We start from the raw sequence: 138,632 nt of genomic DNA on the forward strand, positions 1-138,632 counted from the left end.
TACAAATCAATCGGATCTTTGCTGGAAGTGCAATGAAGAAGTAGGTACACTACTACATATGTGGTGGACTTGCTATAAAATCAGAAAATATTGGCACGACATACATGAAATAATTAAAGTATATTGGGGATAGATTTTGATTTGAAACCAGAATTGTATTTGCTTGGTATTGGTATTAAAAGCATAACAAAACTTAACATTGATTTATTTATTTACATGACCACGGCAGCTAAAATTATTATCGCCAAGGCATGGAAGTCGTTGAAGCAACCACTGATAGAAGATTGGCTGACTGACTATTACCAATTGGACCAATTTTCCATAAAATCGAAAGATCTACCAATTGAAAAATTCTATATCACCTGGAGAAATTATATTGTTCACTTAGAAAAGAATAGTAAAACAAAATTAATTTTGCAAAATATGTAACAATTAAGTAGATTAACAGTTGTACTATTTATAGAGGAAGTTACAGCTTTGAGGGAAAGTTTATAATTATTTGTAGAGATATCAACTCTGTTGAAACAAAATTTAGGTTTTTTTTCCATTTGGAACGAGGAAGTCAGAATAGATGATATGGACTAGGGGAAGTCAGAATAGATGATATTAAATAAGGTTGAATAAGTTATTATTAGTTAATTTGTTTGTGCTAGATTGTGTGTTGGGGGGTTGGTGATGGGATGGGGAAGGGCTGGGAGGGTTTTCTGTATTTCTTTGTAATGTTTTAATGGAAAATTAATAAATCTCTATTTGAAAAATAAAAAAGATATTATTTTATCGGGGGCTGAATGCAGATGATAAATATGCTGAATAAACATCTTGGCTAGTTTGGGGGCTGAAGGATTGGTGGAACACAGAATAAAATGAGCCTGCTTGGAAAACAAGTCCACGACCATCCAAATGACAGTGTTCCCTTGGCTTTCGGGTAGGTCTGTGTACAATCCATAGAAATAACTGTTGGAATAAGCAACCTGCATGCCTGGGCACTGGGGGGTGCTGTGTATCTCACTCTAACTGTGTTGTTGCCTCTCTTGTTTGCCCTCCTTGTCTGGGCCAGGAGACCGCCCACTAACTTCCCTTCTTCCCCATGCTGGTTTCACTTCTGTCCTAGCTTTTGACCTGAGCGCATGGTCAATGGCAGCCTACCACAGTGGGGCTTTCCCACTGTAGCACTCTCTCACCTTCACATATGTGATGGCGCGGTAGAGTGCCCACTTGTTCATAGGGAAAGTATTTCTTTAGACTAGGGTTTCTTTCTATCTACCTTTTTCCTGGAACAAAGCTGTGAACTGGAGATGCTTGAATGAATGTAAGTTTTACCTTTTACATTTTTCTCTTGGGAAGTTTCTATAAACTGCACTCACACACACCACTGGGCAGATCATAAGAACATAAGAATAGCCTGCTGGATCAGACCAGAGTCCATCTAGTCCAGCACTCTGCTACTCGCAGTGGCCCACCAGGTGCCTTTGGGAGCTCACAGGCAGGATGTGAAAACAATGGCCTTCTGCTGCTGCTGCTCCCGAGCACCTGGACTGTTCAATCTCAGATCAAGGAGGGTCAAGATTAGTAGCCATAGATCGACTTCTCCTCCAAATCTGTCCAAGCCCTTTTTACAGCTATCCAGGTTAGTGGCCATCACCACCTCCTGTGGCAGCATATTCCATACACCAATCACCCGTTGCGTGAAGAAGTGTTTCCTTTTATTAGTCCTAATTCTTCCCCCCAGCATTTTCAATGAATGCCCCCTGGTTCTAGTATTGTGAGATCCATAATTCTAAACAAAATCTAACAATAACTTGCCAAGGACAGTCGGTCACCGGGATTGGTTGGAGGAGGCCATGGGGATGACTTAGCCTCAGCATAGATGGGGCAACCCCTGACATAAGCCTCTATGTCCTTATGCATAGTGCAATCTATGAAATTAATGTGCTACGTCCAAAACAATATAAGATTCACAAACTCGCGTGGCACATAGGCGCTGGCTCAAGCAATTTATATTACCTGTTAGTTACTTGTAAAGTATGCCAAGTTGTTGGCTATTAGACTTATCAAACTATTATATCTCTATAACACATATGTATCTCCACTTTAAATCCAATTCATGCAACAATTTATTACAAGACAACCTTCTCTCAAGTCCATAATCATGTATTTGTTAAACCAACAATGTCCATAATCTTGTAAATATTGCATCAATGTCACCCGTTGTGACTGTAATACAAGTTCATAACAATTAATCCTGAATTGGTGGCTTGAATTACTTATAAATACCATCCCAATTCAAGGGCAGTCAAATTTCTCATCATTTTCAGTTGTATATATTTCAATCCACTCCGTTGTACTTCCCCAACGCTTCGTGCTGATTATCGCATATTCGTCTCCCTTCTTCAAGGGAAGTGTTCATGCACTTGATATGCTCAACAAGATCCCCCCTTCAAAAAGTCCCTACAGGTTCTCCTTCAACACGGATAGCTTATCATTACACAGTGAAGATGCTTGTGCGGTGATGGCAGCCACTGCTCCAAAGCAAGTCTTTTTTGCAGGTCTGCAAGCTCAGCTGGACAGAAGTCCCACTGCTTTCCAAAAACACTGGGTGGGAGCCAAGAAAGGTGCTCACAGCGACTGCACCCAGGGCACCCTGTGTGTGTGTGTGTGGGGGGGATTCCTGCCACCATGGGATCCAACGGTGCAGATTTCCCAATGAGTATGGCACCCTAGCATTCATGGAGCTTCTTGGCCTGAACAGAAATTCTGTAACATATAAATTTAATATTTAATATTCACACCTATTCACTGAATATTTGCTGTGAATGAATCTATTGGCCACCTGTAATGCAGCGAAGCCGCAGCCCAAGGCTTACCTGGGAGCTGCCTCTGTGTCCACATAGCAGGGAGCAGGTGCAGAAAAACACCCTCAGCCCCTAGCCTTTTTTCGCTTGCCACCCGTTCCCCCCACCCGCTCACCACCCGTTCACTTGCGTATAATTCGAGTGGGGCTTTTTTTAGCACAAAAAATGTGCTGAAAAAGTAGACTTATATACGAGTATATATGGTAATCATTCTCTTAATCTTTATTATGATACAAGTTTAGAGAACAACACAGTGATGATATGTAGTCTACAATTATCATCTTAAACAGAACTCAGTGTAGGTAATGTACAATGTTTAAAATACAAAATAAAATACTGGGTTATTAAATCTGAACCACTATTTTCTGCCTTTTTGAACATACCATAGCACAAAATCTTGCTACTTCAAAGGCAGTCTCATTGGAGCTACTGGCAAGAAAGCAGAGAGATATAAAAGTGACTTGTTCTGCCTGTGTATTTAGACAAAATAGCAAGGATATACCAAGTTTGAATTGCATTGAAACTTCAATGCAATAGCACATGTTCAATGGTTGCTATCATTCCCAATTGGCATAGGCAGTGGCAAAGGTCATAGGGAATGTGGACATATCGTCCTTCCCGCAAAGCTGATGGAAGGGCATTAAACCATGCTAAGAGGGAGGGGAGGGGAGGGAGGGGTGGCATGCAGGGGAGGGAAAAGGAGGCATGCAGGGGAGTGAGAGAGGGGTGGCATGTAGAGGAGGGGAGGGGAGGGGCATCTAGACCTGGCCAACCAACCCACCCTACTGGAGGGAGGGGTGGCATACAAGGGGAGGGAGGGGAGGGAGGGATGGCATGCAACGGAGGGGAAAGGAATTTTATTTTTTTACAGCCTTCAAGCAGCAGCTGGATGAACATTTGGGATGCTCTAGGTTGATCCTACATTGAGCTGGGGGTTGGACTAGATGGTCTGTATGGCCCCTTCCAGCTGTATGGTTTTATGGACAGTGATTCCTTTTAAGATTTTGTGGCTGGGGGGACTTCTGTGTGTGGCAAGAGGTAGACAATGAATAGAATAGAATAGAATAGAATAGAATAGAATAGAATAGAATAGAATAGAATAGAATCTTTATTGGCCAAGTGTGATTGGACACACAAGGAATTTGTCTCCGGTGCATATGCTCTCAGTGTACATAAAAGAAAATACATTTGTCAAGAATCATAAGGTACAGCACTTAATGATTGTCATATAGGTCTAGTAAGCAATCAGGAAACAATCAATAGTAATAAAAACATAAAATGTAAAATCAAAAAATAAAATGAAATGTCAGCACAGGCTATAGTCATACAGTCATAATTGGGAGGAGATGGGTAATAGGAATGATGAAAAAAGTAGTGCAGTAATTATATAATAAATATATAATAAATAGTTTGACATTATCGAGGGAATTATTTGTTTAACAGAGTGATGGCATTCGGGAAAAAACTGTTCTTATGTCTAGTTGTCTTGGTGTGCAGTGCTCTGTAGCGACGTTTAGAGGGTAAGGGTTGAAACAGTTTATGTCCAGGATGCGAGGGGTCAGTAAATATTTTCACAGCCCTTTTTTTGACCCGTGCAGTATACAGGTCCTCAATGGAAGGCAGGTTAGCAGCAATTGTTTTTTCTGCAGTTCTGATTATTCTCTGAAGTCTGTGTCGATCTTGTTGGGTTGCAGAACCAAACCACACAGTTATAGAGGTGCAGATAACAGACTCAATGATTCCTCTGTAGAACTGTATCAGCAGCTCCTTGGGCAGTTTGAGCTTCCTGAGTTGGCGCAGAAAGAACATTCTTTGTTGTGCTTTTTTAATGACATTTTTGATATTAGGTGTCCATTTTAGGTCATGAGATATGATGGAGCCTAGAAATTTAAAGGTCTCTACTGTTGATACTGTGTTGTCTAGTATTGTGAGAGGAGGTAGGATGGGAGGGTTTCTCCTGAAATCTACCACCATTTCTACGGTTTTAAGTGTGTTCAGTTCTAGATTGTTCCAGTGGCATCTGATATTAAAATGTATTTTAGAACCTATTTTACTCCAACTATACTACATATGGGGGGGGGGGGGGTGGGGGGGGGGGGGGGTGGGGGGGGGGGGGGGTGGGGGGGGGGGGGGGTGGGGGGGGGGGGGGGTGGGGGGGGGGGGGGGTGGGGGGGGGGGGGGGTGGGGGGGGGGGGGGGTGGGGGGGGGGGGGGGTGGGGGGGGGGGGGGGTGGGGGGGGGGGGGGGTGGGGGGGGGGGGGGGTGGGGGGGGGGGGGGGTGGGGGGGGGGGGGGGTGGGGGGGGGGGGGGGTGGGGGGGGGGGGGGGTGGGGGGGGGGGGGGGTGGGGGGGGGGGGGGGTGGGGGGGGGGGGGGGTGGGGGGGGGGGGGGGTGGGGGGGGGGGGGGGTGGGGGGGGGGGGGGGTGGGGGGGGGGGGGGGTGGGGGGGGGGGGGGGTGGGGGGGGGGGGGGGTGGGGGGGGGGGGGGGTGGGGGGGGGGGGGGGTGGGGGGGGGGGGGGGTGGGGGGGGGGGGGGGTGGGGGGGGGGGGGGGTGGGGGGGGGGGGGGGTGGGGGGGGGGGGGGGTGGGGGGGGGGGGGGGTGGGGGGGGGGGGGGGTGGGGGGGGGGGGGGGTGGGGGGGGGGGGGGGTGGGGGGGGGGGGGGGTGGGGGGGGGGGGGGGTGGGGGGGGGGGGGGGTGGGGGGGGGGGGGGGTGGGGGGGGGGGGGGGTGGGGGGGGGGGGGGGTGGGGGGGGGGGGGGGTGGGGGGGGGGGGGGGTGGGGGGGGGGGGGGGTGGGGGGGGGGGGGGGTGGGGGGGGGGGGGGGTGGGGGGGGGGGGGGGTGGGGGGGGGGGGGGGTGGGGGGGGGGGGGGGTGGGGGGGGGGGGGGGTGGGGGGGGGGGGGGGTGGGGGGGGGGGGGGGTGGGGGGGGGGGGGGGTGGGGGGGGGGGGGGGTGGGGGGGGGGGGGGGTGGGGGGGGGGGGGGGTGGGGGGGGGGGGGGGTGGGGGGGGGGGGGGGTGGGGGGGGGGGGGGGTGGGGGGGGGGGGGGGTGGGGGGGGGGGGGGGTGGGGGGGGGGGGGGGTGGGGGGGGGGGGGGGTGGGGGGGGGGGGGGGTGGGGGGGGGGGGGGGTGGGGGGGGGGGGGGGTGGGGGGGGGGGGGGGTGGGGGGGGGGGGGGGTGGGGGGGGGGGGGGGTGGGGGGGGGGGGGGGTGGGGGGGGGGGGGGGTGGGGGGGGGGGGGGGTGGGGGGGGGGGGGGGTGGGGGGGGGGGGGGGTGGGGGGGGGGGGGGGTGGGGGGGGGGGGGGGTGGGGGGGGGGGGGGGTGGGGGGGGGGGGGGGTGGGGGGGGGGGGGGGTGGGGGGGGGGGGGGGTGGGGGGGGGGGGGGGTGGGGGGGGGGGGGGGTGGGGGGGGGGGGGGGTGGGGGGGGGGGGGGGTGGGGGGGGGGGGGGGTGGGGGGGGGGGGGGGTGGGGGGGGGGGGGGGTGGGGGGGGGGGGGGGTGGGGGGGGGGGGGGGTGGGGGGGGGGGGGGGTGGGGGGGGGGGGGGGTGGGGGGGGGGGGGGGTGGGGGGGGGGGGGGGTGGGGGGGGGGGGGGGTGGGGGGGGGGGGGGGTGGGGGGGGGGGGGGGTGGGGGGGGGGGGGGGTGGGGGGGGGGGGGGGTGGGGGGGGGGGGGGGTGGGGGGGGGGGGGGGTGGGGGGGGGGGGGGGTGGGGGGGGGGGGGGGTGGGGGGGGGGGGGGGTGGGGGGGGGGGGGGGTGGGGGGGGGGGGGGGTGGGGGGGGGGGGGGGTGGGGGGGGGGGGGGGTGGGGGGGGGGGGGGGTGGGGGGGGGGGGGGGTGGGGGGGGGGGGGGGTGGGGGGGGGGGGGGGTGGGGGGGGGGGGGGGTGGGGGGGGGGGGGGGTGGGGGGGGGGGGGGGTGGGGGGGGGGGGGGGTGGGGGGGGGGGGGGGTGGGGGGGGGGGGGGGTGGGGGGGGGGGGGGGTGGGGGGGGGGGGGGGTGGGGGGGGGGGGGGGTGGGGGGGGGGGGGGGTGGGGGGGGGGGGGGGTGGGGGGGGGGGGGGGTGGGGGGGGGGGGGGGTGGGGGGGGGGGGGGGTGGGGGGGGGGGGGGGTGGGGGGGGGGGGGGGTGGGGGGGGGGGGGGGTGGGGGGGGGGGGGGGTGGGGGGGGGGGGGGGTGGGGGGGGGGGGGGGTGGGGGGGGGGGGGGGTGGGGGGGGGGGGGGGTGGGGGGGGGGGGGGGTGGGGGGGGGGGGGGGTGGGGGGGGGGGGGGGTGGGGGGGGGGGGGGGTGGGGGGGGGGGGGGGTGGGGGGGGGGGGGGGTGGGGGGGGGGGGGGGTGGGGGGGGGGGGGGGTGGGGGGGGGGGGGGGTGGGGGGGGGGGGGGGTGGGGGGGGGGGGGGGTGGGGGGGGGGGGGGGTGGGGGGGGGGGGGGGTGGGGGGGGGGGGGGGTGGGGGGGGGGGGGGGTGGGGGGGGGGGGGGGTGGGGGGGGGGGGGGGTGGGGGGGGGGGGGGGTGGGGGGGGGGGGGGGTGGGGGGGGGGGGGGGTGGGGGGGGGGGGGGGTGGGGGGGGGGGGGGGTGGGGGGGGGGGGGGGTGGGGGGGGGGGGGGGTGGGGGGGGGGGGGGGTGGGGGGGGGGGGGGGTGGGGGGGGGGGGGGGTGGGGGGGGGGGGGGGTGGGGGGGGGGGGGGGTGGGGGGGGGGGGGGGTGGGGGGGGGGGGGGGTGGGGGGGGGGGGGGGTGGGGGGGGGGGGGGGTGGGGGGGGGGGGGGGTGGGGGGGGGGGGGGGTGGGGGGGGGGGGGGGTGGGGGGGGGGGGGGGTGGGGGGGGGGGGGGGTGTGGGGGGGGGGGGGGGGGGGGGGGGGGGGGGGGGGGGGGGGGGGTTGGGGGGGGGGGGGGTTGGGGGGGGGGGGGGGGGGGGGGGTTGGGGGGGGGGGGGGTGGGGGGGGGGGGGGGTGGGGGGGGGGGGGGGGGGGGGGGGGGGGGGGTGGGGGGGGGGGGGGGGGGGGGGGGGGGGGGGGGGGGGGGGGGGGGGGTGGGGGGGGGGGGGGGGGGGGGGGGGGGGGGGTGGGGGGGGAGGCTGGAACCAAGGTCACACTTACACTGGCTGTTATCTGTCTATGTTAATGGGGCTTTCATAGAATCATAGAGTTGTAAGAGACCACAAGGGTCATCAAGTCCAACCCCCTGCAATGCAGGAACACATAAAGCACTCCTGACAGATGGCCATCCAGCCTCTCTTTAAAAACCTCCAAAGAAGGAGACTCCACCACTTTCTAAGGCAGTGAATTCCACTGACAAACAGCCCTTACTGTCAGGAAGATTTTCCTGATGTTTAGGTGAAATCTCTTTTCCTTCACCTTGAACCCATTGCTCCAGGTCCTAGCAGTGGCATAGTGCCCAGGAACTGGGGGAGGGGGGGCATGATGCCCTGGGAGCACGCTGATGCGGGAAGGGTGCGGGGCGCACACATGCCCCGGGCACCATTCCCCCTTCCTCTGCCCCTAAGTCCCAGTCTCTGGAGCATCAGAAAACAAGCTTGCTCCCTCACCAACATGGTATCCCTTCATATATCGAAACATGTCTATCATGTCACCTCTTAACCTTCTCTTCACCATACTAAACATCCCCAGCTCCCTAAGTCTCTCCTCATAGGGCATGAATTCCAGACCTTTTTCCATTTTGGTTACCCTCCTCTGGACCCATTCCAGCTTGTCAATATCCTTCTTGAACTGTGGTACCCAGAACTGTACACAATATTCCAGGTGAAGTCTAACCAATGCAGAATAGAGAGGTACAATTACATCCCTCAATCTAGACACTATACTCCTATTGGTACAGCCCAATATCACATTGGCTTTCTTGGCTGCCGGATCACCCTGCTGACTCATGTTCAGTCTGTGGTCTACTAAGACTCCCAGATCCCTTTTACATGTAGTGTTGTCAAGTCAGGTGTCCCCCATCTATATCTGTGCATTTTATTTTTTTTTCTACCTAAGTGTAGTGTCTTACATTTATGTCTATTGAAATTCATTTTGTTTGTTTTGGCCCAGCTCTCTAATCTGTCCAGGTCATTTTGAATTGTAACTCTGGGGTATTAGCTACCCCTCCTATTTTGGTGATATCTGCAAATTTAACATGCCCTCTATTTCATCATCCAAGTCATTGATGATGAAATAGAGAACATGCTAATCGAATAGTTATACAATAGAAAATTTTACTTTCAATAAAGAAACCCAGAGGAATACAAGAGAATGATCAATATTTAGAATTCAGCTCAATTCACACTGCTGGAAACTTCCTCCCAATATGTCATGGATGGAATGAAATGCCGGTTCTTGAAGGTACTGGACTGGAGGGATGCCTGCACTTCCTAACCTTCCACCCACCCCCCCATATCTGCTGGGGCCAGGTGAAAAGAGCTCCAGAAGGGCCCTTGCCGAGCTCTGAAGCAACATGCACTGACAGCCCTGCTGGGCCGGCCAACGAACCCTTCAGCACCTGAGGTCTTGGCACCCGCCTCTCCAGTCGAAAGTGTTTACAAAGCTCTCACTTCAGTTTATACAAACACATATTTTTGTGGGGCAAGGCTGGTTTCCAGCAAAGAATGATGCCAAACCGGGGGGGGGGGGGGCAGCCTGATACAGAAATGATTAGGGGTGCTTCAGTCAGGAGGGGGCCTGGAGGGGCAAGGGCTCTGGGGAGGAAGGGCACAAGGCCTGTGCAGGCATCCAAGGACTGTCATGCATCATTCATGAATTTGGGTGCTTGCTTAGTGTAAAATATTCCTGCCGTGCCTTTCCTGAGAAAGATTAGAAACATTTTTTCAACTTGCAATAATTCTTGTCTTATTCTTCATTTCTTCCCATTCCATATAAATTTGGTTGAAGTTCTCTGCCAGTTTCTTAGAGCAACTTTGTCTATGTGGATTAGTAACATTTGAAATAAAATTTGCCAGAGGTGACTTTGCCAGAGGCACATCAGTCATGGTAGGTTATTCATTTGTACAGCTGAAATGCCCAGCTGCTCTGGGGCTCTGAAATCCCCCTCATTCCCCCACCCTGGGAGAGGGAATGACAGGGGTTTTAGTGCCCCAGGTTGGGAAGGTGTACTGGGGTTCTGAAAGACCCCTCGCTCCCCTTCCCCTGGGAGAGGGAATGACGGGGCTTTTAGTGTCCCAGAGTAGCTGGTTGGAAAGGTGCCCAGCTGCCCCAGGGCTCTGAAATCCCCCTCCCTCCCCGGGGAGAGGGAATGATGGGGCTTTTAGTGCGTCAGAGCAGCCAGGGGGGAAGGTGCCTGGCTGCTTCAGGGCTCTGAAAGCCACTTTTAACAACCCATTCACCGAACTCAACAAAAAATTAGGTACCGGTTCTGCTGAACCAGTGCAAAGCGGCTGAATCCCACCACTGATCTCTCCCTACTGTTGGTAGGAATGGAGGCACTGCCTGTATATTGGCTTCACAGCTGTTGGCACCACATGGTGCTGCAGAGCCAAATTTTCTAAACTTACTTCAGAGTCACCCCCCTCCCCAGACTCAGTTCATGAACTCATTAGGTACACCAAGCATGGATGCCAGGGAGGAAGTTCCCAGTGCCAAACACAAGGAGCTGCAGATTTTGCTCTTGTTTAAGTGGATGAAAAGTGCTCTCTACCACACGTCCCTCCTGAGAATCCAAGGAAGGCATATTGAACATCCTCCCAAATTCATAGATATGATCTTCTCAGAGGAGTGCAGGAGTTCAAAACAGGCAGAACAGGCCCTCCTTGCTCAGTTGATCTCCCCACAGCTCCTCACTGAGGCCAGTTTTTTAGACATGGCACGTATTGTCAACTTTGCTGCCACACTTCCCATGGACTTACTACTTTTCCAGGTGTTGTTTCCTGAATTAGTCTGATCTGTATTTCTTTGAATTTGCGGTATTAGCAGGACTTGCAGTGTGAAAGGCTGGGCCAGGATCTCGCTACTTGTTTTACAAAGGTCTTTCCCCTTGGAAATCTACACAAACCAGAATTTAGGAGAAAGTTTTACAATTTTACTAAAGAACCAATAACAATAACAATAACAATAACAATAACAATAACAATAACAATAACAATAACAATAACAATAACTGTAAGGAATTCCATAGAAGCAGAAATAAAAGGCTTTTGGGAGTAAAAGTCCATTTATTAAGACATCTTAGAAAGCTCAAGTACACGCAGTGGCAGGAATGGCACTTCCCGCCAGAAGCACAGGTTATAACACCATTCACCCCATCCCCCCTTCCTGCTTCCCATGGGAACGGAGTCTTCATCTCCTAGCAAGGCAAAGAAGATGAAGTTCTCCGCCGATGACATCTATTGGCCCATCGCATTCTCCGGGCTGCCTGGAATGCACTCAAGGTTACTTCACCATCAACACCATTGAATCCTTTACACTCCTGCCTCCCCTAAAGAAGACCCTTCCCCAGGTTTTATCGCGAAAGGCTGTGGAAAGCAGAAATAAGGGTGCGGGGCTTCTAATATTTTTAGGAATAAACCCATTGAAGTTATACCCAGAGGAATATCCCACCCAAAGAGACTAAATATTGCAAGCGTTTGCGATATTAAAAAGCGAGTCCAGGATAAGCGCCAATTTCAGAGTAGTGCTTGGTGGCCATCAATAATAGTCGGTGGGGCCTCTCGGCCGGTAGTGCGTAAGCCAGGCATCGAAGGCGGGAGCCTCCTTGAGCAAGCTGGAATGGAAGACAGGATGGATCGTTACTAAGAGAGAGTTAGAGCAAATCTAAGCGGGCAGTGACATCATTAATCACATCTTTAGTAATGGCTCTAGAAAAGTGCTGTCCCACAAATCTCTCTTGCCAAGTTTGGAATATTTATAATGCGCCTCTGAGATTTTTTTTTGTAGAATAACATACACCCAGGGAGCCCACACGCGAGGAAAATCTGAGCGGTAAGTTTATCCGCTTGCAGTTTTGGGAGTCCTTTTGCTTGTTGTGGTTGTAAAGCGTTGTCTGGGATCCACTTCCATCCCTCGGCTAGGGATGCAAAATCCATTGTTGAAATTCTGGGGTCCAAAGCTGCTCTGCGGGTAGTTGTGGCAACGGCGGGAAGGAGCCGACCAGTACACAATTTCAAGGGGTTTTTCTATACCTACTATGAACAGGCGCATTGTTGTAAGTAGCGTGACTGCGAAACGAATAAGCTGAGGAATCGCTGCGCACCAATTGTCTTGGTGGTAGTTGGTGTAACAACCGGTAAATACTGCTCTAGGGTTTCCTGTTATACCGCTCTCTCTCCGCCTCTCGCCGTCACTTTGAGACGCGTGGTAGGGCTTGCTTAGCGGCGGCGGTAGGCGACCCCAACAACCCCAAAACGCTTTCCAGAACTTTGAAGGATGAATTGGGGCCGCAGCGGTCCGAGGAGACCACCTGCTGACGGGGCGGAATGGAGGCAGTAAACATGTTGAATAAAACAGCCGTGCCAACTTAGGAGGCGGAGGGGATGGAAGCTCCACATGGGAATAAAAAAATGGGCTTGCTTAGAGAATAAGTCTACTCACCACCCATAAAACCGTGTTGCCATGACTTTCGGGCAAATCTGTAATAAAAATCCCATGGAGATGACTTCCCAAAGTAGGCGTGGAGGCTACCGGGAGAGGTTTCTAATAGTCCATGGGGCTTTCCAGGAGATGGTTTTGGCTTCTGCACAAGCCGAGCAGCCTTCTTTAATGTCCATGCCTCAATGTCTTTGCGCATTGGCGTGCAGCCACCAGAACTGCCGGTGGGCTAGATGCAGAGTTTTCAAAAGCCAAAATGTCCAGCCTAACGAGCATCGGCATCGTGGCAAGCTTCAAGAACTCAGAAAGCTTGGCGGAGGGAGAGTGCGATACCAACATTCCCCCCCTCCGCCAAACTCCATTCTCCAAGCGCGGTGGGGAGTCTCTTCCTTACTGGCAGCTGGAGGCAGCAGTGCAGCCCCGCCTCCTCAGTTCCCGCGAGGAAAGGAGAGACGAGGACTGTAGGGAATGGGGTGGAGGAGAAGTGGGCCGTTTGAGATGAGGGTGACAGCCAACCCCAACTGGGAGGGAAAAGAACATTCGTGGAATGTCCTGCGTAAAGCTCCACCTCCTCGGTCCACCCCCTCCCGGGTAGAAATCAGCCAGTTTGTTGGTTTTCCCAGGAAAAAATGGACTGTAAAAGAGAAAGCAGAGAAAAGAAATTGCGGCCGCCACGGGTTGTTTTATGGATCATCTTGAGGGGTGGGGAAAGAGCTGCTTTCAGGTTTTATGATCCGACCAAACTTGAAAGGGGTGCTTAGCCCCCTCCAGCCAGTGGCGCCAAGTGGAGAGTGCTACTTTGATGGCCGCAGTCTCTTTGTCTCCCCACAGTCCAGCTGAGTTCGGCACCAGAGAATTTTTTTAGACAAATAAGCACAAGGAACCAGCCCTACCATCTTATTTTTTCTGCAACAGGGCTGCCCCAAGTGCTTTTGTCCGAGGCATCCACGTAGGAACTACAAACAGGGAGATCTGGGTCCAGGGGTGCTTTAGGATAGGTTCCGGTGAGTAAACGCCAGAATTTTTTAATAAGTTGAAAGGCTGCTTTGACAATTCCTCAGACCAGGAAAGGGGGGCTCCCGGGCTTGGCCGGACAGTGGATCTTTACCCTTAGTGCGTAAGAGGTCTGTGAGGAGGGAGAGGAAGTCAGTTCAGCTTAATTGCGGGTATAAAAGTCCACGAGATAGAAATTAGCAGCTAAACCAAGAAAACAGACTGGAGTTCTTTTTGCGGTTGGTGGGGGGCAGGCTTTCATTGGAGGACTGGGCGTTAACTCTTAGCATGGATCCATTTTAAGCCCCTCGGAATGAGATCCATTAACTTAAAATAGATCCAATGGAAGGTCTGATGGAAACAAGCATTTTGGGAGAGTTTGGCAAAGAGAGTTGTCACTACAAGCGTTTCAATACCTCTCGAACCAATATTCTCCATGCTCTTCTATGGTTTGTGAGTAAATTAAACGCGTCATACAAAGTATACAACAACTCCCTTTGTACAGTAAATCATGGAGAACTTCGTTGATAAGGGCCATAAAAAAGCTCTGGGGGCCCCACACTTAACCCGAACCTCAATGGCATTTTTTCATATTAAATATTCAAACTGTCCAAACTTTTGTGTTAAAGCATGAAGTCAGGTGTTCATAGCAACTTCAGCTAATTCTGACTCTGTAGTAGTAGCTTCTCTCAAGTCCAATTTAGTAAAATAAAATTCCTTTGCCGAGGTGCATCCTAAAAGCGTCCTTGATCAAAGAGCAAGCAAAGGATATTTATTGGACAGGGGAGACATACGCATTGGAGACTCCTCGATAATCTGTGCACCAAGCCGTAAAGACCCCATCTTTTCTTTTGACAGAAGCAAAGCAAGGGAGCAGCGCAGGTGTATTAACGTAAGCCCTCCGTGATGAACCAGCTTTGAAGCAGTTGTTCTTTGGTCCAAGAAGGCACGAAGTTCCTCTTCTCCTCCATGGGACTCATCGCGGTGGGTAGATCTCACCTTTTGGGTAGTTGTTGCCCCTAGTTGTATATGACAATTTACAGTGTCGAAAGTGTCTCTGTTGGGGTGGCAACTGATCGCATTCCTGCTCCCTGAAGAAACTCATGGCTAAGATCATGATATGCAGGTGGGATGCCAATAGAATCGGGGAGCAAATCACTGCAGTGAAGCCAGGGAGGGGGTGTGTCAGGGAGAGCGTTGGGTTTTCCCCAATTCATGTATGTTCACCGCCGATGAGGGAGGGTCCAGGGTGAATTCTACAGGATCCGTTCTTTCTTCAAATGAACTTTGGTTCATGTAACAATAACCAAGGCATGCCCAAAACTATGGAGTGTTTGGCCACTGAAGCCAAAAATAAAACTAATTTTCCTCCCAATGGTCGGCTTAAAGCGGAGGAGAACCCGGCTGTGTTTTGTACTGGGCCGGTCCCTATTCCGTTCGAGGGGCTGCCCGTCCCATTTGGGTGAATAATGGTATGGGCTTAGCCAAAGGGAATTCGGTCCAGACCTAGCTCCTCTCTGCCACCAAAATGGGGTGGCGCGATTAAGCAGTGGGAGCAGCCAGCGAGATCCCACAAAGGGCGAGGGGCTATAATGCTTGAAAGTGTGTTTAGCCCGGGGAATTGGCCAGAAATGCTGTGAACAGTAATGGTTGGAGCTGCCTTCTACTCACCCAGCGTCATTGAGTCGGGCCTATGTCCATGGGGGGGCTGAGAAGAAAGGCAAACAGCTGCTTCCCTCTACCCTCTAGGTGCGCTCGGTAACCGCTTTAAGGCAATCGAGCCCTGTGGGAGGCGGCCCTGACCTGCGTGCATTGGTTTGGCGGAGGCCCAGTCGCTTGGCGCGAGACTGGAGGCGGTTAGTTTTGTTTCTTGGGACAGTTGGCTGGCTAGATGGCCTGGCTCCTCCTCGCTATCAAGAGACACAATCCCAGTCGGCGGCCATCGTGTCCAGAAGGTGGTTTTATGGTAGAGGCGGCTGGGCTTGACTTGGTGTAAGACTACAGTAGTGGTTTTTTAGATGCGGGCATGGCCTCCTTGGCGGCGCTTATTCCAAAGCGAAAGGCGCCACTTGGGACCCCAACTGGATCCAATCTGCAATAGATGCGAGGAACCCGAATTAAAAGCCCACACGTTTCATCACGTAGCTTGCGTCCATTGCGCATCCGAGAAGTATTATTCGCATTTTCATCGCGTTTCCGAAAGAGCCACTCCAGGAGGAAGTCGAGCAGCCGCCGGCATCTGAAATTCACGGGGCAGAATTCTGCAAGCGGGCGAGGTTGCCTTTGCTGGATGAGTTTTGATGGAGTGCGGATAGCTTTCCATTCTTTCGGCTTCGCCCTGGATCTTGAAAGCAGCTCTTAAAGGCTTGGAGGAATGCGCTGGCACTGTGCGAGAGTCCTCATCCTGGCAAAATCCAAAAGGAGTCACCGAACCAGTCGGCTGCTGCCCTCCATCCAGGACTGAAGCCGATGTCCCGGTATTTTTATGCTCCAGACCGGTATAAATCATCTATAGGCGTCTTCCAGAAGTGGGCATTGAGTTGCAAGATGGTGAAGTAGGGAAGTTTGGAAGGCGGTCCCATCAAAGCGGGCTGGTATCGGGGGGCGATAGTAGCCCGTTCGGCCCGGCTCTTGGCCTGCTGGGAGGTGGTTCGCCGGGTTGAGCAGGTTGGGCAGGCAGCTGTTATGCGGGGGGGCGAATCGAGCTGGCGGTGCAGCTGGCGTTGGTGGCAGGACCCAGATGCGTGGCCCCCTGGCACGGCATGATCAGTAACAGCATAGACTCCAACTTGGGGCTTCCTGGTCTGCTGCCTCCTTAGTTCCCTCTCCAATGCAGCCAGATCCCTCTCCTTGCGAGTCAATGCATCCTGAATTAGCATGCAAAGCAGCTTTTCTCGTTCCAATTTAGCCAGTTCGTCCCGTTTAAGGGCTTCAGTGAGCTCACTTGCGTCGCAGAGCACCGAACGGCAGCTTCGGCGTTACCCGTTGTAAATCCAGTCTGGAATGTTCCAGGACTTTATCATGGACTGACAGATTCTGGGCATATTAATGTCGTTGGAGCGTCTTTGTACGGTCCAACTTCGAAGCCTGAACTTCTTTGGCGTTGCTGTTCCGGTCCCTCTGCAGGTTTTGGCGCTCTTGCTGCAACTGTGCCCGTTCCTCCTCCATAGCTGGCGTTCACGGTTCCATGCAGCTTGGCATCTGCTTGATCGCCCACTTCCTCATCCCAGTCCTCTCGATGGAAGAGAAACTGGTCGGCTGGGAATGCAGGCTTCGGACTCTTCGTGCGTCTGGAAGCGACATCGAGAACACGTAGCGCCCGTAGCCACGGTGGCTCCCGAGGCAGCCACCTCAGGTGCGGTCGCTGGCGGGATTAGAAGTCCGATTGGGGAAGCCGATGCGGATACCTCCCAATTCAGGTTTAGTCGGTGTCCTTTGGGCGGGCCCCAGTGCTGTGCGGTGGTTCCTTGGGAGCATCACCAAAATCACGAGTCCAGGAAAGCGTTCAATGGATTCCTGGGTTTGCACGCGTATGAAAGGTGGTCATTGGCCCGCGTCTCCTCCGCATGACAGAGTTGCAGCTGAGGTTTGTAATCACTGCGAAAGCGGGTAGAGATCCGATCCACAGGCTCGATCCATAGAGCAAGCGCCCCAAAAGCGACTATCATGGAAGTCCCCATGAGTGGGTAGTAAAATCCGTCCACCGTTCCAGCGAGGAGTAAGGAAGACTTCGTGCTTTTGCCCAGTCACGAGGGGCGGGAAGAAACCACCAGCGAGGCCCGTTCTCCATGCCCGGTTCCCTCCAGATCCAGAAGGGAAAGGTCCGGAGCCCTCTTTGGGGGCTACCGCGCCATTCCGCCCAGTAACATTCAACCGCCTCTCCGCTTTCATAGAGACAAAGAGGTCCACTGCACAGGAATAGATGAATTAGGATTCCTGCCACCTAATCTCAGGAATTCCATAAGAAGCAGAAATAAAAGGCTTTTGGGAGTAAAGTCCATTTATTAAGGACATCTTGAAAGAAAGCTCAAGTTACCTCCAGTGGCAGGAATGGCACTTCCCGCCAGAAGCACAGGTTATAACACCATTCACCCCATCCCCTTCCCTGCTTCCCATGGGAACGGAGTCTTCATCTCCCGCGCAAAGATAAAGTCTCCGCCGATGCATCTGGCCCATCGCCCGGGCTGTGGAATGCACTCAAGGTTACTTCACCATCAACACCATTGAATCCTTTACAATAACAACAACAACAACAACAACAACAACAACAACAACAACAACAATAATAATAATAATAATAATAATAATAATAATAATAAAGATCAGCTTCTGATTGATAAAATGATACTGGAGAACTGCAAAAGCCGCAAAACAAACCTGTATACAATGTGGATTGATTACAAAAAAGCATTCGACTCACTGCCACACAGTTGGATCATCAAATGTCTGGATGTCATTGGGGTTTGTGAAAATATTAGCAAGTTTACTCAAAATGCAATGAAACACTGGAAAAAACTTCAGGTTGTTCACTTAGCCGGGCAACCAAAGCTCACCGGAGACTGTCAAGCATCAAGAGAGGAATTTTCCAGGGTGACTCACTATAGCTATTCACCATTGTTGTTCATCATTGCAATGATCCCCACACTGTCAAGCAATTCTACAAAGAAACAAACCTGGGCTCTATCAAAGCTGCAAAGGAAATTCACCAAAAATTTCCCACTTGCTGTACATGGATGATCCTAAAGCTTTACTGGAAAATCAGAAACTGATGAATTCAGTCACTGACCAACACAGTCAAGAGATCTTCAGCAATGACATTGAGTATGGAGTTCGAGCGGACAAATCGCCACAGTGGCATTGAAGAAAGGGAAAATTACTGACCCAGTAAGAGGCATGAGTGAAAGATGCCCTAATGGAAAAACCATAAAAGTGCAATCAACCTGAATCCTATAAATCACCTAGAATACTACGGCTGGACAACATCAAGCATGGGACATGTATGAAAAAAAATGTGGTCAAGCAGAGAATATCCCAAAGGGTCGAAGAGAAAAAAAAATTTTGAGAAAGGAAAAATGCAAATTAAAGCGGTGGGAATCTGATCAAGGCTATCAACACCTGGAGCCATACCCGTCATCAGATACACTGGAATTGTGAACTGGGCCTTAAGCAAGAGCTGGATGATCTGGACAGAAAAAAACAAGAAAACCTGATGACAATCCACTACTCACTCCACCAGTGTAGTGATGATCACAGACTTTACCTACCCAGAAAATCAGGAGGTAGAGGGCAAATTCTGCAAGTGAAACAAACGGTTGGAAGAAGAGAAACATGCACTGGCAGATGATGTGAAAAACAGTGAAGAATCAACATTGATGGAAGTCAACAGCAGAAAACTGCTCAAAGGGCAAAAGACAAAGAGTGAATACAAGTAAAAATACCACTGCAAAGCAGAAGAGAAAACTGGCAAAAGAAGGCTCTCCATGGACAGTTCCTAAAGAAAAAAATTGAGGACAAAATTGACAAAGGAAAAAAACCTGGTTGTGGCTCACAAATGGAACTTTGAAAAAAAAGGGAGACTGAGAGCTTGATTCTTGCAGCCCAAGAACAAAGCAATTCGAACCAGCATGCATGTCAAAGCCAGAATTGAAAAGATCAAGCCTACTAGATCCCAAGTGCAGACTCTGCAAAGGAAGCAGACGAAACAAATAGAGTCACATACTTAGCTGCTGCAAGAAGATCAGCGCAGAGGCTGGGGACTACAAGAAAGCAGAGGGCATAATACTGTTGCTCAGATGATTCACTGGAACTTGTGCCACAACCTACCATCTGCCTGTGACAAAAGAACTGGTGGAATCTACAAACGCTGAAAAGGTCACTGAAAATGAACAAGTAAAACTACTCCTGGGACTTCTGAATTCAAGACTGACAAAGATTTTGGAACACAATACTCCTGACCTCACGATTGTGGAAAAAAAGAAAGTGTGGATGTAGTTGATGTTGCAATTCCTGGTGACAGCCCAGGATTGATGAGAAGCAACTGGGAAAAGAAACTTACACGATACGAGGATTTAAGGATTGAATTACAAAGACTCTGGCTTTCAAACCTAGTAAAAAAGGTGGTCCCAGTGGTGATCGGCGCACTGGGTGCAGTGCCTAAAAGATCTTGGCGGCACTTAAAAACAATTGGCGCTGACAAAATCACCATATGTCAGCTGCAAAAGGCCACCCTACTCGGCTCTGCACGCATTATTCGTCGATACATCACACAGTCCTAGATGCTTGGGAAGTGTCCGACGTGTGATGTAATACAAAATCCAGCATATTGATCTTGTTTGCTGTGTATAACTGTTTTATAATAATAATAATAATAATAATAATAATAATAATAATAATAATAATAATAATAATAATAATAATAATAATAATAATAATAATACACACACAATTCAGTAACACACACAGAATTTCAAGGAACCTGGGATATACAGAAAGATGAATAATAGATTGGTAACAGCAGAGGGCTTGGAAGGAAGGGTGATATTTACAGGTCTGGAAGAAGGTTTAAGGAAGAAAAATCCAGTGCTGTTTTCCAAGGGAAACAATGTTTTCCAATGGCACAATGGAACTAGAACCAGAGGAGGCACCAGGTTCCTCTAGAACCAGAGGAGGCACCGGAATATTCATGAGCCTCATCAATGATGTGCTTCAGGATTTGTTGTCTAAAGGAGTTGTGGTGTATTTAGATGACATTCTCATCTACTCCCAGGATGAGGAATCCCATCTGCAGTTGGTGCCGGAAGTGTTGAAAAGACTTTTAAAGAACCCTTTATTCGTTAAATTATCTAAATGTGCATTTCATCAAAAGAAATTGGGGTTTTGGGGGCTATAGAATCTCAGCAGATGGCTTAGAAATGGATCCTTCTAAGGTTCAGGATGTTTTGCAGTGGCAGCCTCCTGCTACCCAGAAGTAACTGCAATCTTTTTTCGGCTTTGCCAACTTCTACCAAGACTTTATTCCAAACTTTGCTGAACTCGCTCTGCCCTTCACAGACTTGCTTCGTACCAAAGGGAGGGGTGCAGCGCCCACTTGACCTGGAGCACCCCTCAGGTGGACTCCATCTTGCCAAACAGCTTTTGAAGCTCTCAAACGAGCACTCACGTCTGAACCCATTCTGAAACATGCCCTTCCCTTTGTTGTACGTGTAGATGCCTCGGACAAAGCTTTAGGGCCGTGGTGGCGAACCTTTGGCACTCCATGTTATGGACTACAATTCCCATCAGCCCCTGCCAATTGGCCATGCTGGCAGGGGCTGATGGGAATTGTAGTCCATAACATATGGAGCGCCAAAGGTTCGCCATCACGGCTTTAGGGGCAGACCTACTGCAGAGGAGGGTGGATGGTAAATTGCACCCCTGTGCCTACCTCTCTACAAAATTTACAGGGTCTGAGGTAAATTGGACTGTGGGAGATAAAGAGATGGGTGCAATCAAATAGGCTCTGTATATTTGGAGGCACTGGTTGGAAGGTGCTCAGTGCCCTTTTGAGGTTTGGACTGATCATAAAAACTTGGCTGCGCTTAGTACTCCTGGTAGACTAACAGCCAAACAACTCTGCAGGGCTGATTTTTACTCTCGTTTCAACTTCACCATTCATTTCTTCTTGGGCAAATCCAACCGTTTGACAGACACGCTTTCCCACCTTCCAGATGGGATGTTGTCAGGGTCTTGTTACCCCAGTCAACAACAAGACTCAAGGAAGGTGCAAGAGCTTTATCGGTACTGTGTCAGCCCAATGGCTAGATAGCCGGGGTTTGGCTCTCTGGCCCCTGGTATATACCTGCAGGTTACAGTTTGACTCAATCCAGAATCCCCCCACCCTCACATTCCCATAATATCAGCATGTGAAAGGGCAATGAGAAAGAGACATTGTTTTTGGGACAGGCAGTTTATTCCCTCAGGAAAGCAGATAAGAAGAAACAGTTAAGCACTATTGAGCTAGTTATTTGCAAGCAAGAAGAGGCCCCATGGCCTTGGGCAACGATAACAGCTGGGCCATCTGCACCAAGGCTGTGTACGTGCGAGCTGCCAGGCCAAGAATCATGCAGGCCTGACAGGTGTTGACGGGGGTGGAGTTAAGAGCCCCTCAAACTGTCCTTTCCTCCTCCCAGTTGGGCTTAACAGTAACTACCCGGTCACAGGCCCACCTCCATGACGCACCCAACACAATTCCGGCAGCCTGCCCTCCTTCTGAACTTCTCTCTGCATTCCTGGAGACAGGTAAACAGCCCATTCCACTAGAGGAGGGGGTACGTTACTTGTGTCGAGCTTACGTGACGGATTGTGGTGGAGGGATGACCTGCTTTTTGTACGGTCTTCTCTTCACAGTACAATCATTCAGCAGGGGCATAATTCCAAAGCAGCTGGACACTCTGGCTTTGTAAAAACTCTCCACGTCCTTAGGAGTCAATTCTCGTGACGCACTATATGCAAAGATATAGATGCCTATGTTAGGAGTTGTTCCACATGTGCCATGGCTAAAGGTAATCCTGGAAAACCACAAGGTCTCCTACACCTGATTCCAGCCCCCAGTGGTTCTTGGAAGCTTATTGCAATGGATTTTATCACTGATCTGCCTGCCAGCCATGGTAAAACTGTCATTTGGATGGTGGTGGATTTGTTCTCCAAACAGGCACATTTTATTCCCTGTTCGTCCATTCCAAGTGCCCTCAAACTGGCCAAAATGTTCATTCAGTATATCTATCACCTGCACTCTGCCCCAGACAAAATAATTTCAGATAGGGGCAGTCAGTTTTTCTTGAAATTCTGGAGGGCGTTCCTAAAGCTTCTGGGGGTGGAACAAGCCTTATCTTCAGCTTACCAAGATAACTGGGTCGATCTGTTGCCAAATGCTAAATACGCCTACAAGAATAGGGGTGTGGACATCTGTAGCATAGACCCACTTATCATGACCTGTGGGAAACCCCAGCCATGAAACCAGATATTGTAACCGCTGGCGGCGCATGCGGGAATCCAGAATGGAGTCGATTTCGTAATGCTTGTGCCCATCAATCAGAACCGGTGGAGGGCGTTCGGGGGGGTTGTGCCAGGCATCTAAATCTGGAGCCCGTTTGAGCAAGCTGGAATGAAATACAGGATGAATATTGCTAAGTGATTTAGGCAACTCAAGTTTAGCAGTTACATTATTGATAACTTGTACAATCTTAAAGGGACCAATAAACTTTTCCCCAAGCTTGGAGTATTTATGTACATCCCAGAGATTTTTAGTGGAAAGATACACCCAGTCATTCACGTGCAAAGGAAAAAAAATCCGATGCTTATCCACCTGTGTTTTCTGGGACTCCTGGGCTTTGTACAGAGCTATTCCAATTGAGTCCCAACCTTTTACAATAGTTTGGATCCAGTCATTAAGTTCAGGAGGCTGTAATGGTTCTGAGCCCAAAAGAGGAAATGGTGGGGCAGAAAGTCCAGAGATGATCTCAAAAGGAGTTTTCTGGGTGCTGGTATGCACAGCATTGTTATACACATATTCAGCAAAAGGCAGCAAGTCTGCCCAATTATTCTGATGATAGTTAGTGTAGCATCGCAAATATTGTTCCAAAGTCTGATTTGTACGGTCCGATTTGCCATCAGATTGCATGTGATAAGGGAAGATAAAACCGATTCAACTCCCAAGAGGGCCAGAAACGCCTTTCAAAACTTAGAAACAAATTGAGGACCCCATCCGAAATTATCTTATACGGGGCGGAGTGTAATCGATAGATGTGCTGGATGAATAATCTTGCCAATTTGGGGGCAGAGGGAATGGTGGATCAAGGTATGAAATGCGCTTGTTTAGAAAACAGGTCCATCACCACCCACAAGACAGTATTGCCTTGGCTTTCCGGGAGATCTGTGAAAAAGTCCATGGAAAGAACCTGCCATGGTCGGTCGGGAGGAGGAATAGGCTGCAACAACCCATGGGTTTTTCCCGGAATGGATTTGGCTTCAGCGCAAACAGGACACCCTTTGACATAAGCCTCAATGTCCTTCCGCATGGTGCGCCACCAAAATTGGCCGTGTAGCAGATGTAACGTTTTCAAAAATCCGAAATGCCCCGCTTTCTTAGCGTCACGGCCAGCGAGAAGCACAGTTTTCCTGAGATGCGTCGGCACATACCAACAGTCTCCTTTCTGCCACGCCCCGTCCCGCAGTAACAGTGACAGGCCGCCTTCACTCTCCGGAACGGGGCTTTTCCCCGCCGTGAGAAAGTCTTGTAAGAGAAAATGAACCATATCAGGATACCTGGGAGGAGCATCGGCCGGGGGTGATGAAACCATGGGCGGATTGGACTGCGTGCGAGTCTGGGACCGGGTGACTGCGAAACCCAATTGCGATGGAGAGAGTACAGTACGTGGAATGGCGCGTAAGGAGGTATCTGCCCCCCGAGGAAGGCGGGAGAGTGCGTCCGCTAACCGGTTGGTTTTCCTGGGGAAAAAATGCAATGTAAACTGGAACCAGGAAAAGAAATCAGCCCACCACAATTGCTTAGCCAACATTTTACTGGGGGTGGACAGAGCCGACAGGTTTTTATGATCCGACCAACCTTGGAAAGGATGGGCAGCCCCCTCTAACCAATGGCGCCAAGTACTGAGAGCTTCCTTAATGGCTGCAGTTTCCTTATCACCTACTGTCCAGTTGAGCTCAGGACCAGAAAATTTATTCAAAAGATAGGCACGAGACAGTTTTCCATCCGCACCCCGTTGTAACAGGGCTGCCCCTAACGCTTTGTTGGATGCGTCTACATGTACTATAAACGGCAAGGCAGGATCGGGATGGGTCAAAATAGGCTCAGTCGTAAAGGCAGTCTTAAGTTGTTGAAACTCCTGCTGGCAACTGTCAATCCAATTGAGGGGAGCACTGGCTTAGCTGCCTGCGGCCACTTGCCTTTCGTACATAGTAAATCAGTCAAGGGCAAGGCGATTTGGGCGAATTGCGGAATAAAATCACGATAGAAGTTAGCAAATCCCAAAAACGATTGCAGTTCCCTGCAGGTGGTAGGGATGGGCCAATTTACTACTGCCTCCACCTTAGCAGGGTCCATTTCCAACCCCCCCTCCCCGCCGACACACGGTATCCAAGAAAATCCAACTTTTCCTGATGGAAGGCACACTTGGATAGTTTCACAAATAAAGAGTTGTCTAGAAGCTTCTGCAAAACAGTGCGAACCAGAGCTACATGCTCCTCCACGGTGCAGGAATAAATCAGGACATCATCTAAATACACCACCACTCCTTTGAACAATAAATCTTGCAGAACCTCGTTGGTCAAAGACATGAAAGCCCCGGGCGCTCCATGTAATCCAAAGGGCATTACGAGATATTCATACTGTCCAAACTTAGTGTTGAAGGCTGTGAGATACTCATAGCCCTCTGCAATACACACTCTATAGTAAGCCTCCCTCAAATCCAACTTAGTGAAAATCTGCCCCGATCCCAAAGCATCTAAGAGGTCTTTGATCAAGGGTAACGGATATCTGTTGGAGGCCGACACTGCATTCAACCCTCTATAGTCAGTGTACAATCTCAAAGAGCCATCCTTTTTCTTGACAAACAACACAGGCGCAGCGTTCCTAGTTGCCTTCCGAATAAACCCACAAGCCAGATTCTTGTCCAAAAATGCCCTTAACTCAGTCTCCTCAGTGTGGCGAATCCGATATACACGGCCCTTTGGAAGTTTGGCTCCCGGTATCAACTCAATCTGACAATCCATGTCCCTATGGGGGGAGGGGGAGCTGGTCGCAGTCCCGCTCCTCAAAAACTCTGGAGAGGTCCCAGTAATGCTTAGGCACTCTGGGCAGTTCGGGAAACGAGGAGACTCCAGAAGCCAACACAGGGGTGCTCGGTTCAGGTGGGTCACCTTCATGCATGTGATCTCCACAGAGTGGGTGAGTAAAATGAACTATGCGGGACACCCATCGAATTGTGGGATCATGTGTCTCTAACCAGGACATTCCAAGAACGATCGGGTGTCTCGCCACTGGGGCTAAAATGAAACTGCGGCGTTCCCAATGCTCCTCACACTGCAACAGGACGGGTTCAGTTTTAAAACAAGCTGGACCACCACCCCCCTAAAGGGCTACCGTCCATTTGTGTAAACGGTATGGATTTGGCCAACGGGATTAATTGTAATCCAAGTTCCTCTGCTATTTGCAGTCGCATAAGGCAATGGGAACACCCTGAGTCCACAAGTGCCCAAGCCAAAATACGAGCGTGCTTGGCCGGATTAGATAATGTAGTCATTAGGGGAATGGGGGCACCACCATCATTCCTGCATCTTTAGGAGGCTTCGTAGTTTCGGGAGCTGCTGTAGAGAGTCCGATACTGGTGGTGTTTTCCTCAGGGTATCTTTAGGAGACTCTCCTGATGATACCTCCCAGGTTTGGTGAAGTTTGGTTCAAGGGGTCCAAAGTTATCGACCCTCAAAAGTGTAACCCCCATGTCCTATGGAAACAATGGGGGATCGGGCACCCCCTTTGGGAGTCCATAACTTTGGACTCCCTGAACCAAACCTCACCAAACCTGGGTGTTAGCATCAGGAGAGTCTCCTGAAACATACCTGAAATTGTGGTGCTGCTAGCCTAAAAACTGCGCTCCCTGCAGGCCAAAAACGGAAAACCCACTAAAATACCAAAAAACCCACAAATGAATCCTGCATTTTTGGCACCCGCCACAAGGGGGTTCCCTGGGCAACTGCCCACTTTGCCCAGTGGGCATTACACTGCTAGGGTAATGCCATTGCAGGGTAATGCCATTGCAGACTCGGTGGGGTTTTTTTTAAGCCGAGGTCTCTCTCGGCTTTTTAAAAAAGCACTGAGCAATGCTGGAGCCTCAGCTTGGAGTGGAAAGTGGCGCAGTCGCGGCTGGAATGCAGCAGCCACAGCCGCGCTGTTTCCTGCTCCCAGGCTCAGTGGCATAGTCACATGGGGGGAATTTTGTGCCCCCCAGGTGACTAATTGGCGTGTGCCCAAGGCACATGTTCTCACATCTCCCCGTGGCAGCTACGTCACTGCATTCTCATGCTGGAACCCAGAGGGATCAGGGTGAGGCTCCAGGAAGCAAAGACCCGGCAGAGCAGACCCGCCCCCCCAACTAGGAGCCTTAATTCAGCTTAAATGTGAAGAGGCAGATGGATCCATCACAGTGTATGACGAGAAGGCAGTTCTACCCACAGCTTCCATGCTATGTGGGCAACCTGCCCAAACCCACCAGCCAGAGTTATGATGCCAGATGGCCACTGTGAACACTGTTGTTCAGTCATGTATCATCGGTGTCAGGATGTTGCTGGGGGAGTGCATTCTTGGTGCTTTTGAAACTGCTCTCCAAGCTGGCGGCCACAAACCCTTACACAAGACCACATTCCTGCCACACACTCTGCAGCCAAAACTCCCACTGCAATTTTCACTGACTGGCACAAAGTTTTGCGCTTGTTGACTAATCGAAAAGGTGCCAGATGTCAGGGGGCTCAGAAGGGGAGCCCTAGCATGTCGAGCTGGATTAGAACTGGCTGTGGTTACGCACCAGAGAGGAAACACTCTGCTCCTGCTCACCAGCATCATGGTTTTGCTCACTCGTCTGTTCCATTGTCTACCTCTTGCCACACACAGAAGTCCCCCCAGCCACAAAATCTTAAAAGGAATCACTGTCCATAAAACCATACAGCTGGAAGGGGCCATACAGACCATCTAGTCCAACCCCCAGCTCAATGTAGGATCAACCTAGAGCATCCCAAATGTTCATCCAGCTGCTGCTTGAAGGCTGTAAAACAAATAAAATTCCTAATGTCCAGTCAGTATCTTTCCACCCACAATTTTGTCAGGCCTGGCTGGCATTAGCAGGCTGGAACCAAGGTCACACTTACACTGGCTGTTATCTGTCTATGTTAATGGGGCTTTCATAAAATCATAGAGTTGTAAGAGACCACAAGGGTCATCAAGTCCAACCCCCTGCAATGCAGGAATGTACAATCAAAGCACTCCTGACAGATGGGCATCCAGCCTCTCTTTAAAAACCATCCAAAGAAGGAGACTCCACCACACTCCAAGGTAGTGCATTCCGCTGTCAAACAGCCGTTACTATTAGGAAGTTCTTTCTAATGTTTTGGTGGAACCTTGAACCAATGACTCCTGGTCCTAGTCTCCAGAGCCACAGAAAACAAGCTTGCTCCCTCACCAACATGACATTCCTTCAAATATTTAAACATGGCTATCATGTCACCTCTTAACCTTCTCTTCTCCACACTAAACATCCCCAGCTCCCTGTGTCTCTCCTCAGGGTATGGATTCCAGACCTTTGACCGTTTTGGTGGCCCTCCTCTGGACCTGTTCCAGTTTGTCAATATCCTTCTTGAATTGTGGTGTCCAGTACACAACATTCCAGGTGAGGTCTAACCAATGCAGAATAGAGAGGTACAATTACATCCCTCAATCTAGACACTGAACTCCTATTGATACAGCCCAGAATCACGTTGGCTTTCTATTTTAATCGCTGCGCTTAGCAACATAGTGAAGTCAGTGTCCTCGTCCCAGCCGACGTTCTGGGCCTGGAGCAAAGACTATGGCGTGTCCTTGAGATACTTGGGACATATAACAAAGCTTTTTTCACCTCATTATTCTGTTGTTCTATTCAATTGTGGGAAGGTGGATGGGAGGAGGGTGAGCAAGAGAATGTGTGGGAATAAATGTGCCTGCAGAAACCACGACCTCAGATCTGGCTTTCTGCAGCAACGGTGGCTGACACAGCTCAATAAAGACTTCTGAATTCCTCTGCCTCAATGATTGACAAGAACCTTAGACATTTATACACATTATTGGATGCCCTATTGGATGCCAACAGGAACAGCTCCCTGCCGTGGACCACCCACCTGCATTCAAACTGCTCAAGCATGACTGGCTGCAAGGGAGAGTGTCCAGGGGTGCACAAGCAATTAACTGCTGGGGTGTTGTGGGTTCTCCGGGTTGTGTGGCCCTGTTCCAGTAGCATTTTCTTCTGACTACAGTTCCCAGGAGACCTGCAAAATGTCAGGAGAAAATGCTACTGGAACAGGGCCACACAACCCGGAGAACCCACAACACCCTAGTGATTCTGGCCGTGAAAACCTTCGACAATACAATTAACTGCTTCTTCCTCACAGATCTGCCCAACGCCCACCTCGTTCTCCAACTTAACAGCTGCTTTATTAAAAATAGGAAATTAACTTTTTGCATTGAGATTCAACTTCTTTGTTGTCTCTGGATGCCTTTTTATGATGAAAAACTCATCTGTGGCTCTCTGGATCCAAATTAAGTTGTCCACAGAGAGTTGCTGCCCCTTTCCCCCTTCCTCCTCCCGGCATTTGTAAAAGATTGGCTTCCCTCGGGCTTTCAGAGGGCAGCCCTCTTGGTCTGCAAAAGAGCAGTTAGATTGAAGTCCAGGAGCACTTCAGAGACCAGCCAGAGTTTTGGGCTCTGAGCCCTTGAGAGTCGAAGCTCTCCTCGGCAGGGTTTGCGGTCAGGTCTTGTTCCCGGCACCCAGCGCTCACCTTGCCAACCAAAAGGAAAGGCAACCAAGTGGCCCCATTCATGCCACCAGGTGATGGTTTCTGTAATGACTGCGGGAGGGGGGTTGCCACCTTCCCTGGCAAGGGAAGAGACTACGTTGGTTCAGGTGCCAAGGGGGCCACACAGCAGCCCACAAAGCTTCCTTCCTAAGGTACAACCAGCCCCCATCCATGGCGACTGCAGATTCAGATTTGGTCCCACACAAACATCCAGGCAGGCGGCCCTTGGCCTGCAGTGTCTGCAGACAGAAGAGCAGGTTCCACACGCTTAGCTCCCGCGCATCCCTGCTGCTAGGTTCTGCAGCAGCACAAGTCTGCGAACTGTCTTCGAGTGCCATCTTGCCGACTGTAGACTGCAGTGCTCCAGTCTGCATGTGGTGGACCAGTTTCTCGGCATGGCTTTGGGTTGGATCCTGGCTCTGTGAATAGCCAGGATGAGCGCAGAACTTTGATCCTCAGAGCCAGATTCAACTCCAGCAGCAGCTTACAAAGCACAAGCTGTGGAGGATCTAAGGCTCCCTTGGCCAAGTCCTTGCATTTGGGGGTGGGGGGTGTGTGTGTGTCACCAAGCGAGATTAGACTCTAGAAAATCCTGCTGGTCTCTTCCGGACGGGACCCCCCCAGACCGAATGGGCAAGAGGCTGCATTGTCTTACATTCAGAAAGAGAAGGGGGGCTGGGACGGGCAGGAGGCTTCAGAAAGTACCGCCCCCTCCCCCCCCCCCTTATGCGTCCCCGGCGGCAGCTGCCCACACCCGGGTCCCGGGTGTGGAAAGGCCTGCAGGGCCCTTGCAAACGCACCTGCCCAGCCCAGCCCCGTTGCTTGTGGGCATCGGGGCTTCTGCAGGGTCCAGGCAGCCTCTCCGGGGTTTCTTTTGGAGCCCGGCCCTCGGACAGGCGAGCCGGAGCGGCGGCGGGGGCGGGGCCCAGAGAGATATAAGCGCGGCGCGGGCCGAGGCAGTCAGTCTCCCGCCGCCCGCCCGCCCGCCATGGAGCTGAGCGGAGCCCCCTCCGCGTTGGGCCTGGCCCTGCTGCTGGCCGGCTGCTGCCTCTCGGGCGTGCTGTGGCTGCTGGCCGGGGCCAGGCACGGGAGGGGGCGGCTGCCGCCTGGCCCGCCTCCCCTGCCGCTCCTGGGCAACCTCCTGCAGCTGGACCCCCGCGCCATGCACCGCTCGCTGGAGAAGGTGAGCGGCCCCCGCCCGCCCGCCCGCCCGCCCGCCCGGGCTCCGCTCAAGGCCACGGCGGGCCAGCAACAGCGAGCGCACCTGTGCCCGCCTGCCTCGCCGTTGGGCCGCGGGGCTCCGGCGGCGCCAGGGGCGGCCTGGAGACCCCGCCCGCCCGCAGAGGTCCGCGCCGTCGAGCGCCCCTTCGCTCCAGCCGCCTGGCAGCCCCGCGGAGGGCCCGGGCTCTTTGCGCCGGCTGCCTCGCCCAGGTGAAGCCGAGCGGTCTCGCTGGGGGAGTTTGGCGGCGGCGGCGGCGGCGGCGGAGGCAGAGCGAGAAGTGGCGGGCGGGCGGGGCGGGGGAGCTGCGGCGGTGCCCACCGGCTGCCTCGCGGAGCACCTGCCGGGCCGCAACAGGGGAGTGCCCGCCTGGCGCTTCGGCCCCCCCCCCCCCCCCGGGCGCCCCGCCTCGTCCAGCCCGGGCAGGCAGCTGCTGATCCTGAGGCCGCCCCAGCGGCGTGGCGGAACACAAAGTTGCCCCCCGAGCCCCGTTGGCTTCGCCGTTCTGCGCCCACTGGCGGAGGCGCCCCGAGGCCTCGACGAGACCGGGTGCCTGACTCAGGGAGAGCAGGGCTTGGAGGGAATGTCTCTCTGCACGTGCTCAGGAGGGCTGTTTGGCTGATTGAGCTCTGCGAGGAGAGGAGCGCTGCCGGCTAAAACTCCCGGATCTTGAGGCCCTTTGCTCACACATGAAACACGAACTCTTGAGAGCCAGCATGGTGTAGTGGTTAAAGAGCAGGTGCACTCTAATCTGGATAACCGGCTCTGATTCCTGGCTCTGCCACTTGAACTGTGGAGGCTTATCTGGGGAACTAGATTAGTCTGTGCACTCCAACACACATGCCAGCTGGGTGACCTTGGGTGAGTCACAGTTCTTTGGAGCTATCTCAGCCCCACCTACCTCACAGGGTGTTTGTTGGGGGGGGGGGGGAGGAAGGGAAAGGAGATTGTCAGCCCCTTTGAGAAAGGGGGGATATAAATCCAAACTCTTCTCCCTTCTTGATAAGACACAAACTATTTCCCCGCCTCCCCCACATGCTGTCTTTGTCCTTGCAGAGCCCACCCTTCCAGGGGGCGGGGGATGCACGATGCACCGGCCACGTCTGCAGGGTGCACCAAAATCGAAAATATATTTTAAAACTTTTGGGTGTTTTTTACTCTGTCGGCCAGCAGGGGGCGCGGTTTTTAGGCTAGCTAGTGACACCAAAATTTCAGGCTACTCTCAGCCAACACTCCTAATGATACCAGCCTGGTTTGGTGGGGGGTCCAAACTTATGGACCCCCAAAGGGGGTGCCCCCATTCCCCATTGTTTTCAATGGGAGCTAATAGTAGATGGGGCTACCCTTTTGAGGGTCCATAACTTTGGACCCCATGAACCGAACTTCACCAAACCTGTGTGATATCATCAGGAGAGTCTCCTGAAAGTAGCCTGAAATTTTGGTACTGCTAACTTAAACATTGCTCCCCTGACAAGCACCCTTCAATTTCCCCCAGATTCTCCCTTTAAATCCCCCCCCCCCCCCCCCCCCCGCATGGATTTAAAGGGAGAATCTGGGCTCCCTAAATTACAAAAAAATTGAAAGTATTGTCAAAGGCTTTCACAGAGGGATTCAACTGGTCGTTGTGGGTTTTCCGGGCTGCGTGACCGTGGTCTGGTAGATCTTGTCCCTAATTGTTCACCTGCATCTATGGCTGGCATCTTCAGAGGTGTAAAGACAAAGAAATGTGTACTACGTAATACTAGGTATACAACAAGAAACGCGGTTCCGGTTCCGGCGTCCTGGGAGCGGCAGCGCGAAAACTAGCTCCGATAAGGCTTGTTATTTTCTTTTCTTATCAGCTATTTATAACTTCCTAAATTTCTACGCCTCTTGTGAAGAACAGCTCACTTAAAATGGGGAGTAAAAAACGGACCAGAGAGAAAGATGAGACCTCTCCTCCCATTTCTAAACAACCTAAAATACGGGACTTTTTCCAAATCCCAATAGCAAATCGTTATGAGGCGTTAGCTGATAATGAATCAGTGGTGGGAGATGAAAACTCCCTTGAAAGCTTATCAGAAGAAATTGAAACAGGAATGTCTACTAGTAAAACTACAAATGAGCAGAATGCACCAATTACTGCAACTGGGAGTGCAGCCAGTAATATTATGCTATCAGACGACAGAGCGAAGACGGAGGGTAGTTAGCTTCTTATTGATCTCTCTTAGAAGTAGAGGGACAGTTGAATACATATATAATGAGGCTTAAACTTTGTTGAAATGAAGGCAGAAAGATGAATGCAATAATGGACGCCAAAAAAGCAAGAACCCACTGAAGACCATTTAACAGCTCAAAGCAAGCCTCAGACTAGTCCCATCAAGACCACTCCTATTAATGAGAGCACAAGCCTCAAAACCCACATCAGAAGAAGCAGACCAGACAGCAGTAGTAGCACATGCAACCTTAACTTTATTCTTTACCCAATAAAATCTGTTTAACCATTGGTAAATACAGAGGCATAGTCCCTGACTGGAGTAAAATTTATTTGGCTAAGCACCATCTTAGCATATTACTAAAAGAAGATATGCATTATGTTAATCTACGCTCAATAGAAATGATGGACAATGGAAACAAGAAACGCGTAGTACACTGGCTGGCAATAACTTGAATACTATATTATAATTAAATATAAATGCACATTTTGTATCTCCATACAATGTGGTATTATGTATATTTTTCAAAATTCTTATATACTAATCACCATCTAACAAGACTATATAACAAATTATTCCAATATGAATTCTAAATTAATTTTCTGTAATACTGGTACCTTCCAGTTATAAAGATTTCTTTTTTAACAAATTTTTATTGTATAGTATAATTATGTAACAGATACTTACAATGCATTTAATCAAACTATACATTTCTCCCTTTTTCTCCCTCCCCCTTCTTCTTTCTCGTTTATTCAATCAAGCAGCAGAAAGTTCATTCGTATTCTTTTCTCCCATATTTCTTTGTTAAATCCGGCTTCTCTCATCCAGTTCTCAAAAGTTGACCATATCTTCATAATGTCCAGTGGCGGAGGGCCAAGGGGGCGGGGGGTGCGTCGTGCACTGGGCGCATGCCTGGGGGCGCAAAATCTCCCCCTGGCCCCTCCCCCTTTCCCCACGAACCCCCCCCCCGCGGTGCCCCCCCGCAGCACACACACACACTCCAACCCCCTTCCCACACTTACCTACGTTCCTTTTCTTTTTGTAGTACTTTTTGAGGCTGAAAAAAGCGGCCTCTTTACAGTTCAGGGGAAAAACTGCCTGAGGAACTACGGTTCCCAGGAGACCTTGCACCGCATGTGCAACTCTAATCACAATTTATCTTCAGATTCCAAAGCCATATTTTGGGTCTCAACAGAGAGTTGGATTTTAGCAGTCATCTTTAATTGTTGAACGCTTTTCTCCTCATCACACCTGTAGAGAATCGGAGCAGTAGGAAGGCTACAGCTGTAAAGCATTTACCGTAGCCATTGAAGCATGAGAAAGCTTAGAAAGATTTGTAAGTATGAGTACAGAATATAATAATGTTAAGAGTATCCATGTATACATGTATTAACAAAATTTATGAGTAAATTTATTGTTTAAACATACATAACTGTATAATGTTAAAAAGAAAATATGTTATCTAAAAAAACTTTTATTGACAGTAGAATTGATGTCAGGCTGTAAAACTGTAAAATATATTCCATTATATTCTCAGATGACTTCATTATGGCAATTATAGAATTAAGAAAAAAAGACATTGTACTTTGAAGAAGAATACGTTCGAAAACGCATATACGCGAATGATTTCATTCATAAACTGTGAGCACGTTACAAGATGCCGCATGATATTTTTTCAATTGTGATATGAAACTATTCACAAAATTGTGAGCCTTAATTAAGACGTTGGTTTTGCTGCTTATTCATTTGGAAGAAAGCCATTTCGACTATTTACTGAAGATACTTTTGAACTATTATTTGACAGTGGCTCCAGACAGTGGGCGTGACAGCATATACCCCAGCTTGTTCTCCGAGATTTATATTGACTACTGGGGAGGTGCTAACTCCTCTACATAGCCCAGTTTGGGCATTCATGAACTGTTATTACCTTTATGTATGTTTAGAAATCTTTATAACTGGAAGGTACCAGTATTACAGAAAATTAATTTAGAATTCATCTAGGAATAATTTGTTATATAGTCTTGTTAGATAGTGATTAGTATATAAGAATTTTGAAAAATATACATAATACCACGTTGTCTGGAGATATAAAAATGTGCATTTGTATTTAATTATAATATAGTATTCAAGTTGTTGCCAGCCAGTCTTCAGAGGTGTATCACAGATAGAAGTTTGTTATAAGAGAAGTCTGGACACAGTGTATAACAGACTTCTCTCTGTGATACCTCTCTGAAGATGCCAGCCACAGATGCAGGTGAAACATTAGGGGCAAGATCTACCAGACTACGGTCATGCAGCCCGGAAAACCCACAACAACCAACATTGAAAGTGATGCTGTTTGGGTGGTGGGTGGGGGTGGTGAATCTACCCTGAAACAGCATCATTTTCAATGTTGTTTAAACTGGGGAGCCCAGATTCTCCCTTTAAGGTGGATTTGAAAGGAGAATCTGGGCTCTCTAGTCTGGACAACATTAAAAGTGATGCTGTTTCAGGGTGGACCATCACATTATAGAACATGCCCCAACTCACAAATCTGAACACACCCAGGGTTCCCTAGTTGAAGCAACATTGAAAGTGATGCTGTTTTGGGGGGAGGGCGGATCCACCAGGCTTCATTCTTTAATATGGTGCCTACCAAAATCAGACCATGGCAGCCCATCGCCTGCTCAGACTGGCAGAGGCTCCCTGGGGTCTCAGGTGGGGGGTCTTTCATCTCATCTCTTTAACTGCAGAAGCCAGGGGCTGGACTTGGGGGTTTTCTGGGTGTTGCTGAGCCACCCTGGCCCCATTCTTCATTTGGCTCCACTGTGCACACCTGAATTTCATAAGTTGCATCCCTGACTCTGTGAGAAAAGGAAGATTTATGGGACACTCAGTTGCAAAATAATTAACATTGTAAAAAAAATCAGCTGTCTCATCAGGGTTACCTTTGGACTGATTGGTTAGGCTGAAGATGTGTTCAATCCCAACTAATACTTCATTTTTCTCCACCCAGCTCAGCCAGAGATACGGCCCCGTCTACACCATCCACCTCAGCTCTCTGCCCTGCGTGGTCCTTTGCGGCTACCAAGCAGTGAAGGAGGCCTTGGTGGACCAAGCAGATGATTTCAGTGACCGGGGAGACTTCCCTGTCTTCTATCGCTTCACTCAGGGCAATGGTAAGAGGGCCATCCCTCCACCCCGAGGCACTGCTGGCTGAAACATGGGCATTGTCACAGGAGGGCTGAATCAGGGCCCACAGGACAGCCCCAGAATGCCCATTAACACACACACAGGAAGTGCCCCAGTGCCTTGTGGCAGGGCCACCAGGAGGGTCTCCCCAGGGAAGGTTTAGGCACGAGGTTGCCCGTCACCTTGAGTGTCCATAGGTGGAAACATGGCAAAGGAAGAAGTGCCAGTCCTCCGTGTCCCATGGCTACTGGAGGGCTGCTTCCTCCTTCTTGCTGTTCCAGCATGGTGTAGTGATTAAGAGCAGGTGCACTCTAATCTGGGGAACCAGGTATGATTCCCTGCTCTGCCACTTGAGCTGTGTAGGCTTATCTGGGGAACCAGATTAGCTTGTGCACTGCAACACACGCCAGCTGGGTGACATTGGGCTAGTCACAGTTCTTCAGAGCTCTTTCAGCCCCATCCACCTCACAGGGTGTTTGTTGTGGGGGGGGGGGAAGGGAAAGGAGATTGTCGGCCCCTTTTAGTCTCCTTACAGGAGAGAAGGGGGGATATAAATCCAAACTCTTCTTCTCCTCCCCCATAGGCATTGCCTTCTCCAATGGGGAAAAGTGGAAGGTCCTGCGCCGCTTTGCCCTGCAAACTCTGAAGAATTTTGGGATGGGAAAAAGCAGCATCGAGGAACGGATCCAAAAAGAGGCCCAGTGCCTGGTGCAAGAGTTCCGGAAAACCGGTGGTACGGTCCTGGCAGGATGTTGGGGTGGGCTGACAGGCAGGCAGGGTGGCCACTGGTCCAGGAGGGCAGTCTTCAACACCAGAAGGCCCAGCGGAACTGAGGCCGGCAGCTCCTCTCTTTGGCCTCAGGAGCTGCCTCTGCCAGAATCTCCCTTCTTATAGAAAACCACCTCTGTGTCCAGGAGGGTAACTAGCTTGACGGGGAGGGCCAGCAGCACCCACCTCTTCTTCTATGTGAGGGCAGCATTGGCCCAAATGACTTCACAACACCAGGTGGGGGCCACTCCTGCAGTCCCTAGAAACCGCTCTCCATATCCTGTCTACTCTTCTCTCACAGGGGCTCCTTTTAACCCCATCAACCTGGTTTGCCGTGCCGTCTCCAACGTCATTTGCGCTGTGGTTTTTGGCAATCGCTTTGACTACCAAGACTCTGCCTTCTTGACCCTGCTGGATCACTTCAACGAGAACTTCAAGATCATGAGCTCCTTTTGGGGGGAGGTAATTGGGGGCGGGGGGAACAAGCCTGGGGGTGGAGGGGGTGCATACCTGAAAGGGGGCTTATATATGTTGGCAGGTGAGAAGGATCCACCTGTGGTCAGGAGAGGGTTTGAACTGAGAGCCATAGCGTCAGGTTGGGTGGGGAATCCCTGTGTAGAGAGTTTTATGGGAGGTTTTACATGATGCATTTGGTCACCCCTCCCCTCCTGATCCTGCCTCACCACAGAAACTTGTGCAGCATCAGATCCAAATGGGGGGAGGGGTATCAAGGCTGAAGAACCAGTGGGATGCTGTTATGCCAGGTTACAGGCTCTACAGGAAGGATAGGACAGGGCGCATTGGGGGTGGAGTTGCCCTTTACATAAAAGAGAGCACAGTGTCACATAAAATAGACAATGCAAGGGGAGCTGGTTCCCCTACAGAATCACTGTGGATATCAATACCAGGTGTGAAGGACAGTTTAATATTAGGAATATATTATCGTCCCCCTGACCAAAGTGCACAAGAGGATTCTGAGATGGAAAAAGAAATTAGAGAGGCCAACAAAAACAAAAATGTAGTGGTAATGGGTGATTTTAACTATCCCCATATAAACTGGAAAAATGCATGTTCAGGTCATAGTAAGGAGAGAGCATTCCTGGATATGCTAAATGACTGTGGCTTAGAGCAGATGGTTGTGGAACCAACCAGGGGAGAGGCGATCCTAGATCTAATTTTATGTGGGACCCAGGACCTGGTGCAGGAAGTCAGTGTTGTTGAGCTGATAGGGAACAGCGACCACAATACTGTCAGATTCAGTATCTCTGCATGCGAACAAGTGACAACTACTAATGTAGTTACATTCGCCTTCAGAAAGGGAAATTTCTCAAAGATGAGGGGGATAGTACGCAGGAAACTGAAAGGGAAAATCAAGAGAGTCAAAACTGTCCAAGATGCTTGGAGGTTATTTAAAAACACAGTAATAAAAGCTCAGCTGGAATGTGTTCCGTGGGTTAGCAAAGGCAGCACCCAGTCCAAAAGAAAGCCACCATGGTTAACAAGAGAGGTGGAGGAAATTATCAGAAAAAAGAAAATGTCTTCGAAAATGAAAGTCCAGTTTGACTGATGAAGAATATGAGAGGGAACACAAATGGTGGCAAAAGAGAAGCGTTAGCTGTAAGAGAGGCAAAAAGGATTCATCCGAGGCAGCATGGCTGTGAACACATCAAGACCAGCAACAAACAAAGATTCTTCAAGTTAGTATCAAAGGAAGTAAGGAGAAGCTCCAGCTATAGGGAAGCGGTAGAGCCTGTTAGGAATGACCGAGAAAAGGAACAAAGGGTGTGCTTTAAAAGATGGCAGGGGAGGATTGCAGAGGAAAGCTGAATGAATTCTTTGCACTCTGTCTTCACCCAAGAGGAAGTGAAGGAAAATTCCTGCACCCTGAACCAAGAAACTTCTTAGGAGTGAATCCAGAGGAAATAGCTTGAAGAGTAGTGGTAGACAAGGAAAGAAGTTCTGGCAGCCATTGTTGATAAACTAAATGCTACCAAATCCTGTTGGCCCAGATTGCATTCACCCAAGAGTTCTTAAAGAGGCTCAAAGCATGAAATTGCTGATCTTCTCACTTTAATATGCAGCTTATCCCTGAAATCAGGCTTCATCCCTGAAGAGACTGGAAGATTAATTAATGTCACACCAATTTTAAGAAAAGGATCTGGGGGGACCCGGGAAATTACAGAGCCAGTCAGTTTGACATCTGTTCCTGAAATGTAAATGTAGTAGAATCTATCACTAAAAGATAAAAATTACAAAACATGTGTATGAGAGAAGCAAGACCTGCTGAGAAAGAGTCAACGCATGGCTTTTTTGCAGAGGCAAGTCCTGTCTTACTGAAGAACTTACTAGAGTTCTTTGAGGGGGTGTAAACAGGCATGTATGGAATACCAAAGAGGGGAACCAGTGGACATGTGTCTACTTGGATTTCCAAAGGCTTTTGACAAATAAAAAAATTCCTCTACCAGAGACTGTTGAGAAAACTCAGCAATGAAGGGAATAAGAGAGGAGAAGTCCTCCCTATGGATTTTAAAAACTGGTTGTGAGAAGCGAAAAGGAAGCAAAAGGGTGGGTGTAAATGGGAAATTCTCTACAATGAAGAGATGTAGGGAGGTGTAGTGTCCCCAAGGATCCGTTTTGGGACCAGGAGGTGCTCTTTAAACCTATTCATAAATGATGACCTGGAAGTAGGAGTTAGGTAGCATGGTGGCCAAGTTTGCAGATGATACCAAATTATGTAGGGCTGAGAAAGGCATAAAGGATTGCAAAGAGCTCCAAGCGGACCTTGATAGGAGAATTGGAGGTGAGTGGGCTAGCTAGAAATGGCAAAAATGCAGTTCAATGTAGCAGCAAATGTAAAGTGATGCACATTTATGGGACAAAAAAGGATCCAAACTTTGCATACACACACTACAAAGGGGTCCAGTGCCTATCAGTCACAGACCAGGAAAGGGATTTGGGCGTTTTAGTTGATAGTTCCATGGGAATGTCAACTCAATGCATGGCAGCTGTGAAAAAGGCAAACTGGGGCTAATTAGGAAAGAAATTGGTAATAAAACTGCAAGGATTGTCATGCCCTTATATATAAAGCAGATGGTGTGACGCTTACAGATGGACTTAGATACTGTTGTTCCAGTTCTGGTCAGCCACATCCTCTAAAAAATGATATTAGTGGAAGAAGAGATAGAAAAGAAAAGTGCAAGAGAAGAGCCAGCGAGGATGATTGAGGGACTGGATTGCCCCTTCCTTATGAGGAGAGAGGCTGATGAGCGTTTGGGACTCTTTAGTTTTGGAGAGGAGCATCTGTGAGGGGGGGATATGATTGAAGTCTGTAAAAATTATGCATGGGATATAGAAAATGTTGACAGAGATAGAATTTTTTCTCTCTTTCTCTCTAATGCTAGAACCAGGGGGCATCCATTGAAAATGTACTGGGGGGAAGAATTAGGACTAATAAAAAGGAAACTACTTCTTCAAGCAACTTGTGATTGAGGTGACTTTGGAATATGCTGGTGTTTGGAATATGCAGGAGGTGGTGATAGCCACTAACCTGGATAGCTTTAAAAAGGGGCTTGGACAGATTTATGGAGAAGTCGATCTCTGGCTACCAATCTTGATCCTTCTTGATCTGAGGTTGCAAATGCCTTAGCAGACCAGGTGCTCAGGAGCAGCAGCAGAAGGCCATTCCTTTCACCTCCTGCATGTGAGCTCCCAAAGGCACCTGGTGGGCCACTGCAAGTAGCAGAGTGCTGGACTAGATGGACTCTGGTCTGATCCAGCAGGCTCTTTCTTATTTTCTTATGTCTTCTTAAGTTTTGGCCAAATGCATGTCAAGATTCAGGGTTCACAGTGGCATGGTGGGGGTGTGGCAATTTGGGTATTTCCATATTTAATAGAACATCTAATGGAACATATTGAAACTGCTAATGAATTCTTAATGCATCTCCAGCTACTATATGAAAATAATGCAGTAATCTTCCTGTCAGTCTAAATTTAATTCACTGAAATCGAGAATTATTATTCACCCTTTCATTGACTTTGATGAATTTATTGATCAAAAGGATCACTTAAACAGGAATGGGAAATGTCAGAGCAGAGATGTAGGTATAGTTTTTTTATGGGGGGGTTCAGAGGGTGGGGCCACGCCCCCGCCCACCCCTGGGGGCATGGACACGCCTTTCCAAGCCCTGCCCCCTTCCTCAGTGCTTATAAAGGCAGCTCTCTGAGGACAGGGACGGCAGACTCCCCTGCCCTGCCCTCTTCTGCCCCCATACCAGCTGGGCTCCCAGCCGGCAGTCAGCTGCCCCTTTTGCTCTCCCCTCTGGGCAGAGACATAGCTAGGTAAAATGGAGCCCGGTGCAAAATCTGAGTTTTGCGCCACCCCCACCCCATGGGCGGCCGCTGTGATGCTGGAATCCACCCACAAACCATCACTTTCAATGGTGTTTAAACTGGAGAGCCCGGAGATTGATGATAATTAAAGTATAGATTCATGGCTTTCAGATGACATTGATGAATGTATATGTACCTAATAAAAGACAGAAACAGTTCATGGAAAAAAAGTTTAAGAAACTGCAGGATTTATTTTCAGGAGATACATTAATAATGGGAGACTGTAATATGGATTGAAGAGAACATGACATGTTAAGAAAATGGAATATTGTAAATATGTTTAATGAACTGAATAAACCTCATCAGCCAACCTATTTTTCTAACAGACATAAACAACTTATTTATTTATTTATTTTATTAAATTTCTATACCGCCCTTCCCTGAAGGGCTCAGGGCAGTGTCCATCATTCAAATAACAGTTAAAATCCATTTCACCCCAAACCCCAATTTACATACATAGACTATGTTTTTAGAAAGAATTTAAGTAATATACAGTGTGTTGATATAGAAACTCATAAAAAATGGATTTCAGACCATGCCCCACTGGTAGCCACGTTCAGGATGAAAGGAGAGGAAAAGCAGTATAGATGGAGATATAATATGATATGGAAAGGTGAAAATGAAAGGAGAGACTTATTAGAAAAGATAAAATATTATTTCCTAGAAAACAATGAATCAGTGACAGAGGACGTGTTATGGGATGCCTCAAAAGCCGTAGTTAGAGGATATTGCCTGGCCAGAGAAGTTAGATGGAAAAAAGGAATAAACAGTGAAAGGATTAATTTAGTAGAAGAAATTAAACAGCGAAGACTCAAACTCCATGCTAAATATGATGAAAAGATTAAAAACGAAATAAGACAACTACAATTAAAGATAGGGGAAATAGATCAAATGGATTTATGGAAAAAAGATATTTGGGTCAAAAATCAGTTTCAAAGGGCTAATATAAACTCAAAAGACTAGCCAATTATTTGCAGAAAAGGAAAGAGAAACAAAGGCCATTTCCGCACGGCAACCATTGGGGTTGGGTCATGCAAACGGTCCCAAGAAACCCGAGGAAAAGAAGCTGTGGAGGCGCTGTGCGCGCCGGGTTGACCTACCACTCCTTTCTCTGCGGCTGTCATCCGTAGCTGCAGAAATCCCGAGGAAGCCTGAGGGCTACCTGCACTCCCCTGCCTCTGCAGCGACCACACACAGCGTCGCGGGGCAGGGCGGGGGCGTCTAGGCCGCCTGGCAGCGATGCGCTGGGCGGCTGCGTGGGAAACCGTGCTGTGGGAGGGAGGAGGCGCCTTTGAGAGCTGCTGCCATCACGAACAGCAGCAGCCTTTCGAAGCACGCCCGTTTTCTGTAAACCGGCTGGGGAAGCCGAAGGTGCGAGGCTTTCAGTGGCTCCGTGCTGCTCTTCAAGGGAGCCCCTGTGCCAAGCAGCTCCCCTGGGGCGGCGTTTTTTGCCATCCCTTGGGAAAGGCTATTAATAGCCTTCCCGTCTTGCGAGAAAGGAGCCCAAAAGAGTGAAGAATGTTAATAAATGAAAAGAAAAAAATCCAGCCCAGATAATGGATAATAAATTAATAAGGAAAAAATTGAGTTTTATCAACTTAATAATTATTTGAAGTTTATGAACAAAATAAAAAAGTTATGATGAGAAAATGAGATAAAACTATTTCCACAGAAGAAAGGGAATATATAGAAAGAACCAATAACACGAAGGAGGAAAATAACAAAGGTTATTAAAGAGCTGGAAAAAATGGAAATCCCAGAGGAGATGGACAGGTTCCACAGCTGAGATATTATAAAAAGCTGATGGCAGAAGATTTTTAGTTCCAGAGCTTCAAATATTGTTTAATAAAATTCTAGAAATTGAGTCAGAGAGTTCCAAGAGGTCATGGAGGAAGGCGGAGGAATAATAACAGTTTATGAAGAAGCCAAGGTAGGAATGTGAATTATGTGCAGGAAGTCATATAGGCCAATAAGAAACTTACTAAATCAAGATTATACAAAATATTTTGCAAAAAATATTGTCAAACAGAATAAAATATGCTTCCAAAACAGGCTTGTAATAGCACAAGATCAATATGGGTTTTGTAAAAGGGAGAGAATAGAAAGCCATCCAATAGAGAAATGTTTTGAAGAGACTAAAAAGTAATGCAATGATAAATACGCTGGATGTATATAAAGGCATTTTGACACAGTGAGAGACATATGAAGGAATTACCTTTTTTAAATACCTTATATCGTAATTTTGGATTTGGTGTAGGAGTTTATAAGAATTACTAAAGGAAGGTTATATAAAAAAATGGGAGAGAGCACTTATAGGATAAGAGTAAAATATATAGAAAAGGTCTGTGTCAGGCGTGGTAAACATTGTATATTAAGAGGAGTTAAACAGGGTTGCCCATTGTCTCTCGTCCCTGTTTGTAATGGCAATGGAGGTTTTCCTAGCTGAGCAGGAATTAGAAACAATGGAAGGAATAAAAAAAAAAAGGTTATAAAAATTGAGATCAAGAAGAACTAAGAATAAATTTGTTTGCCAGATGAAAACATATTATGCGTAACTCAACTTTCTAACCAATAGCCAGAAGATACCTAATGTAGGAGGAGAGGTTGAAAATAATTCTGGAAGATTTTTAAAAATATTCAGGGTTGGTTGTCAACATGGATAAAACGGAAATATTGGGAGTTAATATTGGGAAAAAACAGTTTGATAAAAAGTTAATGAAGAAGATTAAATATTTAGGTATAATAACTCACAGAATGGAAAAGATATTTAATTATAATTATGCTGAAAGATGGAAGAAAATACAAAAACAAATTAAAGATTGGGAGACAAAATCCTTATCCATAACGGGGAAAATTAAAGCATTGAAGATGTGTATAATGCCTAAAATGTTCTATTTATTTAGAACATTTACTTAGAGATCAGTAAAAAACAATTTGAGGAATGGGATAGGAAATTGAAAGCATGGGTGTTTGAAAAAAAAGCAAGAGTAATGAATAAAGTAGTATACATGACAAAAAACCTCTTGGGATGGGGAATACTGAAAATGCAGGAATATTTTGAGGCATTCCAGATAAAAAGTTTAATGGATATAAAAGATGATAACATAGAGACATGATTAAAGTTTGAAAATGAAGTAAATGAAGGTATAGGTAAATATGGAATTTATATAAATGACTATAAGTAAAACAAAAGTGAAAATAATAGGTCCAAAAGAAAGGGTAAACCATGGGAAATATGGGAGAAAATAGGAGGGAGGACTAAATGGATGCCTGGCATCCTGGACCCACGGCAGTGCACTGCATGGCTTGAGAGGTGTGATGAGGAAGTCAGTGTGGAAATGAGGGCAGAGGAAAAGCTATAAAACATTTGAAGAGGAAAGAGGAGGATACTGAGAAGTGGTTGAGTTTAGTTAAAGAAAGGCGAGAAGTTATTCCATTTACAAAATTTATATGAGAGAGAAAGTATGGGAGGGAAGGAGAATGTGGTTGAGTGATTAAGAGGAATTTAAGCAGGAAAGATTAAAAGAATTATGAGTCAATAAAAGGTGAATGTATTATGATACAATGGCTGAAAAAAGTCATGTGAAAAAATCACATTCCAAGGGATCAAAGTGCTATATATATATGATGAGTGGAAGATAAAGGGATTTATGGCGTGAGAACGTTAGAAAACAGAAATGGGAGAAAAGGAAGAACTTTTGAAAATGAAAAATAGAAAAGAATTATAGATAGCAAACAAGATAGGAATGATAGAAAAATATGCAGAACTAGGAGAGAAAGATAAATTTTTAAATGAGGTATACAGAACCCCTAATCACAGCCTAAGCCTATATGATTAAGGGTTTTATTGCACTGCCCAAAGATGTTTGGCATTTGGTGAACTTTGGGGAGCCCATACTACACCCACATGTGGATTAGAATGTAAGAGGAGGTTAAAAAGTTTTGGGAAAAAATATTTTTGGAAAGTATACACAGAAAAAATTAGCAAAAAATTAAAATTGATTTAAACAATGATTTATGGTAATGGTAGGAGTCTAATTGAAGAGATAAAAAAGAGATGGAATAGAAGTTCCATGGACCAATATGCATACAAAGAATTATGATTAAGAGCTGCACACACATGGTGATGTTAAGCATTTAGGATGGAAATATAAAAAAAGGGAAATAGACAATCTCAAAATGGTTGGAATATGTTTGGGAACAAATACAGTTAGAAATTTTTGAGATGATGTCAAAAATATGTTATGGCAAGAAAAACTAAGAGACATTATGAAGATTTGGTTAATTTTTGAGAAATGGATGAGAGAAACCGGATTTAACGAAGAAAAATGGGAACAAAGGATACAAAGAATGAACTTTCTGCTGCTTGCTTGAATAAGAAGGAAAAGAAGAAGGGAGGAGGGAGGGGGGAGGGAGAAAAGGGGGAAATGTATAGTCTGATTAAAACCATAGCATGTATCTCTTATATAACTCTACTATACAATAAAATTAAAAAAAAAAAAAACTAGAGAGCCCAAATTCTCCTTTTAAATCCACCTTCAAGGGAAAATCTGGGGTCCCCAGTTAAAACAACATTGAAAGTGATGCTGTTTTGGGGGTGGATTCTCCCCCACCCTGAAACAGCATCGCTTTCAACGTTTAAACTGGGGACCTCAGATTCTCCCTTTAAATCCATGCCGAAGGGGGTGGATTTAAAAGAAGAATCTGGGGAAATTTGTGGGGTGCCTGCAGTCAGGGGTGCAATTGTTAAGCTAGCAGCACCAAAATTTCAGGGATTTGTTGGGAGACTCTCCTAATGATACCACCCAGGTTTGGTGAAGTTTGGTTCAGGGGGTCCAAAGTTATGGACCCTCAAAGGTGTAGCCCCCATCTTCTATTAGCTCCCATTGGAAACAATGGGAGATGGGGCACCCATTTTGGGAGTCCATAACTTTGGACCCCCTGAACTAAACCTCACCAAACCTGGGTAGTATCATCAAGAGAGTCTCCCAACAAATCCCTGAACTTTTGGTACTGCTAGCCTAAAAACTGTGCCCCCTGCAGGCCAAAAGCAAAAAAACACACTAAAAATACAAATAAACCACAAACGGGCGGAGCTTCAGACATGCAATGGGGGGCTTGAACCCGAGAACCCCCCCCCCTTACCTACATCCTTGTGTCAGGGTGTGAGAGGTGTGTGTATGTGAAAATCTGGGGGGAACTTTTGGAACACTTGGCCACAAAACAAAAAATCTCCCTCCCTCCCTCTCACCCACCCCCACCCATTTATACTCCTGTTTCCCTTTCCCAGCTCTACAACATTTTCCCCCGACTCATGGACCTCCTGCCGGGGCCCCATCAGCAGATTTTCCGCAACTTTGAGAAACTGAAGCAGTTCATTGCTGAGCGCATTCACAGACACCAAGAAACCCTGGATCCGACTGCCCCACGAGACTTCATCGACTGCTTCCTGATCCGCATGGAGCAGGTACTTTGAAGGTGCAGCAACTCTGCCCTAGTCAGGAAACCCGACATGCAATTCCTGTATCTGCTCAGGGTGGTTAGCTGCAGCGGTAGATTAACAAAAGGACATCTCACTCATCCCAAAGGTTCAGATCAGTTGAAAACAAACCCAATTCATGTCAAAACATAAAAGATACAAGGTGAAGAGCACAGCCCAATTTTCAGCCAAGATGAAACACAGGGAGACCCTGCACATACCTGCTCCATTGCCAGCCAGGTGCAAGCTGAACCCCTGCATAGATGCCAGGCCCTTCTCCTGCCACTGATGACTGGGATCGATCCAAACTCGCTGTGCTTCTGCGCCCTCCTTACTGAGTGGTTTCAAGCAGTCATTTTGGGGCGGGGCTTGGCTTGAGAATGTGACCTGGTGCCAGAAGGCTGAGCATCCCACAAGTGTAGCTGTTTTGGAACAAGAGTTTCTTAACAGTAAGAGGAGCTGGGGGGGGGGGGGGGCATGACCCCAGAGCCATGTGCTGCCTGATGGACAGAGTCCGTGTGAGTTAAAGGGCTGTCAGTTTAAACAGACCACTTAAAAAACTACAGAGAGAAGATTGGTAGCTCCAAATGCAGCATGGCAGGCGGCGTTGAGGGCCATCCACAAGAACTCCTCCGCCCAGCTTCCCTCTTCAGATGGTGCTTCCTCCAGCCTGGTCTGGAGAGGAAGAAAAACTGGGAAGCTATCATGAATTTGGAAAGAAATCAGGGTGTTTGCAGTGGGGACAAGTGGCAGCTGGCCACTATAAGGCTGCCTGTCTGTAGACATTAACCGGACTCTGATATTGAGAATGGTCGCCTGCATTGGAAGTCTGTTGCGAGGCACGGTGCTCTGCTTTTCATAGCCAGATTGGAAGAAAGACAAAAGGGGACAGAGGTTCAGCTTCAGCCGCCCCCGCCCAGCTGGTGGGAAAAGCAGGGAGGTTAGTAATGTTTGCTTCTGGTTGGCTGGCACTACGGAGGGAAGGAATGCAGGGGAGGCCCAAGTGAAGCGGCAAGCCCAGCCGAGAGTCGGGCAGGGGCACATGACTGCAGCTGTGTGAGATCACGGTCGCCAGCCTCCCGCCCCAAAGGCAACAACAGACTGCCCCCAAATTATGCATATAGCAGCTGACCCTGTGAAAGAGATTGAAGGGTTATTAGCAGGAGCTGTGAAGCACGTAAGCAAGAGGCCTGACAGCCACAGGTGGGGTTTGGCCTCCAGCAAGCAGCTCCCTGCCCCATGAACTCAAGATGGGGGGGGATCTGGAACTTTTGGCCCTTGAGAAGAGAACACTGTCTCCAATCCAGGATAGGAGCAGGGGCTGAGCCTTCCCTTTCTGAGTGGCCTCAACTCTTGCCCTCTGCAGGAGAAACAAGACCCGTTGAGCTATTTCCACATGGAAACCCTGGTGATGACCACCCACAACCTGTTCTTTGGGGGTACAGAGACCACCAGCACGACCCTGCGTTACAGCTTTCTGATTCTGATGAAGTACCCTGAAGTGGCAGGCGAGTGGCTGCATGTACCGCCCCATTTTATTCTGCCCAGTGGGAAATGGAGGTCAAGGTCTGCTGGGCCCCCCAAGGCTGAAATACAATTCCTGCCTGAATGAGAGTCCCCCTGCAAACTCGGTGCAAGCAAAGAATGGTTTTGCCAATGGGGCCACTGGCTGAGACCGACTCCCTTGACCAGACAACAAAGACACTTGTAGGATCACGAAGGTTTCTTTATTGTAGGCATAAGTCAGGTCAGAAACAGTTTCAAGGCAGCCCTGTCAGCTTTGGCAGAGCTGTCAATCATAGAGGGATTCTTTCCACTTCCCCCTCCCATCCAGCCAGTGAGCAAGAATTAGTTTTGAGAACGTGGCCTCCAGAGACCAGCATCAGGGAAAGCAGATAGTGCACCTGGCAGACTGCGAGCGAGCGAGCGAGCAGGAAAATTCAGAGTATAACCCACAGAAAGGAGGCCTGACGCTCCACTCCCTCCCCGGTTTGTCCAGAAATGCTTTATGGAAGCCCAGCCCCCACTCAACTCCACAGAAGAGGAAGAGCTTTTATACCCTGCTTTGCTCTACCTGAAGGAGTCTCCAAACAGCTTACATTCATCTTCCCTTCCTTTTCCCACAACTGTCATGCTGTGAGGTAGGTGGGGCTGAGAGAGTTCAGAGAGAACTGTGACTGGCCCAGCAGGCTTCATGTGGAGGAGTGAGAAAACAAACCCTGCTCTCCAGATTAGAATCTAAGGCTATTAACCACTACACCAGGACTGGCTCACAGCAGGTGTGTTCTGAAAGCCCCCCCCCCCCAGCTGTAGCCCTGCAGGGTTGTCGCCTGCTGTTCTTTCAGCACCTGGTTGGGGTTCTGCCTGTGGCCCACAAGAGCCCTTGTGGGGGAGGGGCCTTCTAGTCAGTGGGGAAATGTGCAGAGATTTGGGGGCAGTGCTGGAAAGGGCGGAGGGGCGGGGCTCGAGCAGGCGTGTGATGCAACCACCCCCTTTAGAGGAGCTGGCCTTGGCAGCCTGGAGATCAACTGGTAACCCTGCCAGTAATTCAACATCACCCCACTGCACTCAAGGTGGGCACTCACGCTCCATCCCTCTCGTCTGTCTTCAGCTCAAGTTTACCAGGAGATGGACCAAGTAATTGGGTCCGAGCGGCCCCCCTGCCTGGCTGACCGCAAGCTCATGCCATACACAGATGCAGTCATCTACGAAATCCAGCGCTTCATCTCCATCTTGCCCATGGGGCTGCCTCGTGCCGTCACTCGGGACACACCCTTCAGGGATTTCCTGCTTCCCAAGGTAGGCAGCCCATGGCCAGCATTCGCTGCCCCAGTTTCCTCTCCCTCTGAGGCTGTGGTCACACAAGGAAGATGCTCGCTGCACTGTAGCAGCTGTGGCACACAAGCGCAACCTTTCGCTGCTGAAGCAGCCTCTGCCTCCTCACCCCTTTGTCTCAGAAGATCCTCGAAGCCAAGGGTGGCAAAGGAAGGCTGCCTAGGCCTGTTTTGCTGGCAGCTAAACAGCTGCCCAGGAATGGGCTGCTTGGGCAACCCTCAAACTGGTAGCAGCATAATGGGGAGCCCAACAAATGCCCTTTGAGCCAAAGGCCTTCTGAAGTAGAAGCAGTGTGCAGAGGCACAGTCAGGGTTACGCAGGGGTATCCCATGTCCCCAGGCCCACGCTGTTCAGCCACATGGGGGGACCCAGCCAGCGCCCAGCTGTTCCCCCCATTCTGGGGTGCTGCTTCCCAGCTGAGCTGTCCACCCCAGCTGTAGGTCAGCTCCCATCCCCCCCCTTCAGGGAGGCCAGGGGCCGGCCTATCGCCACAGCGCCTGCCCAAGCCGCCTGCCGCTGAGCCTGGTGGGGGGGCGGGGTGCTGCATCACGAGCCAGCCTGGCGCCACGGCACCTTCCAAGCCCCACTCTCCCCCATCCTCCTTGCTGGCTCCTGTGAGGTTTGTGTGGGGGGAGCTGGTCTTGTCCCAGGGACCACTGGGGTAACCTTATGAGAGGGAGGGCTCTGGTCCAAAGTTTTTTGGGGTGGGGTGGGGGGGCAGCAGCTGCAAATCCCACACACCTTCCTTCAGCTGTGGGTGGCTCTGCAGGACCGCTCAGCTCAGACAGCTGATGGGGTCAGAGGTGACTTCTGGGTGCCCTGGCCAGAGCTTGGCCGCTGAGGGCTGCCCACGGCCTGGAAGCAAAGGCAGCGGCTGGGCAACGGCATCATTTGTTCTGTCCCGGTTAGGGCCGTCATGACTGCAGAAGCTGTGCAAGAGGGCTCAGTACTGTTCAACATGTAGTATTATAGTAGTCTAGCCCGGATGCCTAGAGGCAGATTCCCAGAATAGGGCCACCAAGCTTCAGGGGCAGTGTGAAGTTCTCCTGGAGTCAAGCAGCAGGGACTCACTCCCACTTTCCTGGCAAAGGACCCCTGCTTGGGCACCTGAGGCCAGAGTGATCCCAAAACCAGACTGGGAACCAGCGGGAGACAGACCTTGGACTTAGGCTCTTGAGGGTCCTTTTTATTGAGTTTCTCCTAATGGACTGAAGTACAAATATTGCTTTTTCTAGCTTGTTTTTCTGTTGGGTGTTGCAGATGATTCAAGAGCTCCTCCTCCTTTGGGGGAGTGGAGCTTGTTCTCCTACCAACTGCATGTTATGTCTCTGACTTTTGCTTCCAAATGTATGACCATGAGTATTCCCCGCTTCCCCCCCCCACCCCCCAATAAAACAGGGCACCAATGTGATCCCACTGCTGAGTTCGGTGCACTATGACCCATCCCAGTTCAAGGATCCGAATTCCTTCAACCCAGCCAATTTCCTGGATGAAAGGAAGGCCTTCAGAAGCAAAGAGGCCTTCATGCCCTTTGCCCCAGGTAAGGAGGAAGGAAGATGTATTATCAAAGGCTTTCGTGGCAGGAATCACTAGGGTGTTAATGGGTTTTCCGGGTTGTACGGCCGTGTTCCAGTAGCATTTTCTCCTGACATTTCAGAGGATCTTCCTCTGAAGATGCCAGCCACAGATGTAGGCGAAAAGTCAGGAGAAAATGCTACTGAAACAGGGCCATATAACCCGGAAAACCCACACCACCTTAAAAGGGAGGATGTTCCCCATTCTGAACCTGCATAAAGAGAATTGGTTTTTAGCCTAACCCCGTCCCCCCCGCCCCACCCCCACAAACACTGGGGCAAGAAAGAGCAGGCAGGAGATGTGGCTGAATTTGCCCACCTGTCTGCAAATGTCACATGCCCAAGGATGGGACCAAGAATTGTTTATTCATCTGCCTCATTTATACCTCAAGGAGAACAAAGTACCAAAGGTCTGAAAAATTATTATAGAAGCATCCAAATACCAAAAGGCATATATACATATGTATATATGTGCATGTATAATTCAAAAATTGCAAAACATCATAGAAAATACAAAAAATTACGGTTACCAACATACCAGGTTATATCATAATAGAGTCACAAGTCAAAAGGGCAACAATTGGAAACATTATCAAAAGGTTTACAAGCCAGTTGTAACTAACAATTTCAATAGAAATACTGTGAGTGCCCCCTCTGCCAGCCACCCCTGCAGAGTAGGCCACCTTGGCCTCTCGGGAGCTCAGCTATCCTTCTGGAACAAACAGGACTCGATTCTGGCTTCTGTTCATAAGCTGTTTACTTTTGTCAAGTAGTTAACAGCACTCCTGCAAGCTTGGAGCAGCAGTGGCGTAGGAGGTTAAGAGCTCATGTATCTAATCTGGAGGAACCGGGTTTGATTCCCAGCTCTGCCACCTGAGCTACGGAGGCTTCTCTGGGGCATTCATATTAGCCTGTGCACCCCCACACACGCCAGCTGGGTGACCTTGGGCTAGTCACAGCTTTTTGGAGCTCTCTCAGCCCCACCTACCTCACAGGGTGTCTGTTGTGAGGGGGGAAGGGCAAGGAGATTGTAAGCCCCTTTGAGTCTCCTGCAGGAGAGAAAGGGGGGATATAAATCCAAACTCTTCTTCTTCTTGAACTGCTGCACCACACCAGCCTCCTCCCTTTTATCCCTCTCAGGAGGTTCTGTCCCTCCTGGTAGCTCCCTGCTCCAGCCTCCTAGTGGTCTGTCTTGCCCTGCTGACCTGAGACTGGCTCTTCAGCCTTCCTGGCCTTGATTATAGCCCAGCTGGGGTTGTGCCAGCCCTACCCCACGCTCTAAGGCTGCTATGGATTGCTGATGGCAGCTTGCCTCCATCTGCCTCCACCCTGTTCCCCAGAATTGCTGAGGCACTCCTGCCATTCCTCTGCTGTTCCTTCCTACTGCTGGCTTCCTGGAGGCCCCTGCTCCCTGTGGTGAGTCTAGGAGTGGGGCTGTCAGTTGTGGGGTGTTCCTGGATCACTGGAGGGTGGGGTGGAACAGGCTGCCAGGTGCTGGGAGGCAGCCCCATCCCCGGGCAGGTGCTGTGTACAATTTCAGTATGGCAGTTCTGTAAAACATTTTAAAATCTGGAGAAAACACCCAGGATGGTGGCTACATTCCTGTCTCAAGCTTCATCAGTCAGTGATCTCTTGCACAGGTCAATGTAGAAGCTAGAAAATGAAGGACAAATTCATGAAGTGTAGGGTCAAACTTCAAAAGACAGTCACTATGGTTCCTACCCAAAAGTCCATCTGTGAGTACACATTATAATATTCTTGCATTTTTGTAATTGTCAAAATATTTTTTTGTGTGTTTTCCATCACATCTTGCAATTTTTGATATACACACAGTTACTTTTTGGCATTTGGAATTTTTTAATAATTATTTTTCAGACCTCTGGTAGCTTGTTCCGCTTGTTCTTGCTGTTCAGGTGTCCTCCCTTCTGTTTTTGTTTCCTCTTCATTTATACCCGGCCTTTTTCTCCAGCGGGGACTCAAAGCGGATTCCACGGCACTCATCTCCACTTTGTCCTCACAAAAACCTGTGAGGTGGGTTAGGCTGAGGGGGGCAGGAGGGCCAAGACGACCCAGCCAGCTTCTGTGGCCGAGCACGGATTCTCACCTGGGGCTCCCAATGCCTAGTCTGATATGCAGGGAAGAAAGTCTCTAGCGAGGCGTTTTTTGGCCAGTCTGGCAGGCAGCCTCTCCAGGAGAGATGCACAAAAGGTGCCCTCTGCGGCCAGAGCAGGATGCTACTTTCAAACATGACAGATGCGACTTCTTGCTGGTTCCCAGGGTGAGCCTGGCAGGAGTTGCACTTGTGGCACTTGGAATGCTCCGAAATTAGTGCCAACTATTGGGGGGGCCAGAGCTCTGGCAGAGGCCTATATGCTTTGTCCCTTCCTCACCCACAGGGAAGCGCATCTGCTTGGGAGCCGGCTTGGCCCGCATGGAGATCTTCCTCTTCCTCACTACTCTCCTCCAACACTTCACATTACAGCCACTGGTCCCCCCTGCCGAGATCGACCTGGCCCCCCAGTGCACTGGCCTGGGCAACATCCCACCCGCTTTCCAGTTCCAGGTCCTCCCTCGCTAGCCCCGCCCACCTGCTTGTCACCAGACCCATCCCAAGTTGGACAGTGGGCAGAAGGGACTATTTTGGCCACCTCCAATGACAACCAGGGCTGTGAACAATCCACACTTTGGAAAAGGTCCCATTTCCACTGCAGGGAGATGGCCAGTTCCTCTCCCGCTGCATAATACACTCTGCATTTCCTACTTGGTTTATGGTGATTTTCATGGGTGAGGGTGGAAAGGGCCATCAAGCTGCAGCTAACTTGTGGTGGCCCCAGAAGGGTTTTCAAGACAAGCAGATATGATTTACCCTTCCCTGCCTCTGCACAGCAACCCTGGACTTCCTCAGTGTTTTTTGGTCCAAATACAAATCAAGGCTGGCCCTGCTGAGCTTCTGAAAGACCTGACAAGACCACACTAGCTTGGACCAGTAAGGGAGGGCAAAAAGGGCCAGTGTGCAGGTGACAGAATCACAGAGTTGGAAGAGACCCCAAGGGCCACCAAGGGCCACGCAGGAACACACAATCAAAGCACTCCTGACACTTGTTCATCCAGCCTCTCTTTAAAAACCTCCAAAGGAGACTCCACCACTCTCTGAGGCACTGAATTCCACTTCTGAAGACTCTCCTGTCCCCCCCGCAACCAGATGAGACCTTGCCTCACAATTCCTCTCGCTTCTGCAATGCAGTTGTCAGCAGGTGATGAGAGAGGATCCCTAAGGCCCCCCCCTCCGAGTATTGCACACTTTGGGTGGCAAAACCCCCCACAAGCCTTCCACCGGACGCTAGTTCACCAGTGAATTTGGCACAGCATCGTGATTCTGGATTGCACAACCCCTGTAGCCATCTGAGCCGTGCCACGTGACAGGCAACGTGCAAAGGGAAGAGGGGAAGGGGAAGAGGGTGGCTGTCGAGAGTCTCTCCAATAAGAAGCTGAAGCTGCCCGCACAGAAACAGGAAGGCCATGACTTCGTGACAACACCTGCCTAAAGAAAATGTGTTGAAACGCAACTCTGTATCAGCTGGTTGTGTTTTGGAAATGGCGAGGGGAAAACACTTCCTCATAAATGCTTCACAAGCCAGTTGGACAGGGCTGGCATCAGACTAGGCAGAAGCCCGGGGACACAGCCAGCCAAGCGAGACGCTTCATTCCTCCCCCCAGATGAACACAGTGTGAGTTCCCTGTTCTCTGCTTATCAGGGAACCGAAGAGGCAGAACAACAGTGCCGTATAAGGCAGTCCCCACATCATGAATGCTTTTGCAAGTTGGCCCAGTGGAGCCACCTGGTGGGCTGTTCAGTTCCGGCATCCCTCCCTGCCTTTGAAATCCCACTCAGCACAGGACGCAGCGGGCTGAAAGAAGAGAGTGCAAGTGAGACTTGAAGCGTGTCACCTTGATGCACGCTGGGAGGGGAGGGGAGGGGAGGCAGCTGCTCTGCATTAAGCTGGGAGGGCACCAATTCCTCAGATGTGCTTCGTTCACACAGCAACCAAATACCACGTGTGCTCTGACGAGAAAACTGCTGCCTTCTCCCCTCCAGCATGGGGCATGTCGAGCAATAGCTCAGTTTAAACAAACCCCGATGCGGGGGGGAGGGGGGGCAGCTCACCAGGACTATTAACACTGGGTGAGGTGGGGCAATTTCTAGTGAAAAAATGGCATTGGGGGAGGTTAGCCCATCCAAATTGGGGGCCTCTGCATGTACAAAGAGAAACCAGACCTGATCTCCCATGCCGCATCTCTTCTGGTCCCCAAACGCAGAAACCGCCACCACCACCACGGTGGCCAAAGGGAAGTGCAGCTGACCAAGCGGACCAGCCCTGCTGGGTGAGACCAGGGAGGGTCCTTCTAGTTCCGCCTCCTGCCTCACACAGTGGCCAGCCAGTTCCCCTGGAGAGCCAACAAAAGGGCACAGAGGCCAAGAACACCAGAAGAGCCCTCTGGAGCAGAAGGGAGGTCCATTGAGCCCAGCGCTCTGTTCAGGGCCAGCCGCCTCTCGGAAGCCCACAGGCAGGAAGACTGCAAGCGGCCCCTTCCCGCCAGGGCTCCCAGCCCAGCGACTGACATAGAGACGCCTGCTGCCCTTGATACTGCAGGGGCTGGATGTCCATCAGGACTAGTGGCCACTGGCAGCCCCACCCCCCATGAATTTGTCTGCTCCCTTTTAAAAGCCTTCCAGTTTGGTAGCCATCACCATATCCCGTGGCAGTGAATTCCACAAATGAACGACATGCTGTGTGAAGAAGCGCTTCCTGAGCCTCCCATCCTCCATCCTGGGCTCTAGTATGATGGGAGGGGGAGGTGGGGGAAACTTCTCCTTGTCACCTGATGCACACCAGGCACAATTGTAGTTCCCTTACTCCCTTTAATCTGAGCAAAACTACCCTAATCTCAGAGGGCAGCTGCTCTAGCCCCTATTATCTGCTTTGTCTTCTCCTGATGACCCCCCACCCCCACCCCCAAACACACAAGCAGAAGCCATTTTCATGGGCTTATGCTTATTCCACCTCATCTGTGAGCCCATCCATCCATCCCGGCTCCCCTCTTCTCCAGCCTCACTGGCATCCCTGCTCTCTCTTGACTTGACTGATGGATCAAAATGAGCAGGACAAGCAGCTCTGGGGTGAACAGAAAGGCCCCTGATGCTTGTGGGGGTCCCTGCAGACAGAGTTTTGAGAAAAGAAGGTGCTCCCCTTTTAAACAAGCAAACAAAAATAACCTTTTAAACAAACAAAAAGAGAGTCACGGTGCCCACACACTCCACACAGCTTTTCTTCTCTGGTCCCAGCTTGTTCTAGACAGCCCACTTCTCATCATTGGTTGGGACTGAGGCCCCTCCCACTGCACCTGGCCAGGATTCAGGGTAGCAGACGGAGGTGGTGGAGGCAGCGGCGGCAGCAGCTTGAAATGGCCAGAGAGAGCCAAGTGTATCCGGCTGTTTGGTTTCCACAGCATCCTCTCGCTTTCCATCAGGTGGGGCCATTGGTCTGTGTGGCAAGAGGCAGCTTGTCCTTCTGGGCAGATGCTGCAAATAGGAAGGCCAAAGGATTTAGTTCAAACCTGGTGGGTGGGGTGAGGATGGGCAATCTGCCCATGCTCAGAGATCTCCCACTCCATCTCACATGTCAGTGCGAAAAGATTGCAGGTTCAGGGCCCAGCTCACACACTAAGTGCTAAGAAACGAGACTTTCCTGGGGGCCTTACCCAGCTCCAGGTGAGACCATCATGGCTGGAGGGGATGGGACACAATTGTAGGGAGACCATCTCAGAGAGAGGAGAGAGCCACTATACTAACTGGAATTAGCAGTTAAATTGTTCATTTATATCCCACCTTTCTCCTCATTGGGGACCTGAAGTAACTTGCATAATATTCCTCACAACAACAACACTGTGAGATAGGCTAGGCCCGTGATGGCGAACCTATGGCGTGCATAGGCCTCTCCCCCTCCCACAAGCAGGTCGCTGCCAGGCAGAGGGGGAATGGTGGCGGTGACCTGCACGGGGCCACCTGCTCTCGTGGTGCAGGAGTCGGCGGCGTGGAGCAGGGAACTCCCTCTGCCCCAGGGAGATGGTGGCTGCCTTCTCCCCTGAGCAGAGGGGGAAATGGCGGTGGCGGGGACCCTTTCTCGGCATAAAAAACCCCCAAACAAATGCAGAGGCTGGAGTTCCCCTCTCTCTCTGAGAGGAAAAGCTGGAGCCCTCTCTGAGGCTACCTCTCAAAGAGAGAATGGCGCTCCAGTCTCCTTTGATCCATCCACCCCCCACCCCCATCAAGCTTTCTCTGCCCATGGATCACAGGGTCCACAGGGTCCATGGGCAGTGACAGCTTTCCCATCCACCCCCACCCCCCAATCCCCATCAAGCTTTCATGGATCACAAGGTCCATGGCCTGCATCTGTGTCTGGCATCTTCAGAGGTGTATCACAGAGGGAAGTCACAGAGTGTATCACAGTGTGGAACAGACTTCCCTCTGTGATACACTTCTGAAGATGTATTGTCAAAGGCTTTCACGGCCGGAATCACTGGGGTGCTGTGTGGTTTCCGGGCTGTATGGCCGTGTTCTAGCAGCATTCTCTCCTGACGTTTCGCCTGCGTCTGTGGCTGGCATCTTCAGAGGATCTTCTGAAGATGCCAGACACAGATGCAGGTGAAATGTTAGGAGTAAGATCCACCAGACCACGGCCACACAGCCCAGAAAACCCACCAGAACCTGTAAAACCTCAGTATTCAGGTTAAATTGCCGTGTTGGCACTTTGCCATAAATACGTGGGTTTTGAGTTGCAGTTTGGGCACTCGGTCTCGAAAAGGTTTGCCATCGCTGGGCTAGGCTAGGAGTGTGTGACTGGCCAAGGCCACCCCGGCAGCTTCCACAGAAGAGCAGGGGCCTCAACCTGGTTCTCTCAGTCCTACACAAGCAGCCGACTATTATATGGTGAACCAGATGTGTTTCCCCACTCCCACACTCCTGCTGGGTGACCTTGGTTGAGTCACAGTTCCCGCCAAACTCTCACAGCCCCGCCTACCTCACAAGATATCTGTTGTGGGGAGAGGATGGGAAAGGAGTTTGTGAGGTGCCTTGAGCCTCCTTACAGGAGAGAAAGTCCGGGTATAAATCTAAACTCTTCTTCTAACCATTGCACCATGCTGTCTCTCACAAGTTAACAGTATTTACATTAATCTGAATAGGAATAAATACCCCTTTAAAGATTATAAGGCTCCTCTGCTTTTAAACACTGCATTCTCCACACTGGGAACCCTCCAACATTCTTCTTATGTGGGTAAGCACATCATCTTCTGGAGGTTAAAATGGTCAGATTTCCCACTGTTCTAAAACCAACCTCGTTTGTGTTGGAAGAAAATGACTTTACGCTGTTTCCTTTACGCTTTACGCAGTCAGTCTTTAGCTCAGTCTCTGGAACCAGCAGAGAGGAGTAGCAGTGGAGAAGGGGACTGGGCCAGGAAGAGCAGAGTGAGCTCTGGTTTTCATATTGGAGGGCTTTTTTCAAAGCCACATCTTTTAAAACAGTGTATTTTAACAAGGGTTAGCAGGGGTTATCTCTTTTTCTCCTTGTAAGGCTGCTGAGAGGTGGGGCTTAACAGGGGTTATCTCTTTTTGCTCTTTGTCCTGGGGCTGCTGAGAGGTGAGTCAGTCAGTCTTTAGCTCAGTCTCTGGAACCAGCAGAGCTCAGTTTCTAGAACCAGCAGAGAGGAGTAGCAGTGGAGAAGAGGACTGGGCCAGGAAGAGCAGAGTGAGCTCTGGTTTTCATTTTGGAGGGCTTTAAAAAAAACTAAATAAAGATATATCTTGAGGGATAGTAGGTACATATAGCTCAAGGGGGTCACTGATTAAAAGTTTAATATTTAAATATCTAAATAAAATCAGATATGAAGGCAGGAAGCCAGCAGGGGGTGGGGGCTTTCCAGTGTTTTGTACAGAGTGTCACATGTACAACTATCTGCCACTAGGACAGAAGTTGTGGGTGTGCCCTCGCTGCAATGAGCTCCTGGCACTCAGGGAACATCTGCGTTCTCTTGAAACCAAGGTGGCAGACCTGGATAAGCTGAGAGAGGCAGAGAGGGCAACAGACGAGGCTTTCAGGGACCTAGCAGTTGGGTCCCACCCCAAGGTGACATCTCTTCAGATGTCATGGGAGAATGTCAGAAAGGTCTTGGGGGCGGAGGGTGACAGACTGAGGTGGGGAAGATATGCTCCCCTTAGATGGGACCCTCTTCCTTAGCTGAGTGATGGGATATCCTCCTTCTGCACTGAAAGGTAATACCTCTCTACGGGGAGGTGGGGGGCTCTCCTCATAGTAGGTGATTCGGATCATTTAAAAAATGTAGAGTTGGGTTTTGTGAGAGGCATGATGACCGCATGGTGACTTCCCTGCCACCTGGTCGCAGAAGGGTTAAAAGTGGGATGTCCACGCGCTTGCTAATCTAGATAGGCTGATAGACAGTGCTGGGAGTAGAGAGTCAGCAGTTGTAGTCTACATTAGCACTGCAACGACATTGGGAAATGTAGCTAGGAGGGTTCTAGGAAGAGCTAGAAATTCTAGGCTGCTTTAGGTAACAGGTTGAAGCCCAGGACCTCCAAAGTGGCATTCTTAGAAATGCTACCTGTTCCACGGGCTTAGAGGCGGAAGAGCTAGGGCAGAAGTGGAGGAATACAGGGTCTCCAATGCGTGAGATGAGGAGAAAAGGTGAGGGTGCAAGGCAGAGGGTTTCAGATTGGCCTTGTCAGGAACTGAGGGAACCTTTGGGACAAAGGCAGACCTGTATACAAAAGGGATGGGCTTCATCTTAACCAAAGAGGAACCAGGCTGCTGGCACTCAATGTTAAAAAGGTGGCAGAACAGCTTTTAAGCTAATCCCTGGGGGAAAGCCGACAGGAGCTGAGGTGACTTCGGTTCGGAATACAGAGTCCATGGGGATGCAGACAGAGAGGGAGGTTTTTCTAAATCAACCACATACAAGTGAGGAACATAGCAATGTGATAAGAAACAGTATCTACAAAAGACTCCTTTATCCCTCCTGCCCTCAAATTTTTCAATGCCAAAGTCGCCTCGAGATTGCTTTACGGAGTCCCAATTTGGATTCAAGCTATTAACCACTCCTTGAATTCTCTTCAATCCAAATTTTTTCACAAGATAACTGGACTCCCAAATTGTGTGCCCTATGCAGCTCTTTGTCTGGAGTTAGAGTCAAAACTCCTTGGGAATCATGCGGCTATGGCAGCTGAGGACCTTTAGATTCTGGCCTGCTTGAGGTGATTCATTTTTTCTCTCTCGGACTGCTCCAATTCCCTAGGTTCCACCGTCTGCTCTCTGACACCCATTCCAACCCCTGGTTTTCTATAATTGAAGAAAAAAAAAAAAGTGCCTCTATTGGACTGGCTGTCAGTGGATTCCACTTTTGCCCCCCTGGTCCTATTCAGAAGCTTATAGGAAATTAAAAGGTCAACTATTGGACAGAGAGTTCTCTTACCCTAATCAATGCAGCCAAGAAAACATGTGTTCCCCACTGTATTTCTTCTCTCCCATTCTGAACAGGGCCACTCTTGGCACACTACCTGTATTGCTTAATAAACCCTGTTCAAAGGAGAGCCATAATGCTCGCCAGGTTTAATGTTATGCCTTCTGCCTTGTTGCATGGCAGATTTAATAAGAAAGAAAAGGCTAAAAGCTTGTGCCCATGTAACGATGGCTCAGTTGAATCTCTGGCCCACCAATTACTACACTGTCTCAGATTCAAGGAAATCAGATCCAAGTATGTGAATCTTACTCCTTTACATTTACCCCATCTCCCTGATTTAATTAGATTACACTACTTGTTGGACAATCCTGATCCTTCTCTCTGTATGATAGTGGCAGACTTTCTCCTGGAAATTACTAAACGCCAGTAGATTTCTTTTGACCTAACATTTATGTCCTGTTTTGTAATATGCTTTTTAATCCGTTTTTTATTATTGTTGTACTGTTGTCTATGCCAATAAAGGCTTGCTTCTCATTTGGAGGCAGCGTGGGACTGACTAGTGTCAGGGACACTGAGCTTCGACTCCCACTCGTGCTATGGAAGCTCCCGTGGTGACCTTGGGTTAGTCATATTCTCTCAGCTTAACCAACATCACAGGGTTGTTGTGAGAATGAAATGGAAGAGAGGAGAATGATGTAACCTATTTTAGGTCCCCATTGGGAGACAATTAGGATATAAATAAATTAATAAATTTCAAGCCCTAGCCATTGAGAGTCAGCCGTGGCTACTCCACAAGAGGCACTCAGAATCACAGGTCTATGGATCCCAAGTCCAACCAAGGCACAACAGACATACTCCCCACCACCACCACCTTCACATACCCTGCTGGTGTCTCCCTTTGGTTTCTGCCCGCTCCTTGGCATCAAAATACCAGAGGGTGATGGCATACCTGGGGGGAAAAGAAGCACAAGAGGTGGGCACAAGCTGGAGCCGGAGTCAAGGAGCAGTTTGGGGGTGCAATTCTGTGGGGCAAGAGAAGGGTGGATCTAGGGCAGCTCCTGTTCACCTGCACAGGGGATTGGGTCCTAGGTTAATGAGCAAAATCCCACCCTTTGGATAGCAAACCACAACCTGCATTTTCCTCCATCCTCCACATGCACTATGAATGCTGTGCTTAGAACTCAATTCTCAGGTGTACCAGGCAGAGGTGGAACTTCCTCGGGGCCACCTGGGGACAAATGTCCTGGGCGGCCGCTGTTCAGTCACGTGGAGGGCGGGACATTGCCCCCCTCATCCACCCCCCTTTCTCTCCTGTAAGGAGGCTCAATTGACCCGCGAGGCTGCTCCTTGAACTGGGCCAGGGGGTGCCCTGTGGAGGCTCCGCCGGCTGAAGGAGCATCCTGGCGGGGGCGCCGCTGGGGGCCCTTGGACTGGCCCTGCCAGGCACCGCTGCCACCAGCTAAGATACATGGGGTGTGGGAGGCACAGGGGTTGCCCCGGGTGCATTTTCCCTTGCTATGCCTCTGGTACCAGGGTGTGTGTAATTTGGACTAGGAGCATAGAAAGAGGGGCGAGGTGGCTTAAGCCACACCCCCAGCATTTTTTTCCTAACCTGTAAAGGGTCCAGGGAAGGTGCCATTTGACCTGGAGCTCTCTCAGCCCCACCCACCTCACAGGGTGTTTGTTGTGAGGGGGAAGGGCAAGGAGATTGTCAGCCCCTTTGAGTCTCCTGCAGGAGAGAAAGGGGGGATATAAATCCAAACTCCTCTTCCTCCTCCTCCGCTTCTTCTTCTTCAGTACATAAGAACAGCACCAGAGCCTTGCTGGGAAGGGCCAGTGAGGGTCCATCTAATTCAGCACCCTCCCTCATGCAGTGGCCAACCAATTCCTCCAGAGGGACAGCATGAAGGCGGAGGCCGAGCCCTGCGGAATCACACCAGTGGTCCATCTTGTCCAGCCTCCTATGAAAACAGATCTGCCTCCCACTGCGGCTCCTGGCACCAGGATGCAGAGGTTTCCTGCCTCTGAGCCATCCTGGCTAGTAGTCACCAATAGACCTCTTTGTCCTGAATCAGCCTCAGCTCCTTGTAATCTAGGGCAGCCTGCAGCTGTGGTTGCCATGACAGCCCCGGCACGGAGTCCCGCTAAAGGAGCGCACGGCCCGCTGGCCCGCTCCCCTGGCCCTGCCGGTCAGGAAAATGGCGCTGGAGGACCATGAAGCCCCCTCTCCTCCCTCACCAAACCCGTCCCCAACAGAAGCTCCGTCCTGCCCCCAGTAGGAGAGGCATTCCCAGGGAGGGAGGGAGGAGGTAGCTTCTCCCACACACCACTCACCTTGTGGCATAGGCTGGCTTCACTTCATGTGGGTTGCGCCGGTCCGACCAGAAGAGGAGCAGTCGGTCAAATATGGGCACGATGTTTGCAACTACTGGTTGCCCTTCTGGGTAGATCTGCAGGATCCCTCCATGAATCTGGAGGGAATGGGTGTGGAAAGAAGGCACCTTCATCAGCTCCAGGTCTGTGCCCGTTCTGGCTGCCTGCATTGGCTACTGCCTACCACCCACCCAGCCTAGGGAGCCTCCTTCCATATGCTCAAGCCAGAATCAGGAGGCTGAGCAACAGGAGGGGAGGGGGCTAGCAGCAGAGGAGAAAAAGGCCGGGGAGGGGCCGCCCCAGGCAGGCAGGCAGGCAGGCAGGCAGGCAGGCAGGCAGGCAGGCAGGCAGGCAGGCAGGCAGGCAGGCAGGCAGGCAGGCAGGCAGGCAGGCAGGCAGGCAGGCAGGCAGGAGCAGCCCAATTGGACTACGCAACCCTTCCACCACAGGGAGTGTTGCACAGAACTGGGGGAAGGAATCCCCCAGGCATGGTTGGGGTAGCAGCCCTGGGCTCTTTTGGAAGGAGAGGGAGCAAGGGGCTGAGCAGCAGTGGCCTAGCAGTTGAGAGAATTGGGTTTGATTCCCCGCTTTGCCACTTGAGCTGGGGCCAGCTGGGTGACCTTGGGCTAGTCACAGTTCTTCAGAGCTCTCTCAGCCCCCACCCCCACCTCACAGGGTGTTTGTTGTGGGGGGGAGGGAAAGAAGCTTGTAAGGCACCTTGAGTCTCCTTACAGGAGAGAAAGGGGGATATAACTCCAAAACACTCTCTCTCTCTCTCTCTCTCTCTCACACACACACACACACACACACACACACACGGCCGCAGCAGTTGCCTGTCCGGCAGCAGACCACTGGCGCTTGTCCTGGTCGCTGTGCAGATCGGCAGCGGCTCTCCAGGGCACAGGACCACTGCAGGACCCACATGCTGCTCCTTTTGACTGGAGCTGCTGCTGTCAGGGCTGGGACCCTCGGCATGCCCCACAGATGCTCTGCCACTGAGCCACGGCCCCCCCTCCCGAGTGGCTTTGGAGACCTGGGGGTTGCACACAGACCCCTTCGCTCTGGCATTGCTCTCCTCCCCCACCTCCTCAGGCCGAACCTCTCCTGGTTCCAATGAGGGAGGAGGCGGTGAAAACCATCATGGGGGTCTCAAGGGTTGTGGGGGCGGGGCTTGATGGCAGAAGGTCTCAGTCGGCTTGCCGGCCTCCTTGGTCTCTCTACCTTGCAGAGTTGTTGTTACAATCAAATGAGATCTTATTTTAAAAAAACACAAAAGAGGAGCAACAGAAACAAACCAGACTCCCAGGCCAAACCTGTGTCAGCTGATCCAGACAGCCATGGAGCAACCCTCCAACCCAAAAACAGAAAGAAGGAACTCCGGGGCTGAGAGCCACCCTCTCCAAAGGGGTTCCGCCCAAAGTGCCGCTTCAAAGCCACCAGGGGCTCAACCCCCACGCTCCTGCCTTGAAGCCATCCCCCATGGCCAAGGCTCAGGTGCACACAGAGGGTTTTGCTAGAAATGTAGATGCTCTGCCATCTCCTCTGAACGGAGGCTGCCGCGGCCCCTGCTTTGGTTCCTCAGAACCCAGGTGTCCTGAACTAACATCTGCATGCTGGAGGAGGGGGGGGCGTGTGTGGGGGGGGAGGGCTGGGGCCATGCGTGAGAGTTGGGAGGGGCAGCCCAGTGCCCAGGAGTCCTTTGCAGGCCCAGCCACCTACCTGACTATCCCACTGCCGATTTAGATAATAAATGCAGGTGACGCAGCGTCCATCCCCGTGGGGGTTGTCCACATGCCGTACATAACCCATTCCGTTGCCGGGGTAACAAGCCACCATGGCCTGGAGGGGAGGGTGATGAGAGAGGAGTGGGGTTCACTGCCAGGGACAGAGAGGATCAGACATCTCACAGACCCGCACATGCCCCAAGACTGCACTCACCCGCTTGCCCCTGTGGCGGAGGTGACCACGGAGGCGCCCCAGGCACAAGGAGGAGCAGTGCCCACAGGCATGGGCTGGGGGGCGGGGACAACGACAAGTAGGAACAGAACACAAAAGGGGAAGGATAGCATGCAGAATTTCCAAAATTACACGTGCCGGGACCTTCACAGAAATTGGTGTTACTGGCACTCTGAATATGCTCAGAGATCATTGACCTTAAGTTCTAATACAGGTAACAGGATCTCCAAAGCCAAGCAAATCTTAACCAAAGAATCATCCCATCAAACTGCATAGCAGGGCCCCCCGTCCTCTAGCCCTAACCCTATCCCCCCCAACCCACACCGCACAAGCCCACTTTGCGAAGCAGAGGAAGAAGGGGAAGCCCAAACCCACCCTGGCCTTCAGTACCCTCTAAAAAGGCAGCTGTGGTGACAAGGATTTTGCCCATGCTCAGAGGCACTCCCTACTGCACAATTCCAGGGACAAGACCACCAGTGACAAACAGGATCTCACCCTAGAGGAAATAAAGCCCTGGAGACGGACAGTGGCAGGGCAGGGGGCGAAGGGGCAGTTGCCAGTTATTTGGGGGGGGGGTGGAAAACAGGTTGAAAACAATTTGGGAGTTATGGCAAACATTTTGCATGGGGGGAACAGTGAAGGTAACAGCCCACTGCCAGGCAGCCCAGGGCAAAAGGGCCAGTCCCTGCACCCCCCCCCTCCCCAAAAAGTCAGTGGAAATATCTCAAGGGGCTTCTCTAAAAATCTGTTGCTGAAACCTGCCCGGAGGTGCCATCAGCTTCCTCACTCCCTCCCTCTCCCAAGAAGAGATTCAGCCAATCAACACTGCAGAAGGGGGGGAAGAGGAGAGACAAACACACCCCCCCCCAACACCTCCCTTGCTGAAGGCTGATGTGTCCTGTTCCTGACAGCATTAAGGACATTTAGTTCCCATGACGCAGGATCCGCTCCTCCACCCCACCGGGCGCCCACGTGGGACATTCCTCCCTTGCAGGGTCACCCCAGGACAATGGCGCTCACAACTCTCCCCCCCCCCATGCACACACACACTCACAGTTCACAAATGGAAGCTCAGAAGGAGCTCCTCCCTACAGCCTCACTCCCTCACTTGGGGGTCCCTCCAGCACACAGGGGAGAGGCGGGGGTTAAGATTGCCAACCAGTGGGGCAGGGGACCCAGGAGTTTGAACCCACACAGGGGGGAGAAACTACTGAGAATGCAAGTAATAAAAACCCATTTTGGATTACCCCCTTCCCTGAGTAAAGACCTCACTCCGGACTCAAGACCCTGCCCCACTCCCTTCTTCCCCAAGCTCTAGCATCACCGTTGCTGCCCCAGTTCACCTGCAAAGCAGAGGCAGGTCCCTGGTTAGGCATTCATTTAAGCAAAATAGCTTTTTGTGGTCACCCCCCCCCCCCCCCCCCCCCCCCATGGCTTGTCAACCACACCCTCCCCTCCTGGCCTGGCCTGGCCCCAGGACCTCAAGGGAAATGGGGCCTGGGAAATGCAGCCCAAACGTTCCAAACATCAAGAATCCTTTGCCACACTGCAAACAATGCTGGGGAGATGGGGACATCCCAGCACAGGTGGCTTCATTCCCTCCCAAAGTACTGCTGCCCCGTGCGTGGAGGGGGAGGGGGTGGACAGGAATTGCAGGAAGAACTGAAGCTGGCCCAAGTCTTCCTGGAAAACACAGATCGTGTTCCCTCCTGGGAAGTTAGCCTCCTGCCCCTCTACCAGGAAGATCCTGTGTCTGGCCACGTCCTCCTCCCAACTGGCAAGGACAGCTGGGAACAGTCGCAGCTTCTGCCAGGTCTGGCTAACCCTAACCCCACCCCCCACCCCCCAAAAAAAGCCAGGCACAGCTCAAGAATGCCTCAATCACAAAGATCAGAGAGCTTAATCATCCCTCCTCCAGGAGGGGTGCAGAAGAGCTTCAGGGGTGGAGAAAGGGCTCAGACCCGCCCGGCCCCTGCCCTTGAAGAATCAGAGCCCCCGCCCCTCCCAAAATCTCAGACCAATTTAGCAAGAAAAGGCACACATTTTGCCCCAAGATAATATCCCCTCTGCATGTGATGAGGCCCACGTGTACCAGCAGGGTAGTTGGCCAGGGCCTGGTTTCGCAAAAGTACGTCAGGCTAAAAATTTTCTCAGTTCTTCTGTTCACCCTATAGCAGACCCTGGGAAATGCTGCCAAGACCCCCTGACCCCTGCACTAATCCTTTGGTGTGTAAAAGATCCAGAGATACAAGAAAACTGCCGCTTTGGCTACAAGAGTATCAAGAGATCAGTCCAACGTGTTTTGGACAAGCAAGGACTTAAACGTCATGCTCCGAAGGAGGGGAGGGGGCTGAGCTCCCTACCTCTAAGTAGCATGCAAGAATGGGCAGCAGTGTCTCATTGTCTGTATAAAATGCACCTTATACATGCTCAGAGACAATCTTCTCTAGGGGGCTGCTTGGCTACTCATGAATCCAGCAACAAAGTGAAATGAGGCTAAACCCCCCAGAAATGCATCCACCCCTTGATTCAGCAGCTGCTCTTCGCACCATGTACACAAAGCATTCTGGGAAAGCAGAAGAGACTCATGACAAGCCAAGAAAACAGACTGGCGGGAATGAATGAGCAACTCCAGCTGCAAATGCCTGGACAGAGCAGCTGCTGCTGTTGTTACGCAAAGGGCCCTCCCTCGGCCGTGCCACCTGGCTGGAGGGTCTTACAGCATGCAGACCCTCATGTATGCCCCACAGGCCCTTCTGCTGAGGTGCCAACCTCTGGCCTGTGCCAGAGCTGGCAAGGAACCATTTAAGCGTTGCAACTGGAAGAAAAGCCCCCAGGAAGATGAGGGGGGGGGGGAGAAGGAGGGTTAGGGGGCAGCAATATTTTCAGGACACCAGCAAAGAGGCATGCAAACCAGAGGAGGCATTTCAGGCATTGACAGTCTGGGGGTCTGAGCGCAAGTTATGTGGGGTAGCAATAAAGCTTCCTGGGACAGATGCCCCCTGATCTGCCTGGATTCTCCTCTGCCCAGTTATAGGGACTCTGTACGAGTACATGCCAGACGTGGCCACCAAGGGTAAGCAAAAACCATTGAGGGCCTCCCTGCAAACAAGGACAGGTGTTTGGTTATCTTTCTGGGCCCCCAAAATCAACCGCTTTGGTGCCTGACAGGGCTGGAAACACTGGGAATTCTCTAGCCACAAACAGGCTGATGTGCCCACACCAGGAAGAAAAAAGCCTGTCTTGGAATAAAGACAAATTCTGATCCAACACAGATCGGAACCCCCTTCTTGATTTCCAAATTCTGTTTCTCTGCCGGCTCCTAAAAGTCAGCTGCTGTGGAACCTGAGCCTGCCTTAAGTGCACCTGTGGGGAGAGGAGGCCCCCTCTCTGAGCTACTAGGTCCTAGGCCTAATTTCCCCCTTTGGAGTGGGGCTGGGCCGGTATCTCCCTTTCACCTGGGCCACTTCCGCACATGCAGAATAATGCACTTTCAATTGAAAGTGCATTATTCTGCATGTGCGGAAGGGGCCTTGGAACTCTTCCTCCAATTGCAGGCATATAGCAGTGTGCTCTGCACATGCCCAGAATATCCAAAGCTTCGCTCAGCCCAGCTCTGAAGCTCACCTTGGTGCGGCTGGTGATGGCGTACCCGCCCAGCTTCCCTGCGCAGTGCAAGATGAGCTCGTCCGCGCGGGCCATGAGGGTGCCAATGGCGCGGCAGCCGGGCTCCCGGCCCTCCACCCAGGTGACCTGGTCCCCGCGGATGCTCTGGGGCTCGGGAAGCGCCCGCTGGCTCACCAGGCGCCCGTCCTGGAACCTGCCGCCGCGGTGCAGGCCCCGCACCTCGCCCAGGATCTGGGCCCCCAGCGCCTCGCCCAGGAAGGAGTCCTTCACGCAGATGCCGTAGAGGGCCATGCAGGGCACCACGTAGTCCAGCGCCAGTCGGCTCACGGGCACCCGCCGGGGGAGAGCCGGCTCCGGCTCCGGCTCCGCCCGCGGCCGCTTGGCGACCCCTTCAGCCTCCGAGCCCCCGTTTCCCAGCCTGCGGCGCTTGGGCTCTCCGGCGGGGCCGCTTAGAGCCAGCCAGAGCAGGCCTCCGATGGCCGCCCGTCTGGTGCCCTGCGCCGGCCCGGCTCCCCCCCGGCTCTCCCGGCCCATGGCGCGGCGAGGCAAGCCTAGGGGCTCCGAGGGGCGGCCGTCGTCCTGCTCGGCCATGGCATGTCCGTAAGGCGCCCGGGGGCAGCTGGAGCCATGGCGCGGCCTTTCCCGGGGCTGGCGAGGCGGGGGCGAAGGTCACGGCGTGGCCGGCAGGACCATGGGGCTCCCGGCTGCTAGCGAAGGAAGGAAGGAGGCTAGCAGATGAGGAGGGCCACCTTCGGCCCCAGCCGCAAACCGCCCCTGCAGAGGAGGACGGCGACGACCACCCAGCGGCGAGAGGCACAGCAGGAACGCGGCAGCGCCAAGGAGGCTGCGGCGCCCGCGCAGAAAAGCGCCGTCGCCTCCGCTGACCCGACGGCCGGCTCGGAAGAGCGGCAGGGGAACAAAGGCGGTGTCCGCCTGCCTGTCTGCCCCGGGGCCTGTCCTCTGCGAGACGGGTGCTTCTCCGCCGGCGGCTGGGAACTTGGCCGGAGCTCGAGGGGTGGAGCCTGGCGGTGGTCAGTCGGTCAGCTTCCGTCCGCCGGGGACCCTGCCTGCCGCCTCCCGAGAGCGCCAGACCTGCTGAGTGGCGGAGGGAGGGGCGCCTCTGGCCATGTGCAGAGCGCGCCCCGCCCCTCCTCCGCTCTCTCCTTTCCGTGGGCCGGCCCCTCCGGGACGCCTCCGCCTGCACAGCCCCCGCCTCGCTCGGCTGAGCAGCTCCGGTCCCGCCAAGGCTGGGGGGAGGCGGCCGCGCGCGGAGCCCTGGCAGGGACCGACTTCGGGCTGCGCCACCCACTCCGCTCCCCACCCCCGGCCGGCTCTCTTCCCGCTGCCCCCACCCCCAAGGCCCGGCAAGGGTAGCGGCAGCCCACCTCGCGAAGCAGGGGCGCGGGCAGCGGCCGAGCAGGCACGGACCCCCGGCGGGGAAAGGCGTCTGCTCAGCGTCCTCACGGGCCTGCCCCCGCCCCCCCCCCCGGTTTTCTTTCCAGCCGCAGTTGAGGCTCAAAGCAGCTGATGACGTCATTCCCGCAGACCACCCCAGGAGGAGGGCGAGGCCAGAGGCTGCAAGGGGCCCAAACCGGCCTTGCCACCTTCCAGGGAGACAGTGGAGATTCAAAGCAGGGTCACCCGGGGACACCATCTACTACTCTATGGACTACACTGCAGGGGATGCTCTGTTCTTGGAGGAGGGAGATGTACTGCAGCCCAAGCTCACTTCACATGGGGTCACTGGGGCCCCCAGGCGGGGGGGGGGGGCGACCAACGTGGCAGGCCTCACAGGGGCTGCAATGCCTACAGCTGAGGCAGGTTTCAGGTGGCTTGGAGAGATTCCTTCCCCACCTTTGGGAGCCTGCAACACCAGCCTCTTTCTTGAAGCCTGGGAAGGAACGCTCCGTTTCTGGGGGCCTTGACAGCAAGTGGAAAGAACTGGCCGAGACACGCAACGTGGGGGCAGCTGCTCACAGGGCCTGCCCTGGGCCTTGCTGGAGATGTGCTGCAGCCCAAGCTCACTTCACATGGGGTCACTGGGGCCCCCAGTGACCCCAGAACGGCTTCAGAGGCCTGATCCATTTGGTTTTCGTTTGCTCCCACTTCTTCAACAGCAGGAGGAAAGAAGCTGGCCAAAGGAGGCTGCAGCATCGCCAGGCTGCATTCCGGCAGTCAGGGCAAGGGGCTAGAGCCCACCTAAGCTTTGAGACCCTATGACATTCAAGGCGAGGAAAGAATGCAATGCCAGCCCCACACTGGAAAAAAAACCCTCATACTTTATGGAGGAGAATCAGCTTCACAGCCTTACAGTGAAGAGAATGCATTTAAAGAAGGCAAAAAATCAACATGAGAATCTGGATTTGTAACAGTCTGCCCCAGAACCACAAGAAGGGGGAGGAAGAGACAAAGGACCACCTCCCAGCCCCCCAGAAATAAATAACAAAGGTAAACATGGCATCAGCAAAAATCTAAACAGAATCTTAGGCAACATTCTTTTTATGGGAGGAAGAGGAATTATCCAACCACCAGACAGACATGGAACAGCCAGCCGAAATCCCAGCAGGCGGGGGCTGACCACCTGAGAACAGAAGCACCCCCCCACACACACACACAGTTGATCTGTAAAGCTATGATTATGGGGAGCACACATATGCACCCCCCACACACCTGGCACTGTTCTGCCTCCCAAAACATGGCCTCCAGCCTGTCATTTTAGGATGGAAGGGAAGGCCCCCCCGAAAAAAACACCAGAGCAGGCAGGCAGGCGACAGAGCTCAACCTGTCCATGTGGAAGGAGGGTTGGCTATACAAGAGTGGTGCCGACCAGTGATGGCCGACACGAGAAATTAGACCCCCGAGGCATACCAAGTAATCTGTGATCGGAAAATCAAAACAGGATAACGTGGCCATGTTGAACTGCCTGGCCAGGAGAAAGACAAACAAGCCCAACCTAGTGGGGGCAGAGAGGCAATCAACTCAGACAGCCTCATGAGGGATGCAAGGGGCAGGCCCATCCTGATGTCCAGGAACTGGGCACACAAGCATGTGCCTGGAGGGGAGCATGGGGCGCCTGAACCGCTGCTTCTGGCAAAGCCCAGGGGACTCCGTGGAGGAAGGCGCAAGAGGTCGCACCTGGGCCCAGGGCTCTGGCAAGCACCTTGTGGGCGGGCGCCTGGTCAAAGGCTGGATCGGCAGCAGCAAAGCTCCACAGTGGAGGAGACTGCAGGGCACGCAAACGTTTGGAAGTGCATGAAGGGAAAACCCCCAGTGGGGACTGTGAGCTTTGTAGCCCGGGATTCTGTGCTCACACTGGAGCCCAAAGCCATGCCTGCTGGCTGAACACGCCCCCCCCCTGCCCCCGCCACACACACACACACCCTTTCTCCCAATGGCGGCCACACACTTAACAACGGCAGAGTGACTGAAGTTCAGCATTCAGTTTTTTCTGTGCCTGCTGGTTGCCATCCCAGAAAGAGAGAGAGAAACTGTGGAAGTGCCCCTCCGTGGCCTCCCCTCTGGGAAGAGCCCCCAGTCCTCCCACCTACATACACCCTGCTTTGCCCCTGGAACACAAGTCATTCATTCAGTTAGCAGCAGGTTTGGAGTGCAGAAGAGACCCGAGGATGAGGAGGGGAGCCAGGTGCCTTCACAGACTCCCCTCCTGCCTTTTGGGAACCCGCAGTCACTGGTGCCCGGCAGCAGGGAAAAGCCCCCTGCGGAAGTCCAAGTCTCCCTGGCCCAGGAGCTGAGCAGGAAGGCAGGTGGCGGCAGCAGCAGCACGGAGACGCAGCAGGAGGCAGAGCGGCCTGGGAAGGAGGGCGGAGGAAGGCCTTCATTCAGCCGCAGAGATCCAGCACTAAAGAGAACAGATGAAGAAACAAAGGAAGGAGTTCAAAAAGGATTCCCAGCAAGTCTCCCCACGACCACCCACCCCCAACCGCCTCCAAAGGCTCACAAGTGACCAGCTTGCCTTTGATTCAGGGAGGGCACAGTGAACCAATGCACAAACACACAAGTGCCAATAGCGTCACAAGTGGGCACTATGCAGTACCCACCACCTTGCCTAGAGGGTGGACAGCATGCAGCCCGGCTCTCACTTAACTGGTGCCAAGACAGAAGAGGCTCCTATCATTGAATGCCATTTTGCACAGCAGTCCCCGCATGCAGAAAGCTAGGTGTCCAGGAGATTTCCAGCCCTATGTGATCTTGGCATCTTTGATTCAAGTAGGGCATGTTTTATATGAAAGAGCCTTCCTTCCTGAGATACCTTTTTGGAGGCCGGAGGGGGCCAAGGCCTTCACTTCTTGTCTTGGCCAGAACGCAACAATTCTCAGAAAAGGTGTGTTGGGGGAAGGGGGGGGCGTGTCTGACAACAAGCAGCAGCACAGCATCAGGCCAAGCACGGTCAGGGTGGCCTAGCAAGGGTTTGACTAGTGGGGTCTGGAAACGGCCACGGGAGGCGGCGTAGCTAGGAAGGGGCACTCCATAACTCAGGAGGCACAGAAACACACGTGGACCCAGAAGAAAGCAGAGAATTGGGGGTGGAAGCTCTCCCTCCACTGCACTCTACACCTCGCCGCTGCCCCCTGCCCCCCAGAATCCTACCTTCTTGGAAGAGGATTTCAAGGCCTGCTTTAGCAGTTACACTGCTGCCGGGTCTGCGTTTGTGTCCCACGCGGCTGCCGTAACTGTCGCAATGAAGCACCCCCGTACTGGATGCCTGAGCCCATCCGCTCTGGGTCCAGTTCACCTGTGGAGAGAAGGGGCAGAAATGGGACAGCTGATGGCTCTGACATTTCCCACATACGCAGCCATCTCTATTTTATCTATTTGGGGGTTTATAGGCCACCCTTCCCCACATAGGCTCAGGTCTCATGCCACACTGAATTTATACCCTGGGATCACATAACACAGCGATATTGATGTCTGTGGTTCCAGCCACCAACAACAAAGACACACCTGACTCTATTTTATTCAGGATGGTCCGGGCACATTTCAAGAAAGCTTCTTCCACGTTCTCTCCTGTCAAGGCGCTGGTCTCAAGAAACATCAGCTCTGCCAAGTTAAAACACAGATGCCAAATAAGCTCAGACCTCCTGGCCACGACGGTCCTTGCTGGGTCAGCTGAGTGGACCTGAATGGCGGCCAGCCCTCCCCTTCGCCCAAGGACTGCTCCCCTCGACAAAGGAGCACCCAGCCAATGGAGCTGGCTGCCACCCTATGCAGCCCCTGGCCACACGAACGCATGAAGCTGCCTCATACTGAATCACACAGCAAGCCAAAGGGGAAGGCCAAAAATGTTGTGGGGGCAGCCTGACCCTGGCACTACAGTGTAAATGCTTGCTGCGGCAGCATAAGAGACGTTTACAACAGCCCAGGGACACAAACAGCAGAGCCAGGGAGTGGTGTGGGAGCGAGACGGGATTCAGGAGCACTAGTGCATCTTGTGCCTGTGCCAAAGGGTGACCCTAGAGGTGGGGCTGATGGTAGCCAGACCCCCAAGCCCTTTCAGGCCAGGAACACCAGTCATGCCAGAAAAACCACAGGTCACTGCTATGCTGCAAAAAGAGCCCATCGGAGCAGCCCCACCCGGCTCTGGAAGCTGATCAAGCGGCTAGCCAAGGGGATTGCAGCAGCCACTGACACAGCTCCTGAGGCAGCCACGCTGGGCCACGCAAGAGGTCAGCAGACGTTCCTTGGGCTGCAGCTGATGCCTCCTGTGCTGCTGCCACTTTCCCCAAAATCTGCTGCGCCCGGTGCCATTTGCAAAACCTAGCCACCTGGCCTGTTGCAGTGCATCCAGTGCTGGATGAGCCTGCAGCTGCCGCCCAACAGGCCTCAGGCCATGCATCCGTGGAGCACAGTGAGGGCGGCCGGTGGTTTGGAGACGGGCGCCCCCCAATCAACTGTGATGTCCTCGTGCCTCTGTTAGGGGAAGGGAGAGGGGTGGAGGGGTTGGGGGGGAGAACAGGGAAGGTCCTGGCAAGTGGCAGCTTGCTTGAGGATGCACCTGGCACCCACTCCACAGTTGTCAGGGCACCATCAAGCAACACTACAGGGACTGTGCTTGCCCCCACCTACTGGAAGGTCCATTTCTGACTGGGGGATCAGTAGTCAGGCATCAAAGGCCCCAGCACTCCCATGGGGGTGGGGAGGGGGCGGCCTGGCAAGGGGGAGCTCCAGTGCTCCTGTCCACTCCCGCCTGCCCACCCTGCTTGGGGATATCGCCCAAGAGGTTGATTTGGGCCGCCCGTGTGGCCACGTGAGGGCTCGACACCATCCGAGCTTGGAGATGAGAGATGCCCGGGAGCGGCACAGTCAAGGAAATTGCCATCTAATCTGTTCTGATGCTGCTAGGTTTTATGAATTCTGTAAACTGTTTCTGGCTTAATTTAAGTTATTTTATGAAGTGTAATGTTGTTTCCGGCCACTGTGTGTAATATTATTTGGCCTGGTGTACACCGCCCAGAGCCCTTTGGGGGTGGGCGATCTAAAAATGTTATTCATTAATTAATTAATTATCAGATGTGCAATGGCAGGACCATCCCAGGCTGCTGATGTCCTTTCCAAGGCTTGGGATTGGTTCATTGGACCGGCACCCGGTGATCTATCCAAATGCAATGACCCAGAAGACTCAGAAAGCACTGCTGCCCCTTTTCCTTGTCTCGTGTGGATGCCGGAGCATTCATGTGGAGGAATGGGGGAATCAAACCTGCTCTGAAGGCAGGTTCCTCTGGGAGAGGGGACAGGTGCTGGGCATCAGGAAGGTCTGGGTGCCTCTACCTGTGGCACCTCCTCCCCGCTCTTCCACCCCCGATGGGTGGCAAGTGTCCAGTCTGTCAGGTTCCACCCCAGCTGTGCTGCCATTCCAGGGCCACGGACTTGCTTTTTGCTCCGCCATCTTGGAGTTAGCTGTGGCACCGCAATGTGCTTCGGGGGCAGCTCAGCTGGGCTATTGCTGTGCTGTCCTTGGCTGTGGCGCAGCTGCCTTCCCCTAGATCAGGGGTCTGCAACCTGCGGCTCTCCAGATGTTCATGGACTACAATTACCATCAGCCCCTGCCAGCATGGCTAATCTGGAGAGCCGCAGACTGCAGACTCCTGCCCTAGATTGTGCTGCCCGACCCTCAGTCCATCAAAGTCAGTCTTCTCTCCCCAGACTGGCAGCATCACCAACTGCCTGGTGAAGATGCCAGGGACTGAAACCAGGACTCCTGCTTGCCAAGCAGACGTTCAGCCACTGAGCCACAGCCAGAGCTCAGCCCACGATGGTGCCAGGATGGCACATGCTCACCTGGCTGCCACCTGGCTGCCCAGAAGAGGAAAGGGAGGCACAAGTCACTGCAGAGCTCCATGAAGCCCTCCCAGAGCATCCTGCTGCAGAGGGCCCAGGCCCGCTCAGCCCTGGGAATATCCCTCCCTCCCTCCCCGGCCCTTACCATTCTCCTGAGCAAACCGTGAGGCCTCCAAGAATGTGACTTCCCGGTCAGCATCCAGATCCTTCTTGTTCCCACAGAGAATGATGACAATGTTTGGGCTAGCCAAGGTGCGGGCATCGGTCAGCCAGTTGGTTAGGGCATTGTACGTCTCTCTGCTGCCCGAGGAGGAGGAAGAGGAGGAGGAGAAGAAGAAGAGTTTGGATTTATAGCCCCCCCCCCCACTTTCTCTCCTGTAAGGAAACTCAAAGGGGCTAACAATCTCCTTTCCTTTCCTCCCCCGCTCCCACAACAAACACCATGTGCGGTGGGTGGGTCTGAGAGCTCTGAAGAATTGTGACTAGCCCAAGGTCACCCAGCTGGCATGCGTTGAGAGTGCACAAACTAATCTGGTTCACCAGATAAGCCTCCACAGCTCAAGTGGCAGAGCGGGGAATCAAACCCAGTTCTCCAGATTACAGTGCACCTGCTCTTAACCACTACACCATGTTGTGCTAGAGGGCTGTTCCCCAGCCCTGGACAGGAACTCCAAGGCTCCCCCAACCATATCAATGCCCCTCTAGCACAGGACAGGTGTGACTTTTTTGCCACTATTCTCCTAAAAGCAACTAAAATCCTTGGCAAAAGACAAAAGGGTTCAAGAAGGTCAGGAGGAGCAGCCACTGTGGAGGCTCACCTGGTGATGTCATAGACTAACAGGGCCCCCGCTGCTCCCCGATAGTAGCTCCTTGTCACTGATCTAGAGAGAGGACACCAATGATCAGACAGGGTAAGAAAGATGGACTTTGCAGGGGTGGGGGGTGCTGCCTCTCCCCCTGCCCTCTCACTGGTGCTTCCAGGCAACGTTGGAGCTCCTGTAACAAGCCACAGGCTCCTGGCATTCCTGGGCACAGCAGGGAACCTGTAGTTAGGAGGGCCACTCCAAGAGAGACACTAATCTTTGAGGCGGCTTTGCCTTGGAGGTTCACATTCAATGGACTTAAAAGGATGAAGTGCAGGTTTGGGTAAGCAAAACCATTATTAGCTCAGTGGAACCTCGGTTTTCATTGGTAATCCGTCCAAAAAGAATCGATGAAAACCGAAACTGATGAAAACCGAGGAAAACTTTTCCATAGGAATCAATGTAAATCCAATTAATCCGTTCTAGGCACTCCAGAAGACATACCAAAAACACATTTTTTGGTGAATAAACATAGTGTTTAATGCTGAAAACAGTAACAAACAATAACACTAGGACCAGCTTTAGAGCCAGTGGACCAATGTCGCACCAGAAGGCTGTCCAAAGAGGTCTGTTTCTGATGCCTCTTTAAGATTTGTCTGAAATGGGGCAAGACGTTGTCATTAAACAAGCTGCAGACATGGCCTGCAACAGCTTCTTTCGGGTGATTTTTCTCCACAAACCCCTGCACCTGACTGCAAATCTTTGAAAACCGAGACAAATTTTTCACTGAAAAAATCGATGAAAACCGAAACCAATGAAAACTGAAGGCAATGAAAACCGAGGTTCCACTGTATTACTATTATTTTAAACAGGGCTGCACCATCAGCTGCCACACAAATCCCAGATTTTGCCCATAACCTTTCTGTCTGGACACAGGATCTGCATTTCACAAGCACCAGTAGGCACAACAGAGAAAGGTGCCAGGGCCTCCCACTGCTTGGACCCAAGAGGAAGATGTCTGTGGCCTCCCAAGACTCCTCCTTCACTTCCTTTCCCAGAACAAGTGCCCACCCCTTTCGCAGGCCTGCGCACATCTGCCACGGAGCTTCGTGGGTTTCTGTGCCTCACCTAAAGCGCTCCTGCCCTGCCGTGTCCCAGATCTGGAGCTTCACCGTTTTGCCACCAACGTTCACCACCTTTGATCCAAACTCCACTCCGATGGTGTGATTGGAATCCTGCTTGACTGCAGAAAAGGCACAATTGGAAGAAACCTCAAATAAGCAACGGGTCAGGAAAATGAGCGAATGACCACAGAGTGCAACAGACAGCGATCTGGAAAGGCAAGACTAACCACTGTGGGGCAGGAGGAAAGGAAAGCCACGAACATGGCCTATAGAAGAGGGGAAGCTGCAGGGGCTACAAACTAGTGGACCAAGAGGCCGGCAGCAGCAACCTCACCAATACCACTAATGGCCGATTCAAGGGGGGTGTCTGCTGCCAGCCATGAGGCAAAGGTGGTGCGGCCTGGTGCCACAGAGGAATGAAGCTGAGGAAGAAGGGGCTTGAGTCGCCAGGCAGACTTCTGACAAGGGGTGGGGAGCATCTTAACCAGCTGCCTCCATTACACACCTGCGGAAAGCAGAAGAGTATTAAGAATTAATTACAAGGAAAGGAAGGAAGTTCAGGAAAACTCCGCATGTTCACCCCTCCATGGCCCTCCCAGTGAGACATGAATTTTGACCTTAAAAGAGAGCACAGTGCTAGAGAAGAACAGCCAGATCATCCTGCTGCCAGGATGCTAACAGGTGATCTGTAGCAGGTTACTCTCTACAGCAGACCCACCTTTCTCCCAGCAAGCTGGACTACCTACAAAGTAGGGGAAACTGACAATGGTCCACTTTACATGGCTATTGTAAGGATCACTGAAATAACAAACATGTAGCTCTTTGAATCCCCTCAGAGGCTTTCCAGGACGCCGGCAAGCCTCAGCATCGGCTTACGGGAATGAGTTAGCCTCAGCAAAACCTTATACATGGATCAAGCTCTCCTGCTCCTGTTCAATTGCATTTGGAAGCAAGGCCTTCCTGGTGGTAGCACTGAGTACACAGAAAGGCCTCCTGGAAAAAGTTAGGTCCCAGCCTTCTATAAGGGCTACAAAACGCACCCTTTCAGATAGCATCTGGCCAACCAACTTCTTTCTGCCATGCTTAGTTTTTAGATCGTGCAAAGTGCCTCATGGCAAAGCAAGTGGAATGAGAACTCAGTCCCCAGAACCTTCTGCAGTGTCCCAAAAGGCCCTAGGACACAGCACTCAAGTCCCATGGAAAAGTTGTTTGGGAGCGGCAATCTGCTCTGGGCTGCCACACACCTTCTTTTGAGAATAAAAGAACCACCCAAGGCCCAGCAAAACACTCACATTTGTTCTCTATGAATTGGTGGAGGAGGCAAGACTTCCCTGTCCCAGCACTGCCAATCACAAGGAATTTGAAGAGGAAGTCTGGAGGGAGAACAACAGAACACAAACATCAGGTCACAAAAAAGGGGGCCGAGTGTCAGCAGGGAAGACCCAGCTGTTCAGGCAGCTCATGAAAGGAGCTTCATTCCATGTGAGCAATGGCCAAGATTCAGAACGGGTAGAGAGTGAAGTGACAAGCCAATCATGGGCCCACCCCCCAGCAGAACACACACACAAAGACCAGTTATTCCTCCTAAGAGTTTTGACAGCATCAGGTCCTCCAAAAGTCAACACTATCTGCTCCTTAAGGGCAACAGTTCCCTCTGCCCAGGCTATACTCTGTCTCACCAAAGGAGCAAAGTACAATAGTTTGGGCTGCAGCAGAAGTGCTTGATTCCGCAGTAGGAAAAAGTCCCGAAGGACTATGAGCAGGCAGGTAAGTGAGTTAGCGGTGAGTTGGGAAGGTAGGTGAGGGGCCCAGATTGATGTTGGAATGGTGGGGGGAGGGGGAAGGAAGGCTATTGCCAGGCCTGGTGGGAGAACCGTGACAAGCTTGACAGGGAAAAACTGCACAAAAAACTACATCTACCAGAATTCCCTCGTATAAGGAGGTCCAGGAAGCAGTGGCAAATGAATTCAAAAATCTCCTGAGATGTTTCAGTGAGACAGAGTATAGCTGCCCAAATCCTAACCCCCGGGGAGCAGTCACTGTCTTGGTATGAGCCTAAAGCTGGAGGAATGCCTCTCACTCCAAAGAGCCAGAAACAAGTTTCTAAGTGCCGGGCCCCACACCAAGCCCAGAAGAAACTCCAGGGGGCTGGTCTCACTGCGGGGGTGGGGATGGCTGGGAACTGGAGTAGCATCCTAGGAAAGCTCTTGCCATCAGCTGGAGCAGATTCCTCCTCCATGCATTTCAAGGACTGTCTTCTTGGGCATGCACACAATCACCACTTGCCCTGGCTGGGACAGGCTAGCAGTGCTCCCTGGAGCTTTAGGCATTTGTGCACGTCCTGCTTGCCTCAAGGCTGAGTGATGCATAAGGGGGTTTCCTTGTGGCTTTCTGTCTACACAAGAGATTGGGCTGGAAGACTCACACAGTTCTTTGGTCCATTCAGCAGAGACCAGGTGGTCCGTTACAGCAGCTTTTATTTGCAAGGAAGGCCCCTCTTATAATCACCAACATTAGCCACAAGAACTTGAAACCAAAAAGAAGAGCCCCACCCTGTTGTCTGGCCTGCGCCATTCTCGGCCTGGCATCTCACAAGTCCACACGAAGGTGACAGATGGCTTTGCCATTATCACTGCCCAAGGCTAAGGAGGCCTCCCCCTGCTTGCATGTAACTAGTGAAGAGAGCTTAAAACGTTCACTCTCATCTGCCTTCCTCTGAAGGAGTGAACTGCCTGTCCATAAACAATGTTTCTGTTCCCACTATCCTTTCAAATGCTGATATTATGTGAATGTGAGGGTGGGGGGATTATGGGTTGAACCATACTGTAACTTACCGGTATACACCAAGGCCAGAGAGCCAAACTTTAGCTGTCACGGTTCCAGTAAAGCTCTTGAAACCTTCTTGAGTCTTGCTTGATGATTGGAGTAACAGACCCTTACATTTAGCCGAAACTTCTGGATCCCCTTTTCTACTACACACAGGACTACCTACACTGAGTATGGCTGGGCGAAAGGAAATCCACACACTCCAATCCGCGACAGTGGGGTCGGGACAACAAAGGTAATGGGGCCCAGTAAGCGAGGAGGAGCGACCCACCAACCTTACCGCCCGAGAAGGACGATATCTACCACCCCCCACCCTGGATGCGTGGGCCTAAAACCCCCCAGTAAGGGAGCTTCTTTGGATGGGACTGAATAGGCCGATCCCCAGGGGCCCCGGGATCCGTGGCTGGGGCTGGTAGGCCCCAACAGGTGTTGGGATCGAGAGTGCGAGGGGACCCTTGCGGCATGAGATCGGTGGGACGTTCAAATTGAGCATGGCAGGGATCAAGAGGCTGGACAGTGGTGACGAGAGGCCGAGGTGCTCCAGCGGGAAAAGGATGAACTTCAAAGGGAGCGTGACCAGATGCGCCACAAGATGAGGGCCACGCAATGCCAGATGGACAACCTGAAGGCAGCACAATGTCAGGACCATGCCTGTCAGTGCCTTGATGTCTTGCTGTGTGTGAATTGTAAATGTTTCCCTGTTTCCCTCTTCCCTTCCTGGCAATCTCCTGGCGCCAGCCCACCTTCAAAGAGGTGTGAAAGTTTCCCAGGTCCTTTGACGCTCTGTAGAGTAATAGTAGTAGAAACTGTAGTGGACATTTGGTGTGGGGCAAAAAGGGGGGGGAGGGTGTGTGTTAAAGGATATAGGTCCTGGATCTGAGCTCTCTAACTCAGATCCTGATTAATATTGTTACTCTTTGTGCTACCTGGAAGAAACTGCTTTTGGACTTTCCTACGGTCTCTGTTATTTCCACATTCGAGAGTCTGACATTAAGCAGGATTTCAACTTGAGTTTCCTGGAACGGCCGCGACTTTCCTCGAATCCATGGTACCAGAATGGATGGAAGAAATGGCGTAGCCCCTCACTGGTGAACCACTTGATGAGGAAAGGAGTGAGGCAAGAATCCCAGTGAAAAGGACGAGACACCCCGTGACCCAGGAGAAGGATGCCCCGACCGACTGGCTGGCTAATCCCTCGGTATTTGGTGCAGCAAAGGAAACGCACCAACTGTGAGGCGAGCATGGGATCCCCCTACTCTTGGGCCCCCTCTCGGTGGCCGTGCTGGGTGGTGTGAGTCCACTTGGCTCACACAACCCATGGACTAGGACATTTACTTGGAGTGGGACCTGGCGGCGCATAAAAGCAAGTGGTCGCGGGTCCGGGTCCAGGTCCAGGCAAGAGAGCAGGGAGCCCCTGGTAGGCGCAACATGGAACTCCCTCTTTTTAGCCTTGGTCACCCGAGGCGGCAGCGTGGATTGGCCAGGATCCGTTGCATCTGCTGCCGCTGCCGCCTCCAGAAAGTGGGCAGCCTGTGCCTGGGCTACAGCCGCCACAGCCCCCATGGCGGCGACAGCGTTTGAAGACCTGTTTTGACAGGACGACGGAGACGCTGCCCTACTTCCTCGTGCAGGTTGAGGCGCATATGGAGAAGTATGGCAATGGCTACAAGGACGAGAAAGTACATGAGGTGGGGGCCCTCCTGGGGGGGTTGCGGCCGGCTGGTACGTGGGACTTTACAAAGGCCGGGAGCCTGAACTGCGCTCCTTTTTCCACTTCATGTTAGCACTGTGGCGGCAGTTCGAGGACCTGTTCAAGGAAGAGAAGGCCCGTGCCTGGTTGCGGCAGATCCAGCAAGGGTTCAAATCCGTGAGTGAGTACGTCTCAGAGTTCCGCCAGCTAGTCAGGGTGGTCCAGGATTGGCCGGAGCAGGTGAAGATCCACTTCTTCCGAGAGGGGCTTCACCCAGAGGTGGCACAGTGGGCCATGGTGAATGCAGAGCCGACCTTCCTGGTGGGGTGGTACATGTGGGCGGGCAAGGCAGAGGTCCGTCTGCACAGAGTGCAGTTACTGAAACAGCGGGGCAACCCCCCGCCGGCTTTCCCCGTCGGGGGGCACTTCTCCAGTTCGCAGTGGCAAGGAGGCAGGGGAATCTCTTTATGCCGGGCTGCGGCAGCGGCTGGGACTTTGCCTGAGTTGCAGTGGAGAGGGGCACATGGCGGCCATGTGCCCTAGCAAGAAAACCGACCCTCCGGTAGTCCCCACCAGTGGCGCAGCAAAGGCCAGGGTGGCTAAGGGTCCAGGGGAAAAGTCCCCGTTCAATAAGGGTTCGGGACTACAAGTGCTGGAGGCCGTGGTGGAGGCTTTTAGTTCAGCCCTCCTGAGGGAGGCAGGTGGCCTCCAAAAGTCCAGCAAGGTGGCGGCAGGGAAACGAGCAGTGATCTGTGGCCTGAAGTCGCGCCTTCGCTGCCAGAGATTCACCCTTCTAAGGGCGCGGAACTGAGGGTGAGTGGAACCAACAGCCCGTTCCTTCTTTCCATGACTGTGTCTAATCAGACTTGTGGGACTAGTGTAAGGAACCAGTAAGGACCAGGCCAAAAGTAACTGTTCAAGTTCTTTATTGAGCTGGCATTCTAAATTCGCATCTAAAGCTTAATCTCGCGAGGAACCTTGACCTCCCAAGCGTTTGGAACGCGGCCTCTTTACTAACGGGCTCCCCACCAGTTCCCGCCAACTGCAGATACTGGAAACACTCCCCATTCTGGGCGTCCCGCCAACCTTGTCAGACGGAAACCTTCCAAGGCTAAGCAGCAACCTTACACGCCACCTCCCTTAAGAAACATCCCCCCCTGGCTTGAAAGGAAAAGCTTTATGAAAGTGGCACAGCAAATTTCGAAAGCGTAAGAGCAATAATATCAGTAAGCATTAACTCATTGATTATGGTCCGACCCCTTTCGGTATCCCACCCATGGGCTCGCAACAAAGGTATTTGCAGGCGATTCTGAGACAAGCTGAGAAATCCAGGACAGCATCAATCTACGTGAATGTTTGCAGCGTCCATCAATCATGCGACTGAGGGGCGTTCCGGAGGGCTTCGTTGCCAGGCATGGAAGTGATCCTGGAGCTTCAGCAGAGCAAGCTTCTGGGAATGAAAAAAGCGGGGTGGAGTATTGCTTAATGAATCAAGCAAAGTCCAAGTTTAGCAGTAACATCATTAATAGCAGCTACAATCCTGAAGGGCCCAATGAATTTCTTGCCCAAGCTTGGAATATTTGTGCACATCCTAAAAGATTTCCATCTTAGTGGACCAAATAAACCCATTCCCTAACTTGTAGGGGAAAGTCTGTCCAGCGATGCGCTTGTCAGCTTGCATTTTTTTGGATTCTTGTGCTCTGGCCCGGAGACTGGATAGACTGATGGAATTCCCAACCCTCTACAAGGGTTTTGTATCCGATGGTGATGAATTCGGAGGCTTGGAGTGGCTGAAGAGATCCCAATAACGGAAATGGAGGAAAGGAGATCCCCTGTGACCACTTACCGAAGGCGTTTTGCGTGCTGCTATGGACTGGCATTATCAGAGTGCGTGTTATTCCACCAAATGGCAAGCAAATCAGTCCAACTGGTTCTGGTGGTAGTTAGTATAGCATAGCAAATATTGTTCTACTGATATTTCTGTTAGATATGCGTTCCGACTGGCGTCTAAAGGTCATTTTGCCCGAGTGTATTAGTCGGAAGCCACACGCCAGGTTGGACTCCCAACAACCCCAAAAACGCTTTCCAAAATTTCGAAAAGAATTGCGGCCTGCGGTCTATAGCCAAATTATCTTGAAACACCAGCGACGCGGAATGCAAACGGCGATAGATGTGTTGCTACGGGAATAACTTCCTGCCTGGTTAATTTGGGGGGCGGACGGAATGGTGGGACATGGTATAAAATGTGCTTTGTTTGGAGAAAAGATCCACCACCACGTTCCATTAAACGCCGTGTTGAAACATGGCTCCTCCGGGAGATCCGTCGATGAAGTCCATCGAGATAATCTGCCATGGACCGGTAAGCGGGTGTTGGGATTGGCTGCAATAAAAGACCCATCGAACGGTTTTCCATCGATTGGCTTAGCTTCCGCGATATATTTAGGGCAGTAATTCTTTTCACATAAAGCCTCTCAATGTCCCTTGTGCATTGAGCGCCACCAAGAACTAATCCCTCGCGTTAAAAGATACAGGGTTTTTAAAAATCCGACAATGTCCGCTGGCTTGGCATTACACTGGCCCGCCACTACGACTAACATTCCTCTGCGGAGGGAGGCGGGAGCATTACCTGCGAAGTCACCCGCTTTCTCCATACCGCACATCCTTCCAGGACCAAAGCGCGGGAGTCAGCAGCGCTTTCATCCTCTGGGACGGGCTGGCTCCCCGCCTCCCGGAGGAGTTGTAAAAAAGGCATGACAATGTCAGGATGGGTAGAGGGATGCACGGGAGGTGGAGCTGGATCGGGTTTCGTCTGCGACCTGGTGACCGCTAGCCCCAATTGAGACGGAGTTAGGACGGTTGCATTGATCGGCATGGCGGCGTAAGGACAGATCCATGGCAACTTCCAGAAAGGCGGGAGAGTGGTAATCACGCCCAACCTGTTCATTTTCCTCCAGGGGAAAAATCGGAAGCGGTGAAATTGAATCTGGAAAAGAAATCTGCCCACCGTAATTGTTTGGCTGACACATTGAGTGGGGAGTTGACAAAACCCGGACAGATTTTTTATGATCCAACCATACCTGGAAGGGGTGAGCTGCCCCTTCCAGCCAATGTCTCCACGTACTAAGGGCTTCTTTGATAGCCGCTGTTTCTTTGTCACCTACAGTCCAATTCAGTTCGGGGCCAGTTAGTTTCTTTGATAAATAAGCACACGGAACAAGTTTGTTGTTTTTATTTTTCTGCAAAGCCCCTAGGGCTTTGTCGGATGAATCCACATGAACCACAAATGGAAGTGTGGGATCAGGATGTCTTCGGATCGGCTCCGTGGTAAAGGTTTTTTTGAGCTGTTGGAATGCATGTTGGCATTCAGGAGACCAATTAAGAGAAGCTCCTGGTTGGTAGCCATGGGCCCTGTGCCTTTGGTGCGCAACAGATCAGTCAAAGGCAGAGCGATTTGAGCAAATTGGGGAATAAAGTCATGATAGAAGTTAGCAAAGCCAAGAAAGGACTGCAAATCTTTGCAAGACGAGGGAACCAGCCACTCTACCACCGCTGCCACTTTGGCAGGATCCATTTCCAGACCCTCAGCGGAGATCCTATAACCTAAGTAGTCCAGTTTGGTCTGATGAAAAGCACATTTGGGTAGTTTGACAAACAGCGAGTTATCAAGGAGACGTAACACAGAACGAACCAACTGGACATGGTCTTCCTCAGTTTTAAATAAGTACATCATCCAAATACACCACCACCCCCTTAAAAAGCAAGTCTTGAAGGACATCGTTGATTAAAGACATAAAAGCCCCCGGGGCTCCATTTAACCAGAATGAAGGATTAATACGAGATATTCATATTATTGGCCAAACTTGAAGAGTATTGAACGAAAGTGAGACGTTCAAAAACCATCACAATAGCTATTTTGCACCCTATAATAGGCTTCGGCGCAAATCCAATTTCCCTAGGTGAAAAGCCGTCCCGGTTCCAGGGTGTCGTGAGAAAGCAACTCCTTAATCAATAACGGCAGGGGGTATTGATTTGATATGGAAACAGCATTTAATCCTCATAATCGGTACACAGTCTCTAAAGAACCATCTTTCTTCCAACAAAAAGAACAGGCGCAGCTGCAGTGCGCTCTGGTTGCTTCGGCGTAATGAATCCTCTGGATGGCCTCTTATCCAACAACGCGACAATTCAACCCTACCTGCGGGACTCATTCTGTAAATTCTTCCTTTTGGGAGCTTGGCCCCGGAACTAGGTTAATTTTACAGTCAGTATGGGGTGGCAATTGATCGCACTCCCCTTCTTCAAACACTCAGGAGAGATCCCAATAGGGTTTAGGAACGCCGAGCAAGTCCAGTGGAGGGGCAACCTCTAGAGTTGAAGAAACCAGCTGAGCGTTGGGCCCTTCCTGCATGTGGCTCCCACACGGTGGATCAGTGACTCGTACTATGGGTGGAGCCCAGCTAATGGCAGGATCGTGAGCCTCCAACCATGACATTCCCAAAACGATGGGGTGTCTAGCCACCAGAGCTAGAATTAAGCTGCGCCTTTCCCAATGCTTAGCACAATGCAGCAGGACAGGTTCAGTTTTAAAACGAGCCGGACCCTCTCCTCCCAACGGGCTACCATCTATTTGAGTGAACGGGATGGGTTTGGCTAGGGGAATGCGTTCCAAGCCCAATTCCTCCGCTATTTGGGGGCGCATGAGGCAATGGGAACACCCGGAGTCCACCAGGGCTCGCGTAACGATAATGGGTATTTTTGGCTGGGTTAGTTACACCTAAGTCACTTCAAAGGTAATGGGGCACACCCCTGCTCACTCACTGGCGTCTTTGGGAGGCTCTTGTAGGCTCCCTCTGCCGGGGCTGCGGTGAGAACAGCCGTCCAACTGCCATGAACTCTTCTTCGTCCACATCAGGTTCTTTGGATTCTTCCACCGTCAAAGCCTTAGGACCATACAGCCCTGGCCTCGGCTCTTGAGTGGGTTATTATTGGATTTCCAAGGCGGTTTTAGCGGTCGTTTTCTTTGTCGAGGGCCCGAGGACTGGCTCGGGTTTCTTTGGGCACTTGGCAACGCCATGCAGACCAAAGGTTCCCCGCAGTAGAGGCATAGTCCCAGGCATTGGCGCCAGTCAGAAGTAGATTTGGGTGTCACTACGTTTCCAGTAGGTTTCTTCGGGGGAGCCCCTGGTTGTTTAGTTGGCTGGGTTTTTCCTGGGCCCCCCTTGGATCATGTAAGTTGGCCAGAGATGAGGCTGCCCACTTCGATCCATTCTGTGACGGTTTGGGGTTCATTGTGCATGACAGCCCATTTGCACACACACACAAGCCTTTATTGGCATATAAAACAGAACAAAATTTTAAAACAAAACAAGGTTAAGAAATACAGTTAAAATTACTAATTTCCAGTATAAAATTTGCCACAGTTTCACAAAAGAGGACATCAGAGCTGTTCAGGAGATTGGGTATCTTATAACACTCATGCCACTGAGAACATTGCAAGAAAATGGAATTCATGTATTTCATGCGTATCTTATTGTATTTAGGGCATAGAAACAAAGAATGGTCAAATGTTTCAACCGTAGTCATATCACATGAACAAACTCTTTTAGAACGTTCCATATTCTTAAATCTTCCCTCCAGCAGAGCTGATGGCAGCACATTACATCTTGCACTAGCCAAGGCTGCCTCCTCTGGGTGGATTATTAATCAGCTGAGACGCAGAGATATGCTGCCATAATTCCATCACCTTCGGATGGGATTAATAATGTAGTCGGAGAGCAAGGTTGTCTTGGCCAGCAGCGAGTTCAAATCTATGAAAATCAAAGAGATCCAAGGAGGCCTCATTCTTTAACTTCAGTCTGAAGGTTTCCACCTTTGTGGGAGCATATAAGGAGTGATTCCAAGGGGAAACCGAATGATAGGGCTTCAACCTTTCTAAAGATCAAAGTATACCATTCACTGAAATAAAGTGAATCTGATAACAGAGAGGGAATATAAGCTGTTGGATGCCACTAGAAAAATGTATATGCAGCCAATATTTTATGGCCCCTCTTATTCACGCCAAGGTTTCTAGAGTTGTTTGGCTTTACCATCTCAATGCTGCATCTAAAGGCGCACATCTAGGGAGCCCCATTAGTTCTCCGAAGGAATTTGGAATGTAATCACATTAAAATGATTTATTTATTGTCAAATCCAAATGGGGAACAGTACAGTAGCAAGGAGCCAATCCTAGCCTCAAAAACCTTCAAAGCCAGAGAGGAATGTATTGATTGCCTTTTACTGTAAAAAAAGCGCCATATATTGCTGCTCAGTGTTGGTATGTACGAGGTAGTTACCTGCTAGTCACCAGGTGAGGACCATGAGAAATTATACCTCGTAGTCAAATGCCAAGGTATCAGAAATATTTGACCTGTTCAATTTTGTGGCCCTTAATTCGCCAGGACATGGGCTTCCAACTCTTAGCAAAAATGAGAAGCTCTTAGTTTTAGCATAGTTGAATTTCCAGTGCTGTTCTCTCTTTGCAATAATTAGCAAAACTGTACGTTAGGCGTTTAAGGCCAATACTGGACAAGGACAATAATACTGCATCATCTGCATACAACATTAAAGGAACATGGGTAAGATGTAATTTAGGACTATGCCCATTCACAGACACCAATATATTTGGAAAATAGAATAGTTAAACCACCAGAAGGGCGTCCATATTTTTTTACTCTAGAAGTGCTAAGGCAGTGTGAGCGATAACCATTAAGGGTTATATCAGTAGATGCCCAAGGTTTCTTGAAGTAGGATCAAATAAAATTCTTCCTCTCAAATAGGAAATAAAACCAGGATTGATACTCCTCCTGCTCCAACCAGCAACATTCCAGGAGAGGAAATTCAATACCTGGGGAATTTCTCAGTCAATTACCAGCACCTAGGGACACAATATCGAGATTACATTTTGTTGAATACAACCATTTTTTTTAAATTAACCAAATTAGCTGATGGTGGAGACAAAATTGTGTCAGACCTAGCATTACTCGTATGATGGACAATAGCCTTTGTTGGAAGCTTAAATACAGTATCTGGAAAGTCAGCAGGAGGATTTGATGAGCTTGGAGACCGGTTTGCATTTGAACAAGACACTTCCTTATCTAAGTTCAGCCCATCGGGAGCCTTCATGATATTGATGAATTGTAATCTAGTTCCTTCCAGTCTGTCAACCACATTTTTCTGTTCCTCCGATGATAGTAATCTGAAGTCAACAAGGGCCTCTTGTACTAAATTAGCTGGCATCAGTGAAGGAGACAGTGGCATCAGTGAAGGAGACAAGGTCAGACAGCCCATTTGCAAATTTCGGGATCCACTGCTTCATAAAAGTACTCACATTTCATACGATCGGGCCAGTCAGGTATTTTGCTGGCAGCCGCCCAAAATTGGCGTGCGAAATCAGCGAATGGACGTCCACCCTGCTTAATGGTCTTAAGGGTTTTTCTAGCCTTTTCGACTACATCTCGGTCTTCAAAGCGAAGTCAGAGGCCTTGGAGAAGTTTTGCTAGAGTTCAGTTCATCCGCCTCCAACTCAAACAATTCCACGAACCATTCAGCCGCCTCCCCATCAAGAACAGAACCAATATCCCTCACCTTCTCCCTTTCAGACCGATACAAATAATTGTATTCCTGCATGTGCGCGTCCAGCTGCAAGATGAAATAGGGCAATTTGGACGCTGTTCCATCGAAACGGGCTGGGATACGTGGTCGAGGTTGGGGACGGGCGAGTGGAACCAATGGAACCGGAGGTGGTTGAATCGGTGGTTGGTGATGTTGCGGAGCTGCGCGGGGAGCGCCGGTGGGTTGCTGCACCGGAGGCCGGGGTCTGGTAGGTACCTGGGGACCTGATTCCATGGCTGTTTGGATGGTAAGCCTGCGTTGGAGATCCGCTGCCATCATTCTTTCCTGGGCTTCTAGGTCAATAAGTTCTCATTATTTGTGAAGGAGGGCCGCTCGCTGTCTATCCAGCGCCTCGCGTTCTCGTTGGAGTTGCATGCGTTCGGCCTGTTGTGCCGCAGACCCGTCGGTGTTCCGCTGATGTAAGGATCGGAGGTGTTGCAGCTCCTGTAGTAATTCTTGTTTAGATTGCTCCGCAGCTTGCAACAGTTCGCGTTCCTGCTGCTCGCGATCCTTTTGAAGTTGGAGATAGAGAGCTTCTTTCACGTTCAAATTCTTGATGGAGTTGGAGCCGCTGCTGCACTCGGTCATCAATCAAGGCTGCACGGGCCTGTTGCCAGTCTTGTTTGGCCCTTTGCAGTGCTTCATGCTGGGCATGGAGGGTGAAAGGATCCAGGTCTTCGTCTGGAGTTCCCACATCACCACGTCTAGATGAGGAAGCCCCGGGAGGGTCAGGAGGATCGGGAGGCTCATCCAGCACATCCTCCCCTACTCCCGGGCAGAGTGAAGGGAGTCCGGGGCGCGAAGCACACGGATTTATCAGTTCCTCACCCTCCTCGGTGGCAGGCGAGGCAGCTAGGTCTCCCTTTAGGGACATATCAGAGTCCATAGATCCTCTACGAGATTTTGGTCAAGCTCCTGTACTTTCCCAGTATTTCACCGGGCCTGGCTCTTCAAAATATCGATCCAAAAATCTCTCCATCGATTCCCGAGTGGTGCCATGAATGGTAGACATCCCGATTTCCTCGGTCACCACCTTCATGACAGGTTTGTAATCCACACGGCGACGTGTTGTAATGTGCGTGTCCACCGGGGCACGATCCATGGCCGCACCGCCACTGGTATCCAAGAGCTCACGATGGGATGCGAGGCACCCCGCCGAAACAGTGTGGCAAGTCGCCATCAGGGTAGCCTGGTCAACCTGTTCTTGCAGTTGAAGGAAAGCCACACTCCGACTGAGTCGAGGCCGAGACAGAGCTACCAAAGACAGAGGTTCAGTCTCCACAACCGAACCCTCTGGGCAGGTGGAGTCAGGGGAGTTAGTAACAGGGTCCTCTTTGGGGACCACCATCATCACCTCATATTCCGAATTGTACAGACCCCTGAACCCCAACCTCTTCATGTCTGCAAGCGGCAGAGCACGACAAGACGTCAGGTAACATTTGGCAATTTTCAAAACGTTGACTGAGTAAAAAAAGTGAGTTCCCGCATAATGTAAGGAACCAGTAAGGACCAGGCCAAAAGTAACTGTTCAAGTTTTTTATTGAGTTGGCATTCTAAGTCGATCACAAGCAAAGCGGGAACTGACCTCCCAACGTTCGAACAGCCTCTTTTACGGGCTCCCCACCAGTTCCCGCCAAAGTTAGATAAACACCTGTAGTTCCCATCCGAAAACCACATTGAAACAGTTTCACACAGACAAGCAGGAGAAACAGAAGATACAGATACTAGAAACTGCAGATACTGGAAACACTCCCCATTCTGGGCGTCCCGGAAACCTTCCAAGGCTAAGCAGCAACCTTACACTAGTGTGCAGACGCAGGCACTTGTTGACTTAGGGGTGCACCCACTGCCTAATGCAGCCGTCCCTAGTAGCCCAGTTGGGGCTGCAGTGGGTCCCCCTGCACTGCCCCATCCTGTTCAAGCAGATGGACGGGGGCACATTGGGGGGCGCATCGGACGGAGCCAGTCCTTCTCCAATGCGGGGAGCACTGGGAGGAGCGGCGGTTCATCATCGCTGAGGAGTGCCTTGGCTACGGGACCACGACCCCAATATCTCCTGGTCCTCCAACTCTATCCGATTTGTTGACCCCCCCCCTCCTTGTGGCAACCATCTATCCGGTCTCCTGCTGCTGCAGGTGGGCCCCCCCCCCACGAGGTGGCTGTGAGAATGCTGGATGTCTCGGCCATCTCTCGACCCTACCGCGAGTGCGACAAGCTGCTGCCCCACCATAAGACTGATTGTAAGATCAAATTACTGCCCAGTGCTAAGCTCCTGAAAAGCCGTCTTTACCCCATGAGTCCGTCGGAAACCCAGGTACTTCAGGAATTTTTGGACAAAAACTTGAAACGGGGCTTCATAAAAAGGGTAACCAGTGATTTTGCCACTCCTGTACTGTTTTGTGGCAGAAGGATGGCTCCCTATGACTGTGCAGTTGGCCAAGAACGTGAAGTCTGTACATCCTGTTTTTCATTGCAGCCTCCTCAAGAAGGCGCCTCCCCCGGACGACTGGCACCTTCGGCTGGCGGTGCCAGCCCCTATTTTGATGAGGGGCGAACCTCACCATGAGGTGGAAGAAGTCATAGACTCTTGGGTGCATCATGGCCGGTTTCAGTACCTGATCGCGTGGACCCATTTCCCGGCAGGGGACAACGAATGGGTCGATTCCGAACATGTTCGGTCCCCTCGCTTAGTGAAGGCGTTTCACCGGGCTTACCCCGATTGCCCGAAAGGGGGGGAGGTCTTATTGTAAATGTTTCCCTGTTTCCCTCTTCCCTTCCTGGCAATCTCCTGGCGCCAGCCCACCTTCAAAGAGGTGTGAAAGTTTCCCAGGTCCTTTGACGCTCTGTAGAGTAATAGTAGTAGAAACTGTAGTGGACATTTTGTGTGGGGCAAAAAGGGGGGGAGGGTGTGTGTTAAAGGATATAGGTCCTGGATCTGAGCTCTCTAGCTCAGATCCTGCTTTATATTGTTACTCTTTGTACTACCTTTTGGACTGTCCTACGGCCTCTGTTATTTCCAAGTTCGAGAGCCTGACACACAGAACCCCCCGGTCCAGGCTCCAGCCCAAGCAGGCACCATAGGTGGCAGCACTGCCACCAGTGCGGCAGCCGGTGGAGGAGGGGCTGCTCTGGTGGTGCTGGCACTTCCAGCCCCAAGACTGAGGAGGAGAAAGGAACTGAAAGCAACTTTTGAAGAGGACCCTGAAAGCCTGCCCTACTTCCTGGTCCAAGTGGGAGCCGACATGATGAGCCGACTGATGGTGAGTATACCAACGATGCTGAACGGGTATACAACATTGGAGGAGCCCTCCTTGAAGGAGAAGCGGCGGCCTGGCTGGTGGGCCTCTTCAAGGAAGAAGCCCCCAAGCTCTGTGACCTCGACCGTTTCATGGTCTCCCTGTGCCGCCGTTTCGAGAACCCTTTCCTGGAAGAGAAGGCAAGGGCCCGCTTACAACGCCTACACCAAGGGTCCAGATCGGTGACTGACTACGGGGCCGCAGGAACTCCGAATGGCTGGCAAGTCCACCTACAGGAGACTGGTCCGAAGATGTCTTATCTTCATCCAGCATGTTCATGGATGGTTTGAGCAGCCACCCCTCCACGCCCAGCAGCCGGGGGATAGTCTCCGATAATCCCGAAGGTGTACTGAGACTTGAGTAAGGTGTTTGAAGAAAGAGTGTGACAAGTTACCCTCTCACAAATTGACTGCAGAATCGAGCGTATCCCAGCCAAGTTACCAAGAGCAGGATCTGCTCCATGAGCTCCAAGGAGGTGACCACCCTATGGGAAATCCTGGACAAAAACTTAGAATGTGGATTCATCCGACCAATGACTTCCCACATTGATTAACGAGATTATGTATGACATTGTTTGGGGGTGGGGTGGGGTGTTACCTGGATGCCTCCGATGTAACTATGGCCGCTGCCTTGCGGGCCCGGATCCTTGCTCATGTGATGCATGAGAAGAATGTCTCTTCTGGGGAGCCACACTCACCACTTGAAACAAGCTTCTCCTTTGCCCTGAAAACCTCTCCAGCACCAAGCTTTCTCCTCCTCCCCACCCTCCTGATCTCCCTTTCTAGGAAAACACTGGCTCTCTACAAGAGACAAAGCAGCAAGGACATCCAAGACAGCACAATTTTGTCTTTGGAAGGCAAGGCCTCCAAGACCCCAGCAAAAGAAACAAGCAGCCACCCAAAGAAAGTTGGGCCGGGGGGGGGGGGGGCGGCGATCCAACAGCTTGTTCAATGTTACACTCTAAAATGAAAACCTGGGAGGGCCCAGGAAAATCGAGGGATTTCTTAGCATTTTTTGTGTTGCACGTGCCTCAACCTGTTTGTTTAAATACCCCCACTACATTTATTTGCCTGTGATAAAACTGTCAATTGATTGAGCCTGCCCAAAACAGCTCATTTGCTACAAATGGCATAAGCTGCACGTTTGACTGTACAACACAGGAAATGCTAACTAGGCCAGACCAACTACTGGAAACCTACCATCTGGCCACCTGAATTAAAATTCAAGAAGGGCAGAGGAAATCAATGACTCAGCACATATGTAAGTATCTTGCCAGGTCTACCTTTCCAAAGCACTGCTGCACCCACTGGTCACTGGGGTGGAGGGGTTTTTATTTTCTACAAGGGCAACAACTACATTCCATTCCCGCTTCCAACTGCACATGCCAGGTTTAGAAGCAAATGTTTCCCTCCTGGCCAAAGTGGACATACAAGCAAGCAGAATTACAGACTGTGGGGTGGGGGGATGATGGCAGATACAGCAAATGCTGGAGGCCCTTGCCATGATGGAGCCCCAAGAAATTTTAAGGGTAGTCAGAACTAGATTATTTAATCAAGAGAAGCAATTCCTAATGAGCTAAGCAAGAAAAACGTGCTCCCCTTTGTTTTTGGGGAAAAATGGCCACATACCTAGTGAATATCACTGATCGGTGGGTCCTCACCAGAGCCAGATGCAATGTTTACTCTCCAGACCTGGCACAAGACCAGTATGGGAATTCTCCCTTGTCCGACAGAGTATGCCCACATTGTCCAGCTCGTATTGAAACACTTGAACATATCCTGTTCCATTGTCCAAAATATGAGTCGCTCAGGGAAGCCCTTCTGCCACAGTACATACATAACTGCTCTCCTAACGATGTTATTGTTAAATTACTTAACAGGAATTATCCTTGGATGCTAGGAACTTCAGATGCTAGGATCTGCTGCAGGCTCTGCTTGTAAGGGAAATTTAATCTGTTCTGTCATAATTATTGTTTTATGATTTTATTTTGATATTTATGCCTAATAAAGAAGAAGAGTTTGGATTTATATCCCACTTTCTCTCCTGTAGGAGACTCAAAGGGGCTGACAATCTCCTTGCCCTTCCCCCCTCACAACAAACACCCTGTGAGGTGGGTGGGGCTGAGAGAGCTCCTAAAAGCTGTGACTAGCCCAAGGTCACCTAGCTGGTGTGTGTGGGAGTGCACAGGCTAATCTGAATTCCCCAGATAAGTCTCCACAGCTCAAGCAGCAGAGCAGGGAATCAAACCCAGTTCCTCCAGATTAGAATGCACCTGCTCTTAACCACTACGCCACTGCTGCTCCCACTGCTAAAGGTCTGTTAAAGGTCTTGTTGTTGTTACAGCAAATGGTATTATTGCTTCCCCACTTAGTAACGGGCAGCACCACCCAAGGAGTGGACACAGGCAAACCCTGTCCTCACATATGCTGGTAGGCAATTATGCAGTCTAAGAGGAAGAAAATGTCCCGTCCCCCCGCCCTTGAAACAACACCTGCCGTGTTATCTTTATGCAACTATTGCTTCAGTCTGTAACAGAGAGACAGATCAGTGAAAGAGAAGGTCTAAAAAATCCTCCTAATGTTCATACAAATTACACTTTCCCGAATCCTACTTGCCCTGGTTGGAAAACACAACAGGCAGCCTCATGTTCAGATGGAAAGAAAATCAGATGGGGTTAGGGTGAGTCTCTTTTTTTACAAAAGCGAAAAGTGTGGGGAAGGGTAGCCACCCACCCCCCAAGTGACTCATCTTGCTGCACTCTGGTGCTTGAAGCATTTCTCTCCCAGCCTGGCTCCAATGCTGGATCTGAAGCACCAGAACACCATGTGGTAAATTCTGTGGGGATCGGCAACAGAGCTCATAGCCTGCACTTGCAGACATTTAAAACCAGACCATACCTTGCTCATGCTCCTTACACATTGTCAGGTGGACATTGGTGGACAAAGGTGACCATTATTGTTTACTCTCTGAACTCACTGGCAGCCAGGCACTGCCCAAAACAGGCGAACGGCAGTGCTCAGAAACAAAACCTAAGGCAGCCGTGGCCTGTTTGCTGAACCAGGCGCCCTTAATATGCCCTCTCCTCCATGGCAAGGAAAACTCTTCTCAGCTTGTGAAAGTGGGACCTTTTTCTCCCATCCGAAATCGGCAAGGAGGGTCCCCTTGAAATATCCATGGCCCCAAATGCAGGAAATATGGTCCTCCCCACCAGCCAGTGTGGTGAAGTGGACGGAGGGGCAAATGAGGACCTGTGAGCCAGGTGGGCATCACCAATTTCACGATGGCTGCTGCCTGCTGGCCGACCCTGGTCCCACTACTCAGCCAGGCCTACCTCGCAAGACTATTGTGCGAAAATGGAAGAGAGCAAAGAGAAGCGCTTGGTGGGGTGAGAAGCAGAACACGGAGGAGGCGGCGACAAGGGACCCCCGGAACTGGCAGAAGCACGGAGGGGAAAGCGGTCCCCGGATTGGTTTTGCTGGACAAGTAGAAAGACCCCCGGCCCGTGGGGAGCGGCTGCGGCCACCTCTGACCAGGGGCCTCCTACTTCCTCCGCAAACGAACCAAGCCCCCGCCCCGCCCCGCCCGCCCCGCCCCGCCCCCCGGGGCCCAAAGAAGCCGCAACTCGGGAGGAGCCCGGGGAGGGGGGGAAGAGTTCCCCATTCGCGCCCTCCCCTCCCGTCCCGGCAAGGCCCCCGGAAAGCCCCCCCCCTCCTCCTCCTCCTCCTCCTCCTCCTCCTTTACCGTAGGTCTCGGACATGGCTGGGGTGGGCGAGGGCGCCCCCCTCTCTCTCCGTCTCTCCCTCTCGCTTCCGCCTCCCTCCCTTCCCGCCGTCCGCAAAAGGCTCGCGCAATATGGCGACGGCCTGGAGGCCCGGCTCGCCTCCCTCTGCGACAGGCGCACGGGATATGACGTCAGGGAGCTCGGCGGGCGGGGCTCGGAGCCCGCTTCGTGGGCGGCGGCGGCGGCGGCGGGTGAGTTTCGCCTGCTGCTTCGTCTGTCGCCGCCGCCGCCGGAGCGTCTCCGAGCACGTGAGCCGAGGGTCCCAGAAGAGCCGCCCGGGCGTGGCGAGGGCGGGGCCTCTCAAGGGGGGGGGCAGTGGCGTCTGCCTGCCTGGGAGGAGCGCCTCTCGCGGCCCCGTCCGGCCAGCCGAGATGGCCGCTGCTTCCGCTGCTGCTGCAAAGTTATGGACCCTCAAAAGGGTAGCCCCCATCTCCTTAGCAAAGAATGTGGGATGGGGGTACCCCCTTTGAGGGTCCATAACGTTGGACCCCCTAAACCAAACTGCATCAAACTTGGGGGGGGGGGGTCCCATCAGGACAGTTTCCAGATGATACCCTGACATTTTGGTGCTGATACATCCAAAAATGCGCCCCCTTCAGGAACATCCCAGAAATTTGCCCAAGAATCTTTGTTCTGCATTATCTTTGTTCTGCATTGAGTTTTCTGTATTGCTGTCAATGGGGGTTGCAGGCTGGGGGGGGGGGGCACATTTATGCAGTTTGGTTCAGGAGGGCCAAAGTTATGGACCCTCAAAACTGTAGCCCCATCTCCTATTAGCTCCCATTGCAAGCCTTTATTGGCATAGACAACAGTACAACAATAATAAAAACGGATTGAAAGCATATCCAATACAGGAAATAAATGTCAGGTCGACTGGCGTTTAGTAATTTCCAGGAGAAAGTCTGCCACTAACATACAGAGAGAAGGATCAGGATTGTCCAACAAGTAGTGTAATCTAATTAAAACAGGGAGATCTGGTAAATGTAAAGGAGTAAGATTCACATACTTGGATCTGATTTCCTTGAATCTGAGAGTGTAGTAATTGGTGGGCCAGAGATTCAACTGAGCCATCGTTACATGGGCACAATCTTTTAGCCTTTTCTTGCTTATTAAATCTGCCAAGCAACAAGGCAGAAGGCATAACATTCAACCTGGCAAGCATTATGGCTCTCCTTTGAGCAGGGTTTATTAAGCAATACAGGTAGTGTGCCAAGTGGCCCCATTCAAATGGGAGAGAAAAATACAGGGCGGGGGAGCATGTTTTCTTGGCTGCTGTCATTAGGGTAGAGAACTCTCTATCCAATAGTTGACCTTTTAATTTTCTATAAGCTTCTGAATAGGTCAAAGGGCAAAGGGAATCCACTGACAGTCCAATAGAGGCCATTTTTTTCTTCAATTATGGAAAACCAGGGGTTGGAATGGGTGTCAGAGAGCAGACAGTGGACCAGAGAATTATAGTCCGAGAGAAAATGAATTCGCAGCCAGAATCTAAAATCCCTCAGCCAAGCGGCTGATTCCAAGGAGTTTTCACCTAACTCCAGACAAAGGGCTGCATAGGGCACCTATGAATTTGGGTATTAGGCTCCCATTGGAAACAATGCATGGGGTATGGGGCACTCCCCTTTGGGGAGTCCATAACTTTGGACTCCCTTTGGAACCAAGCCCCTCACCAAACCTCTGGAGAGGTAGTGCATAAAGAGGACAGTCTCCTGATGATATGCTGAAATTTTAGTGCTGATATGTCTAAAAATGCACCCCCTGCACGCACCAATGTCCACCAAAATTTGGTCGTGGTGGAGTGGCCGCCCATGGGGGGGGGGGGGGCATCCAACTCAGGTTTTGCCCAGGGCTACAGTTTGCCTCGTTACGCCCCTGCCACTGGGGGCTTCTCAGGGAGCCACAAGCTTTAATTGTGTGCTTCTTTAAAATCATCACTTTTGTCTTATGCTGCATCATAATAGAAATATTCCTATGACTGTCAGCAGATTCCTGATAGCCACAAGTATTCCGTAATTCTGCTATAGTGCGCAGCATCTGGCACCTTTAGGTCCTGTTAAAAACAGAGCGTGATGATAATGAAACCACGTCATGAGCATAACATTCTTTCTTCATTCTAGGGGCTCTTCTTTTTCTTTTGTGAAATATAATATACAGTGAGATCCTCTGCTCTGCTTATGGAATAAATTTCTAAATGTTCACAACTTGGTTTGTAAAATGGTTCTTGGAAAGGAAACCTGTTTGTTCTAGTTATTTCTGACTTCTGAATAAGAACTGTTGCCAAGAAAGCAATAGACGCCATGGTGGTGAACCTATGGCATTCCAGAGGTTCATGGACTACAGTGCCATAGAGTAATGAGTTTCATGGTTATAGCTTTCTACCAGGACTGTCTTTTTATAGTTCCTTTGATCTTGCAGTATGCTTTTGCTCTGGTTACCGGCAGCAATAATCCCTAGTTGTTTCTATTGAACACACACACAGGCCTCTCGAAGAGGGCGTGGCCAGGGAGAGGGAGGGGGCGGCGCTTCTGCCGCTGCTGCTTTCAGGCGTGGAGGAGGGTCTCGGGTTCGGGCGGCATCCATGCAGTGCGGCTGCCCAGCACTGGGGAGGCGGGAACCGTCCTCTCATTGTTCTGAAGCAAGTTCTGGATCCAAGTGGAAACAATCACAGCCTGCTGTTGACTCGGCACTCTGCCTATGCCCAGAGGCACCCTCCTCCCTCCTTTGGATTCGAGAGGCAGGATAGTGTAGCGGTTAGAGACAGGATCCCTGAATGCGGGGAACAGCCTTGTACGGGAGAGAGCAAAGGTGGTTGGCTAGTGGTTGGAGTGTCTGACTAGATGTGAGAGATCGCCTTCTCCGCCTGACCTACCTCACAGGGTTGATGTGGGGCTACAGCGGAAGAGAGGAGAATTCTGTAAACAGCTTTGGCTCCCCACTGTGGAGAATAATTCGATTGGTTCTGGAGGGTTTTCCGGGCTGTGTGGCCGTGGTCTGATGGATTTTGTTCCTAACGTTTCGCCTGCATCTGTGGCTGGCATCTTCAGAGGTGTATCACAGAGAAAAGTCTGTTTCTCACTGTGTCTAAGTGAGAAGGGAAAGTTTAGTGTGGTATATTGTCCATGTCCCAGGGTGAGGGACCAATCATTAACTGTTTGGGTGGAACTTGCTATGCAAAGGTAAAAGGCTTGAGTGCATTGTGGCTGCGGGTGAGGTTACTAGTCCATTTTTTTGGTTAATTCCAACTGGCCATACAATAGATCCGCGATCGGCAATAACCAGGGCTGGCCATTCCTGGGCTCGGCGAGCCGCCGGCCGTCTCCCAGCGGCGCGCTGCGGAAAAGCCCGACGTGCGCCTCCCGCGGTGCCCGACTGCCTGGATGTCGGCTCCTGCTGTCGGGGCTGCTCTTCTTGGGCCCGCCGGGATCAGGCACGTCCATTCCTATCGCTGCAGACAGCCGTGCTTCCTCCACCAGGCCTTGGAGAGCGTCCACAGGGCGGTGGGGCAGCGGCGGCGGGGCGTGATGCAGGAGGGCGGCGGTGATGGCGGTGTTGAAGACCTCCTTGAGGTGGTGCTGGGTGAGGGCCGAACACTCGACGTAGGCCACTCAATATGAGATTTATACAAAGCATTAAAATCCAAAAGAGGCTATTATATAAGCTTGAAAAATACAAATAGAATAATTGTATGGTATTGAAATATAGCAACAAAATAATATTTAATTATATAATTAAGACAAAGTCAAATTGAAACTATGAGGGGATTTGGCCACCTATGTTGCTAAATATAGCTTTTAAAGTGAGGAGCTTTAGCAGTTTTCTCTAATTTTTGCTGCTAGGAACATAAAAGTCGCTACTTTTAGCCGGTAACCTCATGGAAAAACATCTAGCCATAAGAAAGCAAACCTCCTCCTCCACGCTGCGTGTCAGGCCTTATCAAGATAAGTCGCGATATATTTGGGCACGGATAGCGCTGCCATAAAAAGGGCAGTAGAGTGCTGCGGTAACATATTATGTGCCTCGCCACCGCTTTAGCTCCAGCATCTGCAAACTCGCACCTCTCTTGGTGTTCTGGCATATCTCCTGCAAATATCTCTGATTTAAACGTCTTGAAGTCCCTGCGGATGTCTGATCTTCTTAGGTATCGCGGTTCCTTGATAGTTTGTAATACATTTCTTACCTTTAACCTTCCGAGAGAACCATGTAGTATTTCAGTACGGCAACCGGCTGGTTGTCTAATAATAGGAGCATCTTTGATAGCAGCCATAAATTCACTTTGCTAGCATCCCATGTATCAAATTCGGAGCCTCGGTCAGGAATTCCCCATATAGAGAGCTAGAATTGGAGAATTTTGATCCTCCCACCTATTTGTTCTCTTCATGTATCTATAACTCAGATTCACTAATCGGTTGGACTTTAGGATGGCCAAGCTTTTGTGGTACAAAAGTATTCTTACCTGGATTCTGGACCTGATTGAGGGTAGCCCAACTTCCACACGAAGCAGCGGGGCAGGGGTGGAGGGCGGTAGGCCAAGAATTTTCCTCAGAAAAATATTTTGGACCGATTCCAATTTTCCTGTAGTGGCGATGTTCCATCCCAAATTTCTGCCCCATACAATACTTGCAACAGAACTTTACTCTGAGCTTTGGAATATACTCAAGTTGTTCAAAAACAGAAAGACAAAAACTAATAGGCCCCCGAAAAGTGATATCGGAGATTTGGGAGAAATGGAAAGGGAACTGGATGCCAGGGATTCTGGACACGGCACCAATAGGGAGCATGGTCAGCAAGCAGGGAGGCCAAGTAATAAGATCTCTACATAGACAAGGACTACAAAAAGTAGCACATTTGTATAATGAAAGAGGAGATTTAATAATGTTTCCACATCTTTTGGAGGAAGGAGATACCGAGAACTGGTTGGTACCAAGAGGAATTTGGGAAAAGATAAAAGTCTCCAGGATAGAAGGAGATTATATAATGAAAAATTGTATAAAAACATATGATGAGCAGGTTGTAACAATGTTAAGAGAGCTATATAACGTTACATGACAGAAGATCAAGAATTTATGGTAAAAAGCTGTAATGGAAAAATGGCAACAAGATGGGAGTAAAAGACATGGACTTTACAAAACAAATAGGAAAATATAAAGAAGATAAAAATAGAGCAGCCATGCAGAAATCGGAGAAGGAACCACTATTAAAATGCCATAGAACACCAAAACAAATGGCACAGGGCGATAAGTGGACTCAGCCTGTATCGTTGACATTGTGGGGATAAAAATGCAGCAATTTGAACCCATCATGCGTTTGGGAATGTCCAGAGGTAAAACACCTGTGGGAAAATGTTACAATGTATATGGAAAAATATGTGAACAAAACAAACATAGATCTAGCTGGTTTGGCAGCATATTGGACGGCCAACAATAGAACAAGCGGAAAATGCCATTTAAATGGGCGCGATCAGAGTGGCCCATGAGGTAATAGCATTAGGGTGGAAGGACAAAAGAATCTGGACAATACAGAAATGGTTGGAATATATATGGGAACAAAAACAATTAGAAATTTTTGACATAATGTCAAGAAACCAAATATAGCAAGAAAAACAAAAAGATATGAAGTGGATCTGGACTGAATTCAAAGACTGGTTAAACAAAATTGGAATCACAGAAGAAAACTGGAAAAGAAGAATAGAAAGAATGGACCTGTTGCTGCACATTTAAAGAAGAAGGGGGAGGAGGGGAAAAGGGGGCAAAAGGATATGGAGGACGAAATCTAACGATGTATAACATAAATCTGTAACAATCCAAAATATCAATAAAAATTTTATTTAAAAAAGAACTTTACTCTGAAATACTTTAAGAATTGGCGGAATCAGTAGGCCTCCTTTACCATAGAAAAATCTGAATAGCACATTTGTCAGTCGAGTTGCGCTGGAAATTTTTTCACTTATTTGAGCCCTCCATGATAAAGAATCCTGGAAGATTAAGCCTAAGTATTTATATAGGGAGATTTGCTCCACTGGCTGCTCCTCTATTTTCTAGTTATGTTTCAAGAACTTAGCCACTGCCAAGGCAATCGATGGACTACAATCACTTAACAAAAAGCGAGTGGTCTGGAATTTAGAGTGATTAAGCCTTGGAAGCAACAAAGGGTGGATTAAAATCATGCGCAGGTTACTATGAAGATGACATTCCAGGAGGATATGAGATATGGTTTCAGGAGATCCACATCCGCAACGGCATAGTCTGTTGCTTGGGAATTTGGAGGTATCTCCCAGAAGTATCTGCTGATGGGAAGCTGTTGAGGCATGCTGACATAAATGCGCGACATTGCTTAATGGATGACAGAGATGTGAAATATTTAGCTCTTGCTCTGTAGCTTGGCTGTATTCCAAGGGAGCGGGGGGAACATACAGCTGCCTTTGCGGGATAAAAAAAGGTGATGCTCAGAATCCCTCAGTCGTTCCCGAATTTGGTTAAGGATATACAGCTCGCTGTCAATCCCAACATTATCCAGATCAATCTCTATGGTTCTGATTTTGTCCTCGATGACTTTAAACCAACAAAATTGAAACTTATCTTTAAAAAGGTTTAAGTTTATGTCACCTGCAGAAGATCTAAAATGTAATTTAAGCCAATACTTTTCGGTGGCAATCCAGGCTTCTGTCTCGACAAGTGAGAGACCAACTTCAAGACATAAGGTTGGATAGGTGACACTATTTGGTACTCCCAAGATCCTTCTCAGAAATTGTACTTGGATTTGTTCAATATCAGATTGAAAGTCACTGACCCAAATTGGGACACCATATAGAATTTTTGGCAATAGCTTTGCTTGGAAGATTTTTAGAGCAGCAGTTACTGATTGGTTTCCCTTTCCGTAATAGAACTGAATTATACCAGACATGAAATTAAGCAGGATCTATGAAGGGACCATTTAAGATTGTATTGGAAAATGATCCCAAGGTTCTTAAAGGTTTCAATCTCAATGTTATTGATCCCAAGGTAAAGAGTTCAATCTCAATGTTATTGATTTTCCAGGAAAGAGAACACCATTTTCTGGAAAATACAACTATTTTGGACTTCTCATTATTTAGTTTTAGTTTGTTGAGTTCACAGTAGTCAAGAAAAGCTCCCAAGTACCTTTTAAGTCCAATGGGTGTTTGGGATAAAATAACAGCATCATTGGCATAGGAAGAAGTGGGACAGAACACTTTCCAACTTTAGGAGGATGGCCATTAACTTTACTAAGATGATTTTGGAGATCATTTATGTAGATGTTAAACAGATGAGGGGTTGGAGTGTCTGACCCCTCTGGTGATTGAAATTTTTTGGATAGTGTACCAGTTTGGTCTAATTTTACTTGACAAGTAGTATTGCTATATAATTTGAATATGAGCATTAGTAGTCTCCTGTACTCAATTTGCCTGATCCAAAACCATCACTTTGCTGGGTGGGGCACACAAATATCCCCTCTCCCCCATCCTGGCACAGTTACAGCCACCACTTGGGACTGCCACTGCTTTAGTCTTTTACCAGCTTCAGCTCTCTGGTCCCAATAAAAGTGGAAGCCATGACTGACTCTGCTCCCACCCCCAAAACAAACGCAGGTGCTATGGAATGGTGGTTTTTCTGGGGAAAGAGGGTGTTTGTTGTGAGGGGGGAAGGGCAAGGAGATTGTAAGCCCCTTTGAGTCTCCTACAGGAGAGAAAGGGGGGATATAAATCCAAGCTCCTCCTCTTCTTCTGTATCCAGATGAATGAAAGGGTCAGCCAAAGACTTGCAGGGAGGAGGGGGGGGGGTGTTGGCCGGTGGTTTGGAACATCCCAGCGCCTCCCAATGGAGGCTGCTGCCATACTTACATCAGTTTTCACCTCTGTTTTGTCTGGTTTCAGATACTGGTTCTCCTGGACCACAGAGCTGGGGAAATAGCCCAGCCGGGCTGGCTGCAACCCATAATAGTCACCCTGCACCTGGGCAGAAGTTGGGAGGGGGGTCAGTTTCCAACCTCTGCTCCCCCATCCCAAGGGAAAGACCACAGTAGGTCATAGGGATGAACACAGCACTCTCATTTTTTGGGAATCCTTGTTTTTACCCCCAAACTATGTTTATTGTTTACATTTACAGTTGAGAAGTCTTTGAAGAAATTTTAATTGACACAAAGCAAGGCCACCCACTGAACTTACTTTGCCCCTGGGTCCCAATTTCTAAGAAGAAGAAGAGTTTGGACTTATACCTCCCCTTTCTCTCTAAGGGACTTACATACTCCTCCCCACCCCCCAAACACTCTGTGAGGTGGGTAGGGGCTGAGAGAACTCTGAAACTGTGACTAGCACAAGGTCACCCAGTTGACGTGTGTTAGAGTGCACAAGTTAATCTGGTTCACCAGATAAGTCTCCACTATTCGAGTTCTGACCCTGCTGGCACTCATGCTTCCTTCCCCCTTCAGTTTCTAGGAGACCTAGAGCACTTGTCCCTCTGGATGCAGACGAAGCGGCAGTCAGGAGCGATGTAACCCTGCAGTGCCCCCCCCCCCAATGGAAACAGGATCTGAGGCTGGCGGAACATGGAAAGAAAAGCGGCCTCCAGAGATGCCCCCCCACAGAGCCTTGGGGGTCCATGGAGTGCTAGCCGTCACAACCCCCATAACAGGTGCCAGGATTTGGGTATGGAATCCTTGCTTTTTTACTTTGTCTGAATTGGTTGGCTCTTCACAAAACACCAATTACATACTTCCATCAGGTGCTCCTCCATCCTTCCTCCCCCTCCCCCCCTCCTCAAGCAAGACAGCGGCCAGAAAACGAAAGGACCAAGGGAAGAGGGGAGGGGACACACACATTCCAAAAGGCAGATAACATTTGTGACTTGATAACTGCCTTTCTTTCTCAAGCCGAAAGTGTAAGAAGAAGCTCTTATAAACAGCATGGCAGGGCTGGAGCCTCTTTGGCCGGGGTCATGGCCTAGTCTCACAGGACATGAAAACCAAGGTGTGGATTTCACTGCCACAGGTTGAGATAGCAAATCACAAAAGGCAAGCCCCGCAAGCAATGTTCAGAGGCAGTCTATGCTTCACTACTGATGCTAAGGACAAAGTCAGAAAGTATGGGAGAATTACCCTGAACTTGTCTGATATTACTCAAATTCTCGATACCAAGGGAATTGAATGTCTATGATTAGGAGAGAAAAATCACCTCATGGTTGCATTCAGGATCTGCACAAAGTTTTCTGTCTGCCAATTTATCCATTTGCCGCCCACCCCACACAGGCCCCAGAAGGGCACAGACAGTGAGGCCAGCCCGGACCACACCCCAAACAGCTCCCCGCATTTCCATGGAGCCCCGTCAACCAGCTCCTGCAATGGAAAACTTCTTTATGGGCTTCCAATTTTTGGAGCTAAACTTCACCCTGCACTTGACTTAGTAGCGGTGTTACCATGGAATGCTCACATTCTACCTTCTCAAAAGAATCAGTTGCAGGACAGGGAAATGAAAAGCTTTTCCAGTTCTTGTTTCCAGTTGCTACTGGAAATGAAAACACAAATAACAGTCTCCCCTATCTCACTTCTGTTGCATGTTATGAGCAATCCAGAATGACTGAATGCTTTCAAAGTTAACTGGATTTAATTTCCCTCCCTTCTGCACAGCTTTTGAAGTAGGCAGATTCCAGAACCACAAGTGCAATTGACTGAAGGACAGAGATCCTGGCTGGAGTCATTGCCTAGCTAAACAGGAAGTGGCTGCTGGAAGAACAGCCGGCCTTTGCAGCTGAAGGACACCGGGCTCCTTGTATATGCCTGGCTCCCCTCCAAAGGAGAGCAGGGAAAGGAACAACCAGGCCTTGAAGAAAGAAGTACAGCCACCAAGTCCTGATCACCCCACCACCCTGGACAGCCCTAAAGGGACAGCTCATACGAGGGTCACTGCAATGGAAAACAAAGAGGTATCTAGGAAAACCCAACCCCCCCCCCCCCAACACCCACCCAACCACTCCCATTCAGAGGCTCTGTGGTCTCCCCAAAGCAAAGTTCCAACTCCCATTCCTGCAGCAGCAGCCTGTCACTCAGGCCAGAGCCCCACTGAAGCTGCCACAGCAGGGAGGGAGAAAGCCATGGCTTAGTGGCAGAGGATCGCACAAGGTCCCTGGTTCAATCCCCGGCATCTCCAGTTAAAAGCGGTCTGGCAGAGGAGGATGCAAGAAACCTCAACCTGGGACTCTGAAGAGCCACTGCCAATCTGAGAGGATCATCCTGACCTTGATGGACCTCGGTGTTGTTGGAAGAGAAGGACTTTACGCTGTTTCCTGCCTCAACCTACAGAGGGGGTTTTACTAGATAGCCAGTGGTTAGATAGGGACCTAGGAATTGTCACCTTTACTCTATTATGCTGGTTCCATCCCTTTGATGTTAGACTGATACTCTCAGGGACTTCCTTCCTCCCTTCCGCCTTCTTCTCGGACTTCTCCATCTAACTTTCACCATGCCTAGGGGGAGGATGGGTGCTCCGGGCATCCACCACCATCCAGCTAGATTAGGATAGATTACTGAACCTACCTACCTACCTTTCTATCCAGAACGGAGTTCACTAATAAATACTCTTTTTATTAGATTAGAAACTACAACTGAGTCCGAGTTTCTTTTGTGTAAGCTTGCACCACATTGGGATCCTTCATGCGCACGCGCACGAGGTCAGGCTTCTGCTGTGCTCTAAACCACCTGTGCACTCTGCTAAATACGAAAGGAATAAACTCCAAGTACCAGGAGTGGTTATTCCAACAAGTGTGTTGATTCAGTAGAAGGCAGCTTTATGTGTTTGGGAGAGGCCCCATGGGGCAGCGGCAGAGCATCTGCATAGCACACGTAGAGGTTCAATTCCCTGCTTTTCCAGTTAAAAGGACCAAGGAACAGGTGATGTGAAAGTCCTCAGCTGTACCCCCTGGAGATCCACGACTGACCCTGAGGGCCTAACTGGGCAGAAGGCAGTTTCCATATTCCATTAACTGCAAAACAGCAGTCCCCCATAATGGTCTGTCGGAAAGAAACGGTGCGTGTTCCACAAAAGTGAGTACAACACTAGCTCCTCAACCCACCTTCCCAGTGACCAAACATTTGGCATGCAGCCGCCCACGCATGGTACACTGTGGGCTGACTCCTCGGTTTTGTTGTAGAGGGACTGGCAAGGGAGCTAGCAGAGCTCCCTCATCGCAGAGCCTCCAGCTTTGCCAGTGTTCCAGCAAGAAGAACCAACAGCCAAGATTTTAGAAAACTGTGGTTTTTTTATTGCAAAAGAGAAAAGCTCCAGGTGCTATGTCTGGCCGTCAGACTCTGGGTACAATGCTTTTGTCAGAAATCGGCTCCTACTTTCTAGGAATGAATGCCTGCTCTTTCTCTCTCAGACCCACGTGCACACACGCCCCCCCCCCACGCCCCCCCAGCAAACCCATCACCAGGACCTGAGAAACTGTAAGTGTTTGAGCCCCTCCACACCACTGCTTGGCAAAGTAAGCTCTAGATCATCTTGCCCAGCCAGACACTCCCTTGTACACTCTTACCTTCCAGAACATGACTTGCAAAAAAACCCAAAACAAAACCAGAAAAATCAACACCCAGACCACAATACAGGCACCCACGAACAACAAACATGATTGCTCCAGGCTGAGGGAGGCATCACTTCTTGGCAAACGAGATCTTCATGGCATTGTTTTGGGTGATCTTGAAGCCCTGCAGGGCATCACGGGCAGCTCCAGCTTGTACTTCATTGTCAAACTCCACAAAGGCAATGTCATGCCGGCCGGGGACCAGCCGCACTTCCTTGAACCCAGGAAATCTGCAGGAGAACAAGGCAAGAGACATGAGTCCCACCCAAGAGCTGCCCCAGCATTCCAGACTACCCTGGCATCCTCTTCATGTGGAGCCCTGCCCCACGTCACGCAGCAAAATACCATTTAACTGTTCCCTCCCTGCCCCCATCTCTGAAACCAGATTTCTGGAAAGGCAGCATAAAAATTCAGGACACAAAGCAGAAGGACAATTAGGGTTCCAGACTTAATACAGCAAGGTCTCCATCACAGGAGCCCCAGGGACTAACAGTGATGCAGTCACCATGGCTTGGAACTGAGAAACAAGACACGCAGTTGGGAGGGCGGGGGGGGGGGGGGCATAACCCAGGACCTTCCAAGCAGACAGTTCAGGCCCACATTCCACACAAGTTCCATGCCTGCAGCTACAGCCCAGGGTGACAGGCAAGCAGATCTCAGACCCACTCGGCCATCATTTGCACCACCCCCCTTCCCCACTGAGGGACCCCTCTGGATACTCACTGATTGAACAGCATGGAGAGCATCAGCTCATTGGTCTCTTCAGGCAGGTTGGTGAGGAACAATATGTGGTTGGGTGGATTCTCTGATAGCTAGAAGGAGCAGAAAGCCGCTCGTACAGAAAGTCTGGGAGAAGCACGACCTTACCCAGGCTTCCTGCACTCCTCCTCCTTCCTTGCACTTCCCACCTCCCGGACTTACCGGCTGCGCCGGAGCCATCTGCCCAGGCAGCATTTGTTGAGGTGGCATGGCCCCAGGAGGAATAGCCCCCGGTGCCATGCCAGGAGGTGGCATCATTCCTGGAGGAGGCATGTAGGGAGGTTGGCCCGGGATGTGAGGCATCATTCGTGGGCCTTGGTTCATGGGCGGCATCCCCTGAAGAGAAAGCAAAGAGGGCTGACTGGCAAAGCCTCAAGCTCAGATGCGTTTCCCTCCTCAAGCTCTCACTGTACGGGAGGGGGGGTGATCCCCATCCCTGCACCCCAGGGTTGGAAGGAGCCTCTGATGGAGGGCGTCATGTCTGTAAGATCACCTGTTCACTAACAAGATGGAACTGGAACCTGCAAGGTTGAAGCGGCTGCTGCTGCAAAGGCACTGTCTTGGGAATGGAGAACCAACCCCCTCTGTGAGGACCCAAAAAACTGTGGAAAGCTTCCCTCTAGCAGGAAGTCTGCCCACAATAAGACCACTACGAGGGGGGAAACTCACAGGCACAGCAGCGCCTTGGACCGTGGGGGCTACTGGAGCCACTGCCCCAGGGAGCTGCTTCTTGACTGCCGCAACTTCCTGGCCCTTGGGCTTCCGCTTCTCGCGCTTACGGTCCCGCTCCACAAAAGTGCCCTTCATCTTGGCAATGATGTCCGAGTCAGATTTGGCATACTGGATCCTCTGGTGTGGGAGACAAAGTACTGGGTTACACAAGAAGATAGTGGAGCCACCAGAGGATCATGACAAGGAGACACAATCCCACCCAGAGATGAGTCACAGAAACACTAATCTAGTTGTCTGGCCAGGTCCTGGAAAGCAGTGACAGAACCAATGGTTTGGTGTCATTCAGCAAACCCACAGAGAGAATATAAAAGCGTTGTTTAGAGAATGTCGCTTGCAAATTTGTGCTGAATACTAAGAGGAGGAAGCCCCCTCTGGCAAAGTGGATACTTTAGATAGAACAAGGAATCCTGTGCTACCAGAAACTACCATAAGCTACAGCCCGTGTCATCAAGCACACAATCATTCAAGAAAATTGATTACAATCACGTGGGCTAGTGTGTCTCTTCGGGGAAAAAGCAGCCACCAAAGCACCACACACAACCTCAAGAGTGTTTGTAAAGAATCCAAATGCTAGGGTGTTGTGGGTTTTCCAGGTTGTCTGGCCGTGTTCCAGCAGCATTTTCTCCTGATGTTTCGCCTGCTTCTGGGGCTGGCATCTTCAAAGGATCCTCTGAAGATGCCAGTCACAGATGCAGACAAAACATCAGGAGAAAATGCTACTGGAATACAGCCATACAACCTGGAAAACCTACAACATCCTAGTATTTCTGGCTGTGAAAGCCTTTGACAGTAAATCCAAATGATATTTCCACCATGAACATGATACCTCTCTAACCACACAGCCTCAGCCCAGCACAAAGCAGACGGCCTCACCATTGGCTTGTCATAGAAGGGGAAGCCCTGCATGGACCTAGATGCATTGGTGGCGCTGCTGATCTCCTTGAAGATGACAAAGGCTTGTCCCCGCATCTTCAGGCTGCGAGACACCAGGATGTCAAGGATCTGGCCAAACTGGGAGAAAATGGCATAGAGGGACTTCTTCAGCTCTGTGGAGGGGAAGGAAAGCCCAAGAGTTATACTGATAGTTTGCTCTGAGAACATAACCAACACTTCTGGTGCCTGGAACTTCAACAAAGCCCGGTTGTTGTGCAGAGACTCCCCTGTTGTGGCCCCTGCCTTATGCAATGGTCTGCCTGACAAGATCAGGTAGGCTTTCAGCATCCTGGCTTTTTGCAGTCCTGGAGAGACAAATCCCCACTTCCTGTAGATATATGGGTTGAGGACTTTACTGCTGCATCAATATCTTGTCAACACTAGAAAATTATATATGGACTTGTTTTTAGATATTTGGAACTGTTATCTTTTGATATTGACTGACAGCAAACTGTATATCTTTAACCAAATCCAGGAAAGAATGAGGGATTCTGAGCATCACCTTTTTTATCACCTGTATGCTCCCCCCACTCCCTTGGAATACAGCCAAGCTACAGAGCAAGAGCTAAATATTTCACATCTCTGTCATCCATTAAGCAATGTCACGCATTTATGTCAGCATGCCTCAACAGCTTCCCATCAGCAGTTACTTCTGGGAGATACCTCCAAATTCCCAAGCAACAGAGACTATGCCGTTGCGGATGTGGATCTCCTGAAATCATATCTCATATCCTCCTGGAATGTCATCTTCATAGTAACCTGCGTATGATTTTAATCCACCCTTTGTTGCTTCCAAGGCTTAATCACTCTAAATTCCAGACCACTCGCTTTTTGTTAAGTGATTGTAGTCCATCGATTACCTTGGTCATAGCTAAGTTCTTGGAAAACATTTTAAATACCAATATTTAAATGTTTTAAATTGTAAATATATATGCAATTTTATATACCATTAAAGGTTAAATTGAGATAAATTGAGATGATCTTTTTATATCTATACATGTATTTTCCTTCTATATGTAATAATAATAAGCCTTTATTTGGCATAACAATAATCATAACACAATAAAAAACCTGAGATAAAAGGTATACAAATACAAAGGTTTAAGATAAAATATAAATTATTGATTGTGCATCATCTCCAGTAAAAATTGTGCAACCAATTCACAAGTTTCATTGTCAGAATTGTCCAGAAGGAAAGGAAGTCTACCTGATTCTCCCATTTCACTAGGTATCCTAGAAAAAATATTGGAATATTTTGATCTAATATTAGCAGATTTAGGGCAGCAAAGCAGTTGATGTGCCAATGTTTCAATTTGTTGTTCACCACAAGAGCATACCCTTTCGCTCATTTCCAAGTTGTTAAATCTACCACGCAATAAAGCGGAGGGGAAAACATTGAAGCGAGCAAGTGTAAGGGCTCTTCTCTGCATTGGATTAGTCAAAAAATACAAATAGGGAGCCATCCTGTTTTGATATAGGGGTATTGAAAGATGTAAGGGTGAACAAGTTTTCATAGCAGCCCTAAATAAATTAATCCATTCGCTTTCCAACAATTTTTGTTTTAACAAGTTGTAGGATTCTGAACTAGATAGCGGGAAAAGCGAGTCGAGAGATATACCAAGTGATTCAATCTTTCTTTCGATCAGAGAGAACCATGGATTAGCCTGAGTATCAGACAAAAGTAGGTGAATCAACGAGTGCTCATCATGCGAGAAATGCAGGCGAAGCCAAAATTTAAAAGCTCTCAACCAAGCCCTATAAACTAATGAATTTTGGCCCAGTTCTAAACAGAGGGCCGCATACGGTACACAGTTTGGCAGGCCCATAATTTTACGGAAAAATTTGGATTGGACAGTATTCAAGGAGTCGTCAACTGCTTGGAGCCAGATAGGTACTCCATAAAGTAACTGCGCTTCTATCTTAGAGTTAAAGATTTTTAGTGCTGCTGGGACAAGGGAGTGGCCCTTTCCATAAAAGAAGCGTGCAATGGCAGAATAACTGATGGTAGCAGCTGCAATAGCAGCTTTTTTGTGGGGTAACCAGGAGAGGTTATAAGAAAATGTAATTCCAAGATATTTGTATTGGTTAACCTGCTCCACTGGCACTTTATTAATCGCCCAGTTATGTTTTTTGTATTGTTTGGCAAAGATCAAAATCTTGGTCTTTTGATAATTGATGACTAGTCCGTTATCTGTACAGTACTGCCCACATCTATTCAGCAGTCGACTAAGTCCAACTTTTGAGCGAGATAGAAGGATGGTATCATCAGCATATAGAAGTATTGGAATATGCCTTGAGCCTAATTTAGGGGCATGGTTATTAATTTCTAATAAGGCTGATGGAAGGTCACTCAAAAATAAATTGAAAAGGGTTGGTGCTAACACACAGCCTTGCCTCACACCTTTAAAGGTAGAAATAGAATCAGTCATGAGACCTTCACATGAGCACTTAACTCTGCAGTTTGTGTTGGTATAAAGTTGCCTGATTAGAAAAAGAAGTTTATTGTCTATTCCTTGTATAGCCAATTTATTCCAAAGACGTTCTCTAGAGACTGTGTCAAAAGCTGCCTTCAAATCAATGAAGGCAGCATAAAGTTTGCTTCTTGGACTTTTGGAGTATTTATTAACCAAATGCGTAAGAAGCATAGCATGGTCTAACGTGGATTTCCCCCTCGTGAAGCCTATTTGCTCTGGGCCAATGATGTTCTGATGAATCGTCCAGGCCTGTAGTTTGGGTAGAAGTGTCTTAGCATATATTTTCCCAATGACTGATGTCAAACTAATTGGGCGGAAGTTGGCAGGATCCGATGGGTCACCTTTTTTATAAATAGGTACAATGACTGCAGATAGCCAAGGCTTAGGAATGAGGCCTGAGTCATTGATTTGGGTGAATAGATTGGCCAAAAGGGGTGCCCACCACTCTATATGCGACTTCAGTATCTCTGGGGAAATTATATCTGGGCCAGAGGCTTTACGGGGTTTCAATTCAGTTATTAGATCCATGATTTCCTGAGTTGTAACAGGAGGCCATTTGGAATCATCTAATGATGGAGATGGATGATAAATGTTACTGGTCTCTTCCTTTTGGAACAGCTTCGCAAAATGATCTATCCAAACCTCAGGGAGAATAGAAGAAAACGCCCTCATTTTATTGGAGTCAAGTCTGTTTGTCAAGGCCCAAAACTGTCTTGAGTCATTGGAGATTACAGCTTGATATAAGCGATCCCACTGATTCTGCGCATACTGGACCTGTTTCTCTTTCATTAAAGAATGAAGAGTAGTTTTATATTGAACTAGCTGATTGCGCGACACAGGATTTCTAAATCTCTTGAATTGTTGGTAAGATGCACGAATTAGTTTGTTTAATTCATGGCACTCTTTGTCAAACCAGGGGGCACCTCTAGTGCTGTATGGAGGTTTCTGTTTAACGGACTTTACAAGATAGTCTGTGATATACTTGATTAATGTTTCAAAATTGCCAATTGCCACACAAGGCGAATCTGCCTTATAAAAAGCACTTAAGAGATTACCTAGATCCGTGGTGGCGAACCTTTGGCACTCCAGATGTTATGGACTACAATTCCCATCAGCCCCTTCCAGCATGGGGGGGGGGGGGGGTGTTGGGGGGGGGTGTGGGGGGGGGGGGGGGGTTTGGGGGAGGGGGGGGGGGGGGGGGGGGGGGGTGGGGGGGGGGGGGGGGGGGGGGGGGGGGGGGGGGGGGGGGGGCGGGGGGGAGGGGGGGGGGGGTGGCGGGGGGGGGGGGTGGGGGGGGTGGGGGTAGGGGGGGGGGGGGGGGTGGGCTGGGGGGGGGGGGGGGGGGGGGGGGGGGGGGGGTTGGGGGGGGGGGTGGGGGGGGGGGGGGGGGTGGGAGGGGGGGGGGGTGGGGGGGGGGGGGGGTGGGGGGGGGGGGGGGTGGGGGGGGGGGGGGGTGGGGGGGGGGGGGGGTGGGGGGGGGGGGGGGTGGGGGGGGGGGGGGGTGGGGGGGGGGGGGGGTGGGGGGGGGGGGGGGTGGGGGGGGGGGGGGGTGGGGGGGGGGGGGGGTGGGGGGGGGGGGGGGTGGGGGGGGGGGGGGGTGGGGGGGGGGGGGGGTGGGGGGGGGGGGGGGTGGGGGGGGGGGGGGGTGGGGGGGGGGGGGGGTGGGGGGGGGGGGGGGTGGGGGGGGGGGGGGGTGGGGGGGGGGGGGGGTGGGGGGGGGGGGGGGTGGGGGGGGGGGGGGGTGGGGGGGGGGGGGGGTGGGGGGGGGGGGGGGTGGGGGGGGGGGGGGGTGGGGGGGGGGGGGGGTGGGGGGGGGGGGGGGTGGGGGGGGGGGGGGGTGGGGGGGGGGGGGGGTGGGGGGGGGGGGGGGTGGGGGGGGGGGGGGGTGGGGGGGGGGGGGGGTGGGGGGGGGGGGGGGTGGGGGGGGGGGGGGGTGGGGGGGGGGGGGGGTGGGGGGGGGGGGGGGTGGGGGGGGGGGGGGGTGGGGGGGGGGGGGGGTGGGGGGGGGGGGGGGTGGGGGGGGGGGGGGGTGGGGGGGGGGGGGGGTGGGGGGGGGGGGGGGTGGGGGGGGGGGGGGGTGGGGGGGGGGGGGGGTGGGGGGGGGGGGGGGTGGGGGGGGGGGGGGGTGGGGGGGGGGGGGGGTGGGGGGGGGGGGGGGTGGGGGGGGGGGGGGGTGGGGGGGGGGGGGGGTGGGGGGGGGGGGGGGTGGGGGGGGGGGGGGGTGGGGGGGGGGGGGGGTGGGGGGGGGGGGGGGTGGGGGGGGGGGGGGGTGGGGGGGGGGGGGGGTGGGGGGGGGGGGGGGTGGGGGGGGGGGGGGGTGGGGGGGGGGGGGGGTGGGGGGGGGGGGGGGTGGGGGGGGGGGGGGGTGGGGGGGGGGGGGGGTGGGGGGGGGGGGGGGTGGGGGGGGGGGGGGGTGGGGGGGGGGGGGGGTGGGGGGGGGGGGGGGTGGGGGGGGGGGGGGGTGGGGGGGGGGGGGGGTGGGGGGGGGGGGGGGTGGGGGGGGGGGGGGGTGGGGGGGGGGGGGGGTGGGGGGGGGGGGGGGTGGGGGGGGGGGGGGGTGGGGGGGGGGGGGGGTGGGGGGGGGGGGGGGTGGGGGGGGGGGGGGGTGGGGGGGGGGGGGGGTGGGGGGGGGGGGGGGTGGGGGGGGGGGGGGGTGGGGGGGGGGGGGGGTGGGGGGGGGGGGGGGTGGGGGGGGGGGGGGGTGGGGGGGGGGGGGGGTGGGGGGGGGGGGGGGTGGGGGGGGGGGGGGGTGGGGGGGGGGGGGGGTGGGGGGGGGGGGGGGTGGGGGGGGGGGGGGGTGGGGGGGGGGGGGGGTGGGGGGGGGGGGGGGTGGGGGGGGGGGGGGGTGGGGGGGGGGGGGGGTGGGGGGGGGGGGGGGTGGGGGGGGGGGGGGGTGGGGGGGGGGGGGGGTGGGGGGGGGGGGGGGTGGGGGGGGGGGGGGGTGGGGGGGGGGGGGGGTGGGGGGGGGGGGGGGTGGGGGGGGGGGGGGGTGGGGGGGGGGGGGGGTGGGGGGGGGGGGGGGTGGGGGGGGGGGGGGGTGGGGGGGGGGGGGGGTGGGGGGGGGGGGGGGTGGGGGGGGGGGGGGGTGGGGGGGGGGGGGGGTGGGGGGGGGGGGGGGTGGGGGGGGGGGGGGGTGGGGGGGGGGGGGGGTGGGGGGGGGGGGGGGTGGGGGGGGGGGGGGGTGGGGGGGGGGGGGGGTGGGGGGGGGGGGGGGTGGGGGGGGGGGGGGGTGGGGGGGGGGGGGGGTGGGGGGGGGGGGGGGTGGGGGGGGGGGGGGGTGGGGGGGGGGGGGGGTGGGGGGGGGGGGGGGTGGGGGGGGGGGGGGGTGGGGGGGGGGGGGGGTGGGGGGGGGGGGGGGTGGGGGGGGGGGGGGGTGGGGGGGGGGGGGGGTGGGGGGGGGGGGGGGTGGGGGGGGGGGGGGGTGGGGGGGGGGGGGGGTGGGGGGGGGGGGGGGTGGGGGGGGGGGGGGGTGGGGGGGGGGGGGGGTGGGGGGGGGGGGGGGTGGGGGGGGGGGGGGGTGGGGGGGGGGGGGGGTGGGGGGGGGGGGGGGTGGGGGGGGGGGGGGGTGGGGGGGGGGGGGGGTGGGGGGGGGGGGGGGTGGGGGGGGGGGGGGGTGGGGGGGGGGGGGGGTGGGGGGGGGGGGGGGTGGGGGGGGGGGGGGGTGGGGGGGGGGGGGGGTGGGGGGGGGGGGGGGTGGGGGGGGGGGGGGGTGGGGGGGGGGGGGGGTGGGGGGGGGGGGGGGTGGGGGGGGGGGGGGGTGGGGGGGGGGGGGGGTGGGGGGGGGGGGGGGTGGGGGGGGGGGGGGGTGGGGGGGGGGGGGGGTGGGGGGGGGGGGGGGTGGGGGGGGGGGGGGGTGGGGGGGGGGGGGGGTGGGGGGGGGGGGGGGTGGGGGGGGGGGGGGGTGGGGGGGGGGGGGGGTGGGGGGGGGGGGGGGTGGGGGGGGGGGGGGGTGGGGGGGGGGGGGGGTGGGGGGGGGGGGGGGTGGGGGGGGGGGGGGGTGGGGGGGGGGGGGGGTGGGGGGGGGGGGGGGTGGGGGGGGGGGGGGGTGGGGGGGGGGGGGGGTGGGGGGGGGGGGGGGTGGGGGGGGGGGGGGGTGGGGGGGGGGGGGGGTGGGGGGGGGGGGGGGTGGGGGGGGGGGGGGGTGGGGGGGGGGGGGGGTGGGGGGGGGGGGGGGTGGGGGGGGGGGGGGGTGGGGGGGGGGGGGGGTGGGGGGGGGGGGGGGTGGGGGGGGGGGGGGGTGGGGGGGGGGGGGGGTGGGGGGGGGGGGGGGTGGGGGGGGGGGGGGGTGGGGGGGGGGGGGGGTGGGGGGGGGGGGGGGTGGGGGGGGGGGGGGGTGGGGGGGGGGGGGGGTGGGGGGGGGGGGGGGTGGGGGGGGGGGGGGGTGGGGGGGGGGGGGGGTGGGGGGGGGGGGGGGTGGGGGGGGGGGGGGGTGGGGGGGGGGGGGGGTGGGGGGGGGGGGGGGTGGGGGGGGGGGGGGGTGGGGGGGGGGGGGGGTGGGGGGGGGGGGGGGTGGGGGGGGGGGGGGGTGGGGGGGGGGGGGGGTGGGGGGGGGGGGGGGTGGGGGGGGGGGGGGGTGGGGGGGGGGGGGGGTGGGGGGGGGGGGGGGTGGGGGGGGGGGGGGGTGGGGGGGGGGGGGGGTGGGGGGGGGGGGGGGTGGGGGGGGGGGGGGGTGGGGGGGGGGGGGGGTGGGGGGGGGGGGGGGTGGGGGGGGGGGGGGGTGGGGGGGGGGGGGGGTGGGGGGGGGGGGGGGTGGGGGGGGGGGGGGGTGGGGGGGGGGGGGGGTGGGGGGGGGGGGGGGTGGGGGGGGGGGGGGGTGGGGGGGGGGGGGGGTGGGGGGGGGGGGGGGTGGGGGGGGGGGGGGGTGGGGGGGGGGGGGGGTGGGGGGGGGGGGGGGTGGGGGGGGGGGGGGGTGGGGGGGGGGGGGGGTGGGGGGGGGGGGGGGTGGGGGGGGGGGGGGGTGGGGGGGGGGGGGGGTGGGGGGGGGGGGGGGTGGGGGGGGGGGGGGGTGGGGGGGGGGGGGGGTGGGGGGGGGGGGGGGTGGGGGGGGGGGGGGGTGGGGGGGGGGGGGGGTGGGGGGGGGGGGGGGTGGGGGGGGGGGGGGGTGGGGGGGGGGGGGGGTGGGGGGGGGGGGGGGTGGGGGGGGGGGGGGGTGGGGGGGGGGGGGGGTGGGGGGGGGGGGGGGTGGGGGGGGGGGGGGGTGGGGGGGGGGGGGGGTGGGGGGGGGGGGGGGTGGGGGGGGGGGGGGGTGGGGGGGGGGGGGGGTGGGGGGGGGGGGGGGTGGGGGGGGGGGGGGGTGGGGGGGGGGGGGGGTGGGGGGGGGGGGGGGTGGGGGGGGGGGGGGGTGGGGGGGGGGGGGGGTGGGGGGGGGGGGGGGTGGGGGGGGGGGGGGGTGGGGGGGGGGGGGGGTGGGGGGGGGGGGGGGTGGGGGGGGGGGGGGGTGGGGGGGGGGGGGGGTGGGGGGGGGGGGGGGTGGGGGGGGGGGGGGGTGGGGGGGGGGGGGGGTGGGGGGGGGGGGGGGTGGGGGGGGGGGGGGGTGGGGGGGGGGGGGGGTGGGGGGGGGGGGGGGTGGGGGGGGGGGGGGGTGGGGGGGGGGGGGGGTGGGGGGGGGGGGGGGTGGGGGGGGGGGGGGGTGGGGGGGGGGGGGGGTGGGGGGGGGGGGGGGTGGGGGGGGGGGGGGGTGGGGGGGGGGGGGGGTGGGGGGGGGGGGGGGTGGGGGGGGGGGGGGGTGGGGGGGGGGGGGGGTGGGGGGGGGGGGGGGTGGGGGGGGGGGGGGGTGGGGGGGGGGGGGGGTGGGGGGGGGGGGGGGTGGGGGGGGGGGGGGGTGGGGGGGGGGGGGGGTGGGGGGGGGGGGGGGTGGGGGGGGGGGGGGGTGGGGGGGGGGGGGGGTGGGGGGGGGGGGGGGTGGGGGGGGGGGGGGGTGGGGGGGGGGGGGGGTGGGGGGGGGGGGGGGTGGGGGGGGGGGGGGGTGGGGGGGGGGGGGGGTGGGGGGGGGGGGGGGTGGGGGGGGGGGGGGGTGGGGGGGGGGGGGGGTGGGGGGGGGGGGGGGTGGGGGGGGGGGGGGGTGGGGGGGGGGGGGGGTGGGGGGGGGGGGGGGTGGGGGGGGGGGGGGGTGGGGGGGGGGGGGGGTGGGGGGGGGGGGGGGTGGGGGGGGGGGGGGGTGGGGGGGGGGGGGGGTGGGGGGGGGGGGGGGTGGGGGGGGGGGGGGGTGGGGGGGGGGGGGGGTGGGGGGGGGGGGGGGTGGGGGGGGGGGGGGGTGGGGGGGGGGGGGGGTGGGGGGGGGGGGGGGTGGGGGGGGGGGGGGGTGGGGGGGGGGGGGGGTGGGGGGGGGGGGGGGTGGGGGGGGGGGGGGGTGGGGGGGGGGGGGGGTGGGGGGGGGGGGGGGTGGGGGGGGGGGGGGGTGGGGGGGGGGGGGGGTGGGGGGGGGGGGGGGTGGGGGGGGGGGGGGGTGGGGGGGGGGGGGGGTGGGGGGGGGGGGGGGTGGGGGGGGGGGGGGGTGGGGGGGGGGGGGGGTGGGGGGGGGGGGGGGTGGGGGGGGGGGGGGGTGGGGGGGGGGGGGGGTGGGGGGGGGGGGGGGTGGGGGGGGGGGGGGGTGGGGGGGGGGGGGGGTGGGGGGGGGGGGGGGTGGGGGGGGGGGGGGGTGGGGGGGGGGGGGGGTGGGGGGGGGGGGGGGTGGGGGGGGGGGGGGGTGGGGGGGGGGGGGGGTGGGGGGGGGGGGGGGTGGGGGGGGGGGGGGGTGGGGGGGGGGGGGGGTGGGGGGGGGGGGGGGTGGGGGGGGGGGGGGGTGGGGGGGGGGGGGGGTGGGGGGGGGGGGGGGTGGGGGGGGGGGGGGGTGGGGGGGGGGGGGGGTGGGGGGGGGGGGGGGTGGGGGGGGGGGGGGGTGGGGGGGGGGGGGGGTGGGGGGGGGGGGGGGTGGGGGGGGGGGGGGGTGGGGGGGGGGGGGGGTGGGGGGGGGGGGGGGTGGGGGGGGGGGGGGGTGGGGGGGGGGGGGGGTGGGGGGGGGGGGGGGTGGGGGGGGGGGGGGGTGGGGGGGGGGGGGGGTGGGGGGGGGGGGGGGTGGGGGGGGGGGGGGGTGGGGGGGGGGGGGGGTGGGGGGGGGGGGGGGTGGGGGGGGGGGGGGGTGGGGGGGGGGGGGGGTGGGGGGGGGGGGGGGTGGGGGGGGGGGGGGGTGGGGGGGGGGGGGGGTGGGGGGGGGGGGGGGTGGGGGGGGGGGGGGGTGGGGGGGGGGGGGGGTGGGGGGGGGGGGGGGTGGGGGGGGGGGGGGGTGGGGGGGGGGGGGGGTGGGGGGGGGGGGGGGTGGGGGGGGGGGGGGGTGGGGGGGGGGGGGGGTGGGGGGGGGGGGGGGTGGGGGGGGGGGGGGGTGGGGGGGGGGGGGGGTGGGGGGGGGGGGGGGTGGGGGGGGGGGGGGGTGGGGGGGGGGGGGGGTGGGGGGGGGGGGGGGTGGGGGGGGGGGGGGGTGGGGGGGGGGGGGGGTGGGGGGGGGGGGGGGTGGGGGGGGGGGGGGGTGGGGGGGGGGGGGGGTGGGGGGGGGGGGGGGTGGGGGGGGGGGGGGGTGGGGGGGGGGGGGGGTGGGGGGGGGGGGGGGTGGGGGGGGGGGGGGGTGGGGGGGGGGGGGGGTGGGGGGGGGGGGGGGTGGGGGGGGGGGGGGGTGGGGGGGGGGGGGGGTGGGGGGGGGGGGGGGTGGGGGGGGGGGGGGGTGGGGGGGGGGGGGGGTGGGGGGGGGGGGGGGTGGGGGGGGGGGGGGGTGGGGGGGGGGGGGGGTGGGGGGGGGGGGGGGTGGGGGGGGGGGGGGGTGGGGGGGGGGGGGGGTGGGGGGGGGGGGGGGTGGGGGGGGGGGGGGGTGGGGGGGGGGGGGGGTGGGGGGGGGGGGGGGTGGGGGGGGGGGGGGGTGGGGGGGGGGGGGGGTGGGGGGGGGGGGGGGTGGGGGGGGGGGGGGGTGGGGGGGGGGGGGGGTGGGGGGGGGGGGGGGTGGGGGGGGGGGGGGGTGGGGGGGGGGGGGGGTGGGGGGGGGGGGGGGTGGGGGGGGGGGGGGGTGGGGGGGGGGGGGGGTGGGGGGGGGGGGGGGTGGGGGGGGGGGGGGGTGGGGGGGGGGGGGGGTGGGGGGGGGGGGGGGTGGGGGGGGGGGGGGGTGGGGGGGGGGGGGGGTGGGGGGGGGGGGGGGTGGGGGGGGGGGGGGGTGGGGGGGGGGGGGGGTGGGGGGGGGGGGGGGTGGGGGGGGGGGGGGGTGGGGGGGGGGGGGGGTGGGGGGGGGGGGGGGTGGGGGGGGGGGGGGGTGGGGGGGGGGGGGGGTGGGGGGGGGGGGGGGTGGGGGGGGGGGGGGGTGGGGGGGGGGGGGGGTGGGGGGGGGGGGGGGTGGGGGGGGGGGGGGGTGGGGGGGGGGGGGGGTGGGGGGGGGGGGGGGTGGGGGGGGGGGGGGGTGGGGGGGGGGGGGGGTGGGGGGGGGGGGGGGTGGGGGGGGGGGGGGGTGGGGGGGGGGGGGGGTGGGGGGGGGGGGGGGTGGGGGGGGGGGGGGGTGGGGGGGGGGGGGGGTGGGGGGGGGGGGGGGTGGGGGGGGGGGGGGGTGGGGGGGGGGGGGGGTGGGGGGGGGGGGGGGTGGGGGGGGGGGGGGGTGGGGGGGGGGGGGGGTGGGGGGGGGGGGGGGTGGGGGGGGGGGGGGGTGGGGGGGGGGGGGGGTGGGGGGGGGGGGGGGTGGGGGGGGGGGGGGGTGGGGGGGGGGGGGGGTGGGGGGGGGGGGGGGTGGGGGGGGGGGGGGGTGGGGGGGGGGGGGGGTGGGGGGGGGGGGGGGTGGGGGGGGGGGGGGGTGGGGGGGGGGGGGGGTGGGGGGGGGGGGGGGTGGGGGGGGGGGGGGGTGGGGGGGGGGGGGGGTGGGGGGGGGGGGGGGTGGGGGGGGGGGGGGGTGGGGGGGGGGGGGGGTGGGGGGGGGGGGGGGTGGGGGGGGGGGGGGGTGGGGGGGGGGGGGGGTGGGGGGGGGGGGGGGTGGGGGGGGGGGGGGGTGGGGGGGGGGGGGGGTGGGGGGGGGGGGGGGTGGGGGGGGGGGGGGGTGGGGGGGGGGGGGGGTGGGGGGGGGGGGGGGTGGGGGGGGGGGGGGGTGGGGGGGGGGGGGGGTGGGGGGGGGGGGGGGTGGGGGGGGGGGGGGGTGGGGGGGGGGGGGGGTGGGGGGGGGGGGGGGTGGGGGGGGGGGGGGGTGGGGGGGGGGGGGGGTGGGGGGGGGGGGGGGTGGGGGGGGGGGGGGGTGGGGGGGGGGGGGGGTGGGGGGGGGGGGGGGTGGGGGGGGGGGGGGGTGGGGGGGGGGGGGGGTGGGGGGGGGGGGGGGTGGGGGGGGGGGGGGGTGGGGGGGGGGGGGGGTGGGGGGGGGGGGGGGTGGGGGGGGGGGGGGGTGGGGGGGGGGGGGGGTGGGGGGGGGGGGGGGTGGGGGGGGGGGGGGGTGGGGGGGGGGGGGGGTGGGGGGGGGGGGGGGTGGGGGGGGGGGGGGGTGGGGGGGGGGGGGGGTGGGGGGGGGGGGGGGTGGGGGGGGGGGGGGGTGGGGGGGGGGGGGGGTGGGGGGGGGGGGGGGTGGGGGGGGGGGGGGGTGGGGGGGGGGGGGGGTGGGGGGGGGGGGGGGTGGGGGGGGGGGGGGGTGGGGGGGGGGGGGGGTGGGGGGGGGGGGGGGTGGGGGGGGGGGGGGGTGGGGGGGGGGGGGGGTGGGGGGGGGGGGGGGTGGGGGGGGGGGGGGGTGGGGGGGGGGGGGGGTGGGGGGGGGGGGGGGTGGGGGGGGGGGGGGGTGGGGGGGGGGGGGGGTGGGGGGGGGGGGGGGTGGGGGGGGGGGGGGGTGGGGGGGGGGGGGGGTGGGGGGGGGGGGGGGTGGGGGGGGGGGGGGGTGGGGGGGGGGGGGGGTGGGGGGGGGGGGGGGTGGGGGGGGGGGGGGGTGGGGGGGGGGGGGGGTGGGGGGGGGGGGGGGTGGGGGGGGGGGGGGGTGGGGGGGGGGGGGGGTGGGGGGGGGGGGGGGTGGGGGGGGGGGGGGGTGGGGGGGGGGGGGGGTGGGGGGGGGGGGGGGTGGGGGGGGGGGGGGGTGGGGGGGGGGGGGGGTGGGGGGGGGGGGGGGTGGGGGGGGGGGGGGGTGGGGGGGGGGGGGGGTGGGGGGGGGGGGGGGTGGGGGGGGGGGGGGGTGGGGGGGGGGGGGGGTGGGGGGGGGGGGGGGTGGGGGGGGGGGGGGGTGGGGGGGGGGGGGGGTGGGGGGGGGGGGGGGTGGGGGGGGGGGGGGGTGGGGGGGGGGGGGGGTGGGGGGGGGGGGGGGTGGGGGGGGGGGGGGGTGGGGGGGGGGGGGGGTGGGGGGGGGGGGGGGTGGGGGGGGGGGGGGGTGGGGGGGGGGGGGGGTGGGGGGGGGGGGGGGTGGGGGGGGGGGGGGGTGGGGGGGGGGGGGGGTGGGGGGGGGGGGGGGTGGGGGGGGGGGGGGGTGGGGGGGGGGGGGGGTGGGGGGGGGGGGGGGTGGGGGGGGGGGGGGGTGGGGGGGGGGGGGGGTGGGGGGGGGGGGGGGTGGGGGGGGGGGGGGGTGGGGGGGGGGGGGGGTGGGGGGGGGGGGGGGTGGGGGGGGGGGGGGGTGGGGGGGGGGGGGGGTGGGGGGGGGGGGGGGTGGGGGGGGGGGGGGGTGGGGGGGGGGGGGGGTGGGGGGGGGGGGGGGTGGGGGGGGGGGGGGGTGGGGGGGGGGGGGGGTGGGGGGGGGGGGGGGTGGGGGGGGGGGGGGGTGGGGGGGGGGGGGGGTGGGGGGGGGGGGGGGTGGGGGGGGGGGGGGGTGGGGGGGGGGGGGGGTGGGGGGGGGGGGGGGTGGGGGGGGGGGGGGGTGGGGGGGGGGGGGGGTGGGGGGGGGGGGGGGTGGGGGGGGGGGGGGGTGGGGGGGGGGGGGGGTGGGGGGGGGGGGGGGTGGGGGGGGGGGGGGGTGGGGGGGGGGGGGGGTGGGGGGGGGGGGGGGTGGGGGGGGGGGGGGGTGGGGGGGGGGGGGGGTGGGGGGGGGGGGGGGTGGGGGGGGGGGGGGGTGGGGGGGGGGGGGGGTGGGGGGGGGGGGGGGTGGGGGGGGGGGGGGGTGGGGGGGGGGGGGGGTGGGGGGGGGGGGGGGTGGGGGGGGGGGGGGGTGGGGGGGGGGGGGGGTGGGGGGGGGGGGGGGTGGGGGGGGGGGGGGGTGGGGGGGGGGGGGGGTGGGGGGGGGGGGGGGTGGGGGGGGGGGGGGGTGGGGGGGGGGGGGGGTGGGGGGGGGGGGGGGTGGGGGGGGGGGGGGGTGGGGGGGGGGGGGGGTGGGGGGGGGGGGGGGTGGGGGGGGGGGGGGGTGGGGGGGGGGGGGGGTGGGGGGGGGGGGGGGTGGGGGGGGGGGGGGGTGGGGGGGGGGGGGGGTGGGGGGGGGGGGGGGTGGGGGGGGGGGGGGGTGGGGGGGGGGGGGGGTGGGGGGGGGGGGGGGTGGGGGGGGGGGGGGGTGGGGGGGGGGGGGGGTGGGGGGGGGGGGGGGTGGGGGGGGGGGGGGGTGGGGGGGGGGGGGGGTGGGGGGGGGGGGGGGTGGGGGGGGGGGGGGGTGGGGGGGGGGGGGGGTGGGGGGGGGGGGGGGTGGGGGGGGGGGGGGGTGGGGGGGGGGGGGGGTGGGGGGGGGGGGGGGTGGGGGGGGGGGGGGGTGGGGGGGGGGGGGGGTGGGGGGGGGGGGGGGTGGGGGGGGGGGGGGGTGGGGGGGGGGGGGGGTGGGGGGGGGGGGGGGTGGGGGGGGGGGGGGGTGGGGGGGGGGGGGGGTGGGGGGGGGGGGGGGTGGGGGGGGGGGGGGGTGGGGGGGGGGGGGGGTGGGGGGGGGGGGGGGTGGGGGGGGGGGGGGGTGGGGGGGGGGGGGGGTGGGGGGGGGGGGGGGTGGGGGGGGGGGGGGGTGGGGGGGGGGGGGGGTGGGGGGGGGGGGGGGTGGGGGGGGGGGGGGGTGGGGGGGGGGGGGGGTGGGGGGGGGGGGGGGTGGGGGGGGGGGGGGGTGGGGGGGGGGGGGGGTGGGGGGGGGGGGGGGTGGGGGGGGGGGGGGGTGGGGGGGGGGGGGGGTGGGGGGGGGGGGGGGTGGGGGGGGGGGGGGGTGGGGGGGGGGGGGGGTGGGGGGGGGGGGGGGTGGGGGGGGGGGGGGGTGGGGGGGGGGGGGGGTGGGGGGGGGGGGGGGTGGGGGGGGGGGGGGGTGGGGGGGGGGGGGGGTGGGGGGGGGGGGGGGTGGGGGGGGGGGGGGGTGGGGGGGGGGGGGGGTGGGGGGGGGGGGGGGTGGGGGGGGGGGGGGGTGGGGGGGGGGGGGGGTGGGGGGGGGGGGGGGTGGGGGGGGGGGGGGGTGGGGGGGGGGGGGGGTGGGGGGGGGGGGGGGTGGGGGGGGGGGGGGGTGGGGGGGGGGGGGGGTGGGGGGGGGGGGGGGTGGGGGGGGGGGGGGGTGGGGGGGGGGGGGGGTGGGGGGGGGGGGGGGTGGGGGGGGGGGGGGGTGGGGGGGGGGGGGGGTGGGGGGGGGGGGGGGTGGGGGGGGGGGGGGGTGGGGGGGGGGGGGGGTGGGGGGGGGGGGGGGTGGGGGGGGGGGGGGGTGGGGGGGGGGGGGGGTGGGGGGGGGGGGGGGTGGGGGGGGGGGGGGGTGGGGGGGGGGGGGGGTGGGGGGGGGGGGGGGTGGGGGGGGGGGGGGGTGGGGGGGGGGGGGGGTGGGGGGGGGGGGGGGTGGGGGGGGGGGGGGGTGGGGGGGGGGGGGGGTGGGGGGGGGGGGGGGTGGGGGGGGGGGGGGGTGGGGGGGGGGGGGGGTGGGGGGGGGGGGGGGTGGGGGGGGGGGGGGGTGGGGGGGGGGGGGGGTGGGGGGGGGGGGGGGTGGGGGGGGGGGGGGGTGGGGGGGGGGGGGGGTGGGGGGGGGGGGGGGTGGGGGGGGGGGGGGGTGGGGGGGGGGGGGGGTGGGGGGGGGGGGGGGTGGGGGGGGGGGGGGGTGGGGGGGGGGGGGGGTGGGGGGGGGGGGGGGTGGGGGGGGGGGGGGGTGGGGGGGGGGGGGGGTGGGGGGGGGGGGGGGTGGGGGGGGGGGGGGGTGGGGGGGGGGGGGGGTGGGGGGGGGGGGGGGTGGGGGGGGGGGGGGGTGGGGGGGGGGGGGGGTGGGGGGGGGGGGGGGTGGGGGGGGGGGGGGGTGGGGGGGGGGGGGGGTGGGGGGGGGGGGGGGTGGGGGGGGGGGGGGGTGGGGGGGGGGGGGGGTGGGGGGGGGGGGGGGTGGGGGGGGGGGGGGGTGGGGGGGGGGGGGGGTGGGGGGGGGGGGGGGTGGGGGGGGGGGGGGGTGGGGGGGGGGGGGGGTGGGGGGGGGGGGGGGTGGGGGGGGGGGGGGGTGGGGGGGGGGGGGGGTGGGGGGGGGGGGGGGTGGGGGGGGGGGGGGGTGGGGGGGGGGGGGGGTGGGGGGGGGGGGGGGTGGGGGGGGGGGGGGGTGGGGGGGGGGGGGGGTGGGGGGGGGGGGGGGTGGGGGGGGGGGGGGGTGGGGGGGGGGGGGGGTGGGGGGGGGGGGGGGTGGGGGGGGGGGGGGGTGGGGGGGGGGGGGGGTGGGGGGGGGGGGGGGTGGGGGGGGGGGGGGGTGGGGGGGGGGGGGGGTGGGGGGGGGGGGGGGTGGGGGGGGGGGGGGGTGGGGGGGGGGGGGGGTGGGGGGGGGGGGGGGTGGGGGGGGGGGGGGGTGGGGGGGGGGGGGGGTGGGGGGGGGGGGGGGTGGGGGGGGGGGGGGGTGGGGGGGGGGGGGGGTGGGGGGGGGGGGGGGTGGGGGGGGGGGGGGGTGGGGGGGGGGGGGGGTGGGGGGGGGGGGGGGTGGGGGGGGGGGGGGGTGGGGGGGGGGGGGGGTGGGGGGGGGGGGGGGTGGGGGGGGGGGGGGGTGGGGGGGGGGGGGGGTGGGGGGGGGGGGGGGTGGGGGGGGGGGGGGGTGGGGGGGGGGGGGGGTGGGGGGGGGGGGGGGTGGGGGGGGGGGGGGGTGGGGGGGGGGGGGGGTGGGGGGGGGGGGGGGTGGGGGGGGGGGGGGGTGGGGGGGGGGGGGGGTGGGGGGGGGGGGGGGTGGGGGGGGGGGGGGGTGGGGGGGGGGGGGGGTGGGGGGGGGGGGGGGTGGGGGGGGGGGGGGGTGGGGGGGGGGGGGGGTGGGGGGGGGGGGGGGTGGGGGGGGGGGGGGGTGGGGGGGGGGGGGGGTGGGGGGGGGGGGGGGTGGGGGGGGGGGGGGGTGGGGGGGGGGGGGGGTGGGGGGGGGGGGGGGTGGGGGGGGGGGGGGGTGGGGGGGGGGGGGGGTGGGGGGGGGGGGGGGTGGGGGGGGGGGGGGGTGGGGGGGGGGGGGGGTGGGGGGGGGGGGGGGTGGGGGGGGGGGGGGGTGGGGGGGGGGGGGGGTGGGGGGGGGGGGGGGTGGGGGGGGGGGGGGGTGGGGGGGGGGGGGGGTGGGGGGGGGGGGGGGTGGGGGGGGGGGGGGGTGGGGGGGGGGGGGGGTGGGGGGGGGGGGGGGTGGGGGGGGGGGGGGGTGGGGGGGGGGGGGGGTGGGGGGGGGGGGGGGTGGGGGGGGGGGGGGGTGGGGGGGGGGGGGGGTGGGGGGGGGGGGGGGTGGGGGGGGGGGGGGGTGGGGGGGGGGGGGGGTGGGGGGGGGGGGGGGTGGGGGGGGGGGGGGGTGGGGGGGGGGGGGGGTGGGGGGGGGGGGGGGTGGGGGGGGGGGGGGGTGGGGGGGGGGGGGGGTGGGGGGGGGGGGGGGTGGGGGGGGGGGGGGGTGGGGGGGGGGGGGGGTGGGGGGGGGGGGGGGTGGGGGGGGGGGGGGGTGGGGGGGGGGGGGGGTGGGGGGGGGGGGGGGTGGGGGGGGGGGGGGGTGGGGGGGGGGGGGGGTGGGGGGGGGGGGGGGTGGGGGGGGGGGGGGGTGGGGGGGGGGGGGGGTGGGGGGGGGGGGGGGTGGGGGGGGGGGGGGGTGGGGGGGGGGGGGGGTGGGGGGGGGGGGGGGTGGGGGGGGGGGGGGGTGGGGGGGGGGGGGGGTGGGGGGGGGGGGGGGTGGGGGGGGGGGGGGGTGGGGGGGGGGGGGGGTGGGGGGGGGGGGGGGTGGGGGGGGGGGGGGGTGGGGGGGGGGGGGGGTGGGGGGGGGGGGGGGTGGGGGGGGGGGGGGGTGGGGGGGGGGGGGGGTGGGGGGGGGGGGGGGTGGGGGGGGGGGGGGGTGGGGGGGGGGGGGGGTGGGGGGGGGGGGGGGTGGGGGGGGGGGGGGGTGGGGGGGGGGGGGGGTGGGGGGGGGGGGGGGTGGGGGGGGGGGGGGGTGGGGGGGGGGGGGGGTGGGGGGGGGGGGGGGTGGGGGGGGGGGGGGGTGGGGGGGGGGGGGGGTGGGGGGGGGGGGGGGTGGGGGGGGGGGGGGGTGGGGGGGGGGGGGGGTGGGGGGGGGGGGGGGTGGGGGGGGGGGGGGGTGGGGGGGGGGGGGGGTGGGGGGGGGGGGGGGTGGGGGGGGGGGGGGGTGGGGGGGGGGGGGGGTGGGGGGGGGGGGGGGTGGGGGGGGGGGGGGGTGGGGGGGGGGGGGGGTGGGGGGGGGGGGGGGTGGGGGGGGGGGGGGGTGGGGGGGGGGGGGGGTGGGGGGGGGGGGGGGTGGGGGGGGGGGGGGGTGGGGGGGGGGGGGGGTGGGGGGGGGGGGGGGTGGGGGGGGGGGGGGGTGGGGGGGGGGGGGGGTGGGGGGGGGGGGGGGTGGGGGGGGGGGGGGGTGGGGGGGGGGGGGGGTGGGGGGGGGGGGGGGTGGGGGGGGGGGGGGGTGGGGGGGGGGGGGGGTGGGGGGGGGGGGGGGTGGGGGGGGGGGGGGGTGGGGGGGGGGGGGGGTGGGGGGGGGGGGGGGTGGGGGGGGGGGGGGGTGGGGGGGGGGGGGGGTGGGGGGGGGGGGGGGTGGGGGGGGGGGGGGGTGGGGGGGGGGGGGGGTGGGGGGGGGGGGGGGTGGGGGGGGGGGGGGGTGGGGGGGGGGGGGGGTGGGGGGGGGGGGGGGTGGGGGGGGGGGGGGGTGGGGGGGGGGGGGGGTGGGGGGGGGGGGGGGTGGGGGGGGGGGGGGGTGGGGGGGGGGGGGGGTGGGGGGGGGGGGGGGTGGGGGGGGGGGGGGGTGGGGGGGGGGGGGGGTGGGGGGGGGGGGGGGTGGGGGGGGGGGGGGGTGGGGGGGGGGGGGGGTGGGGGGGGGGGGGGGTGGGGGGGGGGGGGGGTGGGGGGGGGGGGGGGTGGGGGGGGGGGGGGGTGGGGGGGGGGGGGGGTGGGGGGGGGGGGGGGTGGGGGGGGGGGGGGGTGGGGGGGGGGGGGGGTGGGGGGGGGGGGGGGTGGGGGGGGGGGGGGGTGGGGGGGGGGGGGGGTGGGGGGGGGGGGGGGTGGGGGGGGGGGGGGGTGGGGGGGGGGGGGGGTGGGGGGGGGGGGGGGTGGGGGGGGGGGGGGGTGGGGGGGGGGGGGGGTGGGGGGGGGGGGGGGTGGGGGGGGGGGGGGGTGGGGGGGGGGGGGGGTGGGGGGGGGGGGGGGTGGGGGGGGGGGGGGGTGGGGGGGGGGGGGGGTGGGGGGGGGGGGGGGTGGGGGGGGGGGGGGGTGGGGGGGGGGGGGGGTGGGGGGGGGGGGGGGTGGGGGGGGGGGGGGGTGGGGGGGGGGGGGGGTGGGGGGGGGGGGGGGTGGGGGGGGGGGGGGGTGGGGGGGGGGGGGGGTGGGGGGGGGGGGGGGTGGGGGGGGGGGGGGGTGGGGGGGGGGGGGGGTGGGGGGGGGGGGGGGTGGGGGGGGGGGGGGGTGGGGGGGGGGGGGGGTGGGGGGGGGGGGGGGTGGGGGGGGGGGGGGGTGGGGGGGGGGGGGGGTGGGGGGGGGGGGGGGTGGGGGGGGGGGGGGGTGGGGGGGGGGGGGGGTGGGGGGGGGGGGGGGTGGGGGGGGGGGGGGGTGGGGGGGGGGGGGGGTGGGGGGGGGGGGGGGTGGGGGGGGGGGGGGGTGGGGGGGGGGGGGGGTGGGGGGGGGGGGGGGTGGGGGGGGGGGGGGGTGGGGGGGGGGGGGGGTGGGGGGGGGGGGGGGTGGGGGGGGGGGGGGGTGGGGGGGGGGGGGGGTGGGGGGGGGGGGGGGTGGGGGGGGGGGGGGGTGGGGGGGGGGGGGGGTGGGGGGGGGGGGGGGTGGGGGGGGGGGGGGGTGGGGGGGGGGGGGGGTGGGGGGGGGGGGGGGTGGGGGGGGGGGGGGGTGGGGGGGGGGGGGGGTGGGGGGGGGGGGGGGTGGGGGGGGGGGGGGGTGGGGGGGGGGGGGGGTGGGGGGGGGGGGGGGTGGGGGGGGGGGGGGGTGGGGGGGGGGGGGGGTGGGGGGGGGGGGGGGTGGGGGGGGGGGGGGGTGGGGGGGGGGGGGGGTGGGGGGGGGGGGGGGTGGGGGGGGGGGGGGGTGGGGGGGGGGGGGGGTGGGGGGGGGGGGGGGTGGGGGGGGGGGGGGGTGGGGGGGGGGGGGGGTGGGGGGGGGGGGGGGTGGGGGGGGGGGGGGGTGGGGGGGGGGGGGGGTGGGGGGGGGGGGGGGTGGGGGGGGGGGGGGGTGGGGGGGGGGGGGGGTGGGGGGGGGGGGGGGTGGGGGGGGGGGGGGGTGGGGGGGGGGGGGGGTGGGGGGGGGGGGGGGTGGGGGGGGGGGGGGGTGGGGGGGGGGGGGGGTGGGGGGGGGGGGGGGTGGGGGGGGGGGGGGGTGGGGGGGGGGGGGGGTGGGGGGGGGGGGGGGTGGGGGGGGGGGGGGGTGGGGGGGGGGGGGGGTGGGGGGGGGGGGGGGTGGGGGGGGGGGGGGGTGGGGGGGGGGGGGGGTGGGGGGGGGGGGGGGTGGGGGGGGGGGGGGGTGGGGGGGGGGGGGGGTGGGGGGGGGGGGGGGTGGGGGGGGGGGGGGGTGGGGGGGGGGGGGGGTGGGGGGGGGGGGGGGTGGGGGGGGGGGGGGGTGGGGGGGGGGGGGGGTGGGGGGGGGGGGGGGTGGGGGGGGGGGGGGGTGGGGGGGGGGGGGGGTGGGGGGGGGGGGGGGTGGGGGGGGGGGGGGGTGGGGGGGGGGGGGGGTGGGGGGGGGGGGGGGTGGGGGGGGGGGGGGGTGGGGGGGGGGGGGGGTGGGGGGGGGGGGGGGTGGGGGGGGGGGGGGGTGGGGGGGGGGGGGGGTGGGGGGGGGGGGGGGTGGGGGGGGGGGGGGGTGGGGGGGGGGGGGGGTGGGGGGGGGGGGGGGTGGGGGGGGGGGGGGGTGGGGGGGGGGGGGGGTGGGGGGGGGGGGGGGTGGGGGGGGGGGGGGGTGGGGGGGGGGGGGGGTGGGGGGGGGGGGGGGTGGGGGGGGGGGGGGGTGGGGGGGGGGGGGGGTGGGGGGGGGGGGGGGTGGGGGGGGGGGGGGGTGGGGGGGGGGGGGGGTGGGGGGGGGGGGGGGTGGGGGGGGGGGGGGGTGGGGGGGGGGGGGGGTGGGGGGGGGGGGGGGTGGGGGGGGGGGGGGGTGGGGGGGGGGGGGGGTGGGGGGGGGGGGGGGTGGGGGGGGGGGGGGGTGGGGGGGGGGGGGGGTGGGGGGGGGGGGGGGTGGGGGGGGGGGGGGGTGGGGGGGGGGGGGGGTGGGGGGGGGGGGGGGTGGGGGGGGGGGGGGGTGGGGGGGGGGGGGGGTGGGGGGGGGGGGGGGTGGGGGGGGGGGGGGGTGGGGGGGGGGGGGGGTGGGGGGGGGGGGGGGTGGGGGGGGGGGGGGGTGGGGGGGGGGGGGGGTGGGGGGGGGGGGGGGTGGGGGGGGGGGGGGGTGGGGGGGGGGGGGGGTGGGGGGGGGGGGGGGTGGGGGGGGGGGGGGGTGGGGGGGGGGGGGGGTGGGGGGGGGGGGGGGTGGGGGGGGGGGGGGGTGGGGGGGGGGGGGGGTGGGGGGGGGGGGGGGTGGGGGGGGGGGGGGGTGGGGGGGGGGGGGGGTGGGGGGGGGGGGGGGTGGGGGGGGGGGGGGGTGGGGGGGGGGGGGGGTGGGGGGGGGGGGGGGTGGGGGGGGGGGGGGGTGGGGGGGGGGGGGGGTGGGGGGGGGGGGGGGTGGGGGGGGGGGGGGGTGGGGGGGGGGGGGGGTGGGGGGGGGGGGGGGTGGGGGGGGGGGGGGGTGGGGGGGGGGGGGGGTGGGGGGGGGGGGGGGTGGGGGGGGGGGGGGGTGGGGGGGGGGGGGGGTGGGGGGGGGGGGGGGTGGGGGGGGGGGGGGGTGGGGGGGGGGGGGGGTGGGGGGGGGGGGGGGTGGGGGGGGGGGGGGGTGGGGGGGGGGGGGGGTGGGGGGGGGGGGGGGTGGGGGGGGGGGGGGGTGGGGGGGGGGGGGGGTGGGGGGGGGGGGGGGTGGGGGGGGGGGGGGGTGGGGGGGGGGGGGGGTGGGGGGGGGGGGGGGTGGGGGGGGGGGGGGGTGGGGGGGGGGGGGGGTGGGGGGGGGGGGGGGTGGGGGGGGGGGGGGGTGGGGGGGGGGGGGGGTGGGGGGGGGGGGGGGTGGGGGGGGGGGGGGGTGGGGGGGGGGGGGGGTGGGGGGGGGGGGGGGTGGGGGGGGGGGGGGGTGGGGGGGGGGGGGGGTGGGGGGGGGGGGGGGTGGGGGGGGGGGGGGGTGGGGGGGGGGGGGGGTGGGGGGGGGGGGGGGTGGGGGGGGGGGGGGGTGGGGGGGGGGGGGGGTGGGGGGGGGGGGGGGTGGGGGGGGGGGGGGGTGGGGGGGGGGGGGGGTGGGGGGGGGGGGGGGTGGGGGGGGGGGGGGGTGGGGGGGGGGGGGGGTGGGGGGGGGGGGGGGTGGGGGGGGGGGGGGGTGGGGGGGGGGGGGGGTGGGGGGGGGGGGGGGTGGGGGGGGGGGGGGGTGGGGGGGGGGGGGGGTGGGGGGGGGGGGGGGTGGGGGGGGGGGGGGGTGGGGGGGGGGGGGGGTGGGGGGGGGGGGGGGTGGGGGGGGGGGGGGGTGGGGGGGGGGGGGGGTGGGGGGGGGGGGGGGTGGGGGGGGGGGGGGGTGGGGGGGGGGGGGGGTGGGGGGGGGGGGGGGTGGGGGGGGGGGGGGGTGGGGGGGGGGGGGGGTGGGGGGGGGGGGGGGTGGGGGGGGGGGGGGGTGGGGGGGGGGGGGGGTGGGGGGGGGGGGGGGTGGGGGGGGGGGGGGGTGGGGGGGGGGGGGGGTGGGGGGGGGGGGGGGTGGGGGGGGGGGGGGGTGGGGGGGGGGGGGGGTGGGGGGGGGGGGGGGTGGGGGGGGGGGGGGGTGGGGGGGGGGGGGGGTGGGGGGGGGGGGGGGTGGGGGGGGGGGGGGGTGGGGGGGGGGGGGGGTGGGGGGGGGGGGGGGTGGGGGGGGGGGGGGGTGGGGGGGGGGGGGGGTGGGGGGGGGGGGGGGTGGGGGGGGGGGGGGGTGGGGGGGGGGGGGGGTGGGGGGGGGGGGGGGTGGGGGGGGGGGGGGGTGGGGGGGGGGGGGGGTGGGGGGGGGGGGGGGTGGGGGGGGGGGGGGGTGGGGGGGGGGGGGGGTGGGGGGGGGGGGGGGTGGGGGGGGGGGGGGGTGGGGGGGGGGGGGGGTGGGGGGGGGGGGGGGTGGGGGGGGGGGGGGGTGGGGGGGGGGGGGGGTGGGGGGGGGGGGGGGTGGGGGGGGGGGGGGGTGGGGGGGGGGGGGGGTGGGGGGGGGGGGGGGTGGGGGGGGGGGGGGGTGGGGGGGGGGGGGGGTGGGGGGGGGGGGGGGTGGGGGGGGGGGGGGGTGGGGGGGGGGGGGGGTGGGGGGGGGGGGGGGTGGGGGGGGGGGGGGGTGGGGGGGGGGGGGGGTGGGGGGGGGGGGGGGTGGGGGGGGGGGGGGGTGGGGGGGGGGGGGGGTGGGGGGGGGGGGGGGTGGGGGGGGGGGGGGGTGGGGGGGGGGGGGGGTGGGGGGGGGGGGGGGTGGGGGGGGGGGGGGGTGGGGGGGGGGGGGGGTGGGGGGGGGGGGGGGTGGGGGGGGGGGGGGGTGGGGGGGGGGGGGGGTGGGGGGGGGGGGGGGTGGGGGGGGGGGGGGGTGGGGGGGGGGGGCGGGTGGGGGGGGCGGGGGCTGGGGGCGGGGGGGGGTGGGGGGGGCGTGGGGGGGGGTGGGGGGGGGCGGGGGAGGGGGGGGGGGCTGGGGCGGGGGGGCGGGGCCGGGGGGGGGGGGGGGTGGGGGGGGGGGGGGGGGGGGGTGGGGCGGTGTGGGGGGGGGGGGGGCGGGGGGGGGGGGGGGGGGGGGGGGGGGGGGGGGGGGGGGGGGGGGGGGCTTGGGGCCCCTTGGGGGGGTGGGGGGGGGGGGGGGCCCCCCCCCCCCCCCCCCCAGATCCTTTCTTAAAGATTGGTGTGACATTGGCCATCTTCCAGTCTTCAGGGATGGAGGCAGATTTCAGGGATAAGTTGCATATTAAAGTGAGAAGGTCAGCAATTTCATGCTTAAGAACTCTTGGATGAATGCAATCTAGGCCAGGGGATTTGGTAGCATTTAGTTTATCAATGGCTGCCAGAACTTCTTCCTTGTCTACCACTATCTTTGCTAGTTCCTTGGATTCACCTCCTCAGAAGCTTGGTTCAGGTGCAGGAATTTTCCTCACCTCCTCTTGGGTGAAGACAGATGCAAAGAATTCATTCAGCTTCTCTGCAATTTCCCTGTCATCTTTTAGCACACCTTTTGCTCCTTCGTCATCTAACGGGCCTACCGCTTCCCTTGCTGGCTTCCTGCTTTTGATGTACTTGAAGAACTGTTTGTTGCTGGTCTTGATGTTCACAGCCATGCGTTCCTCACTCCTTGCTCTGGTGGGCCTGGCAAAGTCCCTGAGCTCCAGGGCAAATGAGCCTCCATTGGCAGGCGTTCAAATGACAACAAAGCCCCCCAGACCATGCAAAGTCACTTTTGTAGGCTTGCCATTATAAAAACAACAGTAAACGAGTATGAAGTCACTGAACATCTTGGTCCAAAGATGCCAAAGAAAAGCCAAATAGCAGCTTGTGTGAAGCGGGGGGGGGGGGGGCTTAGCCATAGCAGCAGGCTGGGAAGAACACCACCCTTGTGGCTTCTCCCAGGCCCCATGCTGACATCACAACTCAAAGCATATTACGGCTGGGTTTTCTATCCCACGTTAAGCAGTCTCAAAGCAGCTTCCAATTGCCTCCCTTTCCCCTCCCCACAACAGACACCTTGTGAGGGGTAGTTGGGGCTGAAAGTTTGGAAGGAGCTGTGACTACCCCACGGTCACACAGCTAGCTCCATTTGGAGGAGTGGGGAATTGAATCTGGTTCTCCTAATGAGGGTCTACTGCTCATAATCACATTGGTTCTGGAGGCATTGAGAACAGGGAGGGCGTGGCAGAAAGGGGGAAGGAACCCTTGCCCTTGGACCCAGGGAGCACCTATCATTTTGGTGTTCACCATCCCTTCTGGGGTGCAGGTGGAGCTGGAGCCGTGCTCCAGGCACCAACCATAGCACTGCTACCAACCTCTGAAGCAGTCCCATTCTGCAACCACTACCACCCCCACCATGGAATGCAGTTACCTGCGTGGCCGGTAAGCTGCACCCATGGGTGGCGTTTTCGGAAGGACACGACACATGGAGACCAATGGACCATGTTCTTCAGTTTCCTCCACGTCTTGATCTGCAAAGCAAAAGGAATAAAGATCCAGTGAGAGGCAGTAAACAACAACACCTGCTCCCCATCCCCCAATACTCCATGGAATTCGGGGAGGGAAGAAGAATCCATCCCTTTCCCACACATCAGCAAAAAGAACAACAGTTCAAACAAACAGCACTGATGAATAGTCTCTGGTGGCCCCTCACAGAGGTATCTCTGGCAGAAGAATGAGTGACCACATTGTAGCATTTAAAAATGCTAAGTAGTAAGAGCGGCAGGAAGAACAATTCTGGGGGCTCCACATCTAGCTTTGCTCTTCTCTGTGGAAGCGCCTTCACTACTAGCAGCAAGCAGTCAGCAGCTGGGGACAAAAGACAGAAGAGAGATCGATGGAGAGGCCACGGGCTGTCTCCGAAAATCCCTTCCGCCATTTCAGAAGCCTCCATGTCACCTGTTCTCCAACACACACGCGCACACACCCATCACTTCTTCCTACGCTAACCCCCACCATGGCAAAAGGTGTTGCAGAGCCAGCACAGTGGTTCAGAGTGGTGGACTCCTGTCTGGTGAACTGGGTTGTTCCCCTGCTCCTCCACACAAACCCTGCTGGGTGACCTTGGGCCAGTCACAGTTCTCGTCGAACTCTTTCAACCCCACCTACCTCACAAGGTGCCACAATGTGGGGAGGAGAATGGGAGGACTTTGTAAGCCACTTTGAGACTCCTTACAGGAGGGGAAAGCAAGGGATACATCCAAACTGTTCTTCTTTGCCATCTCAACAGAAGCGTACCAGGGGCAAATGGCGCCCGGAGACAAATTGTCTCCAGGACGCCTCCCCCACCACCCTAGCTCCATCCCTGATGCCCCCAGGCTCCACCCCCACTGCCATCAACCCCTGCCCATGTCACCATGGAAATGGGCAAGGTCTAGGGTGCCCACCTCCCCCCCCCAGACTCCCCTTGCTGGCTGGGTTCCCAGCAGCAGCCTGCAGTCTCTTCTGACCTCCCCTCCGAGCAGGCCAGAAGAGACTGCAGTCCCAGCCTCAGAGACCTTCTTTTATAAGCACTGAGGCCAGGGGGTGGGGCTTGGGGAGTAGGAGGGGTGGGACTTCCTGCTCCCCAAGCCCCACCCCCAGCCTCAGTGCTTATAAAAGAAGGTCTCCGAGGCTGGGACTGCAGTCTTTTCTGGCCTGCCCGGAGGGGAGGTCAGAAGAGACTGCAGGAGCCCAGCCGGCAGGGGAGAAGAAACAGAGGGGGGAGTCCAGGGTGGGGTTGAGGGCGGTTGGAGGCAGCAGGAAGTCCTGCTGCCTCGTCATTTTTTGCGTGCCTCGGATGGGGAGGCACGTGAAAACGATGAGACTGCAGGACTTCCTGGTCACGTGGGGGGGCTGATTTTGCGCCCCCACATGACCAGAAGAGTGGCGCCAGGGGACAAGGGGTACCCCTTATCTCTAGGCAGATACGCCACTGCATCTCAAAGCCTCCATCTTGGAGCCACAGGGAGTGATAAGACAACTCACTAAAAGCCTGCAGCTGCACCAAGATACACCAGCATGTGTGCTTTTGAACCACCCTGACCCCCATGGTTTCCTCTATTCTTCACAGGCTTGAAGACCCAAAATCCCCATCTGGAGCAGGGACTGGGGGCTTCCATGCCAAGCTGTGTTCAATAAATCACCTGCTGTGAGGGAGAATGCAAGTCTGGGGATTTGGCCTGGCAGCCCCTCACAATGACCACAAAGCAGCAGCACCCACCCCTCCACACTGCGCCGCCCTCTCCCATCAAAGTCTCCTTACATGGTGTAGTGATTAAGAGCAGATGGACTCTAATCTGAAGAACTCAAATTGTTTCCCTACAGTGTTACAGTCTTCCCTCTGTGATACACCTCTGAAGATGCCAGCCACAGATGCAGGCGAAACGTTAGGAACAAGACCCACCAGACCACAGCCACACAGCCCGGAAAACCCACCACAACTAATATTTGTTTTAAATTTTATAATCTAACATAACTTCATACAACAGAGACATCCTGTTTAACTCCTGGGAGTAACTCTTCAGGGTCAGCCTAGTTATCTACAGTTGTGCTAAGTCACAAAGATCAAGAGAGAGAAAGATCCATTACATATGGCAGGCTGGCTACAAATCCTGCAACAATTATCCTGAAGTGAAAGTACCCTTCCATCACCCAGATACCATATCCATTTGTTGCAAAGGCTATAAGCTAGGAAAGCCCCTCAATCACCAGACGCAGTTCTCTACACTCTCCGACTGAGCCACAGCCTCTCCCCCTGCCTGTATCATCACCAGCCCTTGCAGAGGCAGCAGAGTAAGACTTAGAGCTCCCCTCCTGTGTGTCAGGCTCTCGAATGTGGAAATAACAGAGACCGTAGGCAAGTCCTAAAGCAGTTTATTTCTACAACGCGTAGAGTAACAAAGAAAGCTGAATCTAAGCTTCCCAGCTTAGATTCAGAGATTACAGCATTAGGACTACAGAGCTTCAAAGGATCTGGGAACCTTTCGCACCTTCTTGCAAGCGCTGGCGCCAGGAGGTTGCCAGGAAGGGAGGGGGGAAGCAGGAAAGAATTTACAGGAAAACATTTGCAATTCCCACACAGCAAGACATCTAAGCACTGGCAGCATGCACTCATGGGTCCCACTGCCGCTCCGGCAAGGTGGTGGGTATGAAATGAGTCTTAAGTAAAACTTAGAGTATGAGAAGAAGGTTGCTGGAAGTTGCTCCCCCCCCTCCTTCCTCTAGCTGCTTGGCTGCTCCATTGGCTACCACAAGTTACTTTCCAGCTTCATCTGGAACATGGAGATTCTCTGCAACTTGTGGGTAGGGGGAGATGCAGCAGAACTGTGACTTCTATTTCCAGTGGGGTGGCGGGGGGGTGGGAGGACTGGTGTTCGGAGACCGGTGGCGAGGCGTCACTTGAACTGGCACAAGGACTTACCAGGGTTCCCAGTCCCGGCATCCTTGCTGCAGAGCAGCAAAGTCCAGGGGAGGACGAGGCACTCCTCACAGTCACTGACCAACCTGCTGGGATGAGCAAGGATCGGGAGGTGGTCGGACCCCCGCAGCAGGCTGCGATGCCCCAGACAGTCAGAGCCAGGACATGTAGGCTTGCCCGGGCCGCCTGGATCCTGTGCCCATCG

General features: G+C 56.9%; 4 protein-coding genes across 10 annotated transcripts; 1 reads left to right on the forward strand and 3 right to left on the reverse strand.

Annotated features, from left to right (window-relative positions):
- Positions 1-29,750: 29,750 nt before the first annotated feature.
- LOC125430824 (cytochrome P450 2F5-like) lies at positions 29,751-53,353 on the forward strand. Of its 2 annotated transcripts, XM_048493073.1 has the most exons (10): positions 29,751-30,146; positions 35,373-35,535; positions 36,132-36,281; positions 36,618-36,778; positions 45,996-46,172; positions 47,047-47,124; positions 47,551-47,692; positions 48,796-48,983; positions 50,418-50,559; positions 52,990-53,353. In XM_048493073.1, exons 1-10 carry the CDS (start codon positions 29,952-29,954, stop codon positions 53,169-53,171), a joined length of 1,578 nt encoding a protein of 525 aa, XP_048349030.1. In that variant the 5' UTR covers positions 29,751-29,951; the 3' UTR covers positions 53,172-53,353. The 2 variants fall into 2 exon arrangements, with proteins under 2 accessions (XP_048349030.1, XP_048349031.1); XM_048493074.1 differs by lacking the exon at positions 47,047-47,124.
- Positions 53,354-55,630: 2,277 nt separating this feature from the next.
- EGLN2 (egl-9 family hypoxia inducible factor 2) lies at positions 55,631-69,087 on the reverse strand. 2 transcript variants are annotated; one of them, XM_048493075.1, is made up of 5 exons: positions 68,081-69,087; positions 64,217-64,336; positions 62,459-62,595; positions 61,006-61,073; positions 55,631-56,174 (listed from the first exon to the last, which is right to left on the reverse strand). In XM_048493075.1, the coding sequence occupies exons 1-5, from the start codon at positions 68,669-68,671 to the stop codon at positions 56,119-56,121; spliced, it is 972 nt and encodes a 323-aa protein (XP_048349032.1). In that variant the 5' UTR covers positions 68,672-69,087; the 3' UTR covers positions 55,631-56,118. The 2 variants fall into 2 exon arrangements, with proteins under 2 accessions (XP_048349032.1, XP_048349033.1); XM_048493076.1 differs by lacking the exon at positions 64,217-64,336 and having other exon boundaries at positions 68,081-69,079.
- Positions 69,088-70,339: 1,252 nt separating this feature from the next.
- On the reverse strand, positions 70,340-96,818 carry RAB4B (RAB4B, member RAS oncogene family). 5 transcript variants are annotated; one of them, XM_048493078.1, is made up of 9 exons: positions 96,507-96,804; positions 78,596-78,676; positions 77,638-77,808; positions 77,308-77,422; positions 76,195-76,257; positions 75,522-75,673; positions 73,043-73,138; positions 72,689-72,833; positions 70,340-71,939 (listed from the first exon to the last, which is right to left on the reverse strand). In XM_048493078.1, exons 3-8 carry the CDS (start codon positions 77,780-77,782, stop codon positions 72,718-72,720), a joined length of 687 nt encoding a protein of 228 aa, XP_048349035.1. In that variant the 5' UTR covers positions 77,783-77,808; positions 78,596-78,676; positions 96,507-96,804; the 3' UTR covers positions 70,340-71,939; positions 72,689-72,717. The 5 variants fall into 5 exon arrangements, with proteins under 5 accessions (XP_048349035.1, XP_048349034.1, XP_048349039.1 ...); XM_048493077.1 differs by having other exon boundaries at positions 75,522-75,676; positions 96,507-96,797; XM_048493082.1 differs by lacking the exon at positions 77,638-77,808 and having other exon boundaries at positions 75,522-75,676; positions 96,507-96,818.
- A 10,972-nt stretch (positions 96,819-107,790) lies between these two features.
- Positions 107,791-111,102, reverse strand: SNRPA (small nuclear ribonucleoprotein polypeptide A). Its single transcript, XM_048495426.1, has 5 exons — positions 110,496-111,102; positions 109,560-109,739; positions 109,053-109,226; positions 108,855-108,943; positions 107,791-108,361 (listed from the first exon to the last, which is right to left on the reverse strand). Exons 1-5 carry the CDS (start codon positions 110,841-110,843, stop codon positions 108,202-108,204), a joined length of 951 nt encoding a protein of 316 aa, XP_048351383.1. The 5' UTR covers positions 110,844-111,102; the 3' UTR covers positions 107,791-108,201.
- Between the last annotated feature and the right edge of the window lie 27,530 nt (positions 111,103-138,632).

Source organism: Sphaerodactylus townsendi, linkage group LG04, assembly GCF_021028975.2.
Source record: "Sphaerodactylus townsendi isolate TG3544 linkage group LG04, MPM_Stown_v2.3, whole genome shotgun sequence".
Taxonomy (NCBI): Eukaryota; Metazoa; Chordata; class Lepidosauria; order Squamata; family Sphaerodactylidae; genus Sphaerodactylus; species Sphaerodactylus townsendi.

What these genes read in the sequence shown, in the direction of transcription:
- LOC125430824 (XM_048493073.1), top strand. Translation starts at nt 29,952, where the DNA reads ATGGAGCTGAGCGGAGCCCCCTCCGCGTTGGGCCTGGCCCTGCTGCTG. An exon ending in GAAGTACCCTGAAGTGGCAG is followed by an intron (nt 47,693 to 48,795) that starts GCGAGTGGCTGC and finishes GTCTGTCTTCAG; the next exon opens with CTCAAGTTTACCAGGAGATG. An exon ending in CTTCATGCCCTTTGCCCCAG is followed by an intron (nt 50,560 to 52,989) that starts GTAAGGAGGAAG and finishes CCTCACCCACAG; the next exon opens with GGAAGCGCATCTGCTTGGGA.
- EGLN2 (XM_048493075.1), bottom strand. Translation starts at nt 68,671, where the DNA reads ATGGCCGAGCAGGACGACGGCCGCCCCTCGGAGCCCCTAGGCTTGCCT. An exon ending in CCATCACCAGCCGCACCAAG is followed by an intron (nt 64,337 to 68,080) that starts GTGAGCTTCAGA and finishes CCTCCCCTCCAG; the next exon opens with GCCATGGTGGCTTGTTACCC. An exon ending in ATCGGCAGTGGGATAGTCAG is followed by an intron (nt 62,596 to 64,216) that starts GTAGGTGGCTGG and finishes CATTCCCTCCAG; the next exon opens with ATTCATGGAGGGATCCTGCA.
- RAB4B (XM_048493077.1), bottom strand. Translation starts at nt 77,782, where the DNA reads ATGCTCCCCACCCCTTGTCAGAAGTCTGCCTGGCGACTCAAGCCCCTT. An exon ending in GCAGGGCAGGAGCGCTTTAG is followed by an intron (nt 76,258 to 77,307) that starts GTGAGGCACAGA and finishes TCCTCTCTCTAG; the next exon opens with ATCAGTGACAAGGAGCTACT. An exon ending in ACGGTTTGCTCAGGAGAATG is followed by an intron (nt 73,139 to 75,521) that starts GTAAGGGCCGGG and finishes TTAACTTGGCAG; the next exon opens with AGCTGATGTTTCTTGAGACC.
- SNRPA (XM_048495426.1), bottom strand. Translation starts at nt 110,843, where the DNA reads ATGCTGAAAGCCTACCTGATCTTGTCAGGCAGACCATTGCATAAGGCA. An exon ending in CCTTCTATGACAAGCCAATG is followed by an intron (nt 109,740 to 110,495) that starts GTGAGGCCGTCT and finishes CTCCCACACCAG; the next exon opens with AGGATCCAGTATGCCAAATC. An exon ending in CTCTCCATGCTGTTCAATCA is followed by an intron (nt 108,362 to 108,854) that starts GTGAGTATCCAG and finishes GTTCTCCTGCAG; the next exon opens with ATTTCCTGGGTTCAAGGAAG.